The sequence below is a fragment of the Conger conger genome, chromosome 14 (assembly GCF_963514075.1).
Source record: "Conger conger chromosome 14, fConCon1.1, whole genome shotgun sequence".
Taxonomy (NCBI): Eukaryota; Metazoa; Chordata; class Actinopteri; order Anguilliformes; family Congridae; genus Conger; species Conger conger.
Window position 1 is genome coordinate 28,761,927 of NC_083773.1, and position 144,179 is coordinate 28,906,105.

General features: G+C 42.5%; 5 protein-coding genes across 8 annotated transcripts; 4 read left to right on the plus strand and 1 right to left on the minus strand.

Moving 5' to 3' along the window:
• The first annotated feature begins 12,368 nt into the window (after nt 1–12,368).
• Nucleotides 12,369–26,301, plus strand: LOC133110431 (potassium voltage-gated channel subfamily G member 1-like). Its single transcript, XM_061220528.1, has 3 exons — nt 12,369–12,428; nt 20,082–20,903; nt 23,264–26,301. Exons 2-3 carry the CDS (start codon nt 20,136–20,138, stop codon nt 24,020–24,022), a joined length of 1,527 nt encoding a protein of 508 aa, XP_061076512.1. The 5' UTR covers nt 12,369–12,428; nt 20,082–20,135; the 3' UTR covers nt 24,023–26,301.
• Nucleotides 26,302–30,076: 3,775 nt separating this feature from the next.
• On the plus strand, nt 30,077–72,179 carry LOC133109528 (proto-oncogene tyrosine-protein kinase Src-like). Of its 2 annotated transcripts, XM_061218865.1 has the most exons (13): nt 30,077–30,484; nt 54,777–55,034; nt 55,728–55,827; nt 56,312–56,329; nt 58,108–58,206; nt 59,046–59,149; nt 61,768–61,917; nt 62,386–62,541; nt 63,625–63,804; nt 65,027–65,103; nt 66,167–66,320; nt 67,332–67,463; nt 67,741–72,179. In XM_061218865.1, the coding sequence occupies exons 2-13, from the start codon at nt 54,785–54,787 to the stop codon at nt 67,947–67,949; spliced, it is 1,629 nt and encodes a 542-aa protein (XP_061074849.1). In that variant the 5' UTR covers nt 30,077–30,484; nt 54,777–54,784; the 3' UTR covers nt 67,950–72,179. The 2 variants fall into 2 exon arrangements, with proteins under 2 accessions (XP_061074849.1, XP_061074850.1); XM_061218866.1 differs by lacking the exon at nt 56,312–56,329.
• Nucleotides 72,180–73,077: 898 nt separating this feature from the next.
• LOC133109431 (tyrosine-protein phosphatase non-receptor type 1-like) lies at nt 73,078–78,993 on the plus strand (the record flags this gene model as incomplete). The annotated part of the gene is made up of 8 exons (XM_061218754.1): nt 73,078–73,120; nt 74,923–75,013; nt 75,451–75,551; nt 76,885–76,983; nt 77,472–77,609; nt 78,057–78,266; nt 78,487–78,648; nt 78,928–78,993. Coding segments are annotated over exons 1-8 (885 nt in total), but the record flags the coding sequence as incomplete, so codon positions are not given.
• Nucleotides 78,994–95,672: 16,679 nt separating this feature from the next.
• On the minus strand, nt 95,673–97,264 carry LOC133110049 (CCAAT/enhancer-binding protein beta-like). The gene has a single exon (XM_061219911.1). It carries the CDS (start codon nt 97,044–97,046, stop codon nt 96,150–96,152), a length of 897 nt encoding a protein of 298 aa, XP_061075895.1. The 5' UTR covers nt 97,047–97,264; the 3' UTR covers nt 95,673–96,149.
• A 4,874-nt stretch (nt 97,265–102,138) lies between these two features.
• On the plus strand, nt 102,139–114,372 carry ube2v1 (ubiquitin-conjugating enzyme E2 variant 1). Of its 3 annotated transcripts, XM_061219144.1 has the most exons (8): nt 102,139–102,298; nt 103,113–103,232; nt 103,383–103,474; nt 103,614–103,758; nt 104,129–104,341; nt 109,520–109,668; nt 111,226–111,351; nt 111,977–114,372. In XM_061219144.1, exons 1-8 carry the CDS (start codon nt 102,184–102,186, stop codon nt 112,121–112,123), a joined length of 1,107 nt encoding a protein of 368 aa, XP_061075128.1. In that variant the 5' UTR covers nt 102,139–102,183; the 3' UTR covers nt 112,124–114,372. The 3 variants fall into 3 exon arrangements, with proteins under 3 accessions (XP_061075128.1, XP_061075126.1, XP_061075127.1); XM_061219142.1 differs by lacking the exons at nt 102,139–102,298; nt 103,113–103,232; nt 103,383–103,474; nt 103,614–103,758; nt 104,129–104,341 and adding an exon at nt 107,669–107,803; XM_061219143.1 differs by lacking the exons at nt 102,139–102,298; nt 103,113–103,232; nt 103,383–103,474; nt 103,614–103,758; nt 104,129–104,341 and adding an exon at nt 107,943–108,124.
• The last annotated feature ends 29,807 nt before the right edge of the window (nt 114,373–144,179 follow it).

Sequence of the window (144,179 nt, forward strand, 5' to 3'; positions counted from 1 at the left end):
CACTCCCGGCACAACCTGCTGCTCCAATAGACCAGATGCGAGGTGACTAGGAGGACCAGAGACATTTCAGCATGAGGTGAATGGGGCTTACACACAGGGACAGCACGGGCATTTGCGTACACATGAGTCCTTCCTCAGTCACTGACGTATCCAATACAGGTGGTTTCGTATGATACGTTTTACCTTGTGTAATGGGGTATAATGCTCCAAAGAAAAGGTCCAGGTGTAGGAATCCTCATGCAATAGTACCTGGCCGTACTGAAATGTGATATTCCCAGACAAAGATGTAAATGTCGAACCAGGCCCTTCACCATTTCAACCATAAACAGTGTTACCTCAGACAGAGGCTCCTTAAAGTATTTTGTTTGACATGCTTCCACTGCATGTATTAATCCTCAATCCTAACTCTAAAATCGAAGACTAAATTAGTCTTTGATTTGAAAACTATGAAAGTTACCTTTTTGCTCTCAAACATCTGAACCATTGCATAGAATGTAACCAAAAATAGCTGCTAGAAATGCGCCTCTATAAACGACTCTAAACGCGACTCAATACTTGCGCTTTGAAAATGGTGTACAGTACACCACATCCAGCAAAATCTATGATAAACATTTGCTAGTAGCAATCAGTCACCTGGAAGCCTTTTAAGATGAGAGGTATTCCAGACTCTTTCAGAGGTTGAGGTGGACTAGCATCAAGACAACCACCTGACCTTGCTGCATTTTTATCATTGAATTAAAATGTGATTTGTTTATAGGTCTACATGCTAAGGTGCACATTTGCATTTCAGATGTTGCTAGGGCCTAGTTGTGTTTGAAGTAAAATGTGTTTGTTTGAAGGAGTCCAGCCCTTTCCTGTCTCTATGGTACTGTCGATTGGAAATTCATGTCTCTGAAAGCCCAGCATTAAAAAGGTGCAATTTATGACTGCATAATCCATATCCATGAAGATTGCCATTGTGAGATAAAAGATTTAGAAGACTGAATGAATGAGAATGGTGCACATAGCAATCAAGAACTATTTGGTCTGTGAAAAGGCTGTCAGATAGTCTTTAACCCTTTTACTCCTGGTTGGCCATATAACTCAAAGAAATGTAGCCTTCTAATCTGTTCTACCTCATTTTTTACTGGAAATATTACTACAGGTATTAACAGTTCCACATTTCCTGGTGAGTATATGTAGCAATATAGCTTCTAAATGATGCAACTTGGTAGCTTTTTAGAGAAATCAGCTACAGTACTTCAAGATACCGTTAAAACCTCATGGAATGAAAATGTATAGATTTAGCCAGTTCATATTGGGAAAATATAGATGGCTGTTGGTTTGATTGCAGTGATTGATTTTTGTGCACTTTGTGCTGCATTAGATGCTGCTCTAGACAAGTGTCGTATACAGTAAATGATAAATGACTGTAATGTAGCATCATGTAAAATCACAGTAAAGGGGAAAAACTTCACCACTGGTTCTTTTCCATAGGCAACTTCCCTGCATGTGTAACGTCAGCAATACGTTTGTGATCCTTTGTATTTTTATGTCAATTAATTGCCCAATAAATTCCTTTCTCTTGGTCAGCCAATTGTCCCCAATTATAGCATCACTGTGACTCCCTGTTCATTTTACTGAATGCTAAATGACTCACACTCTTTTGCCTAGTGGTGTGCCTGTTTCATCAAGCCACAAATAGCATTTTATAGTCTTGGAATGCTTTTAGCAGGTGGAATGGTGGGACAGTGGGTAGAGGTGTTTCTGCACAGCAAAGAGGGGTATCCTGGTCTGTCTGCCCCCCCATCTGCATGGGCTTCCTCTAGGTTCTCCGGTTTCCTCTAATTGGAGCCTCTACATTGCGCGTAGGTAGGAGTGTGTGAGTGAATGGTGTGTGTGTGTCCTGTGAGGTTTTGGCAACCTATTCAGGGTATATTCTTGCCTCTTGCCCAATGCATTTTTGGGTTGGCTTCAAACACCACCTCCCCACACCCCCCAACCTGGTCAAGTAAAAGCACCATGATATCCTCAGTCTGAGGTATCTCACCTTCCAGTGAGCCTCAACCAATAAAAGGAAATGCGTCATTAAACTTTGAGGAAAGAGCAAGAGGAAAAATACCCCCCATTTGTGAAGCAGTTCATTCTGAATAATGTCATCCATCCAGATGCTAATGTACTGTGGTTTACCTCTTAATTTCAAGTGTCAGAAGTGAATTTTAAATTCAAATGGTTACACCAGTCCTCAACCTCTCAACTTGAGGAAGACACAATGGGTCAGGTAATTAACCCCCTGATCTTCTCTTTGGGATAGTTATGCCCTTTTTCATCACGCCATTGCTACATCCATCCATCCATCCATCCATCGTCACCCGCTTATCCGGAGTCGGGTCGCGGGGGCAGTAGGCAAAGCCGGGTATTCCAGGCGTCCCTCTCCCCAGCAACGCATTCTAGCTCCTCCTGGGGGATCCCGAGGCGTTCCCTGGCCAGGAGAGATATATAATCTCTCCAGCGGGCTCTGGGTCTCCCTCGGGGTCTCCGCCCAGTTGGACGAGCCCGGAAAACCTCCAAAGGGAGGCGCCCGGGAGGCATCCTGATGAGATGCCCGAACCACCTCAATTGGCTCCTTTCGACGCGAAGGAGCAGCGGCTCTACTCCGAGCTCCCTCCGGATGTCCGAGCTCCTCACCCTATCTCTAAGGCTGAGCCCGGCCACCCTACGGAGGAAGCTCATTTCGGCCGCTTGTATACGCGATCTCGTTCTTTCGGTCACTACCCAAAGCTCGTGACCATAGGTGAGGGTTGGGACGTAGATCGACCAGTAAATCGAGAGCTTCGCCTTCCGGCTCAGCTCCTTCTTCACCACAACGGTCCGGTGCAACGCCCGCATTACTGCTGACGCTGCACCGATCCGCCTGTCGATCTCACGCTCCCTTCTACCCTCACTCGTGAACAAGACCCCGAGATACTTGAACTCCTTCACTTGGGGCAAAGACTCGTTCCCAACCCGGAGGGAGCAATCCACCGTTTTCCGGCAGAGAACCATGGCCTCGGACTTGGAGGTGCTGACTCTCATCCCGGCCGCTTCACACTCGGCTGCAAACCGCTCCAGTGCGTGCTGAAGGTCACGGTCCGATGAAGCCAGCAGAACCACATCATCCGCAAAAAGCAGAGATGCGATTCTGAGGTCACCAAACCGGACACTCTCCTGACCTCGGCTGCGCCTTGAGATCCTGTCCATGAATACCACAAACAGGACCGGTGACAAGGGGCAACCTTGGCGGAGTCCAACACCCACCGGAAACGTGCTTGACTTTGTGCCGAGAATGCGGACACAGCTCTCACTTTGGTTATACAGGGACCTGATGGCTCGTAACAACGGCCCCGGTACCCCATACTCCCGCAGTACACCCCACAGGGTTCCCCGGGGGACACGGTCGAAAGCCTTCTCCAAGTCCACAAAGCACATGTGGACTGGATGGGCAAACTCCCATGACCCCGCCAGCAACCCTGCCAAGGTAAAGAGCTGGTCCACTGTTCCACGGCCAGGACGGAAGCCACATTGCTCCTCCTGAATCCGAGGTTCGACCGTCGGTCGGAGCCTCCTTTCCAGTACCCTAGAGTAAGCTTTCCCAGGGAGGCTGAGGAGTGTGATACCCCGGTAATTGGAGCACACCCTCCGATCCCCCTTCTTGAAAATGGGGACCACCACCCCGGTCTGCCACTCTACAGGTACTGTCCCCGATCTCCACGCGACACTGAAGAGGCATGTCAGCCAAGACAGCCCAACAATGTCCAGAGCCTTCAGCATCTCAGGGCGAATCTCATCTACGCCCGGCGACTTGCCACTGAGGAGCTTTTTGACTACCTCAGCAACTTCCGCCAGGGATATAGGTGCAGATTCCCCCAAGTCTTCAGGCTCTGCCTCTTCCACAGAGGACGTGTTGTTCGGGTTCAGGAGCTCCTCGAAGTGCTCTTTCCACCGTCCGACAATATCCCCAGTCCGGGTCAGCAGTTCTCCTCCCCTGCTGAAAACAGCCTGAGACAAGCCCTGCTTTCCCTTTCTGAGTCGTCGGATGGTTTGCCAGAACTTCCTCGAGGCCAACCGAAAGTCCTTCTCCATAGCCTCCCCGAATTCGGCAGCTTCAGTGACTGCCGAAGCTGCAGCCCTTCTGGCCACCCGGTACCTGTCTGCTGCTTCAGGGGACCCCCGGGCCAGCCAAGCCCGAAAGGCCTCCTTCTTCAGCTTGACGGCCTCCCTCACCGCTGGTGTCCACCAGCGGGTTCTTGGGTTGCCGCCCCGACAGGCACCGATGACCTTCTGACCACAGCTCCTGCTTGCCGCCTCTGCAATGGAGGCTTTGAACATGGCCCACTCGGACTCCATGTCCCCAGCTTCCCCCGGGATGCGTGAGAAGTTCTTCCGGAGGTGGGAGTTGAAGACCTCGCGAACAGGGGCCTCCGCCAGACGTTCCCAGTTCACCCTCACTACACGTTTGGGTTTACCGGGTCTGTCAGGCAGCCTCCCCGGCCACTTGATCCAACTCACCACCAGGTGGTGATCAGTTGACAGCTCTGCTCCTCTCTTCACCCGAGTGTCCAAGACATACGGCCGCAGGTCTGATGATACGACCACAAAGTCGATCATCGATCTTTGGCCTAAGGTGCTCTGGTACCAAGTACACTTATGAGCTACCCTATGCTCGAACATGGTGTTTGTTATCGACAATCCATGGCCAGCACAGAAGTCCAATAACAAAACACCGCTTGGGTTCAGATCAGGCAGGCCGTTCCTCCCAATCACCCCCCTCCAGGTTTCTCCGTCATTGCCCACGTGAGCGTTGAAGTCGCCCAGCAGAACTATGGAGTCTCCGGGTGGCACCCTTTCCAGGATGCCACCCAGTGACTCCAAGAAGGCCGGATACTCTGAACTGCCATTTGGTGCATACGCACAAATGACAGTCAGAGCCTTCCCCCCAGCGACACGTAGTCGCAGAGAAGCGACCCTCTCGTTCCCCGGGTGGAACTCCAACACAGTGGTGCTCAGCCGGTGGCTTGTGAGTATCCCCACACCCGCCCGGCGCCTCTCACCTTGAGCAACTCCAGAAAAGAACAGAGTCCAGCCCCTCTCCAGGAGTTTGGTTCCGGAACCAGTACTGTGCGTGGAGGTGAGCCCAACTATATCTAGTTGGTACCGCTCCGCCTCCCGCACTAGCTCCGGTTCCTTCCCCACCAGAGAGGTGACGTTCCACGTCCCCAGAACCAGTCTGCGACGCCGAGGATCAGCACGCCCGGATCCCCGCCTTTGCCTACTGCCCGTTGGGCAAAGCACCCGACTCCGATGCCGACCCCTGCAGGTGGTGAGCCCACAGGGCGGCGACCCCACGTGACCAGTTCGGGCTGTGCCCGGCCGGGCCCCATGGGATAAGGCCCGGCCACCAGACGCTCGCCGACGAGCTCCCCTCCCGGGTCTGGCTCCAGCAGGGGGCCCCGGTTTCCCTTTTCCGGGCGAGGTAACTGGGTCTTTGTGTGGCCGTGTCATGGGAGTCTTTGAATCGCTCTTAGTCCGGCCCCTCCCCCGGGACCAATTTGCCTTGGGAGACCCTACTGGGGGCTAACAGTGCCCCCGACAACCTAGCTCCCAGGATCACCGGGACACACAAACCCCTCCACCACGTTAAGGTGGCGATTCCTCGGAGGGGGCCATTGCTACAGCAACAGAAAAACATCTCCCATTTACAGTCCAAAAGGTGATTTCAAAGAGTGTGGACAGTAGACTCATGGAAATGACTGTGGAAATTGTACTCTTACAAAGTTAAATGTTTTCCATAATTAGAAAGTACTTTGAATGAGTAATGGTTGTAATGTCCAATTATTTCAATAGGTGCAGTTATTAAATGAATGGCGTAGTTATTAAATTAAGTGCAACCATTTTCTGTCAGCACTTTTAATTACATACTGTATTGTAGTTGAGTGATGTGCGTCACAATGCCAAATCAGCCTCATCAGTGCTCAATTAAAAATGAATTGAATCTGGGCAAATCTTTGATGAATAGACGTTCTTTTTACAGAGGTACTTATACAAATTACATTTTAACATACAATGCATTACGAGAGCTGAATATTTTACGAAAGGAATTCTGCCTAAGTATCTTCATCAAGAGCACATAAGTGAATTCAACTCTCAAACTTTGAGTTATAAGCCTTGTCCTCTAACCATTCATCGGCATGTCATGCAGTCTCTGGCAAAACTTTCAGTGACATTGTGGATGTTCACTGACAATACCTCCATCTTGAATATGCATATGGATGGAACGTACCCAGACTGAATATAGCAAGATGTGGTTGGCATTTTATATAGCGCCTTTATCCAAAGCGCTGTACAATTGATGCTTCTCATTCACCCATTCATACACACACTCACACACCGACAGCGATTGGCTGCCATGCAAGGCGCCGACCAGCTCGTCAGGAGCACTTGGGGGTTAGGTGTCTTGCTCAGGGACACTTCGACACAGCCTGGGCGGGGGATCAAACCGGCAACCCTCCGACTGCCAGACGACTGCTCTTACTGCTCTTACTGCCTGAGCCATGTCGCCCCTATGCCCCTAAAAGATATGTACATATCCTTTACAGAAAAGGTGTTTATCTTTGAATTATTAGATCTCTGTGAGTTGGCTTCCTCTATATACCTGTGAGTTTCGTCCAGGTATAAATGTAGCATATCTTTTTGGTTCAGTGCCTGTTTTAGTTTCCATGTAGAAAAAATTCACAGAACAAGATGGTCTACCTCCGTTTTATGACAATCAATCACAAGTCAAAATCAGACTAAACCGTCAAACTGTCAGAGTTGAGCAAGCTGGTTCCTCCAAAACTCTTAAAGCTTCATGCCAAAAGTATACCAATATGTATGCGGCCTATAATCAATATATATCACATGTATACTGCCTATTACTCATGTAATCAATATGTAATCCAATGAACCTATATCATTCATTACAGATGAGCTTATGGAAATGCAAGAAACCACCATTAATCAAATATTAAAGTATGCTTGAGTATGCCTGTATATTTCAAAACTGATTAACTGCTAATTTGTGCTAGAAGTATACCTGAATTGAATAAAATAATGTGTATGCTTAAAAGGAAAATTGGAAAGTACAGAATAACACCATGTTTTGCATGATTAATCTTTTATGATTCCTCTTTGTTAAAAAACAGCTTGCAGGGCAGGATGTCTTGCGTTGTGGGCTATCTTTGTCAAGGACAGTTTGCAGAACAAAATGCCTTGTATGCCTGTACAATGTGATAAGAACATGGCGGTTTTTAAGAATAGCTTCCAAAGCAAAAATGTGACGAGAACATTTCTTTTTAAGAATAGCTTACAAAGCAAAATGTCAATTATTTTTGACAAGACAATATTTATTTTTAAGAATAGCTTACAAAGAAAAATGTCAATTATTTTTGACAAGACAATATTTATTTTTAAGAATAGCTTATAAAGCAAAATGTCAATTATTTTTGACAAGACAATATTTATTTTTAAGAATAGCTTACAAAGCAAAATGTCATTTGTGACAAGAGAACATTTGTTTTTAAGAATAGCTTACAAAGCAAAATTGTAATTTGGGCGATTTGTGGCGCAACAGAGACCAGCTGGTATTTTTTAGGAGGAGTTATGTTGAAAGCAGTGTATAAAATGGGTGTGAAACTGACAATCGAGGTTCAACTCTGCGGAGTTGACCTGGCTTTGTGCACTTGTGCTAATAAAGTCTGATTTTTCTGAAGAGCTTGCTGCTGTGGTGTCTTTTCCCTCGTGAAGTTGTTTTCTACAAATTGGAGATTGGACTTTGAATTCTGTCGTTTCCTAGACACGACATCCACAGAAACAGGGAGATATATGGTCAGGTTTATTGAAATGGCATTAGTCCATTGTCAAAACATCTTTTGATAAATCTCTGTGAGCTGGCCTCCTCTATATACCTGTGAGTTTCATCCAGGTATAAATGTAGCATATCTTTTTGGTGCAGTGCCTGTTCTAGTTTCCACAGAAACAGGGAGATATATGATCAGGTTCATTGGAATGGCATTAGTCCATTGTCAAAACATCTTTTGATACTCAGTATGAGTCTGGTTAATGGCCCGGCCAGCATCTTCCTGTTCAGAAAGATCTATGGCTGGGTCTGAGGTCCTGTGTCCTGTGGTAATGTAATAACAGGGAGAGGGAGAGCTGACCTCATTAAATGGGCTGGAACTGATGACATGACTCATTAAGGCAATTCCCATATTAAACCTCCACGAGGAGACCATGTGGGAGTAGAAATTTCCAGTCGATAGCGTAAATACACCTATAACATTACATTACATTATTGGCGTTTGGCAGACGCTCTCATCCAGAGCGACGTACAACAAAGTGCATACCCATAACCAGGGATAAGTTCGCTGAAAGACCCTAGAGGGAAGACATTCCACACATATTCACAATATCTGTGTAAAGCATGTCATATTTCTGCATATTCTATAGAGTCACTTTTCAAGAACAGTTTTTTTTAATATAATGAAATTAATAGTTTAGTTTGTTTAATTTGTTAGTCTGGCATGTCCCCTGTGGATTCAGGGTAGTAGTCCAGCAGTAATATCCTGGGAGAGTATTCTATGCCTTTATGCCGGTGCCTCCTCTACCAGAGCACCCTTCACTATTAATGGGCCTTCTGTGCCTTCCGAATCCCTGAGAGTAACACTTATGTAAGGAGCTCTGGATGAAAGTGTTGGCTAAATGAATGTAATGTAATGATGCCTGAAGTACTTAACTGTAGTCACCTCCACAAGAGTCTCATCAGTTTAGCTGTTGCCACTACACTCACTGAGCACTTTATTAGGAATGCCTGTTCACCTACTTATTCATGTGATTATCTTAATTAGGCAATCGTGTGGCAGCAGTGCAATGCATAAAATCATGCAGATACATGTCTGGAACTTCAGGTAATGTTCACATCAACCATCAGAATGGTGTAAAAATGTGATCTAAGTGACTTTGACCATGGAATGATTGTTGGTGCCAGACTGGGTGGTTTGAGTATCTCATAAACTGCTGTTTTCCTGGGAATATCACACATAACTTTCTCTAGAGTTTACTCAGGATGATGCGTGCAAAAAACAAAAACATTCAGTGAGCGGCAGTTCTACGGGCAAAAGCACCTTGTTAATGAAAGGTCAGAGATGAAGGGCCAGACTAGTCAAAGGTGACAGTAAAGCAAATAACCAGACATTAAAACAGTGGTATGCAGAAGAGCATCTCTGAAAACACAACACATCAAACCTCTAAGTGGATGGGCTCCAGCAGCTGAATAAGTAAAAAAAAATAGGTCCAATAAATACCTAATAAAGTGCTCACTGAGTGTACATTGATCAGTCACAGTGATGCATTTATTCACAGGGATGCAGTCTTAGTGGTCCTGCTGTTGCAGCAGGGCGTGTCTTCCTGGCAGCTAATGTCCACCCAGAGCTGTAAGGCCTGTCATATTATTATCGTATCAGATTTGTGTCTGGTAAAAATTCTATGAAATTAAAAGTATTCATCATGGCTTATTGCAAGAAAAGTGGGTGGAAATAGTTGGTTGATGAAGTGATCCTTTATTATTAATATACAGTAATTTGGGAAATTAATTTTGTTTCAGTTTTCATTCCATAAGAACTACCAGACAAGTAAAAAACGTATTCATTGTTCTGTTTTTGTAAAATGTCCAGACATAAATTCACATTAAATATACGCATTCGATCAACCAATGAAATACATTGTACATCCATCAAAACACACACTTTTGGAATGAATTCCTCTCCATATCTCGAACTGTATTGGTTTTTATGTACCCTCTCGAATTGACACGGAATGTCGCAGTGCTGGAACTGGACTAGAATGAATTTTGGGCATTCCACACCAGAGAATAAAAGGAAATACACATGTATTTTCCAAAGCTAGAGATAGATTACTCCTTTGGCTATGCTATGGTGCAAAGATGGTGCAGACTGACTGTGGCCGGTAGCTCCATATGGCATTGCACAGTGGGAGACTGTTGCTCAGGGTATGGGATGGTTCAGTCAGCTCTGGGTTCACAATCCATCGCTCTTCAACGATTCCCCATTGGTGGCCATGAAAGCATTGATGGATTGGTTAGGGTGGGGACAAGTTAAGTATAAAATAATTAAGTATTACTAAATAAAAAGTAATAATGGCACCAAATGTTAAGCTTATGCAATGTTTTAAGGGACAAAACTGCTTCTTGTTATAATGAAAGAATATGAAAGAGTGTTATAATGAAAGAAAGAAAAGAAAAGACAACCAAAATCAGAGAGCGAGCCGTCACAAGTGAAACTTAAGGAAGTGAAAGTTAAGAATTCAATTTGCACCGAATTCATACCCGTTTGAATGCACCAAAATAATCTGGGTGCAATACTGCAGTCAGCAGTGTGATATCAGCTTAGGTTGTGTTAAAATCATTCCAACTTGCCTGAGAGCTTTGCGGCAGTCAGGTCTGATAATTCACTTGAAAAATATCTGCAACCGAGGAGACAAGGAGCCTTTCACTGTGTGTTCGCTAATTAGGTAAGGATAATGGATCAGCACAGTGGCAAATGCACAAAAAGACCCTCATGGGAAAAATAATCCCCGGGAGGGAGCAATGAAGTGTATGAATGAAAATGCTGGGACTATCAAAGGGAAGAGTGTGCTCGGATCAACACCTGCACACACATAAGCTCCTACTTTCCATACTTTGTCTGTGTGCGTGCGTATGTACTATTGTGATTTTGAGAGTGAATGTCCTCATTGATAAGAAAATCCTTTTGGCAGAGAAAAAATGGTTTAAGTCAATGGTCCATTTCAAATGATTGCATAAGTGGGGGAAATGATAGAGCACTTAAATGGCAGGTGCACTGACACCCATGATGGAGACTTTTGTTATTTTCTGAAATGGATTTGGAGGACCAAGTTTGATTCATTCTCATCACAGATGGGGTGGCATTTTCATTTCCAGACGATCTGATGTTGATGACATGTTGGGAACACCAACTGTGCATGAAATACATGGAGGAAAATATGTGCTAGTGTCGAACCATGAAGGGAAAGACATAAATATAAATGTTTTCATAGACATTCAAGGGATTTGAAGAATACATACAGGAATAGATTTTGAATAGAAAATGGGAAAATGAGAGAAACTGAGCTGAAGTGTGGAGAGGGCTGAAGGTATTTTTAATTGGAGATATGACTCATGCCTGAAGTCATCCGGAAACCAGGCAGAGGTAATGAGGAATTAAAGATATAGGGGATGAAGGAAAGTAGATCAGGACAGGGGATGAAAGAAGGGATAGGGGATGGGATTGGGGATGACCTGGAAGAAGATGGCAGGGTCAGGGAGATGTGGCCACTTGTGAGAGGGAGGAGGGGAAGGGTAGTCAGGTGGGGGCAGTGGATTTTGAAAGCTAAAAGGACACGCAGCCAAGCTGAGGTCTATAACGGCATGTATGTCAACACTGCAGGAAGTGACTTCAGCTCATAATGAAATGACAGTAAACAGCATTTGCTTGAGTTAGCATGGTTGCTGTAGCTTCTGCTTATGCCCTGAAGCTGGATGTTTCGGCCAAGGTACAGTAAAAGAGCAGGCTTTTCTCCACCCTTCTCTCTCATGATCATGGGTCCCCAGCAGAGAGCCAGAGGAGATCTGTGACCTGGGTGAGTTGCAGTGAGGGGTTGGATGAGAGCATGAAGGGGAGAGAAGATGTATCATAGTCCAAGGATAGGTGTATGGGAGAGGGGTACAGCCTCGAAGGAGGAGATTGAGCGCAGAAAATCCGCACGGAATGAGATGGACAATGAAAGTGGTCATGGACACAGATGGAAGGGTGTCATATGACTGGTGAGAGAGACAAATTATCTTCTCATTGTCTTCTAGTCTTCTCGCATCCAGGGCTCAGGACACCCGACAAAGGTCCAGCTCCTAAAATCTGCTCATTACCTGTGCGCTGGCCAACATTAAGGATTCTCTCCAATATTGAACTTCACTCTAACAGAAGCCAATCCTGTTGAGGAAACTTGCTGCTAAACTGACAAAAGAAAAAAGGATGATCCTTTTCCCATTTGAAAGGGAAATTCCCTTGCTCACTGGCTGGCTGGTTGCTATGGATTTTTCTCAGAAGCCGTCCAAATTACAGCACTGCCCCCCAGTGATGTCAGAGCTGTCGATCTGGGCTGTAGCCTGTTGCTCGTTATCATTAAGTAACCCTCTCTTGCACTCTCCCCTTCTCTCTCGCACACAGCACTGAAGCAGAGGGCGATTCACAGAGCAGCTGAAGCTGCTGAAGTCTCGTTCTGTCTTTCTGAGTGCTTGGCTGGCCTTTCCTTCTTTTCAAACTGTCCAATGTCAGATGCTGAGAAATCATTCCTCAAACACAGTGAGTATCATATTTTCCTCTCATTATAAAACAAGTTGAATCTGTCTCCAGTGCATAATGGTATATATGTTGAACATGCTCTCTGTGATAATGAATGTGATGCATGGTAGCTGATTGTTACATTTAATTTAAGAAATCAGACCTCATTTGATCTGGCTTCTAAACATTAAACATTGAACATTAACATTAAATGTAATACACAATGTAATAATGATTATTATACTGACATTTGTGTGTGTTTAAAAAAGATATGTAGATTGTTCCCTGATTATTAGAGACATCTTTTTGTTGTGAATTTGGTTTAGAAGCGTGGCTGAAGCCTATCTTTGTGACCAATATTATTTTTGCATACAATAAGCATACAATAATATTTTACTGGTATATATGTTCTACCTTCTTTGAAAAACAATGTTTATCTTTTAATCAAATGATTTGTGTTAAACATTTATGAGATGTTTAAACGGACATCAGATGAGAGAGAACTGGTTAGTGAGACTGAATGGAGCCCAGGTGGAGGCAGGTTCAGGTGGATGTACGGTATAATAGCTCTGAAAAATGCTGCTATAACCTGAACTTGGTAAGGGATTTTTTTTTCAATGAAACATGTATGATTCTACAGCATAACACCTAATGCCACTGTTTAGTGCATAGCTTCACTGTGCTTATTAGTTATTCTATATGCATACTGCTCTGATGACTTGTGGTTGTGTACTGTGTCGTGCTGTGATCCATCACTGTGGATCTCAGCGGAACAGTCAACCATAATGCCCTAATTCAGGCTTTTTATCTTGATGTATATTTGTTCTGACCATAACAGCACAGAAAGTTGACAATTGTTGTGTATCATTTGCAGATAAGGGGAAAAGAGAAATTACAAAATGAAAACAAATGTATCTTCATTATTCAAATAGAAAGGATTTGCAACACATTTTATAGGTGCATGTGGTGTAAATGTCCATCGGCAGAGCCAGTATTCCATGCTGGCCTTCTTGATACATTGGGCTCCATTTGAGGTTTGAAACCAAGAGGTAATTGAAAGCTTGATGTAAAAGTCTGGTTTCCCCATTTCTACTCTTTTTACATCTTTAGGTCCAACATTTATTATTTATTTACAAACTTTTTTGACTCAATTTTCATACACCCAAATGTATAAATTCAGCCGCAGGGAAGCATGTGCAAACCACACATGATTAAGATTTTTTGATTCCCTTTGGTTGGTGGTTAGAGTTCGGTTTGAATACTGGATATATGATGACGCCACTGTGGTAGGAGACATGAATGGTACTAAACACTGTAGTACTGCATTATATCCTCAGACACACTGCATCAATCAATTTATTGTGAGGCATTGATCAGGAACAAATTAGATTATGTCAAAGAGACACCACGACCATGTATTTCAGGAAATTGCTAAAAAAATTATTTTGAAATGGAATGGAATAATAAAATAGATGAACGCATTTAATGTACATGCCTTTAGTTTTTTAAAGTTTAAATTAGCCATACTAATATTATAATATTAATAGCTATAATTAAATAATGTACTCAACAGTACAGGGCCATTCGTTACATGTATTGTGAATACATTGATGCCTGTGGATATTCTGTGAATGGTTATTTTTCCATTTTTTTATCAATTCTTCAGCGCCAAGAATACTGTAGGTATGAGCTAACAAGGGTAGAGAACTATGAATGTGCTCCCTATTCCTGACCATTCTTCTCACTCTGTTGAAACCTTTTTGTCTTCAAATGTCATTCAGAGCTCAATTCTTTGTATCCTTTCTTTATATAATCATTGGCTATACGTACAGTATGTACCATCACATAACTATACCACCAATGTGCTGTTTGTCTGTTTATTAGCCAATGTATCCAATGTATCCATGGCTACCCTGTATACTGTCGCTGGGTCAGTAAAATAGGCTATTAAATAATCAATAATAATTTGTTTATATAATAATAATAATAATAATAATAATAATAATAATAATCACAATCATAATCATAATCATAATCATAATCATAATCATAATCATAATAATATACAGACAAACACATTTTTGCAAGGTAATTGATTCCAGAAAGATCTGCATGTTTTGTGCATTCATTCAGAATCCACAGCTATGGTTGAAAGATTACCTCTTATTCATTCTCATACATTATGCATTGGGTGACATACGTAATTACAGCAATCTTTTCCTGGGCATGAATAGGCTTTAACGGCCTATGGTGAGAACAGAATGCAGTTCAAACACAGTAAATCACATTACAACTGACCAATCCACTATACAAGCCATTTCTAAGAAGGGATTGTCATATATGGTCAGCCTACATGTTAGTACATAGTAAATTGATTTTCCATTTTAAATGTATGTACATAGATGTGTTTTCCACAAGTTTTAGAAGAAACGTGAAGCTCAATGAACAATATTTATGATATAGCACTCTCGATGACTGCAGCAGCCTCCATATATATATATATATATATATATATATGTATATATACATATATATTAGAAATTGCTATCTTTAGTTTTTAAATAAAAAAAGTCATAGAAAAATCATATTCTTATCCACATCCAACAGACATTCCTTTCTGTCCTCAGACCAGTAGGCAGTGTGCAGCATTGTGCTGTGTAAGGACACACTGTCTGGCTCAGTGAGTTTGTATCCTTCAGAGTACATACAGATTCAGTCTTTGTTAATTCAAGTACATTTTCATGGAATCCATGAATGCAGTAAAAAAGCTGCTGGAAGTGTTCTGTATAATATGCTCTGGTATCGGCTATATTTGGGGGCCAAGGAGTGAAGCTGTGTAGGCACACAATGTTTCTACCTTTTCATCATCATCATCATCATCATCATCATCATCATCATCATCTTTGTCTTCTGGCTGGGGTGTCTGTGGCAGCCCATAGAACCGTATGGTTAAATGTTTTTAAATTTGGCACACTGATTGGGAACCGTCCCACCTATGGGTGGAAGTTTGAGGTACGTTTATGCATGTACGTTTTCAGCCGTGTGCTTGATTTGAAAAAATGAGCCAAGTTCAATGTACCAATTGACATAAATTTCCGATATATTGGATTTTCTGAAAAAGATTCAAAAATGTTCACAGGCCACAAAATTTGTCCAATCTTCAGCAAATTTGACGTAGACAATCTTTGGACCAAGCCTCACAAAAGTTATCAGATTAACTTTTGATTTTCTAAATCTTTTGTTCAGTACAGCCAATCGGAAGTGAGGGAATATCTCGGAAACGCTTTGTATATGGACTCAGGACTCCTCCTGAGGATGTGGAAAAAACTGGGTATCATGGCGACTGTAAACAGCAGGTTACTCAAATGAGCAGAAATAAGATGATGATGCAAACGCAGAAGAATATATTATTATTATTATTATTATTATTATTATGCACACATCCCAATTATTTGAAACAATGCACAGAGCAGTTTGTGACAAATTATATAAGAGCTCACAACACTTGCACCTTTATTGTACCTGTACAAGAATAGACATCATCATCAGGTACACAGGATGTGCGCATTTGATTGTTGCGAGCTCTCCTTTTGTTAATGATTCTGTTTGATATAATTTTCTTCAGTGTTCCAGCTGTGAAGTGTTTGTGGCATATTTCACTGTGAGAACAGAGAAAATGTTGCCCTAGCAAGGTGAGACTAATAGGCAGATAAGACTGAATTTGCTTTCGGCTGATGTATGATCATTTTGTTCTTCCCAGCTTTGTACAGACAACTGTCCTAGAAAAACAAGATCCTTGCAGGTTCAAGCTGACTAGCGTGTGAGTCATACATTGCGAACAATTTGTTCACTGCACATCAGTTCTAGTGTCACCATATAACATGTAGATATGCTTGATCTGAAGAGACAGTATTTGCTTTCGATCCTTCTTATTTAAAATGTGCTTGATTAGACGTGTTCAGTCTGCCTTCCTCTGCTAGCAGATGGCCTTAATCAGAAGAGATGGGGGAAAAGACATTTATGAGTAGGCTAAGGATTAGTCACATATCAGGAAATGCTGGTGAAACAGATGACACTGGCACAGGTCATTAACAGGAAGCAAAGACACATCCATAGCAGTCCAAATGACTTTACTAGCGTGCAGATAACAAGCTATTCTTCTGCTGCCCCCTTGGACTGTGAAGAAGGATCAGAAGAGAAACAGATGGACTTAAGTTCTGCTATTGTATTTGACTGGAAATGTGATGAGTGTAGATGCCAGTTCTATCTTGCCAAAAATGAAATAAATAAATAAATAAATAAATATAAATACAAATCAAGAGCTCACTGGCCTCCTGTAGAATTATTATGAATTAAACTGTTCATTCAAAGAGCATCATTTTTTTCTTGATATATTATAATGACTGAAGTTGATCTTAGGTCATAATTTTTTTCTGTCAGCAACAAATGTTCATACCAAAGCAGGGCAGAGCAGTACAGTCATGCAAGGATGTGTGGTGGATAAAAAACTTTTTTCATTCATAATATCTGGAGTAAAGCAAATGCAGCATTCCGCAGTAAGAACATCAAACCACCAGTAAAAACTGTGGTGGTAGCATAGGGATGGTGCAGGATTTTTTCCACATCTGAATGCCTGAAAATAAACTACATTAAAGTTTGAAAAAAGCACTTCCTAGCAGTCATTGCTGCTAAAGGTTGCTCAGCCAGTTATTAAGAGAGCAATTACATTTTCATATGCAGGGTGATATAGGGGTTTGATCATTTTAAAAATAGGTTTTGTGTTTATTCAGGTTCCCTTTGTCTAATATTATATTTTGTAGATCTCAAATCATTCAGTGTGCCATGTAGTAGAAGGAAATCAGGAATGGGGCAAATACTTTTTCATGGCACTGTATGTCAAGATCAAACATGCTTTTTTCAGGTTGAATGAATTGTAAAATGGCATGCGTCTTGAAAAAGTCACGTTTCTATAAATTCTGAATAAAATAGAAATTGTTAGCTGGTGCAGTACAACTTTCAACTGAATGATTTTTGAAAGAATAGAGGCAGTAGTATTTTAACTATGTTTAAATGTAACTGTGTTTAAATGTGTTTATGCTGAGATTGTTATTTTCTTTCCCCATACAAATCTACATTCTGCATGCAGAGGCAGCCATTCTCGTAGCTCAGGTTGATTTCCATAGTAACAAATAATACATTTGTTGATGAAGTTGTCTTGGCCTCAAAGCACTTTTCAGCGAATGAGAAGACTCACTTAACCACCACTAATATGTAGCACCCATATGGGTGATATATGGAAGCCATTTTGTGGCAGAATGCTTGCCACATATCAGGAGAGATTAATTTAGCCATTTAAATGAAGGGGATAATTAGGTGGACAGATTGAGAGAGCTATACTGGGAATTTCGCCAGGCCACCAGGGAACCTACCCCCTTTGAAAACAGTGCTATGCCAGAATTCTGAATTACTTTGTACAGTAAGCCTACTGCACTGCCATGGGAAAGACACTCCATTAATGCCATTTCACAACATTGCAAAAGCAATTTAATTTAACTCCATTGCATTTTAGGTTCCACGACGATGATGCGTATGACACTGCTACACTTACTAATACAAATTGTGTTGAATAAGCAATAGCCAGTTTTACAATGTTGTTTTTGGCCATATGCTATATTTTAGTTGAAATTGTTTAGCTTGGGAAATACCATACTTAATAGTAGACTACTGTAGTATTTAATTACTTTTTCTTGACTTGGCTCATACTGACTGGTTTTGACTGTGTTGCTGATATGGAATAGAGAGGCCCTGAGAAAGTCTTAATAGAGGGTGGTATGGAAAGCATTAATTGTAGGCTACTGTGGAAGATGATGCTGTAAGCAGCAGTGTATGGGGGTGGAAGGCTTGGCTAATTCCAAGGGCCCAGACTGTCAGGGGCTCTCAAGACAATTGTTCTGTAATTATGTTAAGAGTAACTTGGGGTGGTGGGGCCCAATTTGTTTCTTCTCTTGGGTGTCATTCAATCTATGTTTTGGGTCTTTGTAAGATGAAGCTGTAATGCGGTAGACCAACAAGTTGTTACAGATGCAGTCAATTAAACTGAGAGCGGGATTCTGCAGGTCCCACAGATAACACACTGCAGAACAACTATAGTTGAACATTCCCCAGGCAGAATATTTATATTTATGATGGCTTTGCTGCTGAGAATAAAGAGCTTACACACTGTGTTACTCACAGTAAATGGTGTTAGAAGGTTATTGCTTGTTGTTTTCTCATTCATGCGAAACATTTAACATTTATGAGTTTATAACACCCGCTATGCGTGGACCTCTTCCCACTCTATGGGAATGAACAAAGGGCTTCAAAATGCCCCGCTATTTGCCCCCAGAGGGCGAGGCCTGTCTGGATGTCAGCATCCCGCCAGCAGTCCCAGTCTCAGGAATCGCACGTGGTCAGGAAGGAGCCTCCGGGCTGTGTGCTAGCGCACCCTGGGGACCGCAGAAGACAAACGATGAACGCATTCACGGCGGTTTGACAGGCTGCAGACAAGGGACGCACGTCATTAATCCCCCCGCAGCACCGGACCCCGCCGCGTGCTTAATCACCAGGCAGTTATGCAGGTACCCGCCTGCTGAAAGCATCCGCTCCATCCTCACACTGCGATCCATTCATAATATCCTCAGGCTTGGCCCTTAAGCCACGGTGAGCAAACCCACTCCTACCGGCATCACAGCATTAAGTTAAGCAGGCTAACTACCAAAGATTGCCGGCTATAAAATAATTCAGAAATCTTCAGTGAAACAAACCCCAAGCTTGTGAAAATGATGGGAATATCTCATACATACATTCTGTGAGTATATTAATGTGAGATGTAACGTGGTCTATAACGCTGTTCGAATGTTAAATCCGTTCTCTCTCTAATTACCATGCATCTGGTGTGTGGCGGGCTCCTAAAATAGCAACAGTTTGTAAGAAAAATCTCAATCACCATCGCAACCGTGCCGACGCCATTTCTGAAACACGCTCCCCGGTGCAGTTATCAACTCCACATACGATAAATGATCTGTTTAATGGTCGCGGGAGAGGGCATTGAGGATGATATCTGATTCTGTGCTTCATGCCAATTACTGCTTTTAATTATTGAATTAGCCCAATTATTTATTTATTCACAGTAATGTAAATGCATGTATGAACTTGTGAACAGGAAACAGCTGAAGACTGACTGATATGTCAGTCGATCCTCCACCCGGGCTGTGTCCCTGAGCAAGACACCTAACCCCCAAATGCTCCTGACGAGCTGGTTGGTGCCATGACTGGCAGCCAATCACCGTTGGTGTGTGAATGGGTGAATGAGAAGCATCAATTGTACAGCACTTTGGATAAAGGCTCTATGTAAATGCCACCATGCTGGGATAACTGAAGGAAATAACTGGTGGTGGTCCACAATAGAAGTGAATTTCTTATCTATACCTGCAATAGACCACTCCAGCATTCCTGGAGATACTTCCTCACAGAGTGTACCTACATGCATTACTTCATTCTCAAACAGGGGTTCTCATACATTCTTGTCTGAATACCCACAAACAAGTGGTTACCCAAGTTAACCTATGTGACAATTAAGCTTTACAATTAAGAAATAGCTAATTTGTTTTTCAATGCTATGCCTCTGTCTTCCAGCAGAGGGCGACACGATGTAACAGTAGAGGGTGACCAAAGTTATGTGACAGCAAGATGACTCTTCTGGCTGGAGACGGCTCAGACTACGACTACAGCGCGCTGAGCTGTGCCTCCGACCTCTCCTTCAACCCCCCTCCCTCAGAGGAACGGGAGGCCCCCAAGGGCCTGTTCTACAAGCGGGCGCGTCTCCTCCCGCCGGGGGAGGACGAGCGGTTCCCCTACCCCGCCGCCCGAAAGCTCCACGCCCTCATCAACGTGGGGGGCCTTCGCTACCAGCTCCCCTGGGCCACGCTGGAGGACTTCCCCCTGACCCGGCTGGGCCGGCTGCGGTTCTGCGGCAGCTTCGACGAGATCATGCGCGTGTGCGACGACTACGACGTGGCGCGGAACGAGTTCTTCTTCGACCGCAGCCCCTGCGCCTTCCGCAGCATCGTGGCCTTCCTGCGGGCGGGCGAGCTGCGCGCGCTGCGGGAGACCTGCGCCCTGTCCTTCCGCGAGGAGCTGCGCTACTGGGGCGTGGCCGAGGAGAACCTGCTGTGGTGCTGCAGGCGCAGGGTGCTGCAGAGGGCCGAGGAGTGCCGAGAGCTGGACCGAGCCGCCCAGGAGGACCAGCTGCTGGGGGGCCCCGACCGGCCCTGCGACCCGCTGGCCCCCGAGTCCCGCCTCAGCCTCTGCATGGCCCGGCTCAGGGACATGGTGGAGAGGCCGCAGTCCGGCCTGCCGGGGAAGATCTTCGCCAGCCTGTCGGTGCTCTTCGTCACCATCACCGCCATCAACCTGTCCATCAGCACCATGCCCTCCATGAGGGAGGAGGAGGAGTCGGTAAGCACAGATACATTGTGTATGTACAGAATATCAGGGATACTCAAATCTGGCCCTCGTACTAGTAGTACTGCTGTTTTCTTTTCTACCTGACAGTTAAATTATAGATGAATGCTCGCTACTGATAGGCCAGGGATTCAAAGCATCGGGTGTCGCAGGTTTAAATCAGTTCTGATTAGAGGGGGAAAATGAAAACCACGTTCTTCCCCTGCGCATGTCCATGAAGCACTGCGAGACAATCGCACAAAACACATATTGTATAACCACGGCACGCATCATTCACAAAATAAATGAATGGCCATTAATGGCTTCAACTTCTGAAATGGAAAATGGTGAAGTTGCACGTTGAGTCTGTTTACTTTGTTTTTGAGAAATGTTCAAGTGAGGGTTTGCTTTGAACAAGAAAATTTCAGTAATTGTAATTTCCACTGAGTAATATTTGTCTTGGTGGCAAGGACGGTGCAGTGGGTAGCACTGCCGCCTCACAGCAAGGAGGCCCTGGGTTCGAATCCCCGTCGGCCGGGGCCTCCCTGTGTGGAGTTTGCATGTTCTCCCTGTGTCTGTGTGGGTTTCCTCCCACAGTCCAAAGACATGCAGTTTAGGCTGATTGGAGAGTCTAAATTGCCCATAGGTATGAGTGTGTGAGTGAATGGTGTGTGTGCCCTGCGATGGACTGGCGACCTGTCCAGGGTGTATTCCTGTCTTTCGCCCAATGTATGCTTGGATAGGCTCCAGCCCCCTTGCGACCCTGTTCAGGATAAGCGGGTTCAGATAATGAATGAATTAATAATATTTCTCTTGCCTTGGCAGTTACTGCCGAACCAAATGTTTTTGGCTGTGTCTATGATTGATTTATTCACATTTTCAGCCTCATGGTGGCCTACTTTGCTGGTATTGACATGGTCCTCATGTAGAGAGTTAGCTTTCTTTTACATGAACAAATCATGCAAAGACACACAGCTGGCAAAGAAACTGTCCAATTACTTTTGTTTACCTAAAATGGGGGGGGGGGTATGTATGAAAAGTATAATTCCTACACGAATCACTAGATATGGATGTCAACACCCTCAAATTAAACCTGACAGTCTGCAATTTAGCCTCATATTCCTTGTTGTATTTAGTTTTTTGAAGATTGATGAAATTATGCCACTACAGGTGTTGCCATGGTGACATACTTGAATGCGTTTGTTCTATTACCGCGCTCAAAGATGACTGCATGTACAGAGCAGGCTTTGGTGCATTTATAACGAGGGAGCGTCCCATATTCCAGTAAAGGTATCTTCAATTCAATCTGTGGCCCCTGGATGTCTGTGGGACACTTTACTGGTGCTTATTATCAGAGGTCTGTGAGTAAGCCCTGCACACCATGGATCTCAACCAGCATTGAGTGTTAATCAATTCCGTTTCGAAAATTCAGATGTCTTCCTGAAAAGTGTGTTACATTGACACAGTAGTGGGGCAGTGTGAGACAGAGTGATAAAAACATGCAGTGTCTCAGTTTTAATATCTTGACTTTCTTATTTAAGCAGTGACTTGATTACTAGTCATCAGCAGTGTTCTTCATATCGTATGCAGTTTCTGCTGCCCTGACCATTTTTGTGTAGGTTTTGAACCAATACGCATACTGACAAGACCAGACAAGACATATACTTTAATGTCTTGCCCCACAGGTGTATGTTCACACCTTTTTCTATGGAACAGGGAGTGAAAATAGTGAAGTATTGTTATGAATACAATGCAAAGGCTGAGATTCAAACAACGTTGGTCTGTTACTTTGACTAAAACACAGTTTTATCGATTACACAATCAATAAAATTAACTCAGCTGAGGTTTTTTTTTTTTACTTGTCAATAAAGGTTAGGGACAAATGCTGACTAAACATAGGGCAAAGTTATATAAATTCATCACAGGTGCATTGACATTATTATGGTATCGCAGCTAATGGCCCAAACATGTCATTTAGGCAGTTTATTTGTCTTTTATCACTGAATGTGCGTCTTCATTAAGCCTGTTTGAAGTATTGGGCGGGGATTCACTTGATGTGCTTTCGTTTTCCGGCAGCAGTACTACATCTCCCCCTAGTGTTAAACCTGTAGTACTGATGCTCATAATTAGCAGTAAAAAGAGTAGTAAAAAACTACACTCTTTTCAGTTGAGAAATCATTTCTTTTTGGCTGCTGTTAAGATACATCTTATCCCAGTTTAAATATATTGTTCCATAGATCATGAATGTAATGTAAGAAATTCTATGCTACAGTAGGAGTGATGATTTGCCTTGATTCATGCATTCCCCTTCAGGTGAAGCATAAGAGGCTCTGTGTATCTCGTTGCTAATATAAAAGTGTGTTTCTTTTCCCAAGGGCAAGTGTTCTCAGATGTGCTATAACATCTTTATCGTGGAGACGGTGTGCGTGGCCTGGTTCTCGCTGGAGTTCACCCTTCGCTTCATCCAGGACCGCAGGAAGCTGGCCTTCCTCAGGCGGCCGCTCAACCTGATCGACGTGCTGGCCATCCTGCCCTACTACGTCACCCTGCTGGTGGACAGCTCGGGCAGTAGCTACCTGGACAAGGTGGGTCTGGTTCTGCGGGTCCTGCGGGCGCTGCGCATCCTGTACGTGATGCGTCTGGCGCGTCACTCCCTGGGCCTGCAGACGCTGGGGCTGACGGCGCGGCGCTGCACGCGCGAGTTCGGCCTGCTCCTCCTCTTCCTGTGCGTGGCCACCGCCCTCTTCTCCCCGCTGCTCTACCTGGTGGAGAACGAGGCCACCGCCTCCCGCGAGTTCAGCAGCGTGCCCGCCACCTACTGGTGGGCCGTCATCACCATGACGACGGTGGGCTACGGCGACATGGTGCCGCGCAGCGTGCCGGGCCAGGTGGTGGCGCTCAGCAGCATCCTGAGCGGGATCCTGCTCATGGCCTTCCCCGTCACCTCCATCTTCCACACCTTCTCGCGCTCCTACCTGGAGCTGAAGCAGGAGCAGCAGCGCGCCACGCAGCGCAGGACACGCTTCCTGCTGCGGAGCAAGGCGGCCGGCCTCAGCCAGCTCTCGCTGGATAGCGACCGCCTCTTCCCCAGCGGCTTCTCCGAACCCCGGGACAGCGAGGAGGGGGAAGACTAGAGCCCCCGAGGAAGTCTTCTTCAGCTTCAGGGACAATGAAGAGGGGGACTAGACACCCGGGGAAGTCTTCTTCAGCTTCAGGGACAGTGAAGAGGGGGACTAGACACCCGGGGAAGTCTTCTTCAGCTTCTGGGACAGTGAAGAGGGGGACTAGACACCCGGGGAAGTCTTCTTCAGCTTCAGGGACAGTGAAGAGGGGGACTAGACACACAGGGAAGTCTTCTTCAGCTTCAGGGACAGTGAAAAGGGGGACTAGACACCCAGGGGAGTCTTCTTCAGCTTCTTTCTGTTCAGTTTTTATTTATTTTATTCATTGATTAAACAGGCAGGAGAACTGAGCACTCAAATGTCATTGGCAGTTTTGATCTTGGGAAATCAAAGCAGGAACGGAATGCAAGGGATTACGTAGACAATCAAATTGTATGCTATTTTTGTTGGGACGTGATCACAACATCAAGCTGAATACTCACACTTCATGTTATTTTAAACCATAATTTCTTTCTTAATAGTCTGAAAGCATTAGCCACCATATCAGCATAAACGCATACTATGATATAATTGGGGATGGCATACACAATTCATTTGTCTTTAGTGTCACTCTGAAGAAGCAGTGTATCCCATTTCATCACTGAGCATATCCGTTGTCTAGATTAGGAAAACAGGATATAATACAAGTTTGTTTATTTGCAGTGCAGGTTAATGAGATATTTTCCATATCAAACATATCAATCATCCCCAGGACCAATAGTTTAACCTTTTTGTTTCTTATGGTTATAAAAAAAGATTGTTATGCATGTGACCAATAAAAAGACACATTAAAAGGAATAGCCATTCCACAATGGTATACATTGCGGTGATTACACTTGGAAGCATATATAGTTATCCATCTCTTTGTATTTTTGAATGTGATTTCACACAGTCTTAAGAGATTAAATCGCTGGTGGTTTACAAGCACGTTTTGAGGTGCAGCGCACGGTGACAGAGTGTCTGAGCACTGCAGGCGGTTGTTTTCACCTCCCGTACAGCGTGTCCCTGTTACCTCCTACTCAACGCTCCGGAACCTGCCGGAATTTTCACACCGTCAGCCACACCTGACAATCACAGCTTGTTGACCTTCATCTTCAGTTCTCCTCCGCACAAGAAACACAAATGCATCTGTTATAACTCTGTCCAAAACCTAGTGTTACCCAAAAAACATCTTGCATGATTTACTCGTAATAATAATGATATAATCATTAGCACATTTCTCAAACCCAAGGACACTGTTTTACAGAGTAGATAAAACAGTTTTTCTATTTACTCGTCTTATGTGGCCAACATTAATAGAATTTCCCTCACATAACAACATATCACACAGAACTGTGTTCTGTCCTATCTTTGTGTTCATGGTTGTTTTCTTGTGGAAAAATGACATTCACATTGTAGAATCTACTTTATAATCTGTCACTATATTACTAAACGTAAGTATGACCAGATTTACTTCATTGTGATGGCTACCAAAAAATGCATACAGTAGGCTAATTTTAAACATAAATATAAACTGTTTTTCTTCCTGTTTCATCTGTTACAGTGGTAGCCTAATTACAGATGCTGTCATAATAACTTTGAGTCACTTCTGTTGTAGACTTGTTTCAAAACTAAATGGTGCAGTATTTGTGGTCAAATAAACTAGTGTAACTAAGTTGCAGAAACATTTGTCAATATCTTTAAAATCACTGTGTTTGTGTCAGTACAGCCAAAAATGTATTAGTCATTTTAGTGATGGATCGCAGTAATGTTTTCAATTCTTAAAGTGAGGGGCTGAAAATAGTTAAAATAACCATATGCTATATTATCCATCCATCCATCCATCCATTATCACCCGCTTATCCGGAGTCGGGTCGAGGTGGCAGTAAGCTAAGCTGGGTATTCCAGGCGTCCCTCTCCCCAGCAACGCATTCCAGCTCCTCCTGGGGGATCCCGAGGCGTTCCCAGGCCAAGAGAGATATATAATCTCTCCAGCGGGTTCTGGGTCCACCTCGGGGTCTCCGCCCAGTTGGACGAGCCCGGAAAACCTCCAAAGGGAGGCGCCCGGGAGGCATCCTCATCAGATGCCCGAACCACCTCAATTGGCTCCTTTCGATGCGCTATATTATCATAGAGGTATGTATCGACTACACACTACACTCCCACCAAATATATAATGAGTTAAATCTGTATTGAAAAAGCCTCATGATTGTATGGGTGTCATTGGGATTCTATGTGACTGTACTCCATTAAATACTTTTTTGTATCTTGAACTAGCTTGTCTGCATCTTTGTGACACCACATTGGTCAGCTAGATACTGTCTAGTTTGTCAGTAAACAGTGAGCACTGGAGTGAAAATGGTGAATGGTTGGCATTTATATAGCGCCTTTATCCAAAGCTCACTCACACACCATCGGCGATTGGCTGCCATGCAAGGCGCTGACCAGCTCGTCAGGAGCATTTAGGGGTTAGGTGTCTTGCTCAGGGACACTTCGACACAGCCCGGGCGGGGGATCGAACCGGCAACCCTCCGACTGCCAGACAACTGCTCTTACTGCCTGAGCCATGTCCCCATGTCGCCCCCTGGTGATCATTGTTGAGCTGAATGGCCTGTTCTCATAATGACTGTATGTTATGTTATAGGCTGTCACTGGTTTACTTTCATGCATCATACAGCAGTGTATTTCCATGTGACAGCCTTCTTCAAAACTGAGAGTCCCATTCTACCGCAGATAAAGAAGCTTGTTGCCTTCAATTGAATGTCTGGGCAGCGATGTCGAGGCAAAATCCTTTTTTTAGCGTTCTGTATCATCTGGCAAGGATGTGGAAGAGAATGCTTAAAACACAACATATGTTTCCAGGAGGAGACAGCGTGGTGATTATGGGACGTGCTGAGCAGATCAGGAAATGGCAGAAGCCAAATGAAGAGAGCATTAGGAGTGATGAGGGGAGGCTTCATACTATTTTCTTCCTTCGCTCTCTCTCTCTCCCTCCCTCTCCCTCCCTCCCTCTCTCTCTCCCTCTCCCTCCCTCTCTCTCTCTCTCTGAAATTTACCAATGTATATATGTTTGTTTTTGTATTATTAAAAATAAAGTTGACCTCCCAAGAGGGGGGGTGGTGGTGGCGGGAATATAATTTTAAAAAAAGAAAGAAAAAGGAGTGATGAGGGGAGAGAGGGAAGTGATTGGCAGGTGGCAGCAAATGCCACATGTGAAACCTATGGGGGAGGTACAGCATCAATCACCACAGTTCAGTTAAATGCCTTGGCAGCACTGGACTTGAATATACAAGGGATGCTGCAGGAATCACAAGAGAATTGTGAGCACACACTCACAGATTACAAATCTGAAAACCCCATACTGGGATGATTCATAGAGAAAAATGTAAAGGGGATGTGGAGCATTTGCTTTTTTCATAGATAGAATATGGTCCTGCATTCAAATCTTAAATTGACCTGTATTTACAGCACAAATTCAATGTGCTGGAGAACAGAGCCAAAACAACCAAAAATGGTTTCACTGTCGAAATACTTTCAGACTGCACTGTAATGTGATTTAGTTGATGCAATGTGGCTCCTTCTCTCTCCATGTCCATGTAATAGCAGTTAAGACAGGCAAGCAGATTCTTTCAAAACATGACCTCACAATGCACCAACAGTGCATTGAATGCAATTTCACAATGGTCCAAGTTTTGTCTGTCTGAACAAAGGTTGTAAGCAGGAGCTGTTTCATTTTTCTTTTTTTTTTAGTTTTCACTTCATAATTACTTTTCAAGTTACTTACTTATTTTTGGCCAGTAAAACCGAATATGTTTTTGTTTGACCAAGTTAACAACTATCTCTGTGTCTGCAGCATATATTTTCTGAGGTTAAAAAAACATTTCAAGACTGGGCTTGCACTCTCTGCCCCATTTTCATACAGGCTCAGGCATGTTATATTCAAATATTGCACAGACAATGTGACTCTCCTTCTTTGTTTTTTAGACTGAAAGTATACGCACAGAAATTTTCCAGCTGCACATTCTATACTTATACTGAGAGTCAACCATTACATTGAATAAGGCAGGGCTAATAATGAATGTCATCTCAGCAGTTGATCGGGGTCAGGCTCTTATGAGTTTGAGTCTATGCTGTGATAGCTGTAACATCATAATTCACATTGTCATTTACTTCTGTAATGGAAAATAACTTGGTAAGGTGTGTGCTTTTTGAAATTGAATGTTATACAACATAAGAGGGATTCCCCAAGTTTCCCAAGCCCTCAACCCATTTAACGGCCAACAGGTTATGACCCATGGCTTATTAAAATTGAGCACCTAGCATGATTGAATTATATAATTACATTTATTAATTGTTTAAATTCCACTGATTCCAGTTCAGCAGCAATTCAGCTATGCCACAGAGAAGACATACAGGTGCATCTCATAAAATTAGAATATTGTGGATAAGTTCATTTTTTTCCATTATTTAATTCAAAAAGTGAAACTTTCATATATTCTAGATTCATTACACATAAAGTGAAGTATTTCAAGCCTTTTTTGTTTTAATTGATGATTGTGGCTTACAGCAAAAATCCAGTATCTCCAAAATATGAGAATATTCCATAAGACCAATCAAAAAAGGATTTATAATACAGAAATGTTGACCTTCTGAGAAGTTGACCTTTTTTATTTTGAGATGCACCTGTAAGTGTTTCAACAGCAAAATGACTTGAGCCACCATGGTATGAGCCCAATTCCCTTTCTATGTGCTGAAGCATATGCGCCTTTAAATAAGAGGTGACTTGCATACTTAAAAAGACAGTTCTGAGAAAGTGAGGAAGTATACTATAAAATATAAAAGGCTAATGTTAAATAAGAAATAAGGGTGGCTGTGAATCTCTTTGAAATTTCCCAAGGCGCAAAAATAAATCCAATTTATTTCTTTGTTTTTAACAAATGTCTGAATGTCTGCCAAATAGTTGGCCCAAAATGAATGGAATTGTGGCAATGTTTACAATCCTTTGTTAATGCTTGACAGAAGTTTGGGTGCAGAAGCTGAGAAGTGTAAATATTCAAGTTAGGCCAGGTTTAGTCTACTGGGTGGCTGCCTGAGCTCAGAAATTTAATAAATTATTGGACATTAACAACATCATTGCAGTCACAGGCTTGTGTTGACGTGGTATGTGACAGGTACTGTGTGAGAGGTTAAGAAATTAAACGGCCAAAATTAATATCTGCGGCCTTTGATTGTGAAAATGAGTGTAGCTCAGCAAGAAAGAGACCTCAGAGAAAATTTTGCATTGCACTGAACTAGTAGAGAGGCCATCACTCATGCCACTAGATTTCCTACAAGTTATTTTTCTACAGTCAGAACAGTCAGAGTATGCTACAGAATTAGACGATGCTACTACATGGGGAAAAATACATACTTACTTTGAAGTACTGACATCTTACACCTTAGTTAGAATTGCTTTTGCTAACCAGAAGTATGCATCTTCAAATCAATATGCAAGTTGAAAAAGAGGATCTGTAAACGTTAAAGCAATATATGGCATACTGTAGATGGTAGTATACTACAGTGCAAAAATGCATGAAATTTAGGCTAACCAATAAAGTTAAGTGGGCCTAGGCCTATATTGTACACCGAATCAACACACAGCAGCACATTAAAAATGAACTTGGTAGTAAAATGCAGCTCAAACAACCTAAACAAGATCCACACAGATTCATATCAAGATGGTTTAGCAAATTAATTGCAGCATACTTGATTCACCGTGAGAACGTGGCGCTGTTTGCGCTTACTGTAGGCTACTTGTCAAAGTCCGAATCCATGGCTTCTTCCGATTCTAAAACGACAATACGCAGGTAAGAGCGGCGAACGACCGATTTTTCCACAAAACTGTATAAGAATCTATCCTACTCTATGCTTCAGTCCCAGCCTCGCACTCCTGTAGTTACGCCAAAAACGTAGCATCTCCGTTTCCACCACATTGGCGCTTCGTGTTCCGTCAATATAGCAGAATGGTGTCGCCCTTCTGCACACTGCTTGTTTTCACCATATCGGACTCGGTAGCGCTGTAGCGCTACACGTTGTTTTTGTCTCCATAATATTTTCATATGTTGTGCACTTAATTTATGCAGTGCAGTGCTCATATCGAAGGCGATTGGAAGGGTTACTCGACCCTTGCCCGGTTCCTTTGGATTTTAACGAACTTACAGCGACAAGAGGACTGAAGCCAGTAGCTTTCCCAGGCAATCCCAGTCATGACCTCACTACGCACCGTCAATGCATTGAATGGGATTTCACGTCGGTTCTAGTTTTGCCTGTGTGTCAGCGAACGTTGTAAACGGGAGCAGTTACTTGCAATCTTCTTCGATGACGGTCTGAATGAATATTTGCTTTGTTTCACACCAAGAAATCACACCACGCATCTGCTTGACCCAGGTTAAACCCCAAGCCACTCGCGCTTCAGAGGTGAGATTTTTTTTATAGCCGTAGCCTATATTGTTTGTCCCAGTTTTGAATGGATACGATTTGAGGTCGTGTATTAGGAAATAGTCCAGCTATAGCTAAGTGTTTACATGTGCGCTGACTAGACAGTGCAGGGCAGCAGTATGTAACCTATGTCTTCAAATTCTAGTATATGACAACGTAGGCTACATACTCGGATTGTGACGTGAATTGTCACGTCTGGTTCACTTACCAAGGCTACTATTTTTTGTAACTGTTATCAGCTGCTCTGAAATTCTTATTTTCTAACACGATGTTAAACGGCCGAATTAGGCTAGACTTCGCATCAAATAAAATTGGGTTTATATCGTTTTACATCTTGTAACCTACATACTGTTCTTTTTGTCTACCTCTTTTCACGTCTCATTGGCTAAAAAGAATCAGCTGCTGCTCTAAAACAATCAAGCTAGCAAAATATAGAATAGAGTGGCATTCACGCATACCGTACATTTGTGTCGTAGGCGGTTGCTATCAATTTTCCAAGCAACGTCTTCAAACGGAATGTTATACACACAAATTGTAGTTAATTTCAGGAATATCTGAACGTACAGTAAGCGACTTCTGTTGTTGGAATAACCATATTGATTTGTAGCTACAGCCTTAAGGCAATATGCTTATTAGGCTATCCTGTCATAGCCTTTATCTTTGCCTTATTCGTGCTTTCTGTCTTGCTAGACGGTTCTGTACGCGTGATTCACTGTCCTAGTTTTAGCTTGCCAGTGTATGTCAAAAAGAAAAGAAAAACGCCCATCTCTGGCACTTAATTTCAATTTGTACGAAGGATGGGCCGTATACTATATGAACTCATGCTTGGCTGTTATGGGTTTATGAACGTCCTGCAGTAGCCTATGGCATGTGTACCCACACAAAACTTTCAAGAAATGTGAAAAGAACCTATAGATTTACAAACCTATAGATAGCAAAGAACAGAATAGCTGTGTCTCATCTTGGCCATCTTTTGATTCAGGCACTTAAAGATCACATTGACATTATACATCGTTTCGATTTTTACACACAACATACTTATTGTAATTTGGCATTCAAGTTTAGATTTAATTAACTCATAATTTCGAAGGCAAGGATAAAGTTAATTCACCTACTCTTATTATTATACTGAATTGACCCGCCATTCAAAAAGACACTTTTATTGTAGAGTGAAAAATGGGTTGGCAATGATCTTCTGCATTTGCATCTTGTGAACTGGCTGACAGATTATTTGAGTCCAGTGTCAGTCAGTAAACATTTCTTCTGCGAGCAAAATCAACAGATTAAATAAATTAGCCTAGTTTTAAAACTGGGTGAAATGGTATGTGTTATAGACTTTACACATACCGCAGTTGTTGTAATATGAGAACTCCCTTGTTACAACACAGTATTCTACTGTACTGTAAGCCCATGGTTTTCCCATGTCACCAGATACAGTGGCCAATAGAATTTAACTTCTCTGCTGGTTCAAATAGCTTATGTCTGTGTTTCAAAAGTTTGAAATCTTTTCAAAAATGCTCTCCTCAAGTTGTTTCCATATCTCTGAAAAATGCAGCCTTGGAGTTATTGTCCATCTTTAATGTAGAACACTGATCCTTCATCTCTGGTAGGCCTATAACATGAACACAAATGGCTTAAGTTTGAAGCATTATACAAATCCTATTATGAACCACAAAAATATTGATCAAGATGCAAAAGGTTTTTGTTTTTTTCATTAATTGGTGTAGTGAGTAGAATAAATTATTTTAATTTTTAATGTCTGTAGAGTGGGGGTGTTTGCTTATGCTGTTTGTGCTACTGTATGTTTACACATTTCCTTTACAGATTGTTTGAATTGGACTTGTGACAAGTTGTTGGGTATTGTACAGTATGTGTGTGCCTGTGCATGTGTGCAAGCCCTGGCACAGCTGCTTGTGTATTTCTTTTATAGTAATATCTGGTACATCTTCCCAAATGTCTCATTGACGGTTTTCTGTGCAATAAAGGTTTCTGAACATGTGCTGGCTTTACAGTGGTTCCAAAGTATCTTGTAAATCAAAATATAGAAATTGAAATTGTGACGTGGCTTCCTAAGTCAGCATAGCTGTGTGGGTCCTTGGGTGGGAAGAGCGTGCATTGCTTGAGAACTGAGAACAGAGAACAAAGAGCTACCGCCACAATATAAAAACTGAAATTTATGTTACTACTTGTGAATAAGTGCTATAAAATGAATCTATTAATATATACTGCCTCTGGTAACGTAGCTGACGAGCTGCTTTTTGGAGTTACTTGAAATGCATTTTCTTGCTTTAAACCTCAATGCCTGAATGCCCCCATGCCTGTACTATAAAGCTGGCTGGTCATCAGAAACTTCTGTATCGATGGTATCATTCATTGCACATAAAACTGTCTGGGCCAATCAAAATCATACAGTAAAACTGAAATTATATGGAAAAACCTCAAAGTGAACTTTTGCTTTAAGGTCGACACTTACTTCACATTGTGTTTTAATTCCTATCATGCAGAAAGAGCATGACATCCCACTACCATTCCTTGATTGGATACTAAAATACCTTTAGAAAAGCAACTCTCTCTCAAGAAAGTTATTAATAAAATTTATGCCAGCCTCTTCAATAGTCCAAGCTAATATGCAAAGAGACTGCAGAGACTTAACACAAAGTTGTATTTCATTTAGAATTTAGTGGATTCAGATATAGAATTGATCGAATAAAGAGCCATGTCCCCATTGTATTGTGCGCCTGCCCTTTTTGGAGGGACGACGCCCGGGGTGTAACTTTGCCTTGCTGAAGAGCTGTTTGGGGTGCCACGAATGCCATGAAGTGGATCGAAGGAGATCTAGAAGTTCACAAGGCTTCCGGTGACTTCATGCGAATGCTTGTCTCCAAGCGAGAATTCCTTTTAATTAGTAATGCGACCGCAACGTGCCCCCCCGCCTCCTCAACAGTGCACGATGGTCCATCTGCACCATCCGCCAAACCGCAGTACAAACGAGTCCGTTGTTGTGAAGCCGCTAAGACACTAGCCATCAATATGAGGGGGAAAATAGCTTGTTCCCCTCCATGCTCTTCTAAGAGCTGTAAAGAAAGGGGTGAATGTTAGCCAGAAAGGGCAATAAAAAGGCTTCTTAGAGCAGCACTTTATTCTGCAGAGGGTCAGATGTTTCCTGTCAGCCAGTATGAAAGAGTGTTCAAACCAGGAGCAAGTGACAGACTGTTCCCTCCTCAACTGAATTATTGAAAACAAAGGAACAGTCTATCCAGTCTAGCAGAGGAAAATAGTGTCATTCTCAGAAAAAGCGTTCTGGAGCTGCATTCTATTTCGGTTGGATGTTATGGAGTTACAGTTATTAAGCCAGTAAAACTGGCAATTCCAGTTCAACAACACGTAGCGTCACATTTTAAATGGAGTTGACCTCATAGTTTTAGTTCAGCTCCAACGTGCCTTCAATGCAGAGGTTGCGCTGCAAATATGCAAATGACCTCCCAAAATGTAGACACGCTGTTTCCTGCCATGGTTTGGATTTGTTTGCAATGGTTTTGTTATTTTCACTTAACCTGAAATAGCTGAAGCTACATATGATTATGTTTTGGTTCCATTGATAGTTTGGCGGGCGGCACGGATGGTGCAGTGGGTAGCACTGCCGCCTCACAGCAAGGAGGTCCTGGGTTCGAATCCCCGTCGGCCGGGGCCTCTCTGTGCGGAGTTTGCATGTTCTCCCCGTGTCTGCGTGGGTTTCCTCCGGGTACTCCGGTTTCCTCCCACAGTCCAAAGACATGCAGGTTAGGCTGATTGGAGAGTCTAAATTGCCCGTGGGTATGAGTGTGTGAGTGAATGGTGTGTGTGCCCTGCGATGGACTGGCGACCTGTCCAGGGTGTATTCCTGCCTTTCGCCCAATGTATGCTGGGATAGGCTCCAGCCCCCTGTGACCCTGTTCAGGATAAGCGGGTTAAGATAATGGATGGATGGATGGATGGATGATAGTTTGGCTTGTTTTGATTTCATGTGTAGCGATGTGTCGCTGGTGATGTCATTGTGGCCTGGCGGTGATCACCACTGAAGTCTTACACCAAATGCTCCAGCAATACTCATTGATTTTCTCAAGCTGTTTAATGCCAGAATTTGATATGGCTGTATTGATATCAGGTTGATTCATTGTAATGCTGGCAGAGTGGTTTCCAAAAACGAGTCCTGGAGGATATTCACTGGCAGCGGCTTTGGCGTTTGAGTTGTTTGACACCGAGCCTGCTGTTTTTTGTGATGTTTATTTATGGGAGTGGTCAGTGGCATGTTCATTTCAGAGGTGAAGATGGGGTCGGGTGGGTATTTCGGGTCTTTGCTATCACCTTCCACATGTCTTACACCTATCTCCGGCACTTTGGGTATGGGGATTAAACCATCTGTGATGGTGGTGGTGGCGATTTGCATAACACCACTTAATCTGTTCCCTCTGCTCTGTGCTGTGAGGAGCTTGGCGCCCAGGTTCTGTGACGATCGTTTAACAGGCAAGGAAGTGGACACCTCACAAGGGTTTTAATGGCCGGCTGTCTCCCGGGAATGCATGCTGGGAGATTATAACAGAGCCTGAGATACTGAATAACCGGGTTCCACGAGGAAGGGTCCGCATACCATGCCTCTCCCCTCTGGGGTCAAGCTGAGTTCACCTGCTTGTGTGTCATGAGCAGTCGGGTCTCTGATGACCCCATGAGGGCATTAGACAGAAGTCATTCAGGGGGTTTGTCTGCTCTGGAGCACACAGTCACCTGTACACTTCAGAGGAACCTCTCTATATTTATGTGAAAATTGATGCAGCTAAATAACATTTGAATATTTAAATTACTGATTGTGCGGCACGGATGGTGCAGTGGGTATCACTGCCGCCTCACAGCAAGGAGGTCCTAGGTTCGAATCCCCGTCGGACAGGGCCTCTCTGTGCGGAGTTTGCATGTTCTCCCCGTGTCTGCGTGGGTTTCCTCCGGGTACTCCGGTTTCCTCCCACAGTCCAAAGACATACAGGTTAGGCTGATTGGAGAGTCTAAATTGCCCATAGGTATGAGTGTGTGAGTAAATGGGGTGTGTGCCCTGCGATGGACTGGCGACCTGTCCAGGGTGTATTCCTGCCTTTCGGCCAATGTATGCTGGGATAGGCTCCAGCCCCCCCGTGACCCTGTTCAGGATAAGCGGGTTAGGCTAATGGATGGATGGATGGAAATTACTGATTGTTAAAGGAGAAAAGGCAGAATCTGTATCTCGGGCAAGAATGGATTTCTGTTTCTTCACTTGGCAATTGCCTGCCGATTCCAGGGGTGTGGTGGTGTAATTTTTTAAGGCAGTTATCATAGTGGACTGGTTTAAATGCAGCTGCCAGCCGGTAATGTTGTTGCTTTGCTATGTGCCAGACTGTTGATTTTCTGAATAGGGCTGTCAATACGGCCTATGTGATACTGTCTTCTCAGCATCAAACAGTCATTTATTTAGGCCTTATTATTTAATGAAGTAGGGTAATTATTTATTGTAAAGACAAACGGGAAGCTGGCTTTGTTTCATATTTTGCCTGTGGAATAGCTTGTAGCAATTAACTGTCTTAAAGTATTAAAAACTATTTCTGGGAAGCTGTTTTGGGGTTTTTTTTGGTTAAAAAATATTTTTATTTTTCCAAAAAGTGTAGGGGTAAGGGATACAGAACAGATCTTAAAGTCGTATTGTGTCTGATTTCCACCGACACATATCACAATATGATACCTGATATTAACAACAAGCTTAGATCACATTTCTTCCTGATATTAACAACAAGCTGTTGTTAATATCAGGTAGCCATCCTTGTTTTGGCAGTGAGTGCCAATGTAAAGTAAGCAATTCACAGTTCTCATAGCTGGACTTTTTTTTCAATGCTGATCGACTGTTTGATCGAATACGCTTTTATTATACATACAGATTAAAATTTGTTATGAATATAGCAACATACTGAGGATACTATTGAGCTGAAATGGCATGCCAAGCCATAATGAGAAATTATATTCAGATTTTTTGATGAAAATCAAAATACAGTGGTATGCCCTATATACTCCTGGGACTTCAGAGAAAAAGTTTAGCCTATACATTTTTTTTGCATACCAGTTTCTTGCGTGACAAAAACATGTTGCAGTGAAAAAGAACAAGAATGTATTGCCTTTGGTAGGTATGTACATCTGACTTGAAATATTTGAATGCAGCAGAGCATGTGGAAGTGATCTGATGCAGTGCTATTGAGCTGACTGCTGTTCTCACAGACGGTGTGAATTCCCCAACTGAGGATCAATAAAGTGTGTTCTGTTCCAGGGCTAGACAACCCTGGTCCTGCAATGGCAGGGACGCCTCAGGTTTGTGCTCCACTGTTTGATTGATTAGTAGATTTTGAATATTCAGTCTGAAGGGAGGAACACTGGGTACCTCCAGCACATGTTTTCACAAAGCAAAATAATGAATCTAGTTCTGTAGTTTGGGCTTCTGACAGAATAAAAACTAGAAAGAAATCTGCTACTCCATAAACAGGGTTACCAATCCCTGTTCTTTGCTATATTAAATTCTAGCCTGCAATTCACAAGTGTGTGGTTTGATATTTGCAATGAACTGTTCCTTAACACAGAAGGGTTTTTTGAGGGAAGTGATAGTGAATCATTCTTGTTCTGTTTCTGTACCCAGATAAAGAACAATCATACCTCAGTTTTTTTTTTTTTCCATCCTGATTTGTCACTCGGTCCACATTCATTTAGTTAAATATACACTGAGCACTTTATTAGGCATTTATAAGACTTATTTTTTGCTGCTGTAGCCTATCCACTTTTGGGTTTGATGCGTTGTGTGTTCAGAGATGCTCTTCTACATACCACTGTTGTAATGCGTGATTATTTGTGTTCCTGTCACCTTCCTGTCAGCTTCGACCAGTCTGGCCCTTCTCTCTGACCTCTCTAATTAACAACGCGTTTTCGCCCACAGAACTGCTGCTCACTGCATGTTTTTTGTTTTTCGCACCGTTCTCTCCAAACGGATGTGCGCGAAAATCCTAGGAGATCAGTAGTTTCTGAGATACTCAAATCAACCTGTCCGGCACCAACAATCATTCCACGGTTAAAGTCACTTAGATCACTTTTCTTCCTCATTCTGACATTTGGTCTGAAGAACAGCTGCACCTCTTGACCACGGCTGCATGCTTTTATGCATTTAGCTGCTGTCACATGATTGGCTGATTAAATATTGGCATTACAAGCTGGTGTACAGGTCTGCCTTTTCATGGGCACTGATAGAGACAGGACAGGTGAAGATATTATATGTTATTATTTGTTATTATTAGCATGCTATAGTTTGGCTTCCAGTATTTCCCTTTTCTCTGTTTCAAGATGGCCGCCCCTTTGCACCAGGTTGAAGTATGGGGAGGAAATTGACCGCAAAAAGACAATGACAGACTGACCACTGAGAGGCCACCTGGCCGTTTGTTGATGTTAATTTGAAGCCTCTGTTGGTCCACTTCTGTCTTCCTTTGAGGCGTATTGTTTGCTTCTCCTACAAGTGTAAGTGTGTGGTGCCCTCTGAGGAAAGAGAGGTTTTAGGTGGGGAAAAGCATTGATATATCGCAAAAAATTTTTTCTGCAATACTGTATCAATATGCTAGCGCCAATATATCAACATTTTATTTAACTATACATATCAACATTTATTTAACTATACATTCTATAGACAACACATGTCTAATAATAAACTAATAATAAATAATAACAACTAATGGAAAACAACCATTAACCATTAACATTACGTGAAGCTAACTTCAACATGCAGTGAATAAATATAGTATATGATTGATTCCTTTAAAAAAAGACAAAAAATAAATCTGGGGTATTTTGGTCTTCAGACACAGATATTGTGATGTATCGTAGGCGATTGTCTTGCAATATATTGCAGAATTGGCTGTATTGTGATACTATATACGTTGTACTTGTGATACAGACTTAGTGATGGTTGGCTACTTGTTGTGTTGTGTTTGAAAGGCATTTTAGCCTTCTTTTTTTGCATGCATCAATCTTCACATTAATAATGAGACTGAGGAAACCACTAATGCAAATTTTCACATTTCTATCATATCATTTTGGAGGTAAGACTATTGTTTCCCTACTATTTTTATTTTTCCCTACTCAGACATCCATTTTTAAAGAACAGCAGACAACATTATTTCTTATTTTCTTCTCATTGAGATGGGGGGGAAAGCAGAGAAGGTTAGAGATGGGATCACAGAACAGAAAGCACCATGGTGGGGAATTGTTCAGGGAACTCCTGACTGCAGGGAGGGATTCATACAGTTTTTAAGTATTCACAAAAACAGAATTTAAAGTATATGCTGTTAAAAGCTAAAATATCTGTACTATTGCCAGGCTGCAGGATGGTTATTTTGGTTGGTTTGTCCTGCTGGGAATGATGAGCCATGCTGGGAATTTGTCCTAACATCAAGAGAGCTTGCGTTTTCCTGCTTGTTATTGTACATAAGCCTGTAATGACTTGATTTGTTCACATCAAGACTTAGTCTTTGAGGATGTTCTCTCATTAGAGTATCAGCAACATAGCTCCCCAAGAAAACAATACAAATCACTGTCAAAATGCTTTGTTTTTCCCCATTTGGGATCATTTAGGATGCTTATGTTTTGCGACACACTGTAATGACTTTTGGGTATTCTTTTATTGTGATTCTGTATAAGCATTCTGTGAGCTGCTTTTTTTAATGCCAGAGCCCTGGTTCTGCATTAGACCACGCATGCTAGTTAGCCTCAACGAAGAAGAAACGCCAATTTGAATGTCTATTATTTTATAGTCTTTAAAACATTTAATAACATCCATCCATCCATCCATCCATCCATTATCTGAACCCGCTTATCCTGAACAGGGTCCCAGGGGGGCTGGAGCCTATCCCAGCATACATTGGGCGAAAGGCAGGAATACACCCTGGACAGGTCGCCAGTCCATCGCAGGGCACACACACCATTCACTCACACGCTCATACCTACGGGCAATTTAGACTCTCCAATCAGCCTAACATGCATGTCTTTGGACTGTGGGAGGAAACCGGAGTACCCGGAGGAAATCCACGCAGACACGGGGAGAACATGCAAACTCCGCACAGAGCGGCCCCGGCCGACGGGGATTCGAACCCAGGACCTCCTTGCTGTGAGGCGGCAGTGCTACCCACTGCACATTTAATAACATATTTTATTAAAATTAAAAGTATCAATTATCATTCTGGCAGCCTTGTATTGTACTGTACAATAAATATGAAGAAAAAGTAGCATTCCTACAAAATCGGAAAGAACAATAATGTTAAAAGCTGTGGGGGAAATGTCCATTAAATCATAATGGAGTCCCAATTGTGGAATTGCATACATTTCAAGCAATTGATTAGTTTTAAGAGCAGTCTTAAGAGTTGCATTTGATTGGTTTACCCCATCAAGACATGCAAGACCTGGAGGCAGCCTACTGGTTCCATGGATTCCTATGGGCGCGGCTCAAGGGCGCATGAAGCCAATTCATGGAGGCGGCCATATTTGACTATGGGGCTTTTTTGGGACCAGAGCATGTACACTGGGGCTTTTTTGGCTGCTAAGCATGAAGTGATGAATAGGAATGAAAATGAAGATATGTCTTCAGAAAATATATCTTCAGCTCAGAAAATGAAATCAGCCCCTGGAGAGTAATTAGTTCAGTGTGAAGAATTTTTAGAATCTAAAAGCCATGTTCAGAATAGTATAATTTTATAATATAATTATTGGTTTTGAATGTGCTTCAATAGGGAAATTAGGTTATTGGCTATACAAGTGAACAGTAGAATAAATTCCCCTGGATCAGGGTTGGCCAACTCTGGTACCTTCAAATATTGATATATTTTTGAGGCCTAGCGTCTTTGCTGATCTTTTGAGAGTTGCTGTGTTGCTCAGAGGGACCGGACTGGAGCAGAACACACGACGTGTGGCTCCCGTGACCTGCACACCCACCTATCGCTCCGCTTGTCACCCTGATGCCAGTGCATTCCCTGCTGGGGGTGTGGGAGAGGAGTCGGGGCTTGCCCCAGTGTTTCTCCTGCATTCTGGCGTGACAGCCAGGCCATGCTGTTTGCTTACGTCCGTGAGGCCCAGTCACTCCTGCTTCAGTCAACCCACACCTGAAATAGGCCCCATAATGCCTCACGCTGTGTACGGCTGCTCACTTGCACAATGCCTACGGTTTAGTGCAGACAAGCAGGTATGTTTTATGGCATATGTCTTTGAGACCTGGTTGCCGACTTTATTCCAGACCACTTTCAGGTTGAGCTAGGTGCTTAAGTGCAAAAGAATATACATCCTTTCATCTTTTTTTCTTCATTGAGACTAGGAGAAAGCAATCGCCTCCCACACGGCTCAGGAGGTGGCTGCACCACACTCGCCCGTTATTTTCGTTATTTTTCATTAAAATTTGCTTTTTTTGCTTGCAAAAAGGAATTCCGATTCCGTCTTTCGGGACTGATCTCATACTGAAAAGGAAATCTTGGAATCCACTGGGATTCCTTTGAGTGATCTGTTTGAATTATAGATCAGGAGTTAAACCCATTCGTTCAGCTGAAGCATTCCTGAAGCTTAGGGGCACAGCTGAACTCTTTAACTCCGTCAAAAGCCTGCATCCGTGATCCGCAGGTTCTTCTCTCGTAATTGCCTTTCAGAGAGAGAAGGCTCCTTTTTGATGTTGGATTTAGGGAGCACGTAAATTTACCGCATGTCAACTCCGGTTACACTCGACGGTTTCTCTTTCTTTCTCTTTCCCCCCAACAAATTCTCGTCAAACAAATATTTGGTCATGTAGCTACAGTGCTTGTTTATGCTTTTAATTATGCCCAGAGTCATCTTCCATAGGGGAAAAAAGTTAAATGCTATGTCAATATACAGTCTCCTCCAAACGTATTGGAACAACAAGGCCAATTCCTTTGTTTTTTTCAATACACTAGCCTAAATACATTATGGGTTGAGATAAAAAGATGAACACCAGACAAGAGTTCAGAATTTCAACTTTTATTTCCTGGTATTTACTGGTATTTAGAACATAGCCCCTTTGGTATCAGACCACCCAATTTCCAGGTGAGCTAAAGTATTGGAACAAAGAGTATTTAAGTAAATGAAAGTAGCTAAATAACATCTAATATTTGGGAGCATATCCCTTTCTTGCAATAACTGCATCAAGCCTGCAACTCATTGACATCACCAAACTGTTGCATTCTTCTTTTGTGATGCTTTTCCAGGCTTTTACTGCAGCCTCTTTCAGTTGTTGTTTGTTTTTTTGGGGGTCTCCCTTCAATCTCCTCTTCAGGAGGTGAAATGCATGCTCATTTGGGTTAAGGTCTGGTGATTGACTTGGCCAGTCTAAAACCTTCCACCTTTTCTCCATAATGAAGTCCTTTGTTGTGTTGGCAGTGTTTTGGGTTATTGTCTTACTGCATGATGAAGTTCCTCCCAATTAGTTTGGATGCATTTCCCTGTAAGTTGGCCTTTCCATCACTTAGGTTAATCTCGCTCTCATTATTCCAGAACTTTCTTATTACTGATGAGTGGTTTGCATCTTGTGGTATAGCCTCTATATTGCTGCTCTCAAAGTCTTCTTCGAACATTTGATTGAGATGCCTTCACCCAAGCCCTTACTGATGTTTTGGGGATTTTCTTCACTGCTCTCATAATGTTACTGTCATCAACTGTTGTTGTTTTCCTTGGTCAACCTGTTCGATATCTGTTGCTCAGTAGGGCACCGATTTCTTTGTTTTTCTTGACATTCCAAGTTGTTGTACAAGCTATCCCCAATGCTTGTGCAATGGCTCTGATTTCCCATCTTTTCTAAGCTTAAAAATGGCTTGCTTTTCTCCCAAAGACAGCTCTGTGGTTTTCATGTTGGTATATTTTTTCTAAGACAAATGCAGTCTTGCAAAGGCAAAACCCAAAGCTAAAACCAAGAGTAGACATTAAGAACTATTAATGTTTAACCAATCAATCTAAGAGGACACATTGGGCAATAAGAAACCTGTTAGTCACATGTTCCAATACTTTTGCTCACCTAAAAATTGGGCGGTTTGATACAAAAAGGTGATATGTTCTAAGTTGCTTAACAAATCTAGATAAAAATACCAGTAAATAAAAATAAATTTGGATCTGTCTTCTCGTGTCCATGTTTTGATCTCAAACTCAATTGTTTTCATTGTATAGCAAAAACAAAGGAATTTACCTTGCTGTTCCAATTTTGAAGGGGACTGTGAATGCAACAGTAATAAAATACCTTAATGTGATATTGATTTCAAGAAGGGAAGGGCTCCCAGTTTTTCATTTGGGTTGTTTTAGTTGAGTGAATCATTTTCTTTGCTGTAACTTTTTAGTTCTAGAGATCTCACTGTCATGTCCACAAGCAACATGTGACAGTCTAATCAAAGCCTGAATGATGGTCAGGTAGCCTACTTATTCAGACATACTCTATGCAGCACCATCTACATTAAATAGAAAAACATTTGTTCTCGACTTACAAGTAGTCCTATCCAGTTATTTTTCATTCTTTTCTTTTTTTTTGGCAAACCATAAAAGTAGTTTTTCACCGAGTACATGTCCATAGTTTTACACAGGGCCATCTTAAAAGCAGGTGTGCCTTGTACAAATGTGACCAGGGTGTTTTTTTTCCAAAAGTGGATAGGGTGTACTTTATCCAAATGGGGCTAGGGTGTGCTTTACCCAAAATTGGCCAGGGTGTGCTTTATCCAAAATTGGCTAGGGACATGCGATGCACGCACTGCAACTCCCAAAGGAATTAAATAGGGAACAATATCCATCAGTCAGATTACTTCTGAAAAGGTGTAATAGCATATTCTATCATGTTATGTCATGTTATGGCCATATACATCTCATGGTTATTATATTGCAATTCATCTTCATCTGTTTGTTTGTGACTGATTTAGCTGCCTAATTAATCTGTGAAATGTGATACTTATAAATAGTCTGTGAAATGAGACTTACCTGAGGTTCACCAATGGAATTTTTACCTTGTCTGATTTTTGTCAAATACTTTGAAGCACCAGCAGCATGAGAAGTATGAAAATCCAGTGTTTTGAAACTGTTTGAAACTGTTTTGAAAGTCACTGGTGTGTCGTCATACTGTACTCAAATGGAGTCTTCTGAATTAACAAATGATCAAGTCGATGAAACTATACCTGAGATCTTTCTTGAGATGTACTAAAGTATGTCTTACAATTTTGTCTGAAAGGTATCAAAACAAAGTCAGTGAGATGGCCATTAATCAGTACTATAGTAATAAATCTTATTAATCTAGGCCTAACTTCTGTATTACTGCATACGGCTATCATCAAAAGAAAAGAGGACTTAATAACGTTTGACTAATATTTAAAGAAATCTTGAAAAATGTCTTTAATAAGTCTTTGTTCCTCCACAAACTCAGTTTGGGCCGTCATTTTGGTGATTACTTGTCCTGCCAAATAGTATTTGTTAAGAACACACTTACAGTCTGAATGAAAGACAGCAGAAAGACACTAGTGCCATGTGAGGCCATTGCAGACCTGTGGGCCGCAGTGACACAGCGTCTCATATTGCCTCAGAAGAAGGCTACTGCAGCGCGGAGCACTGACTAAAATAGCATTCTCTGGCAGCCTGCTATGAATAAATACGAATGTGCAGGTTGTTGCTTGCTGCTGACCTTAATCCCAGCAGCGACTCCTCTGACTGGTCCACATTCATTTAACAAGGATGTTGCCAGCTCTCTCGGCTTACACACACACTCGTGCTCTCTCACACACACACACACTTCTCTTTACTGTCTCACCAGATACAGTCCCCTCCAAGGGTATTGAAACAGCAAGGCCAATTCCTTTGTTTTTGCAAGACACTGAATACACTTGGGGTTCAGATAAAAAGATGAACACAAGACAAGAGTTCAGAATTTCAGAAGTCAAATTCAAATTCAAATTTATTAATGGATAACCCCTAGAGATGAGCCATCTCGTTTTCGAGGGGGTCCAACACAGAACATACAATACAATACAATACAATAGTACAGTACAACAAACACAGTCACGTACACTATACATACACAGAGGCTCTCATTTACCGATCCAGCCCGCACATCGTTCCCATAAGCCCGCAATACCCACACAAAATAAGTAGGAGGTAGGAACAATGGAATGTGTTGATGACAATGACAGTAGTAGTAATAATAATAATAATGGTAATAATGATGATAATAATAATAGTAACAAAATAACCAACAAGCAAATACAGTGATGCAATGGTAAGGGAGCAGGAAGGCAGTAGCATTAGAAGCAGCAACATGACATTTTAAGAAAGGGTAATAATGAGTTCTTAAATATACTTAGTGAGATAATTGTTCTGATGTTGACGGGTAGATTGTTCCAGTCCATCCCAATTAGTTTGGGTGCATTTCTCCGTAAGTCTGCAGACTTCTGAATTCACCCGGCTGCTACCATCATGAGTAACATCAACAATAAAGGTGCACGCCCAAGCCATGACACTTCCTCCACCATGCTTCACAGATGAGCTTGTATGTATTGGGTCATGAGCAGATCCCTTCTTTCTCCACACGTTGGCGTTTCCATCACTTTGGTAGAGGTTGGTGAGGCCTGATCTTGGTCTCATCAGTCCATAACTTTTGTGGCTCATCTCTGTACTTATTTGCAAATTGTTATCTCCTCTTCCGATTCTTACTACTGATTGGTGGTTTGCATCTTGTGGTTTAGCCTCTATATTGCTACTCTCTAAGTCTTCTTCAGACGGTTGATTTAGATACCTTCACCCCTGCCCTGTGGAGATGTCACTGACTGATGTTTTGGGGGTTTCCTTCACAGCTCTCACAATTTTTCAGTCATCAGCTGTTGTTGCTTTCCTTGGTCAACCTATTTGAAATTCGGATCTGTCATCTCGTGTACATGTCAAACTCAATTGTCTTCGGTGTGTAGCAAAAACAAAGGAATTGACCGTGCTGTTTCAATACTTTTGGAGGGGACTGTATTCATCATGTGCATGCATTGTCCTTCTGAAAAACATGGCATAGACCAGCAAATTGGCAAGTACTGATTTTATACTTGTCAAGCTGGATGGTTAATTCTTTCTTTCTTTTTCTTTCTTTCTTTCTGAGCAGGTGAAGGCCTGTTTAACATAAGTTTAGAAAAAAAAAAACCCTCTTTAATTACTTCTACTGTACCATACAAGTACTGATAACATCTTAATGGTTTGATTTATTGTTACTGTGGGAAAATGAAAATGCATAAATTACCCCTCCTATCCTGCATGCCAGCTGTTTTATTCTGCCAGAACTTCCCCTTGCATTTGTGCAGGTAGCACTCACGCCTTCTCGTGATTGGCCCACTAAAACACACATAGCCCGTATCCCTGCCTGCTGCATTTTTCCCAGGAGAAAGCAGAAAGGATGCCTGTTCAGACTTGCAATAGCCTCAGTCCAAAAGTCTCTGACATTGACAGATTCTTGTGGGAAATGATCACTGCAGCATCATGAAAGAATACCAGGAAAGCGATTGTGTCTGAGTCAGAAAGGTAGATTAACTGGAATTACTATTATTTTGTTGGTTTGAAATGGCTTCTAGCTAATGCTATGCATCACTTCTCTAAATTTTGCTTCAACTTGTTAATATGTCAAATAAGTATAGTCAACAGTTTCACATTTTTGACTCACAATGATTGCTTGTTTCTCCCTCAAACTTTTAATTATGAGTTAGTTTTGGGGGAAAAGTTGATTAAATCCAGGTTATGTTCTTTTTTGATTGACGCATACTTCATGGTCAGGCTTGTTTGGGTGCAAGTGACTTTAACCACTTTGCAGTCATGCAGTAAGGGAGTATGAGATTGACTGGCTTGGCCACTGGCAGATGGATGACCTCACCTGGATTTAATCAATCAAGATGACCATCTTTTGTTTTCTTCTCAATTAAATTATTTCAGAACAGATGACTGAGAGCCAATCCTCTCTTTCTCTTAGTGTGTCTTCACTCCTGGAATTCCAGGAATTACTTCATGGCACATTTCACTGTGGTGCATTAATATTTTACTTCAAGCAGATCCTCTAAGATTGGCTCTGAGGTTGAGGCTTGGGCAGAAGCCATACAGTAGGCCGCTAGTTCAGAATATGTGGTCACTGCTAGACGTGTCAGCTGTGTCAGTAAAGCTGAAGGACATTTATTTTGAGCTTGACATACACTTGACATTATTTATTTACTAATTTATTTAATTTTTATCAAATGCGTATGCATGGGTTCTAAGAAACACGCAGTACTATTTCTCTGTATTGAAACCACCTTTCCGATAAGTTATGCTGATGCGGGTTCCTTGAAAGCGTGCCTGATGGGACGGGCGTTTTCCCCCCCGCCCCCAATATACTCCAGCTCAGTGGAATTGGACCGTAAAGAGAGTCACTTGTGAACTGAGGAACGGTAGCAGCAGACCTTAATAGGGTCAGCAGGCCGGCATTACAATAGCAAGGCAATTCAGGAGAAAACACGCAAATGCGTAACAGCATCCTCTGTGGAGCGCAGGCTAGAGTGAGCAACCAGTGAGCCGAATGATCCCCCCCCACCCTCCCCTCCCCATAAGCGTTTGACCAATGGATACTGTGCTCACTGTTTCAACTCTGCATGGTAGTGCAAAGCAGAACCAATATACTGTATGAAGGCATGGCTATAATATTGTTGTTGTTATTATTATTAATACTAATAATAATAATAATAATAGCTGCATGTAGCAGTGAAGTGACCAAGCACTACAGTAAAAGCTGTTAGTTGTCCAATTTGGGCCGATACTGTAATTATTAGAGTAATTGCTGTTTAATTATGTACTAATAATAATCATTATTATAGTAATAATTATGCAATAATAATTATAGAGCTGTCATTGTAAGCATGTGTACCGATCCAAAATCTGAGATGGCCAAAAAAAATGGCTGATCCCAAATGAAGTTAAATTTAGTCGGTGGGTTGTGCTAGAAGGGTGGATGGACCTCCAATGGGTCGATGGGCTGACCACGACTCCTACTGCAGAAACGCTAATAGTGAAAGTGCATGGCCCCTAGTAATACCTGATTTATATGGCACTTTTTCAACCTTTAAAAATATATATTCATATGTAAACAAGATATAAATGCAGCCACACTAAAGCAAACACACACATCTAATGACATCTAAGCAGTGGTTATTGCACATGCAGGCGACACTGTTTTCAGAAGAAGTTCTCAGGTTGTGGGAAATGCATTTGTCAGGTTGTTCCAGCAGACCCAGTTGATACTCAGACCTGTAGATCCTGTTCATGTCATTTTACTGTTTATGGTTCAATGACTGCGCAAGCTGAGATTGATTGTGCAACTGATAATACTATTATTCACCAATGAGCAGCACAGTGCCTTAGACACACATTGTGTATATCCAAGGCACATTCACAGTATCAATAATTAATAATTACAAATAAAAACAAATGAATGAAAACACACAATTGCATCACGTCATCAGTGAAAATAATTTGGCCTATTTGTTCACATCAGTGATGTATAATTGTCATTGTATTGCATAGCCCTCTCAATATCTCCCATAAGACATTTACTGCTTTGGATTTGGTTTTTCATTGTATGCAGTGTTTTACCTGTGGAGTCTAAATGTTTCCCTTTATATTTGCTGCCCAAAGTAGTCATTGTGGTTAAACAAGTTAATCTGTGCCATGCTCAACTAGAACCGGACAACGCAGTGAATGAGAACATGAAGGTTTTTCTGTAAAACATTTGACTATGAAAATCTTTGAAGATTGCATCGCTCTTCCCTGCCTCATCTCGTCCAGTGGGTTACAGGAACTGCGTTTTCCATAACGGCTTCCTAAACCCATTCTTCTATTCATTCACACCATTAAAAAGAGATTGTTTGGAGTTTCCAGTTCAGTAGTAAACCGTGTACAGCATTCCTTGTCAGTTTGTCCAACAAAATGCTTTCAGGTTCAATATCTGTCCAGGGGATTGTCCTGTGGACTCAAATTCAAGCTTCTACTGGCATAAATGCCAGCGATGGTGGTAAGATTAAGCGATATTCCTCCTGAAGAGAAGTATACAGAATGATCCCATTTTCACATTTCAACACAAAAAGGCAAGTCGAAGACTGGTTTTGTCAGTTTGTTTAGCCTTGCTGCTGTGTCTCTCCCGGTCGCTGTTGAAGTGGAAAGCAGGGTGCTTTCTTTCCCTTCCCATGTCTGTCACCTTCAAAAGCTCACAGATCTCGTTTCTGAACTGAAAGTAAGGCTGAGTTCGGGGTTTGTCAGAACGCGTGCTGCCCATGGCAGCAAATGCAGGTCGGGACCCAGCCCTGCAGTGGTTCCTCTGTCATGTAACGTGTGATTTGTTTTTCTTTCTGATTTCATTCCACTTTTACATGAAAGAGGTCCTTCAGTGGAAGCCTGCCAAAAGCTGATGTAGCTGCCAATCTAAGGGAGGAGACCAAATATTCTACCTGTCTGACATCCATCCCCACCCAATACTGCCTCCTGAGGTGCCTGAGGTGGGGAATAGACTGGGCCTGAAATCAAAAGACAAAATACTAATTACATTTATCAGTGGAACAAAGTAGCACAGGATTGTTGGGGAGGAAGCAGTTTCATAGAGGGAAGTCTATGGTTTCACATGAGTTTATTTATTTTTGTTGCCTATTTGTGTTTTAAAAAACATTTTATCAGAATGTAGCATTTTGCCTTTTATAAGAATGTAATGATTGAACACGAGAGGTGGCCTTTCAGACCATTCTAGTCTCTAGTTTTGCCTTCTGTCTGAAGAGTATCCAGCACTGAGATGAGGGTTTATGCTTGTGTTACGTGACCTGGCCAGCTGTTCCGCACACTGATAACTGATGACAAACTGATTCTGCATTGTTTTAAATAGTTTGCATACTGGTGCGTGCCATGCAGTTTGGGTCATAAAGACAATTCTCCACAGCTTAGTCAGTTATAGATAAGCTGATCTGTTTGAGGGAAACAGGGACCATACTGTTGCCTTGGCTCTCTAATCTATGTGAACCACGGCACAAAAGCAGATGACACAAAAGCAGAATAGAAAGAAATCAGACAGGTTTTAAACTGCACTTAGTGAACTTTATCTGTGGCTAAACTGCGGTACCTCCACTGTCACGCCTTTTGTTGTATTTTTCAAATGCATTGTTAACGTAAAATTCCTGTTTCGAAGGGAACAGGGTGATGTATTACCTTGCAAGCATTGTTTCCTGTATCTGTTGCGCATTTCAAATGACTACAAAGAACCTGCACAGCCAGTGTGGTCAAATTAAGAAGTCTGTCCTATTCAGCTTGCGGCTTGCAATTCTTGCTTTGTTCTTGCATAATTAATCAAATTTAGGTGTCGGGAGTTTTATGCATCTATGACTGTGCCAGGTGCTTAAAAGCTAAGGCTTAGTAGGCCCAAATGAAGCAATTGATTTCCGAAGCTCCCGTTTGAACAATTAATGACCTGAAAGTTACTTTGTTTCTGCAAGAACAGAGGGTGAAGAGAGTAGGCATTCATTTTCATTTATTTACTTATTTTGTTTGCTTTTTCCTGGCTTCTTCCAGTAAAGTCAGTTGCTTTTGCAGTGTAATTCATTAATGTTTGCTGGTTTGGGTGTTATTAATCAGGGAAGAAACTTGTGTGAGGGTGTCTACACAGTGTGTCATGATTTGGCAGCTGAATTTCACTCCTTGTTTGAAACAGACAGTTGTTATTGTTCTTTTTTTTTCTCGACAGAAACTAAACAATGTAACTTACTAGCCTATAGATAGTTAGCGTGGTTATTAAAGTGGGCCAGGCCAGGGAAGGAAAAGAGCCAAAAGCTTCTATGGCAGTCGTGTCCAATCTCATGTGGTGTGGGCCCAGCACTAACACTCCTGGTTCTATTAATCAAAGTCTTGTTTGAAGACAATGATTAGTTAATTAGTTGGATTAGTTGAAGGTATCATCGCACTGGGATAAAACAAGAACCTACACGCCGGCCCTTTTCAGATTAGTTTGGACACCCCTGTTGTAGGGGTTACTGTAGGTTTGTGGACACGTGTGCGTTGGTTTGACTAGACCACAAGAAATCATCCGCATCTTGGCAGTGCGCTAGAAGGGTTGTCGTGAGGTCTGAGCAGAATAGACCGTGGGTGTCCTTATTGAACGCCTGCTCTCCTGTCCCCCCTTACACTCAACACGTCAGGGTTTCCAGACAGAATGCTTCACTGCAGCGAGCCTCACTCAGCAGGAATCTCCTCAGCTGCTCCACTGGAACCAGCACCGGCTTGGCCAGCCGCCACGTCTGTCGGGGAGGGGGAATTTTTACAGATGACGGGGTTTACGAGCTTTAGACTGCCCGCCCGCTTGTGTTTCTGACAAAAATATACATATTTAGTGTCTTCTGTGCATTCTTCACATCCAGTCTTTGTGATCTGATACCGGGGGTTTAAAGTTTCTATCAAAATGACCGATAGCTTGATTGAATTCATTCGCCAGGAGACAAATGCTTATTCGCTGATGTAGTGTCAGGGTGACCACTTGATAATTCCATCCAACTTGGAGTCATGCACAAGTTTCTATCCTGCTGAAAGAATCTTGCATTCCACACGTCCTATTCTCAGCTGATACTGTGTTGTCTGCCTACCCTTCTAAAGTGTGATTTGCCCTTTAACATGTCCTTTTTGACTTTATATCTGCACTGACAGATGTTTTTCAAGTAGGCCTATGGAGTCATGTCCAGACCACAGTAGCAGGTGAAACGGTGCCGCTCGAATGCACATCCTGGTACCGAATGAGCAGGAAACTAGCTGCTGTGTGACCGTTGATAGGGTGTATTTAAAGCACACATTCATGTGAAACCTCATTTGAGCACATTTTCCAGGCACATTTTTTTTATGTGTTATTTTAGGATTTCTGCTTAATTTATGAAATCAAACTCAGCACCTTGGCGGTGCTTCAGGAGATCTTTCAGTGCAGTGGGGGCCAACTCCTGCTTTTCCGCAGATTGTAGGCTTCGCTTCGCAAATATAAAGTTCAATAACTACCTATTTATTGTTTAACCAATCGATCTAACAGCACACATCTGGGCAACAAGAAACACCTGTCAGTCACAAAATACTTTTTTTCAAAATTTGGGTGAGCTGATACAAAAGGTGATGTGTTCTCAGTTGCTTAACAAATATAGATACAAATACCAGTAAATAAAAGCTGTAATCTCATGTACTTCTTTTGACCTCAAACTCAATTGTCTTCAGTGTGTATAGCAAAAACAAAGGAATTGGCCTGTTCCAGTGCTTTTGGAGGGGACTGTATATCCATGCACATTGTGGTGCACAAACATGCACACACACATACATGTAACATACGCAGACATGCAGCCTGCTGGGGAGGTGCTGGTACCTGAGGAGAGGTTGTTCAAGTGGCTGGCCATTTTGAGGTCTCAGCTTCGCTCGCCTTATGGGGGTAAAATACCCACAATTTCAGCATGAATGGGATTGGCTGAGTTAACCTTCATAATTCACAAAGTGTCCATTGTGTCTTTGGCTCCCAGTTTCTCTACTACTAGAGACCTTCTACAGTGTGTGGGTGATGGCAAACTGCTCTCACTGCTACCGTCTTTCAATGGACCAAATTGATCATACAGTATTTAAGCTGAAGTGCACTTTAAGGCATATCCATCAGGAATATTGTAATTTTAAAGGCAAAATGTGGCTACTATTTTAACTGTTTCTTTTACATTCACTCCTTCAGAGCCTACACGTGAAACACATTTATTGAAACAGTATTTTATCTTCACATAAGTGTATACTATAGTTATAGCTCTTTATGGAATTTGAAAATATTGACTTGGACAGAATAATTTCTGGGATGGTATCTTGGTTAAATCTTTCCTCCTGTTTTCTCAGAACAAAATGGAAACCTCACCAGAATGTTGACATGTTTCTTGGCCAGGATGCTGAACAACATCTCGCCAAAAAGAATGAAGGAATACCAGGGCATGGTTGGGGGTATATTACAGTTTTATGAAACCTGCATCCCCAACTGGCACTGAATCAACAGGGTGTATTCATGTTTCCTTCCAGCATGTATTCCTGTTCCTTATACTGTGGCACTGAAATAAACCGATATTTATACTTGCAGTTGGTCAAACTGTAAACCACAGTTACCATCACATGTAGCGCACTAGTGGTGGCGCTAGTATACTACATTTGTAATATGCCAACAGATGAAAATGCTTGCTTGAATCATGATTGCAAACAAAACTGCTATGTAGGCTAACCATAGTCCCGAGTGCAGTGGAAATGCTTTTTATTTTCTGCAGTTGAGTTGGGCCATATGTTTCCGGCTCTGCAAGGAAAATTAAATGTCAAACACCATTAATCCTCTGCAAGCCATGTACCTGCTGTTGAAATTAAGCATTATGTTGAGCGTACAGTAGCCATTACATTATAATGAGGGAATGTGCAAATCCAGTTACATCATCCCTCTGCCCTAAGGCCACGGTACTCAGCTGCAGTGGGGATGTTGGCAGGGCTCTGTTCTGCAAAGGGAAGCAGGTGCTGACAGGACGTGTGATTACCCCCCGATACCGATCAGCGGCCGGCCCTTTGATGCGGCGCTGCATCGGGCCCCTGCATCGGGCCCTTTGTTTCACGCTGCGGAGCCAGAGGTGCAGATGTTTGATGTTAAGCGTTGGCGTGCGCGGAGAGGAGGCCCCCTGCCCTTTCAGCGCTGTCTCTCAGCTGCGCTCCATGGGGGCTCCGCTTGGCCCCCTCGCTCCTGCTGCCGTTGGGCCGACCCGCTCCAGTTCAGCTCCTCACATGACCCTCTCCCCTGCCCCTGCCTCTCTCTGCATGCGTCTCATTTGTGTTTCCCCCTCCGTGTCTCATTTGTGTTTCCCCCTCCGTGTCTCATTTGTGTTTCCCCCTCTGTGTCTCTTTCGTGTCTCTTTTGTGTTTTGTCTGCATCTCCATATATCTCTCTGTCTCATTGTGTCCCTCTCTGTGCGTCCCCCTGTCTCTGCCTCCATGTCTCTTTCTGTCTCCTTGTGTCACTGTGTCTCCTTAATTGTCTCGCTTTGTCTCTCCATGTCTCTCTCTATTTGGCTAGTTTTTTCAGTCGGGTTGCTACTCGTGCTTTCGAGCACATCATTCCTTCTTTCCCTCCTTTCTTTTAAAGAAGACATTGAGCATCAGCAAACTGACTAACCTGACTAATCTTTTGGGGTCTTACATTTAATGTAGTTTCAAGGAGCATTTCAGTGAAATTACAAAAATGTAGATTTGGGAAGCCCGCAGAGATGAACCCCTCTCTTTGGCACGTCATACCCAGTTAGGGAGAATACTGCCAGAGACGTGGAGGTCCCGTGGGAGGGGAGGGTCCCACTGCTGCGGTTGTTTGGGTCTTCATTAACGCTGACGGAGCAGCTGCGTCCACACCTGTCTCCGGCTGAAATCCACAGTCCAGACTGGAACTAACGGCTGTCGTCACGGAGACTAACGGCTGTTGTCTTGGAGACCGCCGGCTTTTCTGGGTGCTTGGCAGCTGGAAATAGTATTCTGGCCAGGCAACAACGCATAATCTTTCATTGTGTGCCCATGGACTGGGCGGTGGATATAAGTACTTTACTTTATAGTGCGTTCTGTATTTGGATGCCGTTTGCTGTTGGCCCACGGAACTAAAGATTAATGGAGGATAATTATGGATGGAGGCTAATTATGATTATTTCATCTTCCATCCGATTCTTGTCTGTAGCTAAATTGGCTTATCATGGTTATTGTCTCATTTATCCATCTTTTATTGTATATCCAGCTTCTATGGTATTTTTGGTCAGACTGTATTTATGTCTTGGAGAACAATGAAATCATTGTACAGTAATCCCTCCAAACATGGCTGTCATGTTTTGGGATTTGGAAGGCATTTTAATGGGAGCTATTAATAATGGCTTCAAACTGAAATCAGCAGGGAGGGAATAAGGGCAGATGATGTACAGTCAGTGCTGCATAAGGAAATAATTTGTGTAATTTGCATGGATAGGCAATACTGATAAACTCATAAAAGAGGAAATCTATTATGTGCATGAAGGTACCATATTGAAATGAATAAAAGAGGAAAGGTCATACATGCTATTCTACATCTAGGAGGAAACGTCTTATACGGGTGGACTTGCAGTGCTAATATTTGTGGATGGTTGTCATGGTTTCCCTGTAGGCCTGGGGATGGGGGCGAGCAAGAGCAAGCGCAAGGACCCGGGGCAGCGGTCCCGGAGTTTGGACGGCACCATAGGCAGCAGTGGCGGGTACCACCAAAGCCCCGCCCAGCAGACCATGACGCCCAACCGCAGCCCTGCCGTGGATGGAACCCGGGGCGGCGGCCGTCCCCACGGCAACAGCGCGGAGATGGCGCTGTTCGGGGGCGTGGAACACCCTGGGAGCTACACCTCCCCCCATCGAGGAGGACCCCTAGCAGGTACGACCTCCACCTCGGCCTCAGGGCGAGAGGGGTCAGGGATCAGGGGTCTCCTCAGCTTGCAGGAACACAGCGTTCAAGTTTTTAAACCAGGATTCTGGAGAGAGATTCCCGGACAAACCCTACTTGTGCTGTTACTTAAACCTGCTAATCCGGTTTTCTCTATTGGCATAAAAACTGCGGTTACCTCCACCCATTCTTGTTGGCTGTTTCAGACATCCACTCCCCTCTCCCATCTCAAAGCCAAATGTCCAAATGTATCAAATGATTCACACATTTCTGGACGGATTTGCTGCATTTCTTTTGTGTTGAATTGTGTTCTGTTCAACACTAACACTTGCCTGCTTGCCCAGAGCAAGTACAATTTTAATTGCAAGTAAAAATTTGGCACACAAAAGCCTGGTCATGTGCGAGGGGGAAAATGTGGAGTTATGTTGGTTACTGAGACCATTGACCAATCATGGAACATTTGTTACTTGGTTAAAGACATAAAATTGTGAATCTGGCCAGATAGCTTGTCAGTACTGGTACACAGTTACATTACTAGCCTGTTGTTTCTGTTTTAGCCTGCCTGAAAATGAGTTCAACAGCCAACTCTAAAGATCAATCTATATTGTTCCTGTTAAATAAATAGCAAATTAAAATGAATGAAAATAATAATCATACATTTCCATTGTGCTTTAATTGTTGTAGGAGGGGTCACTACTTTTGTGGCACTGTATGACTACGAATCACGCACAGCCTCAGATCTGTCATTCAGGAAAGGTGATCGACTGCAGATAATCAACAACACGTAAGGAGACTCGCCCCCTCCCCATACACACACACACACCCACATACAAGCACACTTGTGTATACACATACACACCCACACACACACATACAAGCACACTTGTGCGTACACACAAACACACACACACACACACACACACACACACAAACATGCAAATGCACACACGCTGACTCATGACGACATGCCCGCACAGTTGCCTACACACGCATGCAGAAATACATGACACTCCACTCATAAATGTCTTATTTTCTGACATTGTACTGTTTCTAATCTACACCTGCTTATGCTCTGTATCTGAAAGTGGGCTGTTGCTCCTTGCTAACCTGAACTGGTGCACAAGGAACACAGTTCCCGGCCCCCTGACCCCGCCAGCTCCTTGTCTCCTCAGTTTCCTCAGTGCCCCAGGGAGCCTGTTCTGCTGCTCTAACGCTTGCTGTTTGTTTTCTAACCCCTCCCTCTTCACACGCTTCATGGTTTAATTTAGGAGAAAGCTGAACAGCAGGTTAGTAAAACCAGCTTTTGAATATGTCTCCACATGTCCGTCTGTCTGCTGACCTGCCACCATACCCCTGCCCTAGTTAGCTTTCCTGTGAACTGGAAATATTCATATATTCAACAGTTCATGTGTTTTATGTAATGCTTTCTGGTTGTCGCTAATATCCCCACTCATTCCATTCCTGCTATTGAATGTTGGTGGTCTTTGTGCTTTGACATCACAATGTATGTTTTGAGAGGAAAAATATGATTGGCAAATATATCATTTAAAAGCAATAAAAATGTTGAAACCAATTGAAATATGTCTTGCTCAACCACTGTGAAGTATAAAGTATAATTCAATACATACAAGTCATTATTCATTTTCTGTGAATTACGCCATGAAATGAAGTAAAATACTAAGGGACCTGTGTAACAGAGAATGAAAACATGTGAGGTTAATCAGCAATACTGTATTTAGTTAATTTGTCGGGGACCGCATACAGTGTTTTACATAAATTCAAAATGTGATATGTCATCGCATGAGTTAAAGCTTATTTTCATCAGTGTTCCCTGCGGCTCCATACTCATCAGCTTTTTTAAATGAAGTGGATGCACTTAATTACCCACCGAGTATAGGTTGAAACTCATTACATTAGTAATGAACTGAACGATTATTTGCCTCTAGTACCATAATTATTTTCCCTTTCCCGGTCCCAACATCGAACGCACACCTCTCTGGTATCTTACTCTATTTCAACGGTAATTTCATTTTATCAGGGAGTCTGACGTCACTTATCGAATTTGTAAAAATGAACAAAATATTCTTGAAAAGGAAATGCATGTATATGAATTATGTTGAGGGCCCCCAAGAAGTCCCCTATGGAACCTCCAGGGTCCCTTGTCCCCAATTAGGCACCTCTTCAGCTGCAGCATGTCACACGACACACAACTCAAGCCAGTGAACTGATATCAGAGCTGCATTCCCAGCTGTGCCAAAGGAATCCTTCTGAGGACCCAGCAGCAATCGGCCATGAACCATATCTGTGCATGCATTAGAGAAAATGGATCGCTTTCGGCCGTCGGTGTAAAATTAGTAAGAACCCCTGTTTTAAAATGGTGCGAGCATCATTAGCATTTTGTGAGACCAGGGACCAGATGCAAGTACACTGAGCTTTAATGAATGAGAATTCACAAAGGACCTTCCTGAATTCAGCTGCCTCAAAAAACATTTGCATGCATGTCTTAATTCATTAACCGGCTGACGTATATGCACCACTACATGTTCTTTTGGCAAGAAAGCAGAGTGTGGGTCTTAGAACATGATTTTGAATGGGAATATTTATTTTAAAAAGGGTTTTTTTGTTTTATGATACTACTATTATTATTTTTTTCTTTTAAGGGCCAGTTAACCTAAAAATGAAGTAAAGCTATGTTTCCACTTACCCGGAGTGCTATCTATCCATCCTATGTTGATACTGCACCAGAATAAGTAACATAGCTTCATTTACTTTTATTTTTGGGAAATAAGGGAAAAATTACATTATAGTGAATGATATAGTGGCCGCCACTTGCAGTCTGATGGTCAAATTGACCCCTCTGGCCTTTCATACAGAGAATGGAACACTGAAGGGAAGGGAATCATTGAAGACATTAAAGGCTGTATTTCTCTAATCTTTCTCTCTCACTCTCTCTCCCTTGCTTGCTCCGTCTCTTTCTTTCTCTCAAACAGTGTTTATGGAGATAGCAGAAGGTTCTGGAAGTAGTGTTTGTGAATGCTAATCCTGTTGTTTCTGTTCTTTGCAGGGAAGGTGACTGGTGGCTAGCTCGCTCCCTGACTACGGGCGAAAGTGGTTACATTCCCAGCAATTACGTAGCGCCTTCAGACTCCATCCAAGCAGAAGAGTAAATCCTCCCCCATCTCTCTAAACATTGTATTTACAATGCTTAAATTTAAACTGGCCGCACTGAGAAAAAAAGAACCCCCAGCCCATTGCATTATCTTAGAAAAGTAGCTACTCATCACCCTCCCTTTACACCCTATACCCTGCCCTCATGTGTACACCCTTGTCCCCACCCTAAACCCACTCTCATGTGTACACCCTTGTCCCCACCCTAAACCCACTCTCATGTGTACACCCTTGTCCCCACCCTAAACCCACCCTCATGTGTACACCCTTGTCCCCTCCCTAAATCCACCCTCATGTTTACACCATTGTACCCACCCTAAACCCACCCTCATGTGTACACCCTTGTCCCCTCCCTAAATCCACCCTCATGTTTACACCATTGTACCCACCCTAAACCCACCCTCATGTTTACACCATTGTACCCACCCTAAACCCACCCTCATGTTTACACCATTGTACCCACCCTAAACCCACCCTCATGTTTACACCATTGTCCCCACCCTAAACCCACCCTCTTCTTTACACCCTTGTACCCACCCTAAACCCACCCTCATGTTTACACCCTTGTCCCCTCCTTAAACCGCCCTCATTTTGAGCCTTAGCGTACCTCCTGACGATCGCAGGAAGTAAAGCAGAGATGTGACTGGGAGCCGGTGTTCCTCAAGCCAAGCGCAGTTCAGGCTGGAGATGCCGATGGCTGTTCGCCCAAGTGTCTTTCCAACCAGCTGCACACGAACGTGCGCTCGGGTGCACACACACTCACACACATCCTGACGCTCTGCCTGTCCCGGCCCGGCTCTGACCCTCTGCGGTGTGCCCCCTCCTCCCCTGCAGGTGGTTCTTTGGGAAGATCACCCGCCGCGACTCGGAGAGGTTGCTCCTGAGCCTGCACAACCGGAGAGGGACGTTCCTGGTGCGAGAGAGCGAGACCACCAAGGGTGAGTGAGGCCTGAGCATGGAAAAGCACGTTTCAACAGGAGTCATGTTATGTAATACGCCAGCCCCTTTTCATTTTCCAGTAAAGCGTGCGCTATTCACAAAAACGAGGGAACCAACAATCTTCGGTAATTGCCACAGTGACAAATCTAAATTGCTTCTCAAAAGCTGGTTAAATTTATCTCCCGTGGGACTAAGATTCTCTTTCAATTATGAATCTGCAGAATGCTGAAATGAAATGAGCTGATTTAATAGGAATCATTCCTAATCATTTTTTGATTAAAGCCGCCGTGCACCGTCTCTGCATCGCGGCTTGTGAAAGAGCCGTTTGACCGATGCGGTCGGTTTTTGGTTTTCTACAAACCCATACTCTGTGCATTGATCTGTGGCTGTAATCGGATCTGCTGTGACTTCTAGTAGAGAGTTGCGTTCATCAAAGCCAAACATTTGTGGATTATGAGGGGTCGTGACCCTGAAGGAGCAGGCTGGACTCGTCGTAATAAGTTGCATTACATTACATTGATGGCATTTGGCAGACGTTCTTATCCAGAGCGACGTACAACAAAGTGCATACCCATAACCAGGTATAAGTGTGCTGAAAGACCCTAGAGGGAAGTACAATTTAAACTGCTACCTGTACAACAAAGATAAGGACCAGGGCCTATTTGTTATTTTATTTTATTTTTTTAAACAAACAAATAAACAAACAAACAACAAAGCAAAAGTGACCAAACTTAACTAGCCAAACACTGCTTACCTAGCCAACTAAAAATACCGATACACAAAAAAGTAAATCACAGAAAGACAATTAACGTTCACAGGGAGGTAGGGAGGGATGGGGAGAGGTGCTGCTTGAAGAGGTGCGTCTTCAGTTTGCGCTTGAAGGTGGGGAGAGATTCTACAGTTCTGACCTCAACGGGGAGTTCATTCCACCACCGTGGAGCCAGAACAGACAGTAGTCGTGAGCGTGAGGTGGAAGTTCGGAGAGGGGAAGGTACCAAGCGGCCTGTGGAGGCTGAATGAAGAGGTCTGGCAGGGGTGTAGGGTCTGATGATTTTTTGTAGGTAAGCTGGGGAAGACCCCTTAACTGCTTGGAAGGCTAGCACCAATGTTTTGAATTCGATGCGAGCCATGACAGGCAGCCAGTGGAGGGAAGTAAGCAGGGGGGTGACATGTGAGTATTTGGGAAGGTTGAAGACCAGACGAGCTGCTGCATTCTGGATAAGTTGGAGGGGTCTGATGGCGGACGCTGGGAGGCCAGCCAAGAGGGAATTGCGGTAGTCCAGGCAGGACAGAACCATCGCTTGGACCAGGAGCTGGGTAGAGTAGGGGGTGAGAAAGGGGCGGATTCTCCGTATGTTGTATAGGAAGAAACTGCATGACCGGGTCACCACCACAATATTCTCAGAGAGGGACAGTCTGCTGTCCATCATCACGCCAAGGTTCCTTGCACTGGGTGATGGCGTAAGTGTGGTATCCCCGAGGGAAATGGAGAGATCCAGATGGGGAGAGGTATTAGCAGGGATGAATATCATTTCAGTCTTACCTGGGTTGAGCTTTAGATGGTGGTTGTCCATCCAGCTCTGGATGTCACTCAGGCAAGCAGAGATACGGGCTGAAACCTGTGCATCAGATGGTGGGAACGAGATGAAGAGTTGGGTATCGTCCGCATAGCAGTGGTAGGATAGCCCATGTGCAGTGATCACAGGGCCAAGGGAACAAGTGTAAAGAGAAAAAAGAAGCGGGCCTAGGACTTGGGGAACTCCTGTGGCAAGGGGCCGAGGTGTCGATACCGTACCAGCCCAGGCAACCTGGAAGGTTGAAAGGTAGGACTCAATCCAGTCCAGGGCTGTGCCACAGATGCCCGTTGCTGACAGGGTGGACAGGAGGATGGAGTGATCCACAGTGTCGAAGGCAGCAGAGAGATCTAGAAGAATGAGGACAGAGGAGAAGTGCACAGTGGCCAAATAAGATTGCAAACCGAGAGAATATTTTTGGCTGTTTGGGGGAATGCATGAATTCTCAGGAACTTACTCCAACAACATGTCTGGCGGAGAGCACATGTCGCCTGAACTGAAACTGCGTGCGGTTCCATTTTGAAAATTGTGTATTGGAAAACGGTGCCATGACATCGGCCTAGTAAGAGTTCTGTGGCGCTGGAACTTTTATGAGAGTAGTGAACTTGCCAATGCTTAAGGCGTAGCTTGCTGTCTTGAATAGAAATGTAAGAAACATAGGAGTGAGCTGGTTTGAAGATGATGTTATCTGCAGAGTGTACGAGTGTCAGAGCAGAGGCAGGGTTTTGTCAGGGGAGGCGGGTGATTTCAGATCAGCGAGGCCCTGTGGGGTGAGCGAGAGGCAGAAGTAGGTCACAGGCTGGATAACCGCAGGCAATGCATTGCTGCTGAAATGGAGAGAAAGGGGGATGGCTTTGGGGGTGCACCCAGTGAACCAGCTCTCTGTTTAAACAGCACCCCCTAGTGGTGTCCTTGCAGAACTGATCCTGGCATGGTTTTTTTAGATTAGTTGTAATTGTTGTGTAAATTTGAATTAATTGAATAAATGTTGTGGTGAATTGTTCTGAGTCAGGTTCAAAGCTTTTGTGCCAACCCCTTCCCAGGTGCCTACTGCCTGTCCATCCTGGACTGCGACAACACAAAGGGCCTCAACATCAAACACTACAAGATCCGCAAGCTGGACAACGGTGGCTTCTACATCACATCCAGAACCCAGTTCAACAGTCTGCAGCACCTGGTCAGCCACTACCGCAGTGAGTGAACATGGACCTGCAGGTTTGGACCGGAGAGTGTTGATGCAAGCTATCACTCTCTGGAGATGCACTTAGGGAAGGAGATTATGGAAGAATACGGACATTTCACTGTGTTGCTTAAGTATTTATGTCATCCATGTCTGTGTTGGGTAGTGATAAGGGTCCAGATACTAAACTTTCAGCCCTGATCCTGACATCAACAATTTTAATGGTGGAGATTTTACATGGGTCCCAGCTCTTTTTAAATCGCAGACATGAAATACCTAAAAACAAAACTTTTTGGTTGTCTGAGCTGTCTGAGAATGTTCATAGATTATCCATTGCAATACGCTGAGTATTCTCCACTTGAGTTGGAGAATAATTAGGTGTATCGCGTGGGAAGTTTTTGTTCTATAAGATGCATTGTTGGCTTGAGCAGAAGACTGTTAGTGGGTGTAAAGTTGGATCTCTTCTGTAACCCACTCCCAGAGCATGCAGACGGGCTGTGTCACAGCCTGACGGAGATCTGCCCCGTCCTGAAGCCTCAGACCCAGGGCCTGTCCCGCGACGCCTGGGAGATCCCCCGCGAGTCCCTCCGTCTGGACTTGAAGCTGGGACAGGGCTGTTTCGGAGAGGTCTGGATGGGTACGTCAGTCTGACCTGAACACACGTGCGCAGACACACACACACACACACCTACACGTGCACACACGCACAGACACGCACAGACACACACACACACACCTACACACACGTGCAGACACGCACACACACACATAAACGTGCACACACGCGCAGACACACACACACACCTACACGTGCACACACGCACAGACACACACACACCTACACGGGGCACACACGTGCAGACACACACACACCTACACACACGCAGACACACACACACACACACACGCACTCAGACACACACACACACACACCTACACGTGCACACACGCGCAGACACACACCTACAAGTGCAAAGGGGGTGGTACAAAACATAAATACCTTGAGCCAAGAGCTGCATAAGCAGGAGCACGGTTTCCAAATGTCTGTCATTCACAATTGAAAATTAAAAAATGGCAATTGCATCTGAATCTGAATGTCAGAAGACTTGATTTTTCATGAAATTGGGAAGAACTCAAACATATACATACAGTATCCTCCATAAGGTTTGGGACAAAGACGTGTTATGTCTTGATTTGCCAATATTACATTTGGAATCACAGTTAACATATGGTTAAAGTGCAGTCTCAGATTTTATTAAAGTGTTTATTCATTTTGGTTTCACCATGTAGAAATTACAGCTGTGTTTATTTATACATTAGTACAGTAGTACATAATGTTTGGGACACATGGCTTCACAGGTGTTTGTAATTGCTCAGGTGTGTTTAATTGCCCCTTTAATGCAGGCATTAGAGAGCTCTCAGCATTCAGTCTTTCCTCTCGTCTTTTGATCACGTTTGGAAACTATTATTGCTCTTTATTAGCATGAGGTTGTGCCAGTGAAAGTCAAAGAAGCCATTTTGAGAGTGAGGACCCTTTCACACCTACCCGGTTTGGTCCGCTTTAATCAAACCACCATAATCACCTCTCCAAAGAAACCAGACTAACTGAGGAAAAAAAATAATTGGAACATAATTGAGAAGAAAGAGCACTGGTGACTAATTTGTAGAATTTGGTGTTGTACTGCTGTGCTAAAACGTGACCTTATGTGCTCCTGAACAGGCATGTGGAACGGCACAACACAAGTCGCCATTAAGACGCTGAAGCCAGGCACCATGTCACCTGAAGCCTTCCTCCAGGAAGCCCAGGTGATGAAGAAGCTGAGGCACGAGAAGCTGGTCCAGCTGTACGCAGTGGTGTCCGAGGAGCCCATCTACATCGTCACCGAGTACATGACCCAAGGTTCGCACCGCACACAGTTGTGGGAAATGAGACTTACTCTCAGTGCTTTCAGTCTGTGTTTTCCCGAATTTCAGAGCCAACAACCAACTTCTTATCTCTGTCAGCTTGCCTTTATTAAAATGTGGTTCTTATATAGTTTAAGCATTAAAGGTACGATAGGTACGATTTGTGTGTTAAAACATTGTTACAAGACCATTGTGCGACATGGCTCAGGCAGTAAGAGCAGTCGTCTGGCAGTCGGAGGGTTGCCGGTTCGATCCCCCGCCCGGGCTGTGTCGAAGTGTCCCTGAGCAAGACACCTAACCCCTAAATGCTCCTGACGAGCTGGTCGGCGCCTTGCATGGCAGCCAATCGCCGTTGGTGTGTGAGTGTGTGTATGAATGGGTGAATGAGAAGCATCAATTGTACAGCGCTTCGGATAAAGACGCTCTATAAATGCCCACCATTTACCATTTACCATTTTACCATTGTAAATCCCTTCCTATCATTGAAAAAGGCTCACTGACATGTTGACTCACCCTCTGCCTGACACTCAGTACCACAAAACATTGTATAACTGTACAATAATTCAAGCTCATTGGTTGAAAATTGGTTCTAATTGCCACAGCCAATGGCGTTTCAACGTCAGCGTGTATACAGAGAAGGGGGAGGGATAAACAGTGTTGTGGTTTGAAGGTGTTTGTTGCTGCTATTCCTCTCTTGACCGTCCAAAATTACCTACTGCACCTTTAAATGAAACAATCAAATGAAATGAAAATATGGGAATATGCCATGTATTGTGTAACTAGAACTGTGTGTGTAAAAGTGCAGTGTTTAATTTGACTGATGAAAAGTGTATTACCTGACCCACAGAATTCCTTTTAAAAATTTCTAAGCAGTTTTATCAAAGAAAACAGAGAGCAGGTGCGAAATTCATGCTCTGCCTGAATTAATGCCCGTGTATAAGCCTGCTGAGCTTTTGAACGTGTATTACGTCAGACTACAGATGGTTCCAATGGGCTTTTTTTCGGGTCAAATGATTTCTTGTTGGGTATAAGCATAGCGCCTCGTGTGATTTCAACCCTGTTCCATTCTCAAATCAAAGCACCACACTTCAGCCGTATGTTGAACTACAGTAATCAAGTTTTAAGAATGTAACATTTTTGAATGAGGGCACATGCATTTGATAACTGGTTCTGAAGAATAACAAAAGATATCTCACCCCCCCCCCCCCCCCCCACAGGCAGCCTGCTGGACTTCCTGAAAGGTGATGCGGGCCGGATGCTACGCCTACCTCAGCTGGTGGACATGGCTTCACAGGTGAGGACGTCACAGACTGAAAACGGCTACACACGGCTCTGCATGACCTCTACTGTTAATACACAGCTCTGCATGACCTCCATTGTTAACACACAGCTCTGCATGACCTCTACTGTTAATACACAGCTCTGCACATGACCTTCACTGTTAACACACAGCTCTGCATGACCTCTACTGTTAATACACAGCTCTGCACATGACCTCCACTGTTAATACACGGCTCTGCATGACCTCCACTGTTAACACACAGCTCTGCATGACCTCTACTGTTAATACACAGCTCTGCACATGACCTCCACTGTACCACACAGCTCTGCATGACCTCTACTGTTAACACACAGCTCAGCACATGACCTTCACTGTTAACACACAGCTCTGCATGACCTCTACTGTTAATACACAGCTCTGCACATGACCTTCACTGTTAACACACAGCTCTGCATGACGTCTACTGTTAATACACAGCTCAGCACATGACCTCCACTGTTAATACACGGCTCTGCATGACCTCCACTGTTAATACACAGCTCTGCATGACCTCCACTGTTAACTCACAGCTCTTCATGACCTCCACTGTTAACACACAGCTCTGCATGACCTCCACTGTTAATACACAGCTCTGCATAACCTCCAGCCTTAACACACAGCTCTGCATGACCTCCACTATTAACTCACAGCTCTGCATGACCTCCACTGTTAACTTACAGCTCTGCATGACCTCCACTGTTAACTCACAGCTCTGCATGACCTCCACTGTTAATACACAGCTCTGCATAACATCCACTGTCATCCACAACTTTTTTTTTTATTTCCTCAAATGTTATGCATTTTATTTATTTTATTATACACATTCATGTTTTATATTGTAGCTGGTTTTATATTATTTGTGAATATTTCTTACTACGTCTTTTGTTGGAAAGGACTGTGAGTGTCCTGGACATTTGTGAATCACTATGTAAATACACGTGGCATTTATGGTTTGGAACTCAATTATCGGGCAGTGTAAAATGAAGGGCCTACAGCGGGTTGATTTGTGGTCGTGTTGGCAACTCACTCCCTCCAGATTGCAGCAGGAATGGCTTACGTGGAGAGGATGAACTATGTGCACAGAGACCTCAGGGCTGCCAACATCCTGGTGGGAGACAACCTGGTGTGCAAAGTGGCAGACTTTGGACTGGCGCGGCTCATCGAGGACAACGAATACACCGCCAGACAAGGTCGGGACAGCAGGGGGCGCTGGTTTGCCTGTCCCCCTCAGGCACGAGCTTAAGAATACTGACTGACACACCTTTCAGTGCTATACGCCTACGCTCATGGTTTTACCTGCTGTCTAAAAAGAGCAATGCATCAAGCCTAGTTTCAGCAGCTCCAAAGGTGGTACTTCTAATGGCTATGATAAAATTAGCAAAGGGGAGTCATCTATCAAAACGTAGTTTATTTTTTATTTCATCTGTTTATACAGCTGCATATGTTCTGATACATTTTAGCTGTAGTAGCTTTCTCAGGGGTATGAAAAATTGGCTACACCTTTCACTTAAACTGGGTAATGACAAAGTCACTTCACCATACTGCTAATATCCAATATCACTTCGAGTGACAATATGCAATTTCCGTGGTTTTGATGGATTCAGCAGCCACTCATGGTGACTCTCCACACTTGTTACTTCCATAGGCTTCTGTGCTCTCCCTGCATACATTTCCATATAGGGTGGGAGGGCAGGCCCTCCACTAACTTAACATTTTAATTAATTATTTAATTTTATAGAAATTAAATAAAATTACACAAATGGACTCAGTGGTCATTGCTAGAGAACATATGCCAGTGGACATAGGTCTCAAATATGGTATTTGTTCATATGGCAAAATCATACATTGCCACTTTAACATCTTGGTCTAGTTAGTGTTCTATATATCTTGATTAATCTTTTTCTTTGAATGCATGACCTTTTAAAAGTCCTCTAATTATTTCCGCACAGCCTATATTACACTTGTGCATGCTTGAAAGAGGAGAAAAATGTGATAACTTGGTATGAGCCAAATTTCAATCTATAGGAACTTATTTTTAGGTGCCTGAGGTGACGTCCAGAGGCAGTCATGCAGTTATGTAAACTGTGCCAATTCACACCGCACAAAGATCTCTCATTTTGAGAATATTAAGTGCGTTGTGTTTGCAGTATGATAGATGTGTTGAACTAATAATTCTGATGGGTCTCCTGTCCTCCCAAAAGGAGCAAAGTTTCCCATCAAATGGACGGCCCCAGAGGCAGCCCTGTATGGCCGCTTCACCATCAAGTCCGACGTGTGGTCCTTCGGGGTCCTGCTCACCGAGCTTGCCACCAAAGGGAGAGTGCCATACCCAGGTACAGCGCCAGCAATTCATTGGCTTTCTGGACTAAATATGAGCCATCTTATGTAAACAATGTCACACACATTCTTATTATGAAGTAAATTATGGGGGAAAAATAAAGACTGTTGAATGTTTTGTTTGAGAATTTTTGTTGAATATAAAAAAACAATTTGATAACACATTTTTGTTTTTACGCAAATGAGCTCACTCTACAAATCAGCTGTGCCATCTGGGGGCACCCACCCCGGTTATAAAGGTAATGAATGCTAATCTACGGCGTTCCTCTACAGGGATGGTGAACAGGGAGGTGCTGGACCAGGTGGAGCGTGGCTACAGGATGCCGTGTCCGGCGGAGTGCCCGGAATCCCTGCATGACCTGATGCTCAGCTGCTGGCGCAAGGACGCTGAGGAGCGGCCCACTTTCGAGTACCTGCAGAACTTCCTGGAGGACTACTTCACCTCCACTGAGCCCCAGTACCAGCCAGGGGACAACCTATAGAGGTCCCCAGGGGTCCCCCCGCAGGGAGTAGAGGAGTTTACCGGAGGTCCGTCCAGGCTCCCCCGCCACCCTGGCAGCCAAGGCTCCAAAGGGGGCGCCCGCACACGCACACCCCCGGGGCCTTACCCCTCCAGACGGCTCCACGCAGTCGGAGTCCGAACGTCCACCATGACTGTCTGAGGTCCGCTTTGCGGTCAGCAGAACACGCACTAAAATCAGGAAATGCACCCCCCATTTTCTCCAAATCTGTATAAATAGACGAATGGGTAAACGAATGACCAGAAATATTTTTGGAATACTTACTTTTTTTTTTTTATTCATTATGAGTTTTAAGAGCTTCCACTTTATTCTTATTTTTTCTGTTCACCTGATTTATTTTGGTGCCATTTTCTTTCTCTCTCCATGGCTTTTTTTATTTAACTATAAAAAAAAACCTTGGATTAACTGGAACGTGGAATTTGATGAAACCAGAAACTTCCGTAACTGCTTGGTCAGCTCAACATGTACATTATTCAGCTGAAGCTGAGGGAAAGGGCTGGGAGGCTGTGATGAGACCACTTCAGAACCTCTGAGAACACTGAACTGCAAGATAAGAAAAAAGGCCCAAACTGCCCATGACTCTTTGAAAAGCATCTTTTTTTTTTTCTTTTTTTTTTTGCATACTACTGATTGCCTAGTCTCATTTCTCGACCAGTTTCTTTTTGTGCCAATGAAAACCATTTTGTACTCTCATTGTGTATATAGTTTATTTTCATTATTCTGTACTTTATTATGAAATTCAGTATGCGAGGCCGGAAAGTAATGTCAGATCGTTCCAAAATGTATGAAATCATGGACTACCATTTCTTGTACAAGCACTCATACAGTGGCATTGCATAGTACGGACCGGTTGATTTCTGGTAAGGGTTTTGCACTTGTGCTGACTAAAGGTACGAATTAAAACGGTGACTGCCTAAATTATGGCCTGTTAAGGCATGTTTTGTGTATTTTTCCTACACCATTTATGCAAAATGATTTGGTAGAAATGTGCTGGAAGATTTTATGTATTTACTACTCATAGTCAGTAAGCATGTTGCCATTATTGTAATCAGAAGTTGGACAAGCAAGCAGGAGCGGGGTCTATCGCTACTTTTCCCTCTGCAATATTTTTGTATATTTCATTTGTTTTTTAATTTAGGATCTGTGTGAGATAGGGATGTGGATTACAATGATCAATGTGAAGAAGCCAACATTAATCTGTGCCATACACTGCCACATGCTTTCCTTCTGCCCATTCCACATTGCAAATGGCAGTTTTGAAGTATATGTACAGTACGTATGTTCATAAAGATTGTCAAAGTGGACAATCTGCTTCTTCCTGTACGTTTGGATACTGGCTATACTATCTTAAAAAAACTGTTTTTTTATGCCATTTTTATTTATGCCATTTTTGTTTCCTGGGTATTAATGAGACACATCATCGATCATAAATGTATTCAGTCGCTGCACTGAGATGTGGATTGATGTCATTACCTATGTAATGTGATTACCAGGTTTTTATGCCATATTGGGTGAAGGGTAATCCTAAAACCTTGAGGTTTTCTCATTGCTTCCCTTTTTTCTCTTTGTTTTAGATTTAAGTCCCATTAAGTGCATTTTGACCATTCAGTAACAGTCCAAACATCTTTATATTTTAAACATAAATAAAACCAAATTAAATAACTGTTTCAATCAAGGTTAAAGAAATATCAATATGTATGGATTACACGTTACAAAATGGATGTTTACCTGGATTTGTTCTCCACTAGAATATATAATCCCAGAATAGTAAACAAACAAGCCATGTGACCGCATTGTTATAATATATTTGGGAATCATACATGTGGGAGTAAAGTATGAAATGCACATATTTCAGGTTCTGTGTGGAGAAAGGACACTTTGTAAACCCCAAATGAACGTATTATGCTTTGTATTCTTTTTGGTGGGGGGCGTGTCCAGGCAAAACTAATACAAGAATGTAGTTAGCTACCAACCTCAGTAAAAACAAGTAGTGCAGCAGTACAGAGGGCAAGAATTCTTCAGGTTTTTGACTCCAAGACAAGTTTTGGATGATGTCTGTACATTTACTGTACAGTACTGTATGTGTACAGTTAAATGTTAGCAATAGCTCCTTCATAAGTGCCATTTGAGGTTTAAATATTGAATAGCAGGCACTGGCTTGTAAATAGCCAATGCGAATGACTTCTTTGCTGTATATCCTAATTCATAAATTTGGTTTCAGGAAAACCATTGAAATTATTGTCATTTTAGTTTTCTGCTCTGTTTTTATTTTAAACCAGGTAACACCACATTGGCTAGCAGTTGTAGACTAGTGGTTATTTAAGAAAATGGGCTCTTAAACCAAAGGTTGAAGGTTCGATTCTCAGGTGGGGCATTGTCATCATACCCGTGAGCAAAGATAATTAAAGTCATTTATTCAGCAAAATATTATATTCACCCTTAGTAAGGGTGCATGCTAAGAAAATAAATAATGTGAATCCATTGGACATCCCAAATCCAAATAGGTCAATGATTTGGATCGAAGTGGTTTTAAAGAGAGTGTTCATTTCTGGGTTATTTTTTTATATATTTATTCATTTTTGTCCTGTTTCTGTTTTAATATGTTTTTGATGGCCTATACTTTTTATGTGTGATGAAGGATATTATAAATATTTGCATAAGTTTCTGATGACTTGTCATGACTAGGGCTACCATCATATTATTCACGGCCGGGTTCTCCCCCTGCTCCTCCCCTCCCAGACAGCAGCCCTGATCATGGCACTGCTAGCTATAAAGCATTCAAGGTTTAGTGGTCTAAAGCAAAAATAATAAATATCCAGCAATTCCTATGAAGCTTGTACAGCAATGCTGTGCTTCCAGAGGCTATACATATGAAGATAAATCTTACTGCTTTGCTTCACAATTGTATTCATAAATATGTTTTTAATGTTGTTCCAGTACTTATTTTCCCGGGTTGAATGTGCCATAGCAAATATTTCCAACCAAACATAATATAAAATATGCTTTTTTTGAAGAATAATCACATAATGTTTCCAGATAACCTCTGGAAACATAACATCCCTGTACAAATGGTTTTGAAGTATGATTTCTTTCTTTCCACATGAACACCTAAATACTCAACAGAAGCTTTTCTGAATGTATGAAATCTCCTTCATTGGACAGAGTTTGGGCCAATCAAAAACATATAGTGAAACAGATATATATAAATAAAAAACCCAGAAAGTGAACTTTCCTTTTAACATTCTATGAATAAAAGGATAATTCCCTCATATCTGTAAGGCCTTATGGAGCTAAAATACCAGCTTTATTTGAAACTCTGAGAAGGATAGAAAAGGCTGGGGGGAAACATTCATTTTGTGTTACTCTACATGTGGGTACTCTGACTGGTAAAGTACTTATTTTTTTAGAATAGTGAGGCAAGCACTTAATTAATTTCTCTTTCTGGTGACTAGTAGATAAATATTGAGTTTTACACAAGCTGTGTTGTATTTTAGATTATTTTAGTGTTACTATACTCAGTTTCATATCAATGTAAGTGAAGTTATATGACGGTTACATATGGGAAATCCTCCAAAATGAATCTGGAACTGAATTATAATGCAATTTGGCCATTTAGTCATTTGTCCCTTAGTGTCATTCAACTTAATTAGCGCCAAGGAGGGACTCTGGTTTGGGTCACTTTACCACATCTGAGCCTGTGTCTGTTTTCTAAAGCTATGCAGTTTCTGGACTGTGCCATTCCTCTGTAGCTTATTTTATTTTACATGGACAATAGATGCATCTCCAAATAAATATGGGGCTTTGCAACAATGTAATGTTGATTTTGTTCTCTGAAATGGATTTAATGGATCAAAACACACCTTTCTGGCTATAATCTGCCACCTTATGTTGTAATCTTTAAATGTGCAATAAATTATGTTTCAGAAGTGTTGTTTTGCTTTTCAGAAGGGCAACTATTTAATGGGTGAATGTTGAAATATGGATTGGAATTCCAGCTCTATAGTCTTAATATATGCGTCTGTGCCTACTTGTACATACTGAGTGTAGTCCAACCGATATCAACTAGTGGATATGTTTGCATTATAGATTCCTGAATTTATTCTTTCAACATTTTACCCCATAGTTGTTCTTTTGGCTGTAATGCAGATATTCCTTTTTTTTTAAATAAACTAATACATGAGAGGATCTGGACATTTTGTGCTTGCTCTTCCTTTTTACTGTTTGCTTCAATATTAAAAAGTAACCCAGAGCATAGGTGTTGTCTGAAGAATCTTTGACCATTATGCCTGAAGTAGCTTTCAATGAAGGTTTACAGCTATAATTAAATTCCTCATTAATTGTCTGTCATTGTGGACCTGATTGCAATGAGCAGGCAACTGATTCGTTCCTTTATTTGCTTTAAACAGTTATGGCATCAAAATTGGAGCATGTTTATTTATTTTGTATGATTTAGCTACTGAAATTATTTTCATGTACTTTAAATGAATGTGTAGCATCTCTCTCTCTCTCTCGACATGACCTAAAAACTTTGCAACCATAATTTTCTATGTAAATGTAGCCTACCTTTACTGTCAATTGAATTAGGCCTATGCCCTAAAACTAATCAGATCATTCCTTAACCAAATAAGTATTCTAGTACTAGTAGTAGGTTGGCTAATCATGCAACTAGTTTAGACTATGTACACAAATATCCTAGTTCTGATGTTTTTGCATTTTACACCAATGGAAGCTTAATATGCTTGTACATTTCACATAACAGCTGGCTAAAGGTTAAGTAAAAAAAGAATAATAATTCGGCGGCTGACTATTAGGCTACATACTTACCTTCGGAAAGTATCAGAGCTACTGTAACTTCTTTAAATACAAACAACAACAAAATCTAGATAATAAACCACGCGCCAATTATTTAATTACTTTCAAAAGACCGGGCAGACGGGAGTTCGAAGAAAAGGCAAAATGAACTTGGGGGTGGAAGCCGAATTTCGCGAAATAGAAGAAAAGCAGTGGAGCGTCTTTTTCCGGGTATACAGCTAGCTAGGTATCAAACGTAGTGTTTGGGTGGGGTAAACGATTTGACGCGCTAGGTAATGTTAGTACTCCATCGCCGAAGTTGAATGGTTCAAGATGAGAAAGTCAGTAACGTTAGCCTAACGTTATATTGTGGTATTCTATTGTCAGCGTCAGACCCGGAAGATACCTAATTTTGTTCTGCTAACGTTAGCCTATCTAATAGGAAATATACATTTTGCGAGCATACTTTTAACAACTTAGCTAACGTTATAACATTAGCTGGGCAAACCCTGTGCTTGTTTAACCGCCAATGTTAACTAACGTTATAAAAGGCAAATTCATTTTGTTTGAAATGAACAATTCTTTTGTTACTGTTATCGATGACATTTCCCACAACGTGGTCAGGCTCGCAGATAACGGTTATTTATCTGACCTCGCATCGGGAGAAACTAGCTAACGTTAGCTATCTATTTTAGAAGAAAAAATTAACTTTACTTAAAGTTAATTTCAGTTACACACAGTTGGTAACATGCTGCTGGTAACATTTGTTTTTCCTCTTGTCGTTTGAGACCACTATGTTATGTTCAACCTCATTGACGTCGGTTGTTGTAGCGTAAATATTGGGATGCCCTCATTACTAAAGCATGCAAAATTGACAGAAATTACGATAATGCAGAGACTCATTCTTTACAACATTATTGAGATTAACCTGTTCACCTCCTGTAAACATACACAATTCAGATGCACGTTCACGCTGCCACATACGCTCCAAAATAGTTTCTTTTTTTTTTTTTATAATTTTGCTGCTTCCAGTCCTGATAATCTTTATCTCCCCATTGGTCAGTATATTTAAACCAAAACCACACATTTCAGATAATCGTAATATTGGTCACCTTCGTCGTTGCCAAATTTTACATAAGAATGAGACTAAGAATTTCTTGTAATTTAATATAATTAAATGATATTAAAGAACAAATGTTGCATCATATTGCTTTGTGGCCTTTTCAAACAGATGTAAAAAGTATACTTTTTCACGGCAATTGTGCTGAATACAGTAGAAGATCTGCCATGTTCACATTTTACATTTTAGTCATTTGGCAGACGCTTTTAATCCAAAGTGCATAGGTTCTTCCACAAGTTAAAGCATCACATCCATAACTAGTAAAATACACATGAAGTGCTGTTCTAAACAAAACATAGTCATCGTAATTCCTTTTTTCTTTTCTTTTTTTGGGGGGGGGGGGGGTTAGACAAGGGGGCTATCGAAAGGGGGGGGGGGGGTTGGGAGGAGGAAATCAGGAGGACTAAGATACAGTTTGAAAAGATGTGTTTTTAGTCTGCATCGAAATAGGGGGTGGGATTCTGCTGTCCTGACAATGGTAGGCAAGTCATTCCACCACTGAGGAACCAGAACGGAAAGCAGGCGTGAACGTACAGCTGGACCGCCAGGTGCTCGTAGTGAGGGAACCATAAGGCCACCAGAGCTGGCAGACCGGAGTGGTCTAGCTGGGGAGTAGGGAGTGATTAAGGATTGGATGTCAGGTGGGGCAGTCCCCTTAGCAGCCTGAAATGCCAACACTAGGGCCTTGAATCGGATGCGTGCGGCAATAGGAAGCCAGTGGAGGCCAATGAGGAGTGGGGTGACATGAGCTGACCTGGGTTGACTGGTGATCAGGCGGGCTGCAGCATTCTGGACCAGCTGGAGGGGCACACGCTGGGAGACCGGCTAGGAGGGGGTTGCAGTAATCCAGGCGGGAAATGACGAGCGCCTGGACTAGGAGCTGGGTGGCCTGTAATTGTTACAGCCTTGCCCTCGCATACATTGCCACAGGGTTGTCACAATGACAGCCATCTCCTGAAAGTTCCCAGCATGTGAAGGTTGCTTTTCTGAATGTTTATTTGCTATGTATTTTCTCCTTTCTAGGATCTCGATGTGCTATCAAGTGATCTGCCTTATAAACATGCCAAACTGCCGGAAAACAAAGGGAGAAATCGCTACAGAGAAGTTTGCCCATGTGAGTGATGTTTTAGGCTGCTTTTCTTCTTTTGAAAAATGTGAGTAGACTTTCTTAATAATGGGAGAATGTCAACAAACAGCTGAAATGGAGGGGAGAAATTTCTTTAATTTGCTTACTTCTTTTTTTTTAATGGCTGTAGATGGTATTAGTTAAAGTCTCTTCTTCCCTGTGTGAAAAGTTAGACCCAGGAAGCCTACTTCCCGCACTGATGGGAAATAGCACAATTTAATTTTTTGTCTCCTGTAGAGCCATAGCATAGCGTACATTATGGGAATGACTTCCTGTTTCTTTGTTCTGTTTGTGTTTGTTATTTATTTTACTTCTATAGCGGCAGTAGTCTTTTCTTGTGCAACACTTCAAACCTTAATACCTTGCAGTAATTATGTCTTTACAGTAAATACAGTTTATTCTCACATTGTTTGTCTGTTTTCCAGTCGACCACAACCGAGTATATCTGCAAAAAGGCACCAATGACTACATCAATGCCAGCTTACTCATTATGAAGGAGGCCAGAAGGAAGTACATTCTCACACAGGTAATGCTGCTAGTGCCAGACCATTCTCGTCATAATCTCATACAAGAGCTTTTCAGCAACGCACCTCTGGTCATTCATATTTTTTCAGCATACGTTGGCCAAATTCAGCTTTGATTTAAAATGCCTATTTATTATGTCATTGGGTGATACAATTGACTGACATTTTATCAGTGATCGGTATTTTATATGTTAAACTCCAGCGGGCTATGCGTGGGATGCAAAGTGAATTGCCCATATCTTGCAGTATAAGTAATGAAGTCAGGTGCTCTTAGTTTTTGCTGTCAGTGCTGTAATAGATCATCTTACTTCACTTAATTATTTGCACCTGTCTGTGCCCTAGTTTCACCCTACATGGCTTAGACCGTTCTTTCCTCATTATTTTTTTCTAACTTTATTTGTGTAACAGTAGTAACCTCCTAGGTCTTTTCTTTTCAAAAGAAGTAAATGTGAAAGTAGTGGTGAATTTTCTTTCACTTGCCTGTCAGAGATAGCTTCCAATGTCTGTTTTAAATTACATTACATCACATTAATGGCATTTTGGCAGACTCTCTTATCCAGAGCGACGTACAGTTGATTGAATCCTCCCCTGGAGCAATGCAGGGTTAAGGGCCCAATGGTTGTGCGGATCTTATTGTGGCTACACTGGGGATCAAACCACCGACCTTGCAGGTCCCAGTTATGCACCTTAACCACTACGGTAGAGGCCGCTCTGTAATCGTAATGTAAATATTTTGGAGTGTGCCCACATGTGCCCTTTTTGACCTGAGGCATGCATGACCACCAAGAACATTCTAGCTTCTGCCAGTCACGTCCATTTAAATCATAGTGATTTAGCGCACAGTTAGCCACAGCACAGACAACACAAAACTCAAAACTATTAAATGACATCCGGTATATCCATTCTATTTGACTAGACTATAGTGAATCAAAAGGGAAAAGGGGCCGTCTTCTTTAAATACATCAGTAAACTTGGCTGTTTTGGCCACAAGGATTAGAAGCAGAGCAATCTGAGGGAGTATTTCACTGAGCATAATCCCTGAAAAACAGATGTCAAATCACTAGACTAAACACTCGTATAAGAGCACCAACAAAAGTAAAAATGTAATTTAGATTCCTAAGCACATTTGGATAGTAGTAGTAGTAGTAGTAGTAGTAGTAGTAGTAGTAGTAGTTTTAGTTTTAGTAGTAGTAATAATAGTATAAATCATATAAAATGTGGCACGGCAATAAAATAAGATGTTCAAACAGTAGCACAAAAGCAGTAGGTGATATAAGAGTGATCTGTGATACAAACACAGGACAAGCATCATGCTGCTTTCCTGGTCCCCCACAGGGTCCACTGCCCTCCACCTCCGGTCACTTCTGGCAGATGGTGTGGGAGCAGAGATCTGCTGGTGTGGTCATGTTGAACCGCATCATTGAGCTGGGCTCTGTGAGTACCAGCTGTGACATTTAGAAGCTACAAGGAAAGACTTAAAGTGATAGTTTACTTTCTGGGGTTTTTAGTTTAAGTGTACGTGTTAAATTGGCCCAGACAGCTCTTGAATGTGATGAAGGATATTTTCAATATTTAGAGACTTTTACTGATGACCTGCATCTTTCTTAAAAAGGTTTAGTATGGTCTTATGTTTGTACCTACCCTCTCTTTCCCAATATCTCAACATTAAATTTTAATTATTGTTTGTACTGCAATACAAACATTCCTAACATTTTGTGTTGTTTCATGGTCATTTATTGCTAGTTTAATTTCATAAATCTTCTCTGGCCTGTCATTCTTTTTCAATCTGTTCTTCTCATAAATTGGATTGTGCCACAGCATCAGTGTTCTTACTACAGTTTGTCAGAGTGTGAAATGCAGTACGACTTCATAAGGCGGGGAGTTAGCAGTCTGTAGTGTGAGGGTGTTCTCAACCCGACCAGGTGAAGTGCACTCAGTACTGGCCTCCTCCGGAGATCAGGGAGCTGGTGTTCAAGGACACAGGGTTCAGGCTCACCCTGGTCAGGGAGGACGAGAAAGCCAACTACATCATACGACACCTGGAGCTGGAGAACATGACGGTACTGCGGTAGCGTGTATCGCCAGCTCGCCGTGTTCGCTTGCTTTTTCCTTTTCTCACTTGATGTTCTATCGTCTTTGAATGTGTTTAAATGTTCATGTATGCGTGAGAGCCTTTGCAAAACAAACTCCCGCCAAACAGAGCCTGCTGTTCTAACTTAACATCTTCTGAGAAGTGAATTTTCTGTTGCTCTAGGGGCCTAGATGTGGGGCTGCTTTCATTTGAGTTGTATTTGGAATTAAAACGCATTGTTATACTTAAGTGTATAAATGCAAAAGCATATATATATATGCCTTTGTACATTGCTCAGAAAGAGAAAATGTATAATATCCTGTCTCAGCCTATCAAATCAGATCAGGCTGTAGCTATGCAGTACAAAACCTCAGTTTCTTCCTGTAAACTGTAAAAATGCATGACTATTAAAATGGAGTGTCGTGTTTTTCCCTAGACTGAGGAGGTGCGATATGTCAAGCACTTCCATTACACTGCCTGGCCTGACTTCGGGGTGCCCGAGACCCCCACCTCCTTCCTCAGCTTCATCCTCTTCATCAGGGTGTCGGGGTGTCTGTCTGAAGACCAGGGCCCCGCGGTGGTGCACTGCAGCGCGGGAATTGGCCGTTCCGGCGTGTTCTGCCTGGTGGACTACTGCCTCCTGCTGGTGAGCGTGGGAACAAGCACTGACACCCTGTGCGCTAACACCATAGCGGAATCCTTCCAATATACATTGATGCCTACTTACGAAAAAGATTTAGCTAAACGTAACGTGGTGCGCATAGCATAAAAAAAGGTCGCTTCAAGCGTTTATCGAGGCCGCTCGATTGAACGGGCGGACACGGCATCGACCTGGCGTTTTGAGCGGTCTCCCTGCGGTCTCTCAGATGTCGGTGAGGAAGGACCCTGCGGCGGTGTGTGTGCGGGACGTGCTGCTGGAGATGAGGCGGTGCCGAATGGACCTGGTCCAGACCCCTCAGCAGCTCCGCTTCGCCTACGTCGCCATCATGGAGGGCGCCAAGCCCATCCTGCGCCGCCGCTCCCTGCAGGTGCGTCAAAGATCGAGCATGGCCGTTCCAGCTGGGGAGGGGTGTCACGGATTCGGTTTGTCACCCGTCTGGGCAGGTTCGGCATACGGGGTCGATGCGGCTGGGCGATGCTGAAACGTGTTGTGAAAGGCGTTAAGCCAAGCGATGGAAGCGAGACAGCAGCACGCCCCGTGTGTCATCCGGCGAGCCGGGGGGCGTCGCGCCCACGCAGATGCGGACGCTGTGTGACTGTGTGGACGGTGAAACCCGTTTGAAGGAGTGCCCTCTTCGCCTTGGCAGGAGTCCATGAACGACTCGGACGAGGAGGACGCCCCGTTCGCGTTCCCGCGAGCTTCCCCTCCCTCCGGACCTCCCAGATCCGCCGGCTCTGAGGAGCTGGGCTTCTTCTCAGGAACGGAGGACGAAGATCATTTAGCTCATGAGCCCAGGTATCCAAACACACCGCTGTGATCAACAGTGTACCGTCAATACCATTGAGTGAACCACTGGGCTTTTAGTACTCTATAGACATTTGATTTGAGTATAATGGTAGCCTGTTCAAAGGATATAGCCATTTGATTGGAATGCCTCGCAGTGTACTCATGCTGTGGCCATTTGATGGGCTATGTGACAGCATGCTCATGTGCTATTGACTTCCATCATTGGAATATTTGACAATGTGCAGTATGTGCTGTTGGAATGGCCAATGGTCAGTGGTTGAAATATGCAAATGAGGTGTTTCAGAATGCAGACTGCTGTTTTGTGGGATAACTCACTCCATGCAGTCATAAAAGCCCACACACACTTCATTCAATTTTCAGTGACTTATGACTGGCTATAAAGGTGCAATGAAGTGCAATTAACAGGAATTATACAACAGATATTTCCTCTACAGTAGCAATTGAAACTAAGTGCCCAACTGATATTAAGTGCCCAATGATGGACGTCTTTTTTTAGTGCAAATGGCACTGGTCGTAGAGGAAGTTCAGGGGTCAGAAAGTAAAGGTCTTGCCATGTGTTTCTTCCACCCATAAACTGAGCCAGCTCATTTCACCAATTCAATCTACATCCTTGTGAAGAATTGTGCTAATTAGCAAATCCAGGTAACTGGAGCAATATACTGAGGAGAGCTTACTTTCTGAACCTGGACTTTCCACCTGTCCCTGGTCCCACACAGAGGCAAATGCTGGCCGGTATGTGGGGTGTATTTTTGGCTGGAGCCAGCGTGTCTGTGCCAGTGTGTCTGTGCCAGTGTGTTTGTGTCAGCATGTCTGTGCCAGCGTGTTTGTGCCAGCTTGTCTGTGCCAGTGTGTTTGTGTCAGCATGTCTGTGCCAGCTTGTCTGTGCCAGCTTGTCTGTGCCAGTGTCTGTGCCTGTGTGTCTGCATGTCCGTTTGTCTGTGCTAGCATGTCTGTGCCTGTGTGTCTGCACCTGTGTGTCTGTGCTAGCATGTCTGTGCCAGTGTGTCTGCATGTCCGTTTGTCTGTGCTAGCATGTCTGTGCCTGTGTGTCTGTGCTAGTGTGTCTGTGCCAGTGTGTCTGCATGTCCGTTTGTCTGTGCTAGCATGTCTGTGCCTGTGTGTCTGTGCCAGCGTGTCTGTGCTAGTGTGTCTGTGCTAGTTTGTCTGTGCCTGTGTGTCTGTGCCTGTGTGTCTGTGCTAGCGTGTCTGTGCCTGTGTGTTTGTGTCAGCATGTCTGTGCCAGCATGTCTGTGCCAGTGTGTCTGTGCTAGTTTGTCTGTGCCTGTGTGTCTGTGCCAGTGTGTCAGTGCCCGTGTGTCTGTGTCAGAGTGTCAGCGCCCGTGTGTCTGTGTCAGAGTGTCTGTGCCTGTGTGTCTGTGTTAGCGTGTCTGTGCCTGTGTGTCTGTGTCAGAGTGTTTGTGCCAGTGTGTCAGTGCCTGTGTGTCTGTGTCAGAGTGTTTGTGCCAGTGTGTCTGCCCGTGTGTCTGTGTTAGCGTGTGTGCCTGTGTGTCTATGCTAGTGTGTCTGTGTTAGCGTGTCTGTGCTAGAGCGTCTGTGCCCGTGTATCTGTGTTAGCGTGTCTGTGCTAGTGTGTCTGTGCTAGCGCGTCTGTGCCCGTGTGTCTGTGTTAGCGTGTCTGTGCTCGTGTGTCTGTGTTAGTGTGTCTGTGTTAGCGTGTCTGTGCTAGAGCATCTGTGCCCGTGTATATGTGTTAGCGTGTCTGTGCTAGTGTGTCTGTGTTAGCGCGTCTGTGCCCGTGTATCTGTGTTAGTGTGTCTGTGTTAGCGTGTCTGTGTTAGCGTGTCTGTGCCCGTGTATCTGTGTTAGCGTGTCTGTGCTAGTGCGTCTGTGCTAGCACGTCTGTGCCCGTGTATCTGTGTTAGTGTGTCTGTGCTAGTGTGTCTGTGTTAGCGCGTCTGTGCCCGTGTATCTGTGTTAGCGTGTCTGTGCTAGTGTGTCTGTGTTAGTGTGTCTGTGCCCGTGTATCTGTGTTAGCGTGTCTGTGCTAGTGTGTCTGTGTTAGTGTGTCTGTGCCTGTGCGTCTGTGCTAGCGCGTCTGTGCTCGTGTCGCAGTGCGTGCGGGAGGTCATGGTGGGACGCCTCCTCCTCCCTGCCCGAGCGTGTGTTGCGGAGCCGTTCCTCCAGTGCCCGGGGCCTGGGGCTCCAGCTCCGCACGGCGGGGGACGACACCGTCTCCCCCACACCACCGCCGCAGAGGAGGGGGGACAGACCGGCTGGGCCCGCGGCATCGCTGCTGACCACCGTGTACCTGTGTGCCACCCTGGCCCTCGGAGCCTACATCTGCTACAGAGCCAGTCTCCACTGACAGAGCAGCCTCATGCACCTCTCCCCTCGCCTGTTTGACATCCCCACTGCCTCCACCACTTCATCTGGTTAAAGCATGGTCATATCAGTGTGTAGAAAGTGTCTGTGATGTCAAATGATAATGCCCACCAACCGCAGACATGCATTGCTGGGATGTGTGTTGTTATGTTTTTGTATCTGATCCTCTTATTGTTGGAAAGGGATTACCTTGAAATCAACAGTGGATGGGGTGGTATGGTACATGTAGGGTATTGCAAGTGTGACATACGGGTGGTAGGGGGGCGGGTGAGGGGTGGTTTGTGCCGCAGTGGGACCAACATTGAACTCAGCTTTGTACCATCCATTCCTGGGTATCTATTGAGTTATTAAGTGTTTTGCTGAATTTTGTATTGATTAAAAAACAGCTTTATCTATATGCATCTGTTTCACTGTGAGTGTGTGAGTTGTTGCAATACCAGCTGACTGAAATGATGGTTCAGTTTTCTTTTCACAAACATTGACCATTGATGCATTTCCTTTTGTTAAATATGTATTAAATATTTATTCTATATTTAACTATAGGGTGGTAATATTTAACTATCTTTCTTTATTTGTCTTGTTTGTCTTTGTCTTTTGTGTCTTTTGTCCTTGATGCATAACCAAATATTTAAATAAAAACCATGTGATACCCAAAGCTCCACTGCAAGTTGTTGGATGCTTACGGCAGCAGTATAGTGTAAAGGTTAGAGAAGGGGCTTGAGGCATTATGTTTCATTTACTGGTACTGCTGTTGTGACCTTGAGAAGTTAAATCTGGAACTGCTTGAGTAAATATCCAGTTGTGTGAATGGATTATACAGTACGTGAAGGCATGTAAGCTGTGTGAATTGGCTACTCTATTGGGTAAATCTGCTACATACCTGAGATTTTAAGTTGTTGAAAGAAGGACAAATGACCCAGGTTATACTTTGTCTTTCTCCACTTTTTTCAAACCACTTCTGATTTATTTTTTATCAAATCAATCCAATTAGACTAGGGCTGTGCTTCTTTAAATTCCCACAAGAGGGTGCTCTGGATGTGTTTATTTGGGGAATTTCTTTTTACCCGTGCTGTTAATACCAGGATGTTTTCAGGGGAAAGGAAGGTGACGGAAATCTACTTGCCTCAGTCAGTCTTTTTTAACATAAAAATCAGACACAATAAAATAATAGACTTCCTTTAAAAAGGCAATGGATTTTACCTGAGTCTAAAGTATTAACTGGATATATTTTGGTGAATTGCTGTGGCCTTTAATTTAGAGCCAGGTTTATAATGGATGAAATTCTTCACAAACTATAAGCACTAAGCACTCAGAAATTATTATTTTTATTGTACATAATGCTAAACTTTCTGGGAATGTAGTATTTAATACTTTGGATTTGGCATTTGAAGTCCATTTGCTATTATTTTGGAAAGCTTTTAGTACTGTACTAGCAATAATAGGCATTGGGAGCCATAAGCACATTGTTCAGGTTGCGTACTGCAAAAGTACTACAAGAGTTTTGCAGTATGGAAATGTACGCAACAGTTGCATCACCATTTTAATACATAGAACAACACGTGACATGCCAAATCAATTCCCGTTACTCACTTAAATTTTTATTTACACCTAAATAAATGGAACAGTTCAGTAAAATAATCTAAAGACCTGATTTTTGCAGTGGCTATGCTGTTTTCAGTTTATACCATTACTTGTCATGGTGTGTCAGCTGGAACAGAAATCTCTGTTATGAGATTTAAAGCCATATGTGTTTACCATGGCTTAATAGTTTGGTCCTGATGTCCTTAGACACTGACAGTAAGCAAGTTTTGTATAATGTTGAATATCTATCTTATCAGCAACAGCAAACAGCAAAAGCACATACGGAAGTGAATAGTTGTAGTGGAAAAACCTCATCCGTATCTTCATTCTTCAGCTGTTTTACAAATCCACCACCTGACCAGTGACTCACCCAATAGAATGAGGTGAAAGAGGGAGTCCATTCAGTGATTTTGAGTATGCAGGTGTGTGCAAAGGGAGAAGGGTACAGCATTTCTTCTCTAAGCACTCATGAGGTGTGAGGTTCAGTATTACATCAGTCTAATGCTCATGTAGTAATGACTCCTGGTTATTTATGGCAATTGATATCGACTTAGAATTTAAATATATATATATTTTAAAAACCTCTTCAAAGGGTTAAGAAAAGATACTTAATCCTTTAATGTGTAAGAATGTTGTTAGTTGTACATTCTAACAGTGATGTAAAAATCACTGCTGGTAATTGAGTTCTAGAACACTAACTTAAAATGTAATAATTTAAAAAAAGAAATCCCTCTGTCTGGTGGCCTAATCCAAACATGTGTGACCTTCAACACAATCACTGCAAAGATACTGTGCGTAAAGAATTGGTTGTGATCAATGATCTGCGATTGAGGGAGTTCAATACCTTATGGAAATTCACAGACTTCCTGGAATCGGAATGTTGTATGGGAAGCTGAAGGAATGTGCACTGTAAACGGCATTTCTGTGGGGGCATTTGGTTTCCGGCGTGGGGGGGTAGCGGGAGGAGGAGGTTGTGGAGCAGAGCGGGGGTTACGCGCGTTGCCGAGGAATGCTGTCTCCAGTGAGTAATGGCACTCCCAAACTGTCTCATGAATGGCTGACTGACGTCAAAGGCAGGATGGAACAGGCCATGCAGAGCACTGCAGGGAAAAATACAGGCAAGGGTGTGGCCAACAGCAGGAAATGCTCTTAAAGACACAGTGCTGTTTTCTCCGCCAATCCCTTAATAGGGTCTGTGCAAATGTAGGTCAGCATGAGTGCAATGGCTTTTCACAGTGGTTTGAGCTTTCTCGGGGGTAGGGGTGCGCAGTTGCTTTTGCCGACTAATTATATAAATCAGATATTTTATTTTTTTGCAAACCTCATATTTGTAGTGTATAATAAATAATAAAAATAGAGAATGATGAGGATGACACGTTTGCCCTGGTGACAACATCGATCGGTGTGACCTTCGTATCAGAGAAAGTACAAAAATACATTAATAGATGCAGAATCATACTACAGTGGAGGGAACCACTGTACCTATTTTTAATGTTTCTAGAAGATGGTCACTCAAAGGGTGGCACGGATGGCGCAGTGGGTAGCACTGCCGCCTCACAGGTCCTGGGTTCGAATCCCCGTCGGCCGGGGCCTCTCTGTGCGGAGTTTGCATGTTCTCCCCGTGTCTGCGTGGGTTTCCTCCGGGTACTCCGGTTTCCTCCCACAGTCCAAAGACATGCAGGTTAGGCTGATTGGAGAGTCTAAATTGCCCGTAGGTATGAGTGTGTGAGTGAATGGTGTGTGTGCCCTGCGATGGACTGGCGACCTGTCCAGGGTGTATTCCTGCCTTTCGCCCAATGTATGCTGGGATAGGCTCCAGCCCCCCTGCGACCCTGTTCAGGATAAGCGGGTTCAGATAATGGATGGATGGATGGATGGTCACTCAAAGTTTATACTCTTCCCCTTTGTGTTTATATTGGATATTCCTAACCTAAAGTCTTTGTGTCTGATTGAAAGAAATTATTGTATGACCAAAGTGATTGTGTCATTCACAATGCATCACAGAGCTACACCCTTTCAAAGCTTCTACTTTGCTTCTCTAAGCCACCCTATATGTTTATCTGGAGATTTATTATGTACACAATCTTACAGAGGTGTTTGAGCCAGAATAGCACTAGCTGGGGCCACAACCTAATCAGGACACCAGTTGATCACACCTCACAAAATCCACACAGGACAATTTGGACACATGACATGACTGAAGGTTGCCTGCATGGCCTACCAGATTCAATCAATATTTGCCCTTTGCTCTACATTCAATCAAATTTAAATGTGACTGAAATATAACAGAACATGCCCATCTCTTTTAAATACAGTTGGAAAGCAGGGTGCATAGGAAAGTCCTGTACACAAAGCACTCTCAAAGCCAAGGCCCAGAAGCTGTGAAGTGACAACATTACTTGCCGCCTGACTACAGGTTCACAGATTGAATATTGACAGGATGTGGTCGGGAAAAATGCTCTTTTCCTTGAGCTTTCTAGGAAAGCAGAACTTGTGGCTCATAATGCTGTCTGCCAGGAAGGCCTCCCTCAGGCGAGTCTGTACCTAGTACTTCGCTAGAATCACTTATCTGGAAGCAGTTAATTGTGGTTTCCATGAAGTAAATCTGTTCAGATTTCTGTTCTGTTCAGAAAATAGACATTTTTGCCTGTGATAAACAAGATCTTTTTCTCATTAAATAAAACAATGTACTTACTTACTTACACCTATTACCCCTTCTGGGGCATAGGCCGTCAACAAGGGTTCTCCAAGCATCCTGATCCAGCTGTCCCCAGGTGTGTCATCTTCTTGGCATCAGATTCTCGGCACCAGGTGTTCTTCGTGGTTGGCCTCTCTTTCTTCTCCCTTGGGGGTTCCACCAGAGAGATTGTTATGTCTTGTGATGCTCAAGGATGGTTTACAGAGTTTCTCTGCTGGCTGTTGTTGTGTTCGTTGCAACAAATCTTTATTGCTGATGGTGTTAGGCCAGCGAATCTGGAGGATTCTTCGCAGACAGGTGTTTAAGAAAACTTGCAGTTTATTGCTTGTGGTGACAGTGGTTGTCCAGGTCTCAGCGCCGTAGAGTAGGACTGACTTCACGTTGGTGTTTAAGATCCTGATTTTGGTTATGATGGAAAGGTCTCTTGAGCTCCAGATGTTTTTTAGTTGGAGAAAGGCTCCTCTGGCCTTGCCAGTCCTGGTTCTCACGTCAGCATCTGTTCCACCTTGCTTGTTGACAATGCTGCCCAGGTAGGTGAAGTCGTTTACCTCTTCCAACGCTTCTCCTTCCAGAATGATGGGTGATGTGTTGTCAGCATTGATTTTGACCTAGCTCCTAGCTCTTCCCACTGTGGATATTAAGCCCAATCCGAGTAGAGTTGTCTGCAATGATGCTGGTCTTTTCCTGAATCTGCTGCAAGGTCATCTGCAAGGTCAAGTTCTTCTAACTGCGTCCATAATGTCCATTGTATGCCATTTTGTTTCTCTGCTGTGGATTGCTTCATGATCCAGTCTATTACATTACATGAATGGCATTTGGCAGACACCCTTATCCACAGCGACATACAGTTGATTAGACTAAGCAGGAGACAGTCCTCCCCTGGAGCAATGCAGGGTTAAGGGCCTTGCTCAAGTGCCCAACGGCTGTGCGAAACTTATTGTGGCTACACCGGGGATCAAACCACTGACCTTGCGTGTCCCAGTCATGCACCTTAACCACTATGCTACAGGCTGCCCCAGCCACTATTGCCAGCAGGAACAAAAATGGTGACAACAGACAGCCCTGTCTCACTTCAGTTGTTACCTAGAAGGCGTCGGTGGGTTGACCCTGTATCACCCTGCAGGTCATCCCCTCGTAGGAGTTCCTGATGATGTTTCTGTACTTCTCTGGCACTCCGAAGAGTCTGAGCAGCTTCCAGAGGGTCTCTCTTTTAAAAAATGTGAATAAGGTTTTATATTAAGCTGTAGGTTACATGCATGTATCCGTCCTAGTTGGGTCAAGCATAACTGGGTCAGCTCAGGTCAGGACCGATGTGTGACCTCATGGTTCAGTGTACCATTTTTATGTATCCTGTTGCACATAAAATAAGTGTCCCTCCCTGGTTAAGTCTATACTTCAACACTTACTGGATAGTGAGTTAATACTGTCCCACAATGCCTCTGATGTGTATGTAATGGTTAGTGATTAACCAGGGAGACATGCTAGAAGAGGTGAACACTCTGTTCCTCTAATCTGATTCTGGTTGCATATAAGGCAATTATATTATATTGTTCATACAAACGTTCCACCAGTTATTGCCATTATGTGGAGTTTATAGTTAGAAAGTTACATTTGGTGTAATCATTTCACATTGAAACAGCACAAGCAAAAGCTAGTTTCCATAGTTTCGCTGCTGTAATGTTGAAGTCTGTGACTAAAATAAAATAAAAAACTGTCCAGATTTTGTATGTCTAAACATATTTTCAACAAATATTGAAATTATTGCACAGTAATAATTCAGCAAAGATTAAATTATTCTGGTTGTGTTTGTTAAAGTATCAACATTGTCTAAAATGCAGAGTTCTAAAATTCCGTTCTAAAAATGACTGAACTGAAAATGATTTGGCGGCATGGATGGTGCAGTGGGTAGCACTGCCACCTCACAGCAAGGAGGTCCTGGGTTCAAATCCCTGTCGGCCGGGGCCTCTCTGTGTGGAGTTTGTATGTTCTTCCCGTGTCCGCGCGGGAGACATGCAGGTTAGGCTGATTGGATAGTCTAAATTGCCCGTAGGTATGAGTGTGTGAGTGAATGGTGTGTGTGCCCTGCGATGGACTGGCGACCTGTCCAGGGTGTATTCCTGCCTTTCGCCCAATGTATGCTGGGATAGGCTCCAGCCCCCGTGTGACCCTGTTCAGGATAAGCTGGTTAGGATAATGAATGAATGAATGAATGAATGAATGAATGAATGAATGAATGAATGAATGACTAAATTGAATTGGAAATAGACAGCAGGAAATCTGCCAACATCTTTATGTAACCAGTATAGAAATAAATAAATAAATAAATGAATAAATAAATGAATAAATAAATGACAAGAACCTATTTCATATTGAAAGACGTGAAATAAAACATGTGACAATATTGAGAGTTGTTTTTGATGAATGGCCCTCTCCTAGTGCATGACTGTTCCTGACATGTACACCCTCACACTTGGCCTGTACTTGGTGTGTGTGTTTGTATGATATGCATGTACACTTAGCCTGTACTTGGTGTGTGTGTTTGTATGATATGCAGGTACACTTCGCCTGTACTTGGTGTGTGTGTGTGTGTGTGTGTGTGTGTGTGTATGTATGATATCCATGTGCACCTAGCCTGTACTTGGTGTGTGTGTGTGTGTTTGTATGATATGCATGCACATTGCAGTGCATTCTCATCTTCTCCTCTGCTGGCTGGGACTCCCTTGTGCAAGAACCGCAAGGCCTGCAGTTTCACAACGGGGCCTCGTGATGACTTCTCCGTTTTGACAGTGACCGCTTGCCAGGCAGCGGTGAAGAAAAACAGAAGTGAAATTGCATGATATGTTGAAACCTGCCACAAATTGTAACATCTCCGCTCCTGCCCCTCTTACAGTGGCTCTCTGGGTCCAGAATCCTAGGAGATTACGGTGTCCACATAGACAGGCATGCAGCCCAACAGCATTTTAGCAAAAGCTGTGGCAGATGCAATGGAAATAGGCAGCACGTATACCTTAACAACGGTTTATACTTTCTGCTTTGTCTGGTGTTTCTCAAATTCAGAAATACAAGCATTAAAAATCCTGCCAGGCTTCCTATGAGAAACTAACAAAAAGTGATTGAAATAATTTTGTCCCCTTGCATCATTCCTGCTTTACGTAGGTGTATCTTGCATCATTCCTGCATTATGTAGGTGTATCTTCCTGCACGGTGTTATTGTGGGAATATTTATTTATTTATTACTCCAAGGACATGTTTTGAAAGGCTCCTGGGGTAATAAAAGAATAGATGGACGTAACTGACCTAAATGAAAAATCCAATGGCCATTGCTCTGGTATGTATTTGAGAAATGCAGCACTTTATCCCGGTTAAAACATTTTATCATTATGTGTGTATGTACTCATAAATAATGTACCACAGTTAAATAATAGCAAAATTCCACTGTAGACACAACTGTATTTTTGCATTCAATGTCAAATCACCAGGTCCATCTGAAGTTCAGCTGGAAAGCTGGAACAGAACCAGCTCACAATCTGAGCTCAAGACTGTGGACAATGCTGAGGCAATTTGGGAAATTCTCGTTGAGTTTCTTTTTTGTCTCTCATCCAATGAACTGTTGAAATTGCCTAGAAAGAAGAAGAATGGTTGCAAAATATTTGCATGAAAGACTGTTAGAAACAGTGGTCCCTAATAATTGAAAACCTGTTTTGAGAGGATCATAGCAATCACCATTCCTGGGTGTGAAATTTTTAAATGTGTTTCATTAAGACACAGTGAAAATAATGAGATCATTTGATGGGTTTCAGGTTAAAAGCGGTTAATGCTGGCCACGTGAGGTGTGATGCAATGAGTGCTTCCCGACAGGCTGTGCTTCACTGACAGTAAATTTGTGAGAAAAAAGGGGGCTGGACTTTTATTTCCAGAGAAATGTAGTCCTCTTGTCATTGTGGGAAGTCCCCCCCAAATGACAACCATCTGTGAACACACAGCACAGGCCAGGGGTGGGATTACTGACCTGGAACGTTTGATGTTTAACCGTAAAGTGTTTCAACTAAGGCACCACTGGTGTGTAACCCTTGTTATACACCAATTTTGCACTATATTGCTTTTCTGAACTGTGTAGACATGCACTGGAAATAAAGCAACAGCACGGAGCTCTTATGAAAGATTTAAAAGCTAAGATGAACATGAACGTAGCATTTGTAGCATGGTTTGGCATTGTCTCCACATCGCTATCTCTGTATGCCTTAAATGCACTCGGACCGGAACGTGCTATCTGCAGAGGTCTTGCAATGGCTCAGCATGGACAGGGTGTACTTTTTTTTACTTCCCTGTGATACTGTGAAGATTTACAGTTACAGGATATTGGCAGAGTTGAGCAATGTGTAAAGTAGCAGTAATGTAATATTTACCAATTACCACCATGAAGAGTGCGGTCGGTTTGTTTGCATTGTGTCTGAATGAAAAAATCCCCTCGTAAATCGATGTGATAAGATTTTCATACAATATATTACTTAAGAGAAAGGATCAATAAAATGTTGGAGGAAGAGAATATTATTATCTTTTTACACAGACAAAGTATTTTAGTCCCTGCATCGTGAGTCTTCAAAATCCATTACTGCCCCATTACTGTATCATAAGTTCTGATGGACTTTCTGCTCAACCAACAAAAATCAGTATGTTTTCAGCTATAAAGCTGTTTTACTGTCACATACATATTTGTACACATATAGTTAGGCCACATAGTTACAGTGCTTATAAAATCTGCTCCCAATGAAATTCCACATACCAGGAATAGGCACTGATCTGAATGAGGGAAAACTTCTTTGACCCAGATAAACCTTTAGCACACAGTATAGAAAGCTTATTTTCATTGAAAGAATGTGAAACAGTAATCTAGTCAAGAGTATGTCATTTCTTGTCTGGTACAATTGAATTCCCAGAATTGAGTAATAATTGTGTTGCATATCTGTTCAATTAGTGCATCAGTTTCTTCCACATTCAAATACTCATTCATCCATTTCTCAGATTTAGGGATCTTTTGATTGCAGAAATCAGTGAAATTTGCCTGAACTAAACATTTTAATATTTTTTCATCTAAAAACAGGCTGGTGTTGGCTTTAGAAAAAGAATTACATTTTTATTGTAAATTTATTTTTATTGTACATTTTTTATTGTAAATCTTAAAATGAGCTAATTATGTCCAAATGAACCAATGACACATGACTGAAACATCTGTGAATGGTCTTCTCTGAGGTGACGACACACATGCACACACACAGACACAGCGTCCACCGAGACCTGTTTGAATGATGTCATCAGCGACACTGGATGAGCAGGCAGACAGGAAGCTTTAAATTGTCACATGATGTTCCAAGGGTTCCAAAACATGTATTGTGTGCTGCAATGGGGGACTATAGCAAGAAGGTGTGAGGATTACACAGGTTGAAACAAATGCACAGAGCTTATGATGAATACATTCTTTTTTCTCTATTGTATTAAGTTTCCACTCAGCTTTGCCTGTCTTATTATGAATAGGGACCCTGCATGACCAGCTCAATCTATTATTAGCCTTACGATTCTATGGCTGTAAGCCTGTTCACTCTGCTATTATCATAGAAACAAAAGTTACCTAAGTCAATATGATTGTCATGCCTCAACTCAAATGATTTAGCCACTTGCTTTAACATTAACAGTCAGTTTACAGAGAAGATCAAACGTGATTGAAGTTTGACATGCATCATTTTTACTACATTTATTGTATTACATTTTCTGAAATTAATACACAAATGCCTGGCATTTGGCAACTATAAGAGAACAGTGTGTGTGTGTGTGTGTGTGTGTGTGTGTGTGTGTGTGTGTGTGTGTAAATGGTATATTTATACTGGTGTTATTTTGACAGTGGGGAGTTATTTAGACACATCGCATGTAGCAGCTGCATATGGAACTCCACATATCGTGAGCTCAGAATTAGAAGGTTCTAACTGACAGAACTCAGAATGCATTCTCATTCTCAGCTCATGATATACACTTGGTGAGCACTTTATTAGGTATTTATTCGACTGCTTTTTTTGACTTATTAAGTCTTCTGCTGCTGTAGCCTATCCACTTCGAGATTTGATGCGTTGTGTGTGTAGAGATGCTCTTCTGCATACCACTGTTGTAATGTGTGTTGTAAAGCTGACAGGAATGTCTGTCACCTTCCTGTCAACTTTGACCAGTCTGGCCATTTTCCTCAAACCTCACTCATTAATGCATAATTAAAGTGTTTCTGCCCACAGAAATTCTGCTCACTGGATGTTTTTTGTTTTTTGTACCATTCTCTGCAAACTCTTGAGACTGTTGTGTGTGAATATTTCAGGAGATCACTAGTTTCTAAGATACTCAAACCACCCTGTCTGGCAACAACAATCATTCCACCCCCATTCTGATGGTTGATGTGAACATTAACTAAAGCTCCTGAAGCTCTTACGATGCTGCCACACAATTGGTGGATTAGATAATCATATGAATAAGTAGGTGTACAGGTGTTCCTAATAAAGTGAGTGTACATCAGTGCCTGCCATTGTGAGACTGAGAGTGCAACAAATGTTTATGGGACTACTGGGCACTCTTATATTCTTTAAATATATTATTCATACACCACTGACTACTATCTTATTTTTAATCAAACTGAGGTTGTGACACCGTAGAAACATTGGCCTACACAGTTAACTGAAAGTGTTTGCTTTTTCTTTCACTTTCTGTTACATGGCTAATTTTGAAAGAGGTTGCATTTTGTATTGATGAATTGATGCACCTTCATCATTGAAGCAAATAATTTTCGCTTAAGGTTTTTTTTTTTTTTTGTTCCCTTAAGAGTTTCTTCTGAATCTAGGCATTGGTACACTTGGGCCTTAGAGTAAAAAACCTCTCAACATTTGTAAAATCCTATCTGGCCCAACTAAGAGTTCCAGCCCATTTTCTGCCGCAGACTGCTACTCCTTGGATTACCTAATCCTGAACATTTTGCAGGGGTTTACTAACTGTACCTGTGTTACATCTAAAACTATGGGCCAGTTTTTCAGACAGAGATTAAGCCTAATTCTAGACAAAATTCCATATTGAATACTGAATTCTTCATACAAAACACAAGGACTAAACAAAACCAAGCATCTGGAGTTTGCCAGACCTCATTGTAACTATGATTGGAAGAGATTGCTATGGTCAGATGACACCTAATTTGCATACAAGGATAGCACCCATACCAGCTGTCACATATGGTGGTGGGTCATTGATGTTTTGCTGCCAGTGGTCCTGGGGCACTATTTAAGATCAACGGCAATGAATGAAATACTGTACCAGGGAATCTTAGCAGAAAATTTGGTTGCCTCTGCTCGGAAGCTGTGACTTGGTCGTAGGTAGATAAGGTAGGTAAAATTTCTGCAAGGAGGTAAAAATCTCTCCAAATGTGTTCTCTAAACTTATCAGAAATCATATCAAGACTCATGGCTGTCATTTGTCAGAGGTGCCAATAATTGTGGAACCTGATTTTTGGGGAAATCCATCCATCCATCCATCCATTATCTGAACCCGCTTATCCTGAACAGGATCGCAGGGGGGCTGGAGCCTATCCCAGCATACATTGGGCAAAAGGCAGGAATACACCCTGGACAGGTCGCCAGTCCATTGCAGGGCACACGCACCATTCACTCACACACTCATGCCTACGAGCAATTTAGACTCTCTAATCGGCCTAACCTGTCTTTGGACTGTGGGAGGAAACCAGAGTACCCGGAGGAAACCCACGCAGACACGGGGAGAACATGCAAACTCCGCACAGAGAGGCCCCGGCCGACGGGGATTCGAACCCAGGACCTCCTTGCTGTGAGGCGGCAGTGCTACCCACTGCACCATCCGTGCCGCCTTGATTTTTGGGGAAATCCTTTTTTTAAATTTTATGTAAGTCTTTGGTTGATTCCATTGAATCATTAATAAACACACTTCTTCATGCATGTTGGAAAATAAAGATTATGCCTGTAACAGTAACCTTAAATATGCTATTTTTGTCTATATTTATTTTGGGGGCCAATAATTCTGGAGCCCACTGTAAATGCAAGTAATAATAAGTAAGACTGTTTATTGACAACTACTCTCAGTTGTAACCCTGATGACTTCAGTATTAGCACTGTATGTTGCCTTAACGTGTATGAATGCATTCATACGTATTCATATGTGAGTTTCTCTGTATATGAGCATTTGCTAAATGGAAATACAAGATGGATTTTGAGTGTATGTGTGGTGGTTCAGTGGAGTTCAATTCAAATTGTTTCTGCCAAAGGGTTTGTCCGAAACCACATACTACTAGTATTAAAGTTCAGGTTGATTTTCATTGAAATTAGTATGGGTAGTATGCTATGCATGCAGCTCCGAACACAGCCTTAGTCCAGGCCTAAAGAGCATGACTGTCACTTTAAGAGTAACGCAACTGCTCTTGGTGGGAAGGTTTAGCGCTGTGTAGTTCACGTGATTTTCTCCTGTGACTAAGCAGAAAAGGAGTGAGTATGACCTCAGCGTCACGCTGTTAATGTAGGTAGTGGGCCAAGTCAATAGCATGAACCCCGAGGACTGGGACACTGGAGTAACAATACACGCAGTTCATATTTGTGTCAAATAATTGCAACACGTCACGCGATATATAATTCAAATAATTGTATCTGTAGGAATTTTGAAGCATTTTACTTGAGTGTTTAAAATTAAACACTTGACCTCGAAATGTAATCTGTGATTTAAGATCACTCATATAGACTAGGTTACATAACAATTGTGTTGCATGTTCTGTTAATAAATACTGTTTACAAATTGCCTTCTTTAGGCTATAGATTGCATGAGATATCTTTATATTGCGCAATAAACTTGTCTGATCTCTTAACACACAACCAACAATGAAATGTTTGTCGGTGCCCGTACACGTTATACTTGCCAATAGGCCTATGTAATGTTAGCTATTTTGGAGTGTTTTAATTAGACACTGATTGCATTCGAGTTTAATGTATTGTTTTTCAGACCGTAAACAATTGTAATCTAAATCAGGCATAGTGGAAATCAAGGACATGCTGGGGGATTGATTTACACAGCTAACCAGTAACATTTACATTTACTATAACCATTTCATGGTTAATATTGGTTAATCTCATTTCACGTCACGATTTTGAGATTTACGACACATTTTTAAAGTCTCATTAGCAGCCATAACAGAACAAACACCGCACAAGGGGTGTCAAATGTAGCCTTATCCGAAAAGAGCCAAGCATTTGTTAGCTAACACACCTGATTGTAATTGTCAAGGTCTTGATTGAAGACCATGATTAGTTAATTCTTTGAATCAGTTGACTCAAGCTCATGCGACTACATTTTAATCAAGGGGCCATATATACCGTTTTTATACATAGGCTAGATTTTTTGGATTGTTTTGTTTTTGCCTATCACACACACACACACACACACACACACCAGTGTTTTGTCTTTTCTGGATGATTTTTTTCGTCAGTCTGCGGAAAATGAAAGCAAAGAGGGTTGTGATATTTTTGCTGAAATGCACTTATTGAACCTTTCATTTGACAGAGTGACAGAAATATTCCTTTCTTCGCCTGTTTTTATAAATGAATTATATCAAGGGTTCAGTAAATTGTGATGCCTAACCAAGGAATGCGTGCGTGAACAAACCTCCCATCCCCTAAGTCCACCAATAGACTATGATATTCTTTCTTCATTTAAATTGTTTTGGTCTTTCCTTTGACAGTTCGTTAAATATCTCACTTACATATTTCCTCAAAATGATAATGTGCCATTGTTGTAGCCAGTGGTGACAAGGACTCCGAGAGAAACCGGATGAATAACCATAACTAGCAATTGTAATAGTGGAAAGCGCACAGACTGTGCCTGACACATTGCAGCGAAAATGGGAAGAATGCATGAAGGAAATCATATAACAAAGTAGAAATAATTTTAATTAAAACATTTTAGATTTACTATTCAAAAACGTGTACACATCTTGAATAGATTATTTCACTGCATTGCCAATACTGTTACATCGGATTGCATCATACACGTGCAGTATAAATTTACACTTCACAGCTATTGCTTGAAAAAAAATTAAATAACAGACAATGTAGGCTAAATTTAACCGTAAACCATGTTTAGGCTATATATTAAAACTGATTAAACAAAACATAACGGGGCACAGTGGCATGTCACCAAATATTGCGATGATAAACTATGCAATCCATGCACGAGGAGTTGCTTCGTTTTCATACACTCAATAATACAATTAATTTGCTCCTTTTAAGATATCACGGTAAACGTTGCACCTCGGATTAAAGTAAAAAGAACAATGAACCTGTGATACAGTCCCAGCCTGAGTTCAAGGTCCCACAAATACCATATTCTGTTCGAGACGATTCTGGTCAGCATTGCCCTGTGGCAGCGAGCAAGTTTCGCAGGGTGGCCAGTTCTCTTGACAGCTGTTCCACGCGTTTCTGCAAACGTTCATTCTCTGCCGCCAGCTCTAGTACTTTAAGTTGCGTCTCGCTGTTGCGAACTTTGGCTTTGTCCCTGCTCTTTCTCACTGCGACGTTGTTCCTCTCGCGCCGCTGTTTATATTCATTGCTGTTTCTGTCCACCTGTTTCTTCCCCTTGCTGCCGTATGGTGTCGTGCCATGCACTGGCGACCTGCTTCGACCTGGCGGGCCAGGTGTCCCAGGTGAACTGCAAGAGGAAGCGGTAGAAATGTTCCCAAGGCTGTCACTTGGGGCCGACTTGTACTGCAGATACGATGTCATCCCGTAGCCAGAAGAACCGCCGTCCATTCTGGCGTCTTCTTTCAATTCTTTTTTTAACCCGCTGTTTGGGTAGCCGCAGAGTATATGTGGGCTGAACACGGTGTCAACTCGGGTTTCTTGCAGTTCCTGGTAGTCAACGATGCCTGATTCTTTAGGGTCACTGTTTTGACTGGATTCTAGATTGTTGTATGTCAAGAGGTTTCTGTAGTTTTGAATGGATGCGGTGCGCTTATTCTTGTTTTCTTCAGCAAGGAAATCTGAGAAGATGTCTTCACCGCGAGGTTGGCCCACGGGCGCAGCTGGAGATACCCGTTGCTGGTAATGAAAAGTCGGGTCAAGGTAGAAGCTAAAGTCGATCGCTTTTTCGTGTTCTGCGATGCCCAGCTCCGTCATCGAAACGTCGGCTTGCTGCTTGTCAAGCCTGTTGATACTGTGACAGTGAGTGCTGTTACCGCGACAGTGAGTGCTGTTACCGCCGTGGAAATTAAGGTAATCCCCCTCGTAAAAACCGGCCACTTCCATGGATCTTAGCACCCGCCGTTTTGCGGGACCATTGGAAACAAGGGGAGAGCTCCCTAATAAACCACTTGTTGGACGGAAAAACTAAAATAAAGTCTCTCGGTGCGCACACACAAAATGACTCAACAGTCCCAACTAAGGGATTGCGCAATTCGCCTTTACTCAGTGCGTGTGGCTATACGCTTAGACGTTCAAGCTCAAGAATTTATTTTGACAGCGGGCTTCGTTTAGCCCGTCTTATATAACGAGAGGGCGGTGTTTCGGCTGGGAAGCTGCGTGACGTGTTTAACCAGTTTAGCAACAAATCAGTGTTTCTAAGTCGGTAGTGATCAAATCAATGTGAAATATAGTCTAATCTTACCCTATTACTTAACAAGTAACGATTGTTCCTGAACAGGCTAATAATAGGCTACTGAGCAATTTATAGATTTTAAAGTCTCGAAGTAGGCTAACACGCTCCAATTTCTATAGCCTTCGCGAAGCGCTTGTAGCTCAGACTAAGATTTCCTGGTAGGAATGCTAATGTATGTTTTTATTTATTTAGCCCACATCCGTGCATTTAGCTCGCTAGCTAATTTATATCTGTAGTCTCTTGGCAGGTTACTACTTAACCTTAATTGCTTTAGAAAATATCCAACTAGATGGGGTGCGTCTAAAATAAAGTGAACTGTGTAAGTAGCTCTGGGTAGTAGCGTCTGTTGTTGTATCTGGAGGTTCAGCGCCTTGGAGCGAGACGATACTTGGGACCACATGTCTTTCGAGTCCCCTCGATATAAATCCGTTTGCGGATCTCCAGCGGACGCTGTTGGCTTGCCAAATGTGTACATCAGACATCAAGGCTGTAATACGCTAAACGTCTGTGCTGTGTTATCAATGAAATATATATTCCCAGAACAAATGATCATACTGACATCTAGCGGAGGAATGCCGCAAATATGACATATTAGGATGACGCCCTGTTCAACAGTTGGAAGTTTCACGCAAATATACACAAAAATAATCATTCTTTCACAATATCAGTAATCATAGACAATCTACCTATTGTGACATTCCATGACTTTCTGTTTCACTAGAGTATAAAAATGTGGCAACACACATGCAACAAAATCCCTTTGTCACCCACCCAACATGGGAAAAGCCAAATAACTGTCAATTCAGAAGAGGCAGATAGTAATTGACTGCCACAAGTCTGGTAATGGACACAAGACTAAACATACCACTTAGCATTGTAAGTAAAATGTAAAATGTAATGGTTACAAACTAGTTAGGAAGAGGACGGAAGTGCACGTTGTCCCCACAGATGATGAAGAAGATGGTGAGGGAGGCCATAAAGAGCCCAAGGATCATAGTTTAAGAATTGCAGAGATTGGTTGCATCTTCTGTTAAAAAAAGGAAGGTGGGTCATTAATGTTTTGTAGATGGTTTTCTACCAGTGGTCTAGGAGCAGTATTTAAGATCAATGGCACAATTAATTCAGCACAGCACCAGGAAATATTGGCATAAAATCCAGCTTGTTAAAAAGAAACATTTAAACTGTGCTTCCTTTTGGGATGTAGCTGTCCCCACTATAAAGCCTTAAACTGGCATTACAAAATATAATAATGAAAAAATAAATATTTTGTGTAATTCTTTTTATAATTGGGGAAAGAAAAATATTGAAAAAATTGCTGTCCCCGATTTTACATGACAAAATAAACACACTGTTTGAGGCTGTGAAGTGAGTCTTATTGTAGCCGCACACCATTTTTTAGCCAGGAAATTAGACTGCTGTCATCTAAATCAAGACCAATTAAAATGTTTATATAATTGTTCTTCAAAACTGATTCTGTGACTTAAAATGTTCATATTACAAATGCAAAAAAAAAGTAGATTTAATTAATCTGAACAGAGAAGTGGTTGCCAACCACATGCTTTCTAAAACCTTTGTTTTGTGGCCAAAAATGAGCCAAAAATAACCAATGGAAGGAGCCAACTGTTTCAGTTGCTGGCACTTGTCTGTCAATTTTCATCAAAGGAAATAAGTAGTGAGATAATCAATGTACTACAATGTACTTTATTAGAGTTTAAATTCAGCAAGGCCTATTCAAACATATTTCCATTTGTAGTGATACAAATGTGCAGACAGAGAAAGCTACAGCAAGATATCCTTCTGTTTGTGCATCAATGTGGTCACAACATTGGATGGAACTGGCTCTACTTGCCTCAAATGGAGTACAGGATTTGGTACAGTCTAGACCAGGGGTCACCAACACGGTGCCCGCGGGCACCAGGTCGCCCCCAAGGACCACATGAGTCGCCCGCAGGCCTGTTCTAAAAATAGCACAACTCACTAGTGAGCTGCATCTAAAATTTAATTTTATTCTGTTGCTATTTTTTTTTAATCACACTTGCATTTATATAGATTTAAAAATGACAATATCTTAAAAATATGTTTATTATACATGAAGTTTAGAAGTTTAGGTGAACTCTGACCTACTCTAGTTCAAACGTCAGTATTGTGCGCGTGACAAAACAAACTGGTAGCCCTTAGTATGACTCAGTACCCATGAAGTAGCTCTCAGTTTCAAAAAGGTTGGTGACCCCTGGTCTAGACAATGTAGTTACTTTAATTCATCAACTGACCATTGGGACCCAAAGAGATGTTCAGGTTATTCCAAACATGTTTTATGCCGTGAAGCTAGGTTTGTGAAGTTCTTCAGACTCCATCTCACCTCATGATCCCTTGCCTGCCTAGCTCCGACCCTTGCCATAGTTTATATGTCCGTGTAGACGCACGGACATGCATACAGCAGCTAATTGTTAATATGGGCTTACAGGTTATAGTAGTGCCCAAACAAAATGGATGAAGGATATATACAGTGAGCTCACTCACTGAGCACTTTATTAGGAACATTTTTATTTGATTACACCTACTTATTCATGCAATTATCTAATCAGCCAATTGTGTGGCAGCTGTGCAATGCATACAATCATGTAGATATGGTTCAGGAGAATCAGTTAATGTTCACATCAACCATCAGAATGGGGAAAAATGTGATCTGAATTACTTTGACCCTGGAATGATTGTTGGTGGCAGACAGGGTGGTTTGAGTATCTCGCATGCAAGTATCTAGAGTTTGCAAAGAATGTTGCAGCAAAATAAATTAAAAAATTAAAAAATCCAGTGAGCAGCAGTTCTGCCGACAGAAACGTCTTGTTAATGAGGGACGTTGGAGGAGAATGGGCAGACTGGTCAAAACTGTCAGGAAGGTGACAGTAACGCAAATAACCACACATTACAGCAGTGATATGTACATTACATTACCTTATTGGCATTTGGCAGACGCTCTTATCCAGAGCAACGTACAACAAAGTGCATACCCATAACCAGGGATAAGTGTGCTGAAAGACCCTAGAGGGAAGTACAATTTCAATTGCTACCTGTACAACAAAGATAAGGACCAGGGCCTATTTTTATTTATTTTTAAACAACAAATAAACAAACAAACAACAAAGCAAAAGTGACCAAACTTAACTATCCAAATACTGCTTACCTAGCCAACTAAAAATACCGAAACACAACTTAAATCACAAAGACAACAATTAAGGTTCACAGGGAGGTAGGGAGGGATTGGGAGAGGTGCTGCTTGAAGAGGTGCGTCTTCAGTTTGCACTTGAAGGTGGGGAGAGATTCTATAGTTCTGACCTCAACGGGGAGTTTGTTCCACCACCTTGGAGCCAGAACAGACAGTAGTCGTGAGTGTGAGGTGGAGGTTTGGAGAGGGGGAGGTGCCAAGCGGCCTGTGGAGGCTGAACGAAGAGGTCTGGCAGGGGTGTAGGGTCTGATGATTTTTTGTAGGTAAGCTGGGGAAGACCCCTTAACTGCTTGGAAGGCTATCACCAATGTTTTGAATTTGATGCGAGCCATGACAGGCAGCCAGTGGAGGGAAGTAAGCAGGGGGGTGACGTGTGACTATTTGGGAAGGTTGAAGACCAGACGAGCTGCTGCATTCTGGATAAGTTGGAGGGGTCTGATGGCGGACGCTGGGAGGCCAGCCAAGAGGAAATTGCGGTAGTCCAGGCGGGACAGAACCATCGCTTGGACCAGGAGCTGGGTCGAGTAGGGGGTGAGAAAGGGGCGGATTCTCCGTATGTTGTATAGGAAGAACCTGCATGACCGGGTCACCGCCGCAATGTTCTCGGAAAGGGACAGTCTGCTGTCCATCACCACGCCGAGGTTCCTTGCACTGGGTGATGGCGTGAGTGTGGTATCCCCGAGGGAAATGGAGAGATCCAGATGGGGAGAGGTATTAGCAGGGATGAATATCATTTCAGTCTTACCTGGGTTGAGCTTTAGATGGTGGTTGTCCATCCAGCTCTGTATGTCACTCAGGCAAGCAGAGATACGGGCAGAAACCTGTGTATCAGATGGTGGGAACGAGATGAAGAGTTGGATATCATCCGCATAGCAGTAGTAGGATAGCCCATGTGCAGTGATCACAGGGCCAAGGGAACGAGTGTAAAGAGAAAAAAGAAGCGGGCCTAGGACTGAGCCCTGGGGAACTCCTGTGGCAAGGGGCCGAGGTGTCAATACCGTACCAGCCCAGGCAACCTGGAAGGAGCAACCAGAGAGGTAGGACTCAATCCAGTCCAGGGCTGTGCCACAGATGCCTGTTGCTGACAGGGCGGCCAGGAGGATCGAGTGATCCACAGTGTCGAAGGCAGCAGAGAGGCAGAGAGAAGGCAGCATGTAGAAGAGCACCTCTGAACACACAACGCATCATAACTCTAAGATAAGTCACATTCTCAGCTTTTATTAAAGGGTATTTATGCATTCACCTAGTAGATTTCACCAGGTAGAAATTGCAGCACGCCACGAGTACGTTTATATCGGTGTGACAGGACGCTCCCAAGTAAAATCAAGCAGGAGCTACGTTTCTCTGATTGGCCTAAGAAGTGTGTCGTCAGAATGGACCGCTTTCTTATTCTCTGTGTAATTGGTGGAATTGTTTATGAGCCTTCTTTCCACTAAACGCCATTGGACGAACTGAAAGGTCTTGTTGCATGAACGGGGCGTGGCCTGGCAATGAATGCAGGCGTGGTTGACGGATGTCGAACCGCTGTTGTTTCTCGCCCGGTATGGGTTTAACCTGCGGTAGACATGGCGAGTAGGGAGAATGGGAACGTGTGTGGACATCTGGCCCAGAGAAAGGGCATATCACGATGGGGTCCGCAACACGCAGGTGCCAGGGAGCTTGCAAATCTATATTCGCCAGGTGAGCTACTAAAATACACCTAGCTAGTTATGTCTAGCTGTCAACATGTTTCAGTGCTCTAGACGGCACACCCACCTCGGAATGTTGTGCTTTCCTTGCGAAATTTCAGAGTAGGGGTAACGTTTACTAACTAACTAACTAACTAACTAACGAACGAACTAACTAACTATTACTTAAACAATCGAATATCTTGTTATAACTGTTGGCTGCGTTAATGTTAGCTAGCTAGCCTATCTGGGTCTGGAAACAGTTCTGATCTCAGGCTCTAACGTGATCCATAGCTTGGATAGCCGGTAAAGTCAAATTGCCTGGCTTGCGTCGCGTAACTCGGCGGATTGCATACTTTCACCGAAATAAATTAAACTTGGAGTTCAATGTACATAACGTTACTCACTTTGCAGCGCTGCCGGCTAAAGCCATCCCACTAGCCACATTTTGAGTGAGTTGTGGTCTAGATCGGTGTGAGCTAGGCATGTTCAAGCAGTTAGCACAACCGTTTAGCTATGTAACTTGAATTAAAATGTAAATGTGTAAGTTAATCGTAGCATACTGGTTGTGGACTGATTGCTCCGTGATGACAACATGCGGTTCAATCTGCTATCCAACCTATGTGGTTTCCATACGATATCACTTGTATAATAGCGAAGGCCTTCTGTTAAGATAATTTGGCTAACAAAACAGTTTTTCTACTGGGGAATTTGTCTTAAGGCTATATCTACATCGAAATGTTTGCCAACCTTTTACTTCTTAGCTAGCTATAACGAGATGGCTTGTGCAATTACACAACAGAGTTTCCGTTATTTTTTGTCTCTAGGAAAGAGGTGTCAGGAATGGATCAGTGTCATCCTCTGCTTCTCCCTGATGGCTTTCAACTTCTATCACCTCCTTTTGAACTTTCATCTGAGTCACATTTGGTACATTTTGCTGGGAATAGGTGGGTGCTGCTCCTCTTTTGCGCACACAATGCTAATAATAATAATAATAATAATAATAATAATAATAATAAATATTAAAATGTGGTGTTGCGGGTTGCGTCTATTTCTGGTGCAAATTATTTTGTGGATAGCTTTCGTTTTTGCTTCAGTTGCAGGTATTCTGACGGCAGACTTTGCCTCTGGGGCAGTCCACTGGGGAGCTGACACCTGGGGATCTGTGGACTTGCCCATCTTTGGGAAGGTGCAGAAACTCTTCCTTTCCTTGTTTTCCACCATGGTGACTTCCTCCTCCCTATGGTGTCACCCATGGGGGCTGTCTGTTTGATTGGTTACCTCTCCTCTCCTCTCATAACTCCTTGGCATATCTTCTCCTCTGTCAGGCTTTTATAAGGCCCTTCAGGGAACACCATATTGACCCCACTGCCATCACCCGTCACGACTTCATTGAGACCAATGGAGACAACTGTATGTTGACCCTGATACCTTTGGCAAACATGGCCTTCAAATTCTTCACACTCTCCTCTGGTGAGCAGTCACTGAACACATTTCGATTTTTGAACACTGAACGATGCAAGCACAGCACTGTAATGAAGTGTCTATAAACATGAGAAAGAGATCTCTCATACACAGTTATTCAATAAACAGCACAAAAGACAGAAATATTATATATGTTTTAATTGTCAGCATTTGCAGTGATCATGTAGGGTGGTTTGTATAATTAATGTTGCATTTTCTAATGTTTAGAACTTAAGCTGTAATTACTTTTGTTAAAATATACTAGCAAATTTAAATATATTTAAAATAAATGTGTTCCCCAGAATTCCTGTTGAAATGATAATTTATGTAGAACAAAAATAAGTTACTTTCACCTTTGAATGTCTCCCTCCCCCTGTAGTGGAGCTGTATCATAGCTATCCCTGGCACTGCTATATCTTTGCCCTGGCTATCTTCGTCACGCTGACCAACCAGATACACAAGTGGTCGCACACCTACTTTGGCCTGCCCTGCTGGGTCACCTTCCTCCAAGACTGTCACATCATCCTGCCTCGCAAGCACCATCGCATCCACCACGTTACCCCACACGAGACCTATTTCTGCATAACCACAGGTCAGCTTCCCATGGCAACCAGCGTGCGTCTGAGTGTTTCCTAACCCCCCCAGTCAAGCTCAAAGGGCTCCTATTTTATTGTTGTTTAACTGCCACATTATTCAGTGTTTGCAGGACCCATTTAAGTGGACAAAGAATGAACAGTTGAGTGTGTCTCACATGACCTGATGTTTTGTAACATTATTCCATAAAATGCTTCCCTCTGGCGTTACAGGCTGGCTGAACTACCCGCTGGAAAAGATTTCCTTTTGGCGTAACCTGGAGGACCTGATCCAGGTCCTCACAGGAGAGAAACCCAGGGCTGATGACATGAAATGGGCCCAAAAAACCAAGTAAAGGTGCCATCCTGCAGCACCCCTACCTCAGAGACTTCCAAGACCCATCTCCTACACTGCTTGCCAAAATGAAACTCAAACCTCTCACACTAACGAAATAGACTCAAGCTACCTTGCAAAAGAAATGCTTTCAGACTATACACTAGTGCATTTTTCTTGTTCTTTAGAATCCCTTTATGGGGGAAAAAAGTGAACCTTTGGAAAAGCAGTGTGTTTTGAAGCGACAATTCAAGCTTTTTTTGTGTGAAAATAATGCACTTTGCCTTGATGACATTGCTAACAGAACCACTAGAATTAGACCTGTCTTTTTCCATTCATTCTGGAAGCAGAATATTATTTCCCGTTCCACAGCTTGTGCCAGGGAAGAAAATATATATATATATATATATTTTCAAGTCGTGCTAAATAAAGTTTATCTAGCTCAAGAAAGACTAAAAAAAGAGAGCCTTTTGAATATTTCCTTTTTTGAAAAGAAAGGAAATGCATCAAACTTGAAGGAATTAAGTAGCTTCTGAAGGAGTCAACACCACTTGATTTAAAAAAGGGGGATACACATTCTGTCAGACTGGTATCTTCCAGGTGCTCATCTCTCACATGGATCTAAACTGCAGTCCTCTGTGTTTCTCCAGGACATCTGAGCCCTTTGTGGTCTGAACATTTGTTCTCATCTCATGGTCTTACTTGGACAGCTGGTGATCACATACACAGATTTAAAAGCAGCCTTGCATGTGTGTTCCACAAATGCAGAGCAAAGAAATTGGTCAAACCAGTCAAACTGCAAAAAAAAAAAAAAAAAGAAATTCATTTTCAGGATTACTACTATTATTGTTTTTTTTCACTGGCACACCATTTTTGTCACTAAAATGAGCATAATGTGCAAGTAACAAACCTTTTTGTCAAGTTTAAGGACAAAATACTCTTTGGTTACATTGAATCAAGGCCATAGGTCTTGTATTACCCACATTCAGGTAGCTTTCGGGCAGCACATCCTGCTTGGTGGGATATTGAACTCCATTGCACCTGGCATATGAACTCACAATGCCTTTTGTGCGGTTCCAAAGACCGGACCAGCAGCGTTGAAGATGGCATTCCTGCCCAGCTAAAAGAGCCGAGTCAGTCATCACTGACAAGGTTACAGCTGTCAGGTGTATGTGCGTAGAATGTCAGGAGCCTGTTACAATGGCTATTACACATATTTGTTTTGTCGAGTTGGGCGTGGCTGTCTTTTGTGGTAATCTTTGTCAGTAGTTAGTTGCTCATGCTTTCTGTGATTAAATGTAGTTATTTATAGCTACCACAGCAATAGCTATTTATGCCTGTTTGGAAAGGAGGTGTTATGTAAAGTATTGCAAATGCTAAATTTCCAGGTAACTCTCCACAAAACACACAGAACAAACCCTTCTATATAATTTCCTTGTGATTGCTGAGTGACACAATATTACTATGCAGCTACCCAACACAATCTCATGTGGTTTTGTTACCAGACGACCACCATGTTGTGACCAAGCTTCATATGTTGTTCGGCCTGCATGTGCTTTCAACTAGGAGAACACTGCTATGTTCTCCTGTAACAGTTACTGTTGAAATCTTTCAAACTGAAGCTTGTAGTTTGTGTCATGGTTAAGTATGATTATATTTACTTAAGATGAATGCAATGAGGAGTGATTTTCACCAAGGATTGTTTTTTAAGTTGGTGGGAACAAATGTTAAGTTTTTGAGGCTGTTAGCTAATGTAACATAATAGCTATCTTCTCCTTGAATGCGCCTAGTTATTTCAGCCTCTGAAAAACAATGGAAAATCAGAGTGAAACACAACAGGGCCTGTAAGCAGCCAAAATTGCATCTGTGCATAAGGTTAAACTCAGTATCAGGTGGAGAGGAGCATAATGTGAATTAGTAAATAAGCTTAATACCAAGCAAATGGATTCATGCTGTGAGTACTGTGATGTCTTAAAATTTAAATCTTAAAGGAGCTTAACATGACTTTGACAGTGCATTCCTTGTTTTCATGTTTTTTGTTTTTTTTACCTGTGAGGTTACAGATTGTCTTTTCTTCTAAATGTGTGTGCAAGTAACATTGGGGTATCTTCTCCACAACATGGTCCTTAATTGAACCAATTACTTGAAACAGGAGTTGATCCTTTTAGTAGTTGGAAGTTGTGAAATCAGGACAACCTGTGTTCTATTGTTAGTAAATATTGCCCAGTTAATATTTATTTGTTGTAATTAAATGACCTTACTTGTTGGTGTACTCCGAGAGCTCTGCTGTTAATGGGCTTGAAGTAGGAGTGTTAGGAGTATTCTGCTGCAATATTTTGATCTGAGGAACTGTTTTTTGCAAAACATTAAGCCATATGTGTTAAAAAAAAAAAAAAAAGGAAATAAACATGGTATTCAGGGTTTGACAAGTAAATGTGTGCGTATGTGCGAGAGAGAGAGGGAGACTATGTTTAAATGTTTTGAAGTAGATTGAAAAGTGACAAGAGTTTATTATTAACCTTTTTTTCTCGTCAATATGGGTCATGTTTTTCAGAAACATTTTCAGAAAGCACCACAATGGCCATGTATGGCAATGCACCACAATGGCAATGGCTTTTATTGCTGCCAATCTTCAAAGTTTGAAAATATTGGATTTCTATCTTATTTTTAAATATAAGGAAAATATATTAAATACACCCTAAAAGTGTAAATACACCTTCGACATGTATTTTGTTTAATGCATGAACACCTTCTTGCTAAAAGGAGACTTTATGGGCTAATATCAGTTTCAGGCAACGACTGAAACAAAAAGGTTTGCTATAGCAGTACTGGCCAATACATAAATTGTTAGTTATAAAACAAAGATGCAAAGTTTATTTCTGTTAAGGGCGAATTGAATCACGTTACTGCAATTTGCCGCAGTAATAACAGCATGGATTTCAAAGGAGCAGTTAGTGAACATAGAGCAAAAATGTTCTAGAAAGTCGTCTTCTTTGTTTCTTATGGCGGCTGTAAAACATCAAAAAGATGCATTACCGCCACCGACTGGAATGGAGTGTGGAAAGGCACGCTTCCCAACACCGGTGAACATTAGCGTGCGCGTTCCCGCTGAAAAGCGACAAGATGGCGGTCTCCGCCGCCGCATCAGGTAAAGTATATTTCACAATTAACTAAAATTAATTATAACCTTCAATACCCTGTGCGTTCACTTGCATACAATAAATTAATGAGCGATTCCCGTAATAGATAGGTATCAATGGACTGCCTTATATTCTGAATTGTATCCATACCATTGAAATGTGGGCGGTTGGTAAGGCAGCGAGGAAGTCTTGAGTGCCTTATTGCGGCAGTCAAACAACATTAGCTAGAGCTAGCTATGTGATAGCGTACTAGCTATCTAACAACATTTAACGTTCGCCACTGTTTTGCATACGTTCATTTTGAATAGTTACTGCAGCAACAATATCAGGTACATTGGGGAAATTTTTTAAAACAATGCCTTTTTAGCTAGCTAACGCCAATGAGGGAATTTCAAAGACGCTGTCTCTTTTCGTTTGCTAGCTAGCTAACGTTAACTTGCCTCACATTGTGGAAGTGGCTCGCTAGCTAGTGGAATGTCCTTTTCTAAAAATGTCCTTCTTAATGGGAAATAAATATCTTGCTTTAACGTCACATCAGCAACTTGTCGTTGCTGTCTGGGTAACATGCACTGGCGTCTTGATAGTTAACTATCTATAGCTACAGAATGTCACCCAGAGCTGATTGTTATAACTAGCTAGCTAACATTAGCTAGTTAGTGATGGCTATCTAGGCACTCAACGTTGCCTCAAGCTTGTGCCTAATTCTGTAGCCAGCTAGCTCCTAATTGTGCCCATCCTACCAGGAATTGTGCTTGCTTGCTTCTAACTTTAATTGAACAACCTAGCCTTACATGGCGGACGTTAGTTCACCAAGGCTTAGTTCGGCTATCCTGAGCCTCGGCTAACAAGTCATCCAGTAGCGGTGTTGTCTGGCTATTCGGGAAAGTATTTGCCGTTAACTCAAGTGTCCATATGGGCAACGATAGCTGACTGGCTAACTGGATTCCTAGCTTGCCATTTTTAGTGAGTGTTATGCAATCTAGATGGCCATCTAGTTACTGGTATTTATGTATTTATTTTACTTTTCTCCTCAAAAGCTGCAGTTCACTGTAGACGTCGGTTGCTAACTTTGTCATAACAAAATGAAATTAAGAATTTTCAAGCAAACTAGCGAGAATGCCAGTGCTGCAGTATTAGCTTATGCTAGCCCACTCATCGACAGTCGATGGTTAACGAGCTTGCGCTGACAGCAAATGCCTTCTGAAGCCATCCATTCGCGGCCTGTCATTATCATAGCTTATTGAATTTTTTTATTTTGGAGAAGGGCTCTTGCTAACCTCCACAAATAATTGAAGACAAAATGCATGTAGATGCATGTAGATGCATGAAAGCCGCTGCAGTTGACAAGCTGGTGTGTCCTGAGACGTTCCAATAAAAAAAGCATTCCTCAGAGCTCAAGCAAATAGTCTAAATGGCATAAAAGATTGGACATGGAAAAAAATGTTTGTAATGGGTTAATTCCCTTGTTCAAAGACCGTCGGAAGGAGTCGTTCTGTTTTACATATTAGTTTTAATTCTCTAATAGGATAGGATAGTGTAGCATGTCATTTCGCTGACTTTGTAAAAAGATAGACACTGAAAAATGTCCGCTGTAGTTTTCAAACTATTTCAAGTATCATTATGTGCTGCACGCAGGGATAATTAATTTGATAACAAATTAGCCTAATAATAAATGCTCTTCTCTCTGGCAGTACGCTAACGACGCTCGTCCCTTGCGTGTTTAGGCGTGCAAGTTCCTCGTAACTTCCGGCTGCTTGAGGAGCTGGAGGAAGGGCAGAAAGGCGTGGGAGACGGGACGGTGAGCTGGGGTCTGGAGGATGATGAGGACATGACGCTCTCGCGCTGGAGAGGGATGATCGTCGGCCCCCCGAGGGTGAGCGCTCGGCAACAGGGCAATTGAGAGCTGCCCGTAACTGGCATGAGTGGAAAAGTCATTGACTTCAGTATGCTGTTGCACAGGACACAGGATCTTTAACAGCCATATGCTCTGTTTATCGATGCGTTGTAAAATCCCAGATATACGGTCATTCAGAACCTTCCAGAAAGAGTCTAGACTACTGCACCACCTGGCCCAGAATGCAATTACTGTAGTGAAATCCACCCCTCCTGTCCAGAACTATCTATTGCCTCTGTTTTGCACAGGTTTGGAATTGGCGTTGTAATAAACGGCATATTTTAAAAGTGAATGTATTCTGATTAGCAATTCTCCAAATAGTTTAATGTTTTCCCTTTGGATTAAGTACATGATCGGCGACATGGCTCAGGCAGTAAGAGCAGTCGTCTGGCAGTCGGAGTGTCGAAGTGTCCCTGAGCAAGACGCCTAACCCCCAAATGCTCCTGACGAGCTGGTCGGTGCCTTGCATGGCAGCCAATCGCCGTCGGGGTGTGAGTGTGTGTATGAATGGGTGAATGAGAAGCATCAATTTTTTTCACACCATTCTCTGTAAAGTCTAGAGACTGTTTTGCGTGAAATTCCCACAAGATCAGGAGTTTCTGAGATAATCAAAACACCCTGTCTGGCACCAACAATCATCCCACCGTCACTTAGATCAAATATTTTCCCCATTCTGATGGTTGATGTGAACATTACCTGATTGGCTAATTAGATAATCACCTGAATGAGTAGGTGTACAGGTGTTCCTAATAAAGTGCTCTGTGAGTATATATTACAATGCTAAAGTTAGAATGCAGATGTTTTGAATATGAACCAGAATTCTTATTGTTAATAATAACGACATGGCTCAGGCAGTAAGAGCAGTTGGCAGCAATGGCAGTCGGAGGGTTGCCGGTTCAATCCCTGAGCAAGACGCCTAACCCCCAAATACTCCTGACCAGCTCGTCGGTGCCTTGCATGCCAGCCAATCGCCGTCGGTGTTTGAGTGTGTGTATGAATGGGTGAATGAGAAGCATCAATTGTACAGCACTTTGGATAAAGGCGCTATATAAATGCCAACGATTTACCATTTATCATTTGATTGAAACAGCATTTGCGATCAACAGTCAATAATATATTTCTAAAAATGGCAAGTTTACTAGAAACCATTTGGGGCTTGTGGGCATGCCTCTGGCCTCTGGTTAGAACCCACATTGTGTCATTTAAACCATGTTTAAAAACTAACAGACTGACCCAAGGCATTTTGACCATCAGGGTGCATCAGGCTAATTGGAGGGGTGTGGGGATGCATTCAATAAATGAAGTAAATGTCTTAGCATGACTTTATCTAGTCTTTTAGAGCTTACACATTGGTTTCTCATGCAGAAATGAAGGGGTGCACTGACAAAATACTCAACCACTCTACAAGCACATGTGCATAGTATTTGTTCCCAAGTCTCCCAGAATCCATTAAGGAAGCTACTCTTAATGATGCGTAGATCTCATGCTGCAGTTGGTAAGTAGAGCATTTCTCTTCCACCTCATCCCCGATTACAGACAATGTACGAGAACAGGATGTACAGCCTCAAGGTGGAATGTGGTCCCGGATACCCCGACACGCCGCCCTATGTCAGATTTGTGACCAAGATCAACCTAAATGGCGTGCACAACTCCAGTGGCGTGGTCAGTGTCTCCGTCTCCTTCAGTCAAGCCAGCACGTTTTCCCTCAATTCATCAGGCTTTCCACCCATATCCCGTACCTTTGTTTGCATTTGCTTAACTCTTGAAATAAGTGGATATGGATGCAAACGAGACCGAAACGAATCTATTGCTTTCCTAAGCATGTTTAGATGTCTGAAAAATATTGGTCACATTTTAAGGTGGAGAAGAAAGAGGAGAGCCTGGGTGTATGTGCCAGTTGTGCATGTGAAAGTAACGTTGTACGTCATTAAAATGATAAAGTATAACATCGTTACATTTTCAATGACTTGCAGATCGCAATGGCGGAATATCCGACCTGTCCATTTGGATGATATCTGATTAATAACAGATTTATTTCCACATGTTTTTGTGGCCTGAAATGGATCTGAGAATATCCGCTTCCATGTACGATTTTCCTGTTTACACGTTCATAATACATATCCAATCTGTGCCACGTGAGCAAACGGAATTGGGTCACTCTTAGCCAGCAGTGTAAATGCGGCCTGAGGGGGCAGGTGTCTTGTTTTCATGGATGGGCCTGTGAAATGCTGATATTGTATGTGTGTTTGCATGCGTTCGTGTGCTCATGGGTGTGGTGCTCTTGTAGGTGGATGCCAAGGTGGTTTCGGTGCTGGCTAAGTGGCAGAACTCGTACACCATCAAAGCAGTCCTGCAGGAACTTCGCCGTCTCATGATGTGCAAGGAGAACGTGAAGCTTCCCCAGCCACCAGAGGGACAGATCTACAGCAACTAAGCCCCTCTCTGGCCCCCTTCATCCCCCATCAGCCCCATTCAGCCCCCTGTTATCCCTGGTGAGCCCGCCTCAATTCCCTGTAGGCCTCGTTCAGCTTAGTCCCCATGAGCCCCATTCAGCCCTGCTGGGCCCCCAAGGCCCCTTTCACCCTGCTGCCCCCCCAAGCCCTGTTCAGCCCTGCTTGGCCATGCAGTCTTGAGTAAACCCTACTGAGCTCCCAGTTGTCCCCGTCCCGCCCTTCTCCGCTTCTATCCAGCCACCACTAGCCCTGGTGAGTCCTGATCAGTCCTGCTGAGTTTTACATTCATCCTTCCCCCCCCCCCCCCCCGACTGCACACACACACACACACACACACACACACACACACAGACCACTGCTTCCTCTACCCAGTGCAACCGGGACTTGGAAATCCCCCCCCCCACTCCTCTCTCCGCCACCTCTCTTCTCCCCTCCCCTACCCCACCTGTAGCTGCAGCCACTGGCCACTCCTCCCTGGACGAACAGACCAACAGACGGATGGACTCTGCAGCAGACCAGACCATTTCAATACTGTACATCTTACTAATCTTTTTTTATTATTATTTGTTATAAATGCAGACTGTAAAATAACATGAATAATCTTATTGAGTGTACCTGCCCTGTGTGTCTGCTGCTTTCTTCATTCGTAGGGTAGCGAATATTCATCCACGCGAGTGACCGGTGAGGAGAGCCCTATGGCTATGCCGAGGAGAGCCCTATGGCTATGCCGAGGAGAGCCCTATGGCTATGCCCAGGAGTCCCTTGCATACTAATCTGGCATTGATGCATGTTTAGTCTGCGTCGAAGATGCTGCTTTTTTTCTGTCTGATCCTCCTCGCAACTTCTCCATGAAATAGGGAGAATTGGATTTGGTAGACGCGCATTTTGTTTTGCTATTACATATAGGTACGAATTGTGCTCTACCGGTGTTTTCGCTCGTGTGGTTAGTGTGTTACGCTTGTGAATGTATTTTTGATGGGGCTGCTCAACAAGCCTTCGGAAGGAAGGCTGTCTTCTCGCCCCATATTAGCTACTCTGTCCTTTGTGCTAATTGTAATCTCTTTCCTTTCGTCCTACCGGGTTAATGGCCCACCCATCTGCTTCGACTCTCTGAGGAGAGCAGAGTGAGACGCTACGGGCAGTTAGCCTTTCTGGAGGGCATGAGATGACTAACGATAGCTCTTGCTCCCGTGTGACCATCAACCTCTCGCTGCTCTGTCCTCTGTTGTTAGCACTGGAGCTGCAATGTCAGAATACGCTTTAGCACAAAACGGCATGGTCTCGGTGGAGACCCAAGGCTGGTTTCAGATGCACCAGGGTTGCCACCAGGGTTGCCTTGTGAACATTTTTGTAGTGTCTGCTAAAGTCGGTGAAATGCCATCTGTGTGAACTTGGCTACATTTGGCTTGCTACATTTTCTAGGTAACTAGGACATAGCCAGGCTATATCTGAGTAAAACCTGAACTATATTGAGGTTAAATTAGTTTGTCAAAGCCTCTCAACCTAGAATTGTGACGTCTAGAGCCCTTCTATTGCACACTGGGTACTGTGTTCCAGTTACTGTAGGTTGATGGTGACGTGGTAGGCTTATCAGGTGGAAGTAGTATCTTGACCTCATGGCTTCTTTGGGAGCCGCCCTGTTTGGTGTAGGTACTTGGATGACTGCCAGTAATTTTGCCATGTTTTTTGCAAATGTTTTCCACTTTATGCTGTGATGATCATTGAGCTGTCTGAGCATATTGGTCAAAGCCAAAACTGAAAGTATGGTGACCTGGGTATGGAACTGCTGCCCTAGAATATCTGTTACATTTGGGACTGTTCATTCTTCAGAGACAATCTCCTCACCATTTTGGAGATGACCGCAAACTAAGTCCGTATGTCAGTGTGCGGCTGCGGATCCGTGTTCTCTGGTAAAGCTGAATGTTAGAACAGTCCCCCATTCTCAAAAGGTTTTCAGTTTTGCGCTTGGTAGAAACGCCCTGGAGTTCATTATGTGCGTGTGACTCTCATACGATTGTCATGCGCTTAGACAGGCGTAAGCCTGTGGAGAGGGGTGGATTTTGATTTGTTTTTTTGTTTTTTATGTGGAGAGAAATGTGTGCTTTGATGGGGATTGAAAGACAGTGCACTCAAATTACAGGTCATATGCACTTCAAAACTTGAATCCCTGATGAATTCCAGTGCCATCACACAACTTTCATGTAAAAGCACATTAAAACAACGGATCGTATTTGTTTTTCTACCTTTCCTGGGTTTCTGAGTACATGATGCAAGAAGTTGGTAATGTTCAGCCCCATGTTTGCCAATACAGCTGCTCTGACTGAATGGAAAATGATTGAAGGACCAGGTAAATTAGCCGTTCTACAATACAAGTTTCATATTGGTACCCTGTATGGCAGGGATCATCAAATCACGGTCCTCGTGGTCCGAGAACTGCTCATTTTCCACCCTCCCTTTACCTGGGAGTCAGGTGTGAAGTCAGTCTGGCTAATCAGTAGCACTAATTGTTCCTCTAATTACCTGGGAGAAAGGAAAAACCAGGGCTGACTTTGGATCCAAGTTCCTGATTTGATGATAGTATGTCACTGCTGTGTGACCACGGGTTTAAAGGACACACTGTTTTAAATGGTATGAGCCTCAAAGCCTTCAGTGTGGCTGATGTGCACTGGCATGGAACTATGGCATTCTGTCCATTGCTTTGGAAATTAACGTCCCGTATGCAATGGAACCCGAGAGAGTAAAAATCCAATAATCTCAGTCCCTCAGAGAATCGGATCAAATGTTATGGAAAGTGGCTGAACTGGAGTCCTGGGGTTGGGATTATTCCAAGGTGACTTCAAAAATTAGAACATAGGATTTTTTTATGCAAGGAGGAGAGGTAAGATCTTTTCATGTGATCCACCCCTACTCTGAAACCTCAAGTTTAATTGGAGCATTCTGTCTTCTCGTATTGAAATGCAGCTAATAACATTTTACCTACCTGCTGTTCAGTGGACGTAGCCTATACCGGCTAAAAGGAGTGGTCAAGGAAAACGCCCAAAGCTAACAGCACCTTCCTGTGTCAGATTTAGGGTGGAATTGATGAATACACTTATGGTGAGACTAATATACGAAGCAGCAACGGTGCACCAGGGATCGTAATACTCATTTCACATAAAACCTATCATCAGGGTAAGTCAAGTGGTTCACAGTGAAAAACATTTTAAACCCTGTTTTCTTGACGGAGGAAAAAGAATAAAGCAAATATCGACTGAATTACAGGTTCTTGCGAAGAAGAGCAACAGCACCAGGTAAAGTCAATTAAATTAATCGACAAAGAAATACATTTGCGTCTTTTAAAAGCCCGTTTTAATGAATACTTGAACTATAGGGACAGAGGCTTCGGAGCTACCACACCATGGCCAGCCATTAAAAATAAAGCGTGGCCGGCCATCTCATTAGTTAACTGGGTCTGAATAGGATAATTGAATAGGATAATTAAAGCGGTAGTGGCAGAGTAACGACTGTTTCTCAAGAAGGCTGTGCACTTCATTCAGGCGATGCTGAGTCATCGCAGCTTTGCGTCATTACATGTTCAGAATGCGGTCTGGGGCAGTGAGTTCCTCTGCATGAAGCAGCCTGTCAGAAACTGTACGCCAGGTGTGTCCGTCGTCAGGTACCAAAGCATTTATGTATTACTCGTATGAAGCGCAGGGGGTGACTGCAAAGACGCCAGTTGCCAATGGCAGCGTTGATCCAGAAAATTGGTTACGAGAGCAAACAAAATCAACGCAAATCTATGCGTCATGACAAGCAAAGCCCACAAATCCAAACAGTGAACGCGCAATGTATGATTGTTGCGATTGCATCAAGGTAAATGTGAAATATTTCTTCCTCGCTTTTCTTTCTAAAGAACTTAGCACGAGCCTACGTTTTGATTGCATAGGCTGCAGTAGCACCGTACACACTAGTGTGGGGTTTGTTTCTGGTATAAATTTAGTATTTGCATTTATATCTGAGTGCATTTTGTCTGAGTGGAACCTTACATTTAAAATAATTTATAGGCCTATATTGGGAGGTTTGGTCTGAAGATAACTAGGAAATCTATTGTAGCCTAGGCCCACAGTGTTTGGCTAGCCGGCGACCGGAGTCGTTAACCTGTTGTAGTTAGAGATATTTACACCAGAGGGTGCTGTTACACAGCACTGGACAACATCAGAAAGCATCAAGTAAGCTGCCTGACGTGAGATGGAGATACTTTGCCAGACGAACAGATTGTTTAGTGACCTGATGTCACAGGAATCTTTTCTTGCTTTTCTTTCATATAATGTGTGATGAAAACAATGCCTCAACATTGGTCATGAAATGGTTTCACCTCTTCCATTTCCATTTTTTGTTAGCCTATACCGTTTACATTTAGGCATTTTGCAAACACTTTTAACCGGAGGGGGTTTGATTCATCTTCGATTCATCTCCAAGTCATCAGTCTTGTTTCCATACATGATAAACACAGTTATACAATGGAATATTAACTAAGAAATGTTTTGTGTGCATTTCTGCATGAAATATGAAATGAAATGAAATAACAGAGTTTAAATAGCATGGGCTTTCTGTAATAGGTTAATTGCTTAGTATCACATACTGTCCAAAAAATGAACACACATTAAATCTCAATACTCATATTACTAACATGTGAACAAAATGCTAATATCAAGACAATGTGCTGTTACCATAGTGCAGAGTAACATACGGAAAGTACTTCAGAAAAAAATTCACTTTGATAAATATTATTTTTTACATATTTATTACTCATTACCTTTCAGCCACAGGAGGTAGAGAAATGTGATTCTAGGAAGCTATTGCTATGCATATTGGTTTTAAATAAAATATTAAGCAAAGCATGGAAACTTGGATTCAGATTTTACTATTCACATTTATTATATGGTCCAGAGGTTTGATGTTTGAACCGTTCTGTTATTCTGAATGGTTTTATCACAGTGCCTTGTAAAAATTGAACCCAAATGAAATGCAGATTCAACAGCGCAAAGGTCCTGACTTACAAACTCCAGTCAAATGTCCCAGAACTGATCCTGGGACATGTGGGTGTGCGAATGTGCTTTCTTTGTTGTATGTGTGCATGTGCGTATGCGTGTGCGTTGCGTGTTGTGTGTTGCGGGTAGGTGTTCCCTGTGTTCTGTGCAGAGGAGGTGAAAGACCCAGGGGCTTCATGGGAATCAGAAAACACTCCTCGGTCAGCAGCTGTTCCCCCCTCTCCTGCTCTCCTGATTCCTCCCCCATCATGGGCAGCGTCGGGAGTGGGACAATAAGGGTGACGTGACCCCGGTTTGACAGGGGAAAAATCTAATTAATCACAATTAGAACAGGGCTTTGTCAGCTGTTGGCCTGTATTGGGTCACTTAGGAACTCTCTGACCCTAATAGAGTGTAAAAATACAAGAGGCTTCAATTATCCCAACTCTCTACTGTATTAGAGGCTGACTGGCAAGCTGTTCGCTAGCACAGCTGTCTCACCTCTTACTCGACTGCAGGGAAACATCCTTTCCTATACGGAAGTGTCTGGAGCAGTACATTATGGAACTAAGGTTGGGGCCTATCTTTTGTCCAGTTAAAAACATGGTACTGAAATTAGTTTAACGTTTTACTTTCCATCTTTTCCAATATACACTCAGTGAGCACTGTGTTAGGTATTTATTAGACCTATTTTGTAGACTTAAGTCTTCTGCTGCTGTAGCCTATCTGTGTGTCTTGTTCTGTGCTCAGAGATGCTCTTCTGCATTCTGTTGTAATGCGTGGTAATGTTGTATTTGCGTTACTGTCACCTTCCTGTCAGCTTTGACCAGTCTGACCATTCTCCTCTGACATCTCTCATTAACAAGGTGTTTCTGCCCACAGAACTGCTGCTCACTGGATGTTTTTTTTAGTTTTTCACACCATTCTCTGTTAAGTCTAGAGACTGTTTTGCGTGAAAATCCCACAAGATCAGGAGTTTCTGAGATAATCAAAACACCCTGTCTGGCACCAACAATCATCCCACGGTCACTTAGATCAAATATTTTCCCCATTCTGATGGTTGATGTGAACATTACCTGAAGCTCCAGACCCGTATCTGCATGATTTTATACATTGCACTGCTGCCACATGATTGGCTAATTAGATAATCACCTGAATAAGTAGGTGTACAGGTGTTCCTAATAAAGTGCTCTGTGAGTATATATCACAATGCTAAAGTTGGAATGCAGATGTTTTGAATATGAACCAGAATTCTTATTAATAACAATTATTATAATAATAATAATAATAATACATCAATTTCCCATGTCGTGTCCTTTTGTCTCCGTTTCATTTAAATTTAAATTTGAATATTCAATGAAAATATTAGAACAAATATTCAAAAAAGAAAAATCACACACTCTTGACACAAATTGATAATGCAATACTCTTCAGACAGGAGGTCTTCTCCATGAATTATTCTCCATAATTATTCCAGATTACTTTGTGTTTTGATGTGCACAATTTAATATTTAAATATCTGCCACTTGCATGTTGTTTAGAGCATCATAAACAAATAACTTAATGTATTTAGTAATGCCGCTGAAATACATTTGTCCATAATACATAATAAGTTCTGTAGTTTCATAGTTAATTTTGAAGTCTGATGAGATCTGTCAAAAGGGGTGTCATTGTTTCATTTTGTAAAGTGATGAAGACCAACAAGTTAAGTGACATAATTAAGTCCCAATATAATTCCAGACCCAATAAAACGCGCTTCATAATGATCTCGGCTCTCTTAGTGCGATAGACTGGGCTGCAGTGCATCATTTGTTGCTGTATTGAAATGCAAAGCGGTGGTGGAGAGTGAATCGATGCTCTGAGGCGTCCAGCTGGTCTGGAGGGGCGGTTACCACCTGGACCAACCCCCAGCGCCCCTGCCTCTGTCCCCGCCTGGCAGGGCCCGTGCGGCCGCCAGAGGCCCATCTGCTCCGGGCCCACACCTCGGGGAGACCCTCCCTCCACCACCGCCAAATGAGCAGTTCGGGCCGGGCCGCTGTCAATTGAAATTAGATTATCTGCCTTTAAACTGCATTTTTGTGAGAGGGAATGAACTCCGGGAGCAATTAACACTTGTTCCAGCCATGTACTGCTTCGTCGCTCTGCTCTGTGTGTTGCTAAATCTATTCTGTGTTTCAGCTCCTTCTCATTTCGGAGTTTGGTGCTCAGACTGAGTGTAATGAATGTTTCAATTAATTGTGGCTGGCTAGATTGCTGAAAATAGGGCAGAGTGATCAATATTTACTTTTAGGGCAATACTTATCATCCTAAATCAGTTTAAAGCATTTTTCTTTGTTTCCTGGTTTGATGTGATACATTTTAGTAACCTCATATGTTAGATTGTTACAGAATCATGGGTAATTGATATGCACAAAATTAATCACAATATTAACTCTCTGGAGACAGTAAAGATGAGGCACTTATTGTGTAAATTGTGTTAATGCTGTAAATTACATTATTGATGAGCCCTTATGCAGGGCAGTTTATATTTCTAGGTCACCAGATAGTTGCATTAGTGCCTGATAGCTTAAATAGCAAGTGTACTAATATAAATTTTAACTAGTTGTAACTTTAAGTTAGAAAGGCCAGTTCCTTAACCATGGTGCTTCATTTTATTTAACATTAGTATTCCTAAAACATGAATGGGCACTTAGTAAATGAGATACTGTTTATGTTGTGTCTCTAATAAACACAAACAAATAAATGAAGAATGATACCATGCTCGATACCAACTACATTAAACACTGTACAGTTGCTACACGCGGTGAAACAGATGTGCTATTTGAATATAAAGCTAGTTTTATTTATGTTCAAGGATGTCTCATAACAAATTTTTGTATCTAAATAGGGCAGATGGTTAAATAAGTTTTAAATAAACTTTAAAAACTGTACACACAATGTAGTTTATTCCCACAATGTTCGTCTTTTGGACCAAACCCACACTCTTGTTCTACTAAATAATTAATGGTTTACATCAATTTATTCTCTTCAACCATAATGTGTTGTTGACTGTACATAAGAAGCTATAAGCATTTATACTGTACTATGTGTCAAGCATCAGGAAGCTTCTCAATATGTTTTCGAGATTAGCCCGTATTTACTGATGCATAAATCAAACATTAACAAAGCGTTTGTACACTCACTTAATTTTTCCTGTTCCTCTTGCATTTAGCACATATATCCCCCTAAGACCTGGCAGAAAAAAAGATTTTCATATTGTAATTTATTTTACATAACACAAGTGTCTTGAATGATGAAAACATGCTGCAATGAAAACATTTTCAAATTATTTTATTTTTTTCTCAAGTATTGGTCAGGGAAAGAGGGATTTCATAAATGAATATCATAATTATTGTTAGCAATTATATACTTATTCTCGGCTTCTGAACGGTTTGTTTTTAACTTCATTATTACACAGTTTTACCAAATCACAGGGATGATCTCAGTCGATAGTGATTCAGAAAATATTTTCTCTTCATGCAAACTGGGAAAACGTACCCTCTCTGTGCATCGGACATATGGCACCCAGGGCACTGTATGTGGAGGGGTCTGTCTCTCTCGCACTTTCTCTCTGTCTCTCATATTCATTGGCGATGGCGGCTGTTAGCTGGAGCTGTGGTTGATGGCGCAGTTCGCTGAACTGCTGGACAAGCTCTTGGGAAGAGCGGGCATATGTAAATGCTTCCTGTCTGCCATTGTTGTGAGGGGTCAGAGAGGGTCAGTGACTAGCCCTGTGGGAACCCTTTGTTTCGCAGTTTTACAGTATCACATATGGAGGGGCCAATTACTCTGCTGCGCCGCGAGAAGGGGAAGGCATAACTTGTTATGCTCCCATACCCAGTTAATTATGACGCTGCGTCAGTCGGGGTTTCTCCGCGCACCGTGTAATTGCCAGCAGTGAGAACCCAACAGGCGCTGGACACCTGAGTGAAAGTGGTCCAGCCAGCGGGGTGCACGGGAGAGTAGGCTGCAACATGTTTTTCGTCTTGATTAAAAGACATTTGCCCTGCTCATAAAACTGAAAGGAGAGCTGTAAAACTACCCTGTGGGTCAGCAACAGCAGTTATACATTGATTAGCCTGTCATATGCAAGCTGGTTAATTACCATTAATTGGTAGCTGGAATAAACCAAAAGTGACATAATTAACTTAGATAATACATCACTCGTGAACAGTTTTTTTCCCACGTGATAATACATGATATGCACGGCTTATTATATTGACTTCTTGGCTCACCAGCCAATGTGGCCACCAGCCATTTTCACCTGGCAAAGAAGTCATATAATAGGTAATTTAACTGCTCAGGTATCTAACCGGAATAAAGTGTGTTTGTGTTTCTAGCTGAATGTGTGCATTGTAGATCTTTGCCATAAATATTCTCCCACGTGTCAGTGCAGAGAACTAATGTGCATGTAGAGCACATGTAGGCCTATCCATAATTTTAAGTAATGTTGATGGGATCAGTTTTGCATCTGAAAATTGCACTTATCTGAATCTACGCTCTGCTCTGGAAGAGTGTCACTAAGCGAGCACTGTGAGGACATTCATATGCAGCACCGTGTTGGGCCGTTGGTTGATTTCGGCCTAGTTCACCTTCCCCCACAGAGGAAGCTTGAGCGAGAGGGCAAAGTGTGCAACTCATGGGAGTTGTAGTTTCATGCAGTATCACCGCAAATTATTTGAATTATTTATGACTTCAAATTATTTCAGATGGCTTTTGTAAACTACCATCATTTTTTTAAATAGACAATGCTGCAGAAGGCCAGAGTGGCGAGTAAGAGTGAATGAGTTGCATGCCACTAGCGTAGTATGGTGTGTATGGTGGGTGGCGGGTGTTGATGATACAGTGTATTACATCTCTTTGGAAATACAGCCGTGTGCTACCTTGTTAAACAGCCACTGCATTGCAGCATGTGGAGAGTCTTGTATAAAGGCATCAAACAGTTACTCCATATCAGTCCTTTTGAATATAACAGATCAGCATTTCCTCTTTGATCCCAAACTTCATTTTTTTATGGCAATTTTACAGCAGATTGATAGGCCAGAGCATAACTCTGTTCTCGATGAATATGGAGTGCGTTCATAGTTTATGGGTGCTGGATATTTAGCATTCATGCACCCTCTATAAACTAACCTCATTTGAGATGTTTCCCTTTCCTCATCATGCATATGAATGAGAAGGAAATGTTTTTGGCCATTGGCCAAACCCTTCATTGAACAAAGGAATCCTTTTTCAAGTGAGGGAGAACTTCCCTGGCCATCGATTCCATATGATTGTTGAAACAGAAGAACACTGAAGGTTTACACTCGGTGAACCCTTTAGTAGGTACACCTGTACACCAGCTTGTTAATGCAAATATTTAATCAGCCAATCATGTGGCAGCAACTAAATTCATAAAAGCATGCAGACATGGTCAAGAGGTACAGCTGGTTTTCAGACCAAATGTCAGAATGGGGAAGAAATGTGATCTAAGTGACTGGAATATTGGTAACAGGGTGGTTGGAGTATCTCAGAAACTGCTGATCTCCTAGGATATTCATGCACAACAGTCTCTAGAGTTTGCAGAGAATGGTGGGAACAACAAAAAACATCCAGTGAGCAGCTGTTCTGCAGGCAAAAAGAAAAACCTCTACTGCAGCAGAAGTAAAAATAAAAATACATACCTAATAAAGTGCTCACTGAGTGTAGTTCCCAGGCTGCCCCCTCCTGTGCACTGAGTGAAGATCTTGTTTTCCATTCTAGCTATGCAGCTAAGATTTTACTTCACTAAAGACCATCCATATATTGCATGAGATATGCTGAAAATCTGCAAGAGATCAGATGCAAAGAGTGGCAAATCTCCCACTGCCTAGCTGAGCGGAGCTCAGTGGCAGTACTAATTACTTAATGAATGTGGCTTGTTTCAGAGGACAAAATGAGATCCTTTCTCGCAAATATGTGTATCAGCATCCAGACATGGAGTATATCCACAAGCAGAATTTAAACCACCTCCAGTACAGGACGGTTTAGGCCACATACAAGCTAAAACATGAGGAGCTTCTTTTTAAGAAGGGTACCCACCAAGACCATAAAGTTGGCATGCACAGAATATGTGTGTCTTACACAAAGGTTAAATTTTAAGGAAACAGGGGACTCTGACATGAGGAAACAGGATGTATTCATATGATCTGGAGCTGTGGCAGTGTAAGATATCAAGGCATGCCCTGAGATGCACTATCACAAATCAGGTGCAACTGGATCAACACATTTCCTCTCATTCATATGCATGGAGGGAAAGGGAAACATCTCAAACGAGGTTAGTTTATGGAGGTTGTGTGGATGCTAAATACCCTGCACCCATAAACCATGAACGCACTTCATATTAATCAAGAACGAATCTGTGCTCTGGCCTATCAATCTGTTGTAAAATCGCTATAGAAATTGTCAGAAGTTTGGGATCAAACTGGAAATGTTTGTTGTTCATTGTTGTTGTTTAACTAGGCAATATTTGAAAAAAGATGCATGTAAAAAAAATCTATGTATTTACGTATATACTTAGCCAATGGATTTAAAGGACAATATACTGTTCTTCACTGTCCTGTTTGCTGCACTCTTAAATGTTTCTGAAAGAGATCTTTGCTTTATTGAATCTTGTCTATTTGAAGGGCCCTTTGCCATTAAACATGTCCTGGCAATGGTTCCGTAGAGAATGTCCTGTAAAGAGGTTACACATATAACTTTTAACAGAGGGTTGTAAATTGAAATGTGTTGTGTAAAAATGCATAGGAAGAAACCTGTTCATAGTGGAGCAATCTCCATTTTCTTCAACAAATTTATCATGATTGTTACTTATTACTTGGCTGGAATTGTAGACATTTAAATGACTTGTGATTAGCCTTATAGGCAAAGTTTCAAAGGAAAAGCCACTTCTGAAACTGACCAACAATAAGAAAAGATTAAAATGAGCAAAAGAACACAGTGATAAGCCAGGATAAGCCAATAAGGCCTGTAAGGCCAACTTTGAGTGGTCTCTTCACTATTGCAGATGAAACTGATGTGTGGCGGGTACTGTTCAATGAAGCAGCCAGCTGAGGACCTGTGGGGCAGCTGTTTCTCAAACTAGAGACTCTGATGTTCTCTGATGTCCTCGTCCTCTTGTGCATCTGGGCCTTCCTCTTCTCTTTCTGTCGTGGTTAGGTTCAGTTTGTGCTCTTCTCTCAAGATAGTAGTGCATGTCTATGTATGAATTCCAAACATGGAATAGCCTTCATCTCTCAAAACGTCTATTGACTGATTTTAGAGAAAGCTTATTTCTGGCCTTTTTTAAACAAAAATTGTTCTTTAGAAATTCCAGTGCACTAGATAGTGTAGCAACTGAGATTAATGAAGCTAAAATATATATTTAACTGCACAGTTGTTTTCCGCTGTGCTTAATATAATGAGCGTGGTTTCTCTATCACCATATGAGCACAGTAGCATGCTTACTGAAGGATGAGTTAGCTCTGTGTTGCTAGTACGCTGTAGTAATGGCTGCTGAAAATGGGGCAGAGATATGTAAAGATTGAATTAAAAGCGGTTATTCAGACTAATTGTAATGTTTAACATTATCAATATATTGGCTGTATTTCTTATTCCATTTAATGCTACCTTTGTGAATAAAAGTATCAATTTCTTTCAAAAACATAAATCCTCTGTGACTATCCTCTGTGATTCCAAACTTTTGAGCATGTGTCTATACTGTATATCAGGGATCCAGCTCACATAGTAGGCCTATCTTCCCCTTGGCTTTACTCCCCAGTGTAATTACATACATTGATATTGTTAGTCTAATGGTATACAAATAAATGCACATTCAGAAATGCATTCTTTGAGTAAAAAGGGTAGTAGGAAAAGAAAGATTTCATTCATTGTGTCGGAATATAAATGTCCAGAATCTCTATCCATTCGGGGTTTTAAATACACAATACTGCACTGTGTGTAGTCCTTATAGAAACAGGCTGGGTCTGATAACTAAAGAGACCCTGCTATACTCGCCAGCTAGCATTAATGTGGCCATTCACAGGCAAAGGCAAGAAAGAAATTACTGAAATGCCACAATATTTATGGGGGACAAAGCGAATCCTTGAAGGAAATTTTTACTGGAGCAATAGTTTTTCTTCCTTGTAAATCTATACGTCAGCTGAATAGCTTCAGGCCTGCGTTTGGCCCTGAAAATGTTCGCAAGCCCTGCAGTTTGTGATGGAAACACAATTTTGCAGGATTCTGTTGCGCCATGCATGCTGTCTGAAGTTAGCGTCACCCTTGTCTTTGATTTAGTGGCAATAATGTTATGGGATTTTGAGTTGAAGCCAAAAAAAATCCCTTGAGCTCTTCCAGGCTGCTTTTTTTGTGATGTCAGCAAAATAAATTGATTGAAAGAGAGAGGACTTTCCGGAGTAAGCGATGGACAGTGACTGAAAATGCATTTATTTTCCATTATTGATTCATCATCCTCAAAGGGTTATAGAGAAACGCACTGCAAAAATGTTTTGTGTGAACTTACAAGGACAAATATTCACATTCTGCATGTCAATTATTCTGAATAATCCTTCTGAAGTTAGTTAGCTTATGTTTGTTGACAGGTAATATAGGTAGTCAGTAAATTAGGTTAGTCAATACACACTGCTGTAGATATTCATAAAAAACATTCTTGCGTGTAATGATTTAGGAAGTCATCATTGCTGGGAGTAAGTGGGGCTTACTGAAAATTTGGTGACGTCATTCTTCCTGGGAAAGAAAGCAAATCTGCTTCTTTGGCTTTTTGCACATTGCTGAAAAGAGATGGTGCCCTTACTCAGGTTTTTGTTAATATTATCTCAGCTGTAGTGTATGTTTCAGTTGGCCCAGATAGTTTTATGAGCCGCCAAAAATGTTGTAGATGCTTTCAGAAGTTTCTAACGACCAGCCGGCATTATAATGGCTGATATTCTGACATTCTGCAGTTCTAGAGCAATGGGGGACCAAGAAATGGCAATCTTTAATTTACCAGGGCAATCTTCAACCCAATATCACACTCCTCTATTTAGAACATTATCACAACAATATTGATGATCACATAAATAAAAGACATTAAGGGGGACAACAGTTTTCATTAAACTCACCTCACTGTGTGTATCGTTATCGTTTGGGAGGATTATGACTGGAAGTTTCCACCATAACATAAACTGTGTAGGAAACCAGCAAAAGAGAAGTGTTGGAAAAGAGGGCCAGGGCCCATCATCCACACACTAGCCTCTGGTTCAGTCCCACAGGACATGTCATATGTCAGTGTTGCGGTTCAGACCACAAGGGACAGAAAATGTCGTGAAAAACGGAGAAAGGCCGGCGCGTGCTCGCTGCGCTGCTGCATCGTTACAGGAGAGCCTCCCAAGTTTCGGGAAACGCGGAAAAAACGAGCGGCACCCAGTCGAGTGCGATTAACAAGCGCAAGGTGCTGAATAATTGATGTCATTTTGAAGCGGTCCGCCTGGCCGTTGGCTTGTGCTGCAATGGCAGCGTTTGAGACGGCGCGGGGGCCGTGCCGGTGGTGTACCGCCTCTCCAGCGTCGGCCTGGCGGTGATCCCCAGTCCCTGAGCCCTGCTGCTCCCCACTGCGCTCCCCGCACCCCAATCGCTGCGCATTCACCCCACCACCGCCCCCCACTCACACTGGGCTGTGGCCTTTGTGTTGAAGGCATTCAAGTGGAAAATGGAAGCCTTGACAAGGGGGCACTTCACAGAGCCATCATCCTCTCCAGAGGCTTGATTGGCATTGACAGCCGCCGTGTTAACACAGAGCGCGCACATATGCGACATGGTGCCCATTGTGTTAGGCTGCGGGGAAAAAAAGAGCTAAAATAAACAAAGAGCCCCTTGGATAATGTTCAGGACCTGTGTAAATGGAGGCACGCTGGAATGATACCTCAGTGATGCAATGAAAGCCTGCTTGCACATGTCCGTGCTTGTCAGGGTACACGCTGTGCCTTAGACCTTAAATTCGTAAAAACGAGGTGTGCCCTGTTTAAGAGCGTTCGTTTTGTGCCGAGCTTCTTCTCACCATTACCATCGTTGCTGCATGTTCTGACGTGTAATCTTTCTTTTATTTATACACTTAACAAAAACCTTCCAAAGGGTGACATAACCAGCTTTTCAGTTTAATGTCCGTTTGTGTTGACTACTCAGCAACATCAGGGCTTCTGATTGGATGGATAATTCTCAAAAAGGGGGTGGAGCTGCTTATTATAGTGTTATTAATTTGGTCAAAGGTGGTTTTTTTTGTTTTTTGTGTGTTTTTGGTTTTATGAATGCTATTTTTGCTGCACTATTCTAATGGTGTACAGCAGTAGCATTAAATAATCACCCAGTGTAGCTGATTTGGTCTGAGCTGGGACCCCATCTCTTTAGAGTAGTGCAGACTTGTGCACTGCCATTTGGTAACAGATGCCACTTTGCTTATGTACATTCTGCCAGAATCCAAGAAATACAATTGAAATGATGAGCTTTTGTGCCTTACACCTCCCGTTTAAGGAGGCAGTTAAATTTCTCATTTCCTTTTGCGAAATTTACCTGATGCACTGCTGCTTGGAGCTCACCAAACTCATGTCAGAGGGATGGTATGATAAGTGGCGGGCTTGTGAATGGAGTTAGACGTTTGCTGAAACCACCTTGTGCGCTTGTCAAGGTTGCAAAAACAAAAGGTCTGCAAGCGCATTTGTAAACAGCGACACGTCTCATGTGGGTAACGCCTCCCCCCTCCCCCCTCCCCTTCAGCGTGACCTTTGAACCCTCTTTCCGAGTGTTTCCGCCTCCGTTCCCTCTCTCATCCGTCTTACTCCTGACCAGGCGCAGCGAACGCACCTTCCACCGTCGGGCACCGCGCTGGGGGGCGGCTGGGCCCCCGGAGATATCCGGGGCCTTGTGGTCCTCCACCCTCACATGACCACACCACCCACAACGCTTTCGTCCACCTGAATGCAGCACAGGTCGGCTGACGGAGGTTTCAGGTGCAGAAGCCTGTGTGCGTTTCCTGCTCTCCTCGAGTGTCAGAGCACTTAACATTCAAGACACCTGATTGTTTTTGCAGTCCTGTACCCGCAAGATTGTCACTGTTTTTTAAGGAATTCATTCATAAAATCCAGAACTCACTGAATTTCCTGAATGTCCTTCCCAGCAGCCAGGCTCTTCGCTCTAAGAAACTGCTGGAGTTTCTTAGAGCGACTCTGTTTGTATGTCTTACGTTTGCCTCACGCTTACTGTCTGCCCATCTCTCACAGAGAAGACAGAAACATTTCAGCACACCCACAGCAGGGCCCTGCAGCCCTCCAGGGTTCAGCCCAGACCCAGCACAACGTCTGTTTGTTCCCTGACTGATTCCCCAGCATTAGCAGAACCGCCTCTGCGCCTGGCAGCCTGTCTGCTCCTGGTTCTGGCAGCCTGATCTGCCATCTTTTCACAGATATGATGGAGTAACTCTCCTCATAATAATTTAGTGTGCCGCCAAAGCCTGTTTGTTCCAGCACCTGCTGTCTGAGGTTGCTGTTTGAAATCGCTGAGGCACTGTCGTGGATCTGTTTAGATGAACTTCGGTTCAGGCATTTCAGCGCAATAAGAGTTTTTATTTTTTATTTATTGTATTTATTGTGAAATGATCTGAATAATTGTGATTGGGGGCAGTTTATGTTGGCATAAGATAGATACTTTGGTGTGGCCTATGTAATGTATGCCCCATTGTTGTTCTTCTTAAACTTTCCCAGCATTTCTGATGAGGTTGTTTTGTTTTTTCATAGACCCAAGTACACTGTAGGTGACCAGGAAAAACACTTTGCAAAATCAAGAGTAATAAAGCAAGATTTTAGCAAGGCTAGCAAGGCTTTCAACAACAACAAGAAGAAGGAGTATTTCATCGCTGTGATAAAAATAATCTTGGTGCGCATGTTTATTTCTCTTTTATTTCTGTCTGAGGCCACAAAGCCCACGATGTTTAAAATAACACAGCAGACAACACTAAAGCTGAAGCGAGAAGCATCCGTTCAGCAAACTGAATGTGCCAAATACATTGTCCCGGCCCTAAATATTTATAAAGCCCCCAGCCAGATATGATACACACCCCCATCTTAAAGGAGTGGGTCACCTTGAATGTTTTAAAATGACAGGGAAAGTACATTTTAAAACATGAAATGGCTGGGTTAGCAGGAGCCGAATTCTACATTTTAATAGCAGTGATAGTGCAAGCGGAGAACGCGTCCTCCTATCTCTGTGAGGATCATCAATGGCCGTAATACGAGTACCTACAGGACACAGAAAGAAGAGATTCAACGCATTTCCTTCTAGGAAAGAGTGAATTGGCCAGGAGCTGAGCTTTGGGAACTCAAACAGGTGACATCTTTGATCCCTGCGGGAGATATGAAGCCAGACCATTGTAGCACCTCATGGGAGGCTGGCCATATGTCCAAATTGTTTGTGTGGAAGTGGCACACGGCAGGGGTGGATAATCTGCTATGGGAATCCAAAGGAGGCAACATGTTTTTATTTTTTCCTCCATTCAGCCTGACCCAAATAGTATCAAGCTTAACAAAATTTCTTGTGGTACCCTCAAATTTCCCCTTGTACGCAAGTCTGTTTTTAACAGTCCACCGCAATGGGCTAGAATGGGCTGCAATGAATATTTCAATAATAATGATACAATAACTTGTATCATTTGGGAATGCATGAGAAACACTGCTAATATTTCTAATATGCATCAAAATGGTCTGCACATCTTCACATTTGCAGGTGTTCCAACCCATATGGGGGAAAAACAAATATATAAAAATAAAATAAAAAAATATTTTATTTTATAATTATGAATTCTAAAAAGTAATTTTCTGTATATTACAAAGTCATATATTACTTATGTCAATTTATTCTGGAGTCTCCATCTTTCTGTACAAATGCTCATCTGACCATCAACATGATCACCAATATATTATGATCATCAGTATATTGCTACTACTTACTTTATAACATTTACTTCCATTTGATAGCAAATTCAATTCATGTTTATTTTCAGATTTGCCCATATAGTGGTGTAACTGATATGTTGAGGAGGAACATCCCCTTCTGCTCGTTCTGCTGGCCCTGCCGCTGAAACATAATGCGTGAGCAGCTATCTGGAGAAAGGAGGGTGTTTGTAGTGTGCCTTTCCCCTGCAGTCTGTTCTAAGTTTGGCAGAGCCATTTGACATGAGCTGTAATGTAGAGGCCGGTGTTGGGTTGACAGCTCCTTTTCAGTTCAATAATAAGCTTCCTGAGGAAGGCTCAACGCCATCCTACAAACAATGATGAATAAAGCGCACTCAATTCACCCAACCAGGCAGCTCGCGTTTGTCAAGGACCGCACAGATCGTGCCATCCGTCTTGTTGAGAAATCACTACAAAAATGCTCCTTTTTATTGCACATTTCTCTTGGTTTTTACTGCCCATTTCAACTGCTGTCAAATCTATTTTTCCAAGTGAGATGTGTTTGAGTAGACACGCATACACAAATGAAAGGTGCTCCAAAAGTCTTGTTGAATTAAGAATCCAAAGGAAATGTTGATTATCGCTGTGCTCATGTATTACTTATTTAGCAACACTAGAATACAACTTGTTTTCCTGTTATATTCTGCATAACAATTCAACGGAAGTAGACGCCAGCATCGTTTAACTAGTATTAAAATGCTAACAAGTGTTGAGGCATTCAAAATATGAGGGTTCTGGTGTCATAACATAACATAATGATGAGAACAGGCCTTTCAGCCCAGCAATTCTCGCCTATTATATGACATATGTTGCTAATTTGGATATTTGTATCCCACTATAATAGGCTTAAATTGGAGAGAAGTGTTTCCATAAGGATATTTCACCATGGAAAATTCCATGTGGGCTACCGGAAATGTACTTGTGGCTATGGGTAAGAAAATGCAAAAATGCAATTTAGCTTAATTGTGGCTGAAGCTAAAATTTCCTCTTATCCTGGATACAAAGATGAAACCATCAATATACTGATTGAACATGAATTAGTGTAAATCTATAGGATTGGCCAGCCACTGCTCCACCTCACTGCTGCTCCCTGTACACTGTATCTGAGCCACTGCTCCACCTCACTGTTGCCCCCTGTACACTGTATCTGAGCCACTGCTCCATCTCACTGCTGCTCCCTGTACACTGTATCTGAGACAGTGCTCCACCCTCACTGCTGCCCCCTGTACACTGTATCTGAGGCACTGCTCCACCTCACTCCTGCTCCCTGTACACTGTATCTGAGCCACTGCTCCACCTCACTGCTGCTCCCTGTACACTGTATCTGAGCCACTGCTCCAGGTATCAAGAGTTGAATGAGGCTGAGTCAGTGTTCAGGCCATCAAAACCTTGACAATCTATGCCTTTCTTAACCTCTTAGGAAATTTCTGTATTTGTGTGTGAAGGTAAAGCGCAATCACAAAATTCCTGCAACAAAATGGCTACCTGTGACTACCTGAGCCATTCAAGCAAGAAAGAATCCTGCAAAAATGGTGAAATGTGCACGTGTAGGTATGTGAATACTAGAATCATGGCACAGATCTACACAGACCCCACCCCCCAGTCTCAGCAGCCGAAACCCCACCCCAGACAGCAGCCCCTGCCTCTGGGGCTTTGTGAGATTGGAGCAGATGGATGAGAACAAAGAGGGGGTGAGGGGGGGCCCCAATATCACTATTAGGCAGGCCATGTAATCTCTGAAGCGTTGAGAGAGGCCATGAATAAGCAGGGTCTGAGCCTGGGAGCTACAGGCCTTCCCTTATCTCTCCTTCCACAGGCATGCCAGTTTCACCCTGGACCCCATCTCACACCACCCCCACTCCCGCCCGCCCCGCAACCCCAGCTTCCCTCCCCGCCCCTCAGAGCGTCACAGTGGCCAGTCGCTTCGTGCGAGGAGATTGATTGACAGCGCGACTTAGCCGACACCTGGCCCCGGCATCATAAAGGCGCTGGTCTCGGAGGCTTGCCGGGATGTAATGAAGTTTGCACAGGTCAATTTGCATATCGACTCCTTGTTTGTCAAAGTCTTAACCATAAACTGTTTTCAGTTACCACCACCCCCACTGCCCATCGCTGGAGATAATTACAAAGTAGTCCTGTGCCATAAAAGTCAAGACTCTCGTGGCGTTGGTGTAGCGATAACCTTTTTTAATTACTGTACCTGTTGATACCAGGGACCTCTAGGTTATCTTCCTTTTCTGAAAACAAAATGGCATCCGTGCCAGAAGCAGTTTGTGTATGAAAAAGCAGTTTGTGTATCTGGAAGAAATGCAGTGCTTGGTCTGTGGAAATGTGCAATACGTAAAAATGCAGAAGAACAAAGTATTCTGGCCCACAGCTCCCTTCATTTCAAATACATTCATTCAACCAACAAAATCTGAGGTGTTTCAGGTATCTTATTCTCCTATAGAGCACTGAAATGAAAATAGCTTCTTTTTTATGTAGATCGTGTTGAAAAATTACATTCTGTTAGATGCAATATACAGTACGTGGGTGTCATTGTGGTATAGAATGCAGAAAGAAAGGGGTTCTTTGTCCCACATCTACTGCATGAGCAAAATGGAAATGAGCGCAAATCTTATCTTTAAACATGAAACTTCAAACAGCTCTGTTCCCTTAAATTATTCCTCATACTCAGGTATAACCCCAAGCATTACATACTCTGCTGTGAAACTGGCTGTCAGTATACATTGTGCCTTCAGAAGAAACCTTCTCTTTTCTCTTCTTTACAATATTCCACAGAATTGTTTCTGTGTTTCCGACTGATCTGGTAGATTAATTTGCATGACAGTCCAGCAGGTCAGTACATGCAAAAATCAGTGCTGAGAAAATGGAGGGTAAAGGTTATGATGTTTGTGTGTAAGTGTGTACATGTACAGCCTTTTCCTGGAAGACCTGATGGTACTTTTCCCCGTTTGATTCATTGGGCTTTTTATGACAATGTCCGCTTGGCAAACATTCTTATGAATTTAAACAACATGGTACATTCACATTACACCGCGTACTTGGAGTCTATGCATATGGACATATATGTTTGTTTTCAGTTACATCTACTAAAACCAGCGGGTGTCCAATTTTCTCACAATGTTCACGCCTATTTATTGTATCGAGAATTAGGCCAACCTGGATTTCGAGAGCACCAACAGGTCCTCTGGAAATTATTTATCTAAGCTTTTATTGGGAAACTGAAAGTAACGTATGAATATTTTAATATACAGGCCATGAGGGTAGCGGCCCTGGCTATCCTGGAATGCATTGAAAGTAGGCTAATAGTTTTTGAATTATTACTCGGACCTTCAGAATTTTTCCGTGTGCCGAACATAGTAATAAACAAGTGCGCCAGGTATTTAATTTAGGTGTTGTTACTTCTGTGTATTTTGAGTGCTGAAATAAAACCGTACAGTCGTATTCCCTTTTGTCATCGTACCCTGCAGCTCTCCTTCAGAGCATATCTCTTAACAGAGTTTTGAATGCGTTCTACTCAAAGAAAAACCGCCTCCCTCCCTGCATTTCCTTTCACTCTTGCTTTGTATCTTCTGCTAAATCCCTTTAGAAAAAAATTTTTTGCACCCATGTGTTCCTTTTCAGTGCACTTCTTATCATGTTGTGTCATATCTTTGTGATTTCCTGTTTGTTGCTTAACATTTTGAAAAGATTCCTAGCGGAATTCCACAATGGAGTAAATAAGATTCTGTCTCCAGTCTCCCCTCCCAGAGGTCCAAAGCAGGTGATTTCTTTAACAGTGTCCTCATTTCTGTATCCTGTAATGCGCTCTTGTGAACAAGGGTATGTCTAAATACCACCTTTCAAAATCACCATTTTTCCTTGAGAATCAATTCACTGGTCTATCTAATTATATTCTGTTACAGTTCTCATTATTATTGTCCAATTTTATTTGTCAAAATAAGAGCCAGTAAAGTATGATGAAATGAATAGAACAGGGAAAGGGTGAGGGAGAAAGAATGAGGGTGAGAGGGATGTGGGTGTTTCCTTCAGGTTCATCTAAAGTCACTCCAGTTGTACTTGAACAGTGAATATCTTTCGCCTTTGCTGGGACTTAAGTGTTCTCTGGATAAGGGTCCTTTAGTTAAAGGGCTCTCAGGAAACCCTTTAAGTGACTCCACAGTTGGAACTCTGAAGTAATAAAAGACTTACTACCAATTAACAGAAATATAACATGTAACCTCAATATCTCTGGACTATATCTCAGATTCTAAAGGTAAAACAGAAAATAATGGCCTTTCAGTTGACATGTCCCTAATTTTTGTTGAATATTGCCTTCGTTTGATGGGTTATTGTGTTAGGCCTACTTAAAAATCTGTGAAGACAAATCATTTGTGCGTATTTTATGTGCGTCAATGTCTTAAACCTAGACCATATTCTGCTCTATGTTTCTGAGTTACAGAGAAAAGGATATCTCACCTTTGTTTTTCTTTTTTTAAATATCTGAAATTGCTTCAGTCCAACGTTATTCCACTCTGTAATGGTATACCTTTAGCATCTGATAAATGTTGATGATTCAGGACCACTGTTTTCCTTTGTATTGGAGGCCCAGGGCTCGTTTTGTGCTATGACAGCATTTTTATTTTGGTCATGTTTACAAGAAGTAACGCAAGGGACCAATATTTTCTAGTTTTAGCAAAAGAGTAATATGCTCTGCAGGAAATGTACAAATCCCAGCTCTGCAGAGAAGTGGTTAAACACTACAGGGACAACAGCGTTGTACTGTAATGTACATCACACACCTCTGCAGTTCTCACGCTCTATCATTTAGCAGCCAGGAGACTCATGCAACCGTACTTAATTGATGGATTTAATTAGTAGCTAATTGGAACAAATTACTCACTGTCTAGCATGTTTGCATAATGTGAGCTCTTTCCACAAATCTGTTCTGGAGATCTTTTTGGGGGGCTGAGTCTTTAAATGTAACGTTATTAGTATGTGTCAGTCTCTCAGTTGCCAGAACAAAATCAAAATGATCTGATGGGTGGGGACAAAATTAGCTTGATGCCATCAAAAGACGGGCGGTGTTTTATATTTGAAAGCCCACGTTGTGGACCTATTATCTCAATACCACAACGGCAAAAGGGCTGTTGACACTGAAAAGCTTTTAAGGACAATTGCAGGTAATTGTACAGAGAAAGTAGTGTTGCAGGGCCTGGGACAGGAGTGGAAACAGAAGTGCATGCTTGTGATCATGCAGTGTCAAAGATCACATGGGATCACATTGTCTGCGCTTGAGAAGTGGACACAAACAGCTTTTGCTGTTCATCGAGACTGGCCGAGCTGCTATGGATATTATGGGTTTTGTCAGATCTTACTCTTACAAAGACCCTCTTCATTAGTGCACAGAACACATACCCTCAATTTGTACATGCCACTTTTTTTGTATGACGTCTAATGCTTTTGTTTGTTTGTCCATTGCTACAGGGGTTTTATAGCATTGTACTGACAGTGGTCCTGCTTGTATAACAGATCCCTTCCACATTTATACTGTATGTAGAACATATTTGTTCCCCATGAAGTTTGTTTCCAGCTTCATACAATTAGTGTGGAAATGCAGTGTGGAACACTAGCCTTTGCACATGCACATGAGCACATGAACATAATTGCACTAATTTCCCTTTCGTGGGTCTGTTTTTATTTTTGCTGAACTCTCAGTTGTAATGCCTGTTGTTGATGTGATTATTCATTGAAAGTATTCTTCTTCCTCTTCTTCTTCTTCTTCCTCTTCTTGGTAGTGGTAATACGTTACATTTTAAGCACAGACACCCTTATCCACATGACTTGCAGAATGTTGTTTTTGCATTTGTATGGTGGATATTTTCTGAAGCAATTCGGGGTACGTGCCTTTCTCAAGGTTAGAATAGCCCTGTCCCAGGGATTCGAGTCCAGCTCCCACATTATTATTATTATTATTATTATTATTATTATTAGTGGTCTAGTGGTGTATTTTGCTGTATATTTACGTTGGCTGCTGCTCCTCTGGCAGTATATCTGTCCCGGCTCAGCTCATTAACTCTCCTGCACCTTCCTTTCTTTCTCCATCTTTAATTTTCAACAGCATCTGCGTCCCGGGGCCGCCCAGCACCCCCCAGGGACCCCCCGCGCCCCCTCTCACAGGAACCCTGGGACCAGAGGAAGTGACATGTGTGATTGATGACGGCATAAATTGAAAAGAAAGAGATAGAGAGAATCCTTTTATCAGGACTGAAGCATGACTAGATTAAAACGCAGTTGTACATCCCCTCTGTATAATTCAGTAGTCCTACCCAGTATCACCCTTGTGCCAGACGGTCCGATGAGAATTGCACCACCCCCCATCCCCCCCCCCTACCTTCACCTCAGATCTCTGCTGATGGCTCGTGGGTCCTGCCAAAATTGTCCTGAAGTGCTGAGGTACAAGTGTCTGGGGCTTACTGAGATTGAGCATCTGCATTTCAAGCAGATGAATGTCTGCGCTGAGATCTAAAAAAATCTACATTTTAAACAGATTAGTGCCTCCGGTGAGTCGTGTGAATTTGTAAGAACTGGCTGTGGGAGAGAGCCAGAGAGTGTGCTTCCTCCTTAGTGCATTTAGTCAAGTGGTTAGCCTATTAGCGATGTGAATTGTCTTGATGGGGGGCAAGTGAATTCTTATGTGAGCCCAGTGTGACATAATGCTGTGGTAATATTTACCGTGTTTTAGCATTTTCTTATCTCTTCCTGGTTAGCGTCACCATCTACCTCCCTGATTAACTTGTTTTTGGAGAGCTGGGGCATAACAAAACTACTTTAAAAGGACAGGTATAGGTTTTTAATGTCCATTTTGTTACCTATAAAGTGTTCTCCAGAAATCTTATTGTAGCGGTTTTGTTAAAAGGAGGAACCAGGCCGACCACTTATTTATTAACAGTCAAAGTAAATTCAGTTTCAAACACAAGCATGGAAAGGCATTTTCGGCCACAGAATGTTTGCTCACTGGATGTTTTTGTTTTTAGCACCATTCTCTATAAACTCTGACTGTTTGATAATCCCAGGATAACAGCAGTTTCTGAGATACTCAAACCACCCTGCTTGGCACCAATCATCACTCCACGGTCAAAGTCTCTTAGATCACATTTCTTCTCCATTGTTTGGTCTAAACAACAACTGACCCTCTTGGCCATGTCTGCATGCTTTTACGCTGCCACATGGTTGATCAGATATTTGATATATGAGCTATTGTACCTAATAAAGCGGTCACTGCATTTACAGTGAAGTCTGTGACTATTTGGACAATGGTACAATTTTTTATCTTTTGTCACTGTACTCTAGCACATTGGATTTGAAATGAAACAATGAATATGATGTTAACCTACATCCATATCGGATCGTCCTTGTAGGAATTTTAGGGGACCGGAAATAATTGGACCGGTGGCTTCTCAGCTGTTTTTGATTAGTTGGCTGTATTCAATCACTTCCTTGGTGCAAGTATAAGAAAGCTTTCAGTGTCTAATCTTTATTCCAGGCATTTGATTGCCTTTGGAATCTGTTACTTGCTTTTGTGAACATGAGGACCAGAGTTGTGCCATTATGAGGCTGAAAAATTATAAGAAAATACTGCCAGAAACACTGAATTTGATTTAATTTTGCTGCAGCTACCAGCAGTTTCCCTATCAATAAAGGCAAGTGAGCCAGTACCTGTGGCAGCCATACATGCCCAAACTCTAACACCCCTACCACAATTTTCCCTACCACAATGTTTTACAGCTGAGGGGGGTGCTTTGGTTCTTGACTAGTTATTTTTTAGCCTCCACACTTTGCTCTTGCCATCACTCTGATACAAGTAAATCTTTGTCTCATTTATCCGCAAGACTCTTTTACGAAACTCTGCAGGCTCTTTAAGGTACTACTTAGCAAACTGTAACCTGTACCAGTAGTCACTGACACCACAACACCCGCCTCCTGAAGAGTGTTTCTAATCTGTTGGATGTTTGAGGGTTTTTCTTTATGATGGTTAGAATTCTTTTCATTCTACGTCATCAACTGTAGAAATCGTCCTTGGCCTACCACCCCCCTAGCAATTATTGAGCTCTTGAGTACTCTCTTTCTTTTTAATGATGTTCCACACAGTTTATTTTGTTTAGCCTATATCTCTGACTGTGGTTTTTCTTTTTTCTCTGCCTCATAATGGCTTTCTTGACTGTCATTGATACAACTCTGGTCCTCCTGTCAACAAATGCCAATCACAGACTCCAAATGCATTCAGGTGTAGACTCAAGACGAGATACTGAAAGCTTTCTTATATTTGCACTAAGGAAGCGGTTGAATTCACCTGATCAGAAATGGCAGTGAAGCCAACTGTCCAATTACTTTTGGGGCCCTTTTTGGGGCACTACGTATAACATTCATATTCAAATACCCACAGACTGCACTGTATAATGATGAAAAGGCCTGTATTTAGAGAACTATGCCTTTTCTGATTTTCATATCCTTGTACGTCACCGAGGGAAAAACAAACAAAACCCTTTAATCCTTTTTACATGAGGATAATCCTTCATCTATACAGAACGTCTCAATTCCTGAGAATATTTTTTCAGTTGTAGGCTAATTAAAATTGAAACATACAACCATTGCATTCACTTGGGATATATTAATGTGCTTTTGCTTCAAACTATTGATTTTACTCTTGCTGAATATTTCCAACAAGAGGTTGATTAATTTATTTTCAGAGCAGGGTATCATTAATGTTATAGTTTTGATCAATATGAAAGCCACTAACAGTATTAATGTTTGATTGCAAGAACTTGATATTGCTTGGAAAAAAATGCTGAACCTGTTTTTTTGGACTGATAGATATTCAACATTAGTGCTTTTCATCAAATTAAGGTTTAACTACAGAAATAAGTGGTCTTTGTGGTGATGCCTGTACCTTGCATTTAGTGTGACCCAGCCAAGTAACATATTTTCAGTTGGAAATTTCAGCCTGGTTAACTCACAAAAGAGTGGTATGTCATTGTGTAGATTGAATAACCAATATCAGCAGATCTTCAGACAGGTAATCAATCGGCCTGACAAATACATCCAGAGTTTGTATTTCAATGCCATCGCGGTAAGCGATAATACGCACTTTTAAATTCAGAGCAGTCCGCACAATTTGAATCACAAGAAAATGTGGGGTTCACTTCAAGGGCAACGGACAAGAAATGCACGGATAGAAAAACCAGCTATTTTTCATTTAGGCCTATTGAATGTTAATCCGTTTCCCACAACAAAACTTTTTTCTTGGTAAGAATCATTTGTGTGCAGCTGAGAAAAAAGCAGACAGATGAATGGCGAAACCCATTGTTTCTAGGAAAACAAAGGAACGGGACCGCAGTGATCTCATGCCACTGGGACTAAGGCCAGGATTCATATTCATCCCTACAAGCCTGGCTTATCAGTACTTATACTGCTACAGCGCGACGCCAATAAAAGGGGATATATATGATCATGTGCGATCTCTCCGAAGGACGAGGTGATTGATACCCGTGTCACACGCGAGGCGCATGAGCAGGGGAGCGCCAACGCCGTAACCATGGCGGCTCAGGACATGCGCCGGCGACCGCTCCTCAGCGCTCCACTTTATGGTTTATTTTTACGGTCAGGGAATCGTAACGGCATATAATTTATTTGTCCTTTTTTTTTCCTGAGTTCACCCCTCGGCACGCTCCGTGCCCTGAGAGAGCAGCGAGTATGGGTCAAAGCCTCAGACCGATGAAATCCCCTCTGGTGGGGCGGGGGGTGTGGGGGGCTGGCGATCTCCTGAGTCCCCTCTTCTGATGGAGGCGGACAGGGACAATTTGTCAAGCGCACCAGAACCTGGCTTGGGGGCGGGGTATCGGCGAGGAAAGAAGGGGTCCCCTCTGGTTCTCATAACGGCACCACTGGTAGGCCACTGCTGGGGTGGGGGTGATTAAAATTGTTATCGTTCAGCTTCTGGGATTGCAGCATCTGTCCAACATGATTACTTTCATCTTCTCTTTCACAACGTACGGCTGGCGGTGGTTGGGGTGAGCCTTTCCCCTTCACTCTAAATCTTTGCGAGATCATGAAAGGCACTATATAAATGCAATCAATTATAAAAAAAGAAATGGTCCACTACATCTTGTGGGCTTTCCCTCATTTTTATTCTTCTTCAAAGGCCTGTGGCAGAAACACATTGATGGAAAGAAGCTGAGAAGACAGGGCCACCATTTTGGTATAGGGAATTTTACGAAGTGACAAGCAGTGCTTTACTGAAAATAATTATTTCTGTGGCTGTCCTTGTGCAAATGGAATACTGCAATATTATATAAACTTGGACTCATTTGAAAATGGAATTGTCAATATATTTCACAGCACTATCTTTTTGAGAAATTTCATTGCAATATTATTTAAATTCAATGAAATTAAATTGTGAAACATCTTGATGAAGTCATTTTAACTCCATCAAGAAAAATCTAAATGTCTAAACTCAGTCGCATATTGCACATTTGAGTATGCCAGTGTTATTGTAGGGGGCTTGATTTATTGTGCTGGGTGATTAGCCTTGAAGGACAATGTGTTGTTGTTCTGAGCATAATGGCATACGATAATACTGTCCAATTACAGTGAATCACAGTGAACCTGCTGCACTGCATGATGGTGTAAATATATTGTTTTGGGTAGATTGGGAAGGGGCAGTGAGAACATTAAGTGCATGTATTACAATTGCGGTGCATCTGAGGATATAATGTTGCTCTGACTCGGATGCCCGTCAGGTGACTGGGGTGACTTCCGGAGCTCAGGGGCTCTGCAGACTGCATTGCGAAGTACACTCGAGGTCACGGAAAGAGATGACATCACCCTCTGTAGTCAGTGGAGGGCTGTGATTGTGATTCGTTCTCATAGCCGGGGCACCTGGGACTTCAGTGTTGTGTTTCCTGAGCGGAGAGAGACCTGAAATGTGATTCCCCCATGGGACCACATTGGGTTACCTTGTGCAAATGGCACACATTTTACTGAATGTTAAATAGAAATGGATTACACCCTTGAGTTAAACCCTTTGAGCTAAAAATAGAGATGAGTATATGAAACCAAGTTTCCCTTTTTTACATTTAAAATAGAGGCACATCAATATTTTTCAGTTCAAAGGTTCAAACGTTTCACTAACTTAATTAGATGACAAGCTTTTAAAACATAGATTGAAAATATCATAGTTATGCACAGGGTATTTAGGAAAGAACTGCAGCCAGAACCTCCACACACCTGTTTTTTCTAAGCAGTAGAGATCATTTTTTGAATTGATAGAAGGAAAGGAAAGTCCTGAAAGGCCCTTTGCGGGTAAATTGATGGGGGCCAGATTTGGAGCCACTTGTTCTGCAGATTCGGCTTAATCACACTGGCAGTGGAGCTCATTTATTCAACAGTAGAAATCCCCTGCTTTGGCACAGAACCTGTGCACCACAGGGCCCTGCTCCTCCAGAGCTGAAGGATGATCATGACCTGATTCAGTTGGTTGGTGGCAGAACTGACGTGCTTGATTCATGCAGATAAGATGCGACATAAAACGGTTATTTTTGGGAAACTTACCATGTATATAAAATATCACATAAAACCGAGACCCTTTTATTTTATTTAAAAATATGTTTTGTTCGTCAGAGTCAGGTCCTAGGTGTTTGCCATATCCCTGTGTCGCAGTGATGAGGGTGGGGGTGAGACAAAGTTATCAAATTAAGCAATTCTCCACAGATGTGCTGAGAGGTCTCTGACAAATCTTTTTCTTTTTACTGTCGCTTTGTTTATGCAGTCAAACACAAATGTTTAAATCTACAAATGTAATCCACAACATCAATGCTATGTGTGACTTCTCTTGACAGACTATATCTCACTGTGATTATTATGCAAAATGAACAATTGTGAATAAGAAAAGGAATACAAACTTTTTATATCTACCCAAAATTGACAATGTCTGAATTAAATTGACATTTCTCATGCATAAAATGTACTGTACATTTAAAAAATTCATAGTCTTGCAATGTTTTCATTGTGTAATGTTCTGTTCTTCATACATCATACATTAACATATTCATTCATGTTTTTATACCAAACTGCACATTGTCAGATTGTTGTTCTCAACAGGGAATGTTTGTTTAGTTGACAGTGACATTTTCAAGGCCTTGGGGCACATGCATTTTACATTTACAAACATTCATAACGTACACATATTCAATTTTCTGTTCATGCCACTGCTCCAGTTCCACTGTGCCTGTTTGTTTTACGGGGGTAAAATATGCTTCCGCACATTCTTGTTTGGTGGAAATATTCACAGCAGGTGGGGGCACTGAAATCCAGTTCTCTCTCAACATGTAGTGACAAACAGAAGAAGAGAGGCTGAGATAATGTTCAGCCTGTGCTAAGGACTACTGAATCTGACATTTATCCAGGGCCTAGGGTGTAACTTTGGGTTTACTGTCGGAGGGGCTGAGGGGAACATCCCTGCAGGGAGGCCAGGGGCATACATTATTACATGTTACATTACATTATTGGCATTTGGCAGACGCACTTATCCGGAGTGAAGTACAGTTGATTAGACTAAGCAGGAGACAATCCTCCCCTGGAGCAATGCAGGGTTACGGCTGTGCGGATCTTATTGTGGCTACACCGGGATTAGAACCACCGACCTTGCGTGTCCCAGTCATTTACCTTAACCATATCTTTTGCAAAGATGTCATAGATGGAGATTTAAGGTAAACAATATCCAGACATACTGATCTACACCCAGTTATTAGGTATTTATAAGATTTCGTTTTTAGACTTATTAAGTCTTCTGCTTCTGTAGCCTATCCACTTAGAGGTTTGTGTGTTCAGAGATGTTCTTCTGCATACCACTGTGGCAATGTATGGTTAGTTGGGTTACTGTCACCTTCCTGTCAGCTTTAACCAGTTTGGCCCTTCTCCGCGGACCTCTCTGCGCACAGAACTGCTGCTCACTGGATGTTTTTTGTTTTTCGTACCATTCTCTGCAAACTCTGGAGACTGTTGTGCTTGAAAATCTTAGGAAATAAGCAGTTTCTGAGATACTCAAACCACCCTGTCTGGCACAAACTACCATTCCACGGTCAAAGTCACTTAGATCACATTTTTTCCCCATTTTGTTGGTTGATGACAATATTAACGGACGCTCCAGACCCGAGGATTTTATATATTGCACTGCTACCACACGATTGTCTGATTCGATAATCCCATGAATAAGTGGGTGTACAGTTGTTCCTAATAATAGATTACGCACTTGTTCCTGGGTAATTCAGCTCCCGTTTCCTCGGGTTGAATGGCCCAGGGTGAGTGTTCAGGGCTACCCATAATTCCCCATTTGACCTACAACTCATCCGCCTGTGGATGGTGTGTGTGTCCACCTGCTCGGAGGCCTGCACTGCAAACCAGTAATTACAGGAGAGCTTTGTTTATGTCCTGCTGTTCTTACACATACACCGATATATGGACATGCATATTTTATGGGCATATGAAAGTGAGCAGGCAGTAATGGTAAAATTCAGCACGGTGTATTGAACCAACAGGAAAACACATTAACTATTAATTCATGCTAAGCTTCTTTAATCTATAAAAAGGAAAATCTGCAACTGGTCTCCCAAGCAGCCATCCGCTTCTATCCCTGACTGACCTCCTCTGACCCCACCTGCATTTTTGGTTAGGCAGTGTCTGCAGCAGGAGTGGTTAGCGCAGCACACAAACTGTCTCTCACCTGCCCCCATATTCACCTTTCTGCCTCCCTGTTGACTGCTTTCCTGTTAGGGAGTGGATTTTGGAGGTGGATGTCTAATGATTATTCACCTTTCACCAACATGCCTTGTTTCTTCGAGCAATGAAGGCTGCATGTGATACTATAACCCACTATAATGTCAGATGCTAAAGGCACTGACATTTGTTGGTTCACACAGTAATTTAAGACTGCATGCTGTTACTGGAGTTATTAA

Bases quoted from the DNA above. Each gene is read 5' to 3' on its own strand.
- LOC133110431 (XM_061220528.1), top strand. From the start codon at position 20,136: ATGACTCTTCTGGCTGGAGACGGCTCAGACTACGACTACAGCGCGCTG. The intron at 20,904-23,263 runs GTAAGCACAGAT...TCTTTTCCCAAG, and splicing joins TGAGGGAGGAGGAGGAGTCG to GGCAAGTGTTCTCAGATGTG.
- ube2v1 (XM_061219144.1), top strand. From the start codon at position 102,184: ATGGCGAGTAGGGAGAATGGGAACGTGTGTGGACATCTGGCCCAGAGA. The intron at 102,299-103,112 runs GTGAGCTACTAA...TTTTGTCTCTAG, and splicing joins TGCAAATCTATATTCGCCAG to GAAAGAGGTGTCAGGAATGG. The intron at 111,352-111,976 runs GTCAGTGTCTCC...GTGCTCTTGTAG, and splicing joins TGCACAACTCCAGTGGCGTG to GTGGATGCCAAGGTGGTTTC.
- LOC133109528 (XM_061218865.1), top strand. From the start codon at position 54,785: ATGGGGGCGAGCAAGAGCAAGCGCAAGGACCCGGGGCAGCGGTCCCGG. The intron at 61,918-62,385 runs GTGAGTGAACAT...ACCCACTCCCAG, and splicing joins CCTGGTCAGCCACTACCGCA to AGCATGCAGACGGGCTGTGT. The intron at 62,542-63,624 runs GTACGTCAGTCT...GCTCCTGAACAG, and splicing joins TTTCGGAGAGGTCTGGATGG to GCATGTGGAACGGCACAACA.
- LOC133110049 (XM_061219911.1), bottom strand. From the start codon at position 97,046: ATGGAAGTGGCCGGTTTTTACGAGGGGGATTACCTTAATTTCCACGGC.